This window comes from Artibeus jamaicensis, unplaced genomic scaffold, assembly GCF_021234435.1.
Source record: "Artibeus jamaicensis isolate MK-2021 breed Jamaican fruit bat unplaced genomic scaffold, CSHL_Jam_final contig_519, whole genome shotgun sequence".
NCBI classification, from domain to species: Eukaryota; Metazoa; Chordata; class Mammalia; order Chiroptera; family Phyllostomidae; genus Artibeus; species Artibeus jamaicensis.
The window spans coordinates 17,155,325-17,281,486 of record NW_026521871.1 but is presented as its reverse complement, the minus strand read 5'-3'; the positions used below and the strand labels follow the sequence as shown (position 1 = coordinate 17,281,486).

The 126,162-nt window shown below is 38.1% G+C and overlaps 2 protein-coding genes across 16 annotated transcripts; both read right to left on the bottom strand.

Annotated features, from left to right (window-relative positions):
- Window positions 1-14,897: 14,897 nt before the first annotated feature.
- On the bottom strand, window positions 14,898-90,699 carry SETD5 (SET domain containing 5). 15 transcript variants are annotated; one of them, XM_037134753.2, is made up of 26 exons: window positions 54,551-54,628; window positions 53,903-53,993; window positions 53,523-53,747; window positions 49,831-50,023; window positions 49,444-49,549; window positions 48,909-49,117; window positions 48,511-48,569; window positions 47,652-47,830; window positions 46,675-46,713; window positions 43,254-43,496; window positions 42,597-42,745; window positions 42,096-42,213; window positions 41,287-41,396; window positions 40,087-40,336; window positions 39,654-39,764; window positions 38,640-38,897; window positions 37,628-37,948; window positions 36,971-37,213; window positions 31,881-32,010; window positions 27,736-27,980; window positions 24,826-24,882; window positions 22,422-22,892; window positions 19,286-19,581; window positions 18,290-18,423; window positions 17,720-17,808; window positions 14,898-17,410 (listed from the first exon to the last, which is right to left on the bottom strand). In XM_037134753.2, the coding sequence occupies exons 4-26, from the start codon at window positions 49,920-49,922 to the stop codon at window positions 16,802-16,804; spliced, it is 4,518 nt and encodes a 1,505-aa protein (XP_036990648.2). In that variant the 5' UTR covers window positions 49,923-50,023; window positions 53,523-53,747; window positions 53,903-53,993; window positions 54,551-54,628; the 3' UTR covers window positions 14,898-16,801. The 15 variants fall into 15 exon arrangements, with proteins under 15 accessions (XP_036990648.2, XP_053524974.1, XP_053524977.1 ...); XM_053668999.1 differs by having other exon boundaries at window positions 39,654-39,725; XM_053669002.1 differs by having other exon boundaries at window positions 48,909-49,060.
- Window positions 90,700-102,010: 11,311 nt separating this feature from the next.
- Window positions 102,011-125,714, bottom strand: THUMPD3 (THUMP domain containing 3). Its single transcript, XM_037134662.2, has 10 exons — window positions 125,643-125,714; window positions 124,083-124,371; window positions 121,462-121,539; window positions 116,034-116,510; window positions 114,245-114,375; window positions 111,909-111,978; window positions 106,443-106,555; window positions 103,177-103,287; window positions 102,443-102,566; window positions 102,011-102,247 (listed from the first exon to the last, which is right to left on the bottom strand). Exons 2-10 carry the CDS (start codon window positions 124,335-124,337, stop codon window positions 102,095-102,097), a joined length of 1,512 nt encoding a protein of 503 aa, XP_036990557.2. The 5' UTR covers window positions 124,338-124,371; window positions 125,643-125,714; the 3' UTR covers window positions 102,011-102,094.
- Between the last annotated feature and the right edge of the window lie 448 nt (window positions 125,715-126,162).

Genomic DNA, 126,162 nt, shown 5'->3' with positions numbered 1-126,162 from the left:
GACTAGAGTAAACAAGGCCCCACCTTTTTCTGCCTGTGTGGCCTTGGACAAGCCCCTTCCCCTCTCCCTAAATCCCCACTGAATGAAGGGGGATGGTGACAGCGATCCTGAGGAAGTTGTAAGGAACAACTCTGGAATGTATGTGGATTGCTTCGTAGTGTCTGCCATATTGTAACAGGCCCCCTATGGCAGATACACTGGTTATAATTTTTGCACTTGGGAATTGTGTGCACTCAGTATAGACTAAGCACTTAAGGAACAAAAACAGAGACCTTGATTTAATGGCCAGTCTGGTTGGGGAGATGGTATGTAAAAATGTAAAAGTTGCTAGGTGCAGGGTACTGTGGGTTCTGGGTAGGGACTCCTTACATGGCTTTTGGTGGGGTGAGTAGAGCCGGGGACAGGTGTATAGCAGAATGAATAGGACAGCATGGGTCAGACCATTCATAAAAGAGAAGGCAGCATGAGGGAAGAGATCCAGGTAGGAAACAGAATGGTCTGTGCAGAGAACTGAATGCTGAACCGTAAAGTGTGAGGCAAGGAGGGTCAGAGATTAGTCTGGAGAGATGGACAGAGAATGACAAAGCCCCACACCTGAGAGCAATGGGGAACCATGGAAGGATTTTAAGCAGCAAAGAGACACAATTAGATTTGCATTTCAGAAAAGTCACTCTGGTTGCAGTGGTAGAGGGCCTAGTTAGAGGGAGGCGATTTGATTTTATTCATTAGACATTTTATATATTTATTTAAGAGAGAAGGAGACATTAATTTGTTGTTCAATTTATTTTTTAAAGATTTTATTTATTTATATTTAGAAAGAGGGTAAGGGAGGGAGAAAGAGAGGAAGAGAAACATTGATCAGTTACCTCTCACCCCTGATGGGGGGACCTGGCCCACAGCCCAGGCTCATTCCCTGACCTGGAACCGAACCTGCAACCTTCCAGTTTGTAGGTCAGTGCTCAATCCACTGAGCCACACCAGGCAGGGATGTTGTTCCATTCATTTTACACATTCATTGGTTACTTCTTATATGTACCCTGACCAGGAATTGAACCAAAAACTTGGTGTATCAGGATGATGTTATAACCAACTGAGCTAGAGAAAGACATTTTTTTTTAAAAATCTTTAGAGGGGAAGGGAAGGAGAGAGGGAGAGAAACATCAATGTATGGTTGCCTTTCGTGCATCCCTGCTGGGAACCGGCCTGCAGGGAACCGGCCTGCAACCCCGGCATGTGCCCTGACCGGGAATCGAACCACGATTGTCTGGTTCGCAGGCCCGCACTCAATCCACTGAGTTACACCAGCCAGGGCGAGAAAGACAATTTTAATTAAAGGGAAATAAGTAGTCTGTCCTGAAGCAAGGTGGTGGCAGTGTCCCTGAGAGGTAACACTTTTGATATTTAGGAAGTAGAATTGAGGATACTTGGTAACTGATTGATTGTGGGGGTGAGGAATACAGAGCGGCATCAGGAGGACAGTTAAAAAGAACATTTGCCAGTATAGCAGGGGAACAAGATGAGCAGTTCGCTTTGAGACATGCTAAGTCTGAGATGCATGTGGGGCAACCTGGTGCAGTTTTCCAGTAGTTAGCTGACTTCTATGGGTTTGAAAGCTCAAGAAAAACACCTGACCAGAAACATGAGCACACAGGTGATGGTGGAAATGTAAAGTACAGATGAGCTCGCTTAGGGTGACTGCATAGTGTGAAAAGATCATGGGGCTATGGAATGCTGGGAAACACCAACATATAAAGGTCAGAGTACTGGCTGTCCAAAAGGAGAGGACAACGAAAGAGCTATAGGACCATAAGAATGTACTGTTATGGAAAGCAAGACCTTAGAGTTCAAGGGGAAGGCAACTGGTCAGGTAGAACAGAGAGGTCAAAAATTCAGGACTGAAAAATGAATCCACTGGGTTTGGGGTCAAAGACGCCATGGTTGAAGAGCATGTTTGGAGAAGTGTGAGGAGAGCCCAGTTGAGGTTTGTTCAGGGAGAGAATGGGAGGTGACTGCGTGAAGATCACTTTTTGGAGAAGTGCAGATACAGGGATATGACTGGAGTTCATTCAGGAAATGGTTTAGAATGGTTTAGTATATGAAGTGCCCCCCCTCCATGAGTGGACAAGGATCAGCATGTAATCTAGAGAAGAATGTGGAATTTCTTTCTTTAAATATTGAAGAGTTCTGGTTGCTCACAGGTCATGGCCAGTAAAAGTTTAACAATAAAGAGAGGTTGACTAATGGAAGAGGAGAGGAAACCTCTTTTTTGAGTAGAGGGAAGTTTGAGGTTTAGAGATCCCTTGCCTGATAACATCCTTTCCTCAGTGAAGCAGGAGGCAAGACTGGCTACTCGGAGAGAAGGGAATGGGCAGGGGATTTGAGAAGAGTGGAGAAAGTCTGGAAGCGATGCTGAAGGAGCTGTCCAAGGATATGTAAAGGGCTGAGGGATGACCATGAATCTGTGGTAGCACCAACAGACAGAAGGGTGGGCACAGAGAAGGCTGATGGTAGATTGAGAGGTAGGTGCAAGGTAAGCCATGTGTCTTGCGAGTGGTTCAGAGATTCGCCGTGAGATGCAGGTTGGGTATTGAAAAAGAGCCCAGAATGGGATAGGCAGATGGAGAATATGGAGAAACTAAGGGACTTAAGGGACTCAAGATTGTGCGACAGAGCTGGGAGGACAGTAGATTATGGTTAGAAAGCTGAGTGTTTGACCTGGCTACCCTGGGTAACTCTTGAATACTTTGCAGAGCACCCCGATTAGGATGTTCACCCAAATGGCAGAAATTGGAATGAAGAGGAGTCAATTTGTCCAAGAATCAAAGAATGAGAGTGACTGGAAGTTTGAAAGATGACAGCAATGAAGAGGGCTAATGGTGCAAAAACCAAATGTCATATGCTTCAGGAGCGATAGGAATTTATTATCTGAGAGACACAACATATTTTTCTGGAAACATTTGGGGAGAACCTCCATGCATCAGGGTGAGAAAGGAGGAACAGTCTCCACTAAAAGGGCTGCAAAGGTGGTGGTATCCCAAGGAGAGAACCATACCTCAGTGAAGGGCAGCAGACAACATGGAGGTTTGTCTAGCAAGGAAAAGACGCATCTCTGAGCGACCCAATGTGTAGATTCATGTGTAGGTTTTGTTAATGGGACAGTAGGCTTCTATGTCTAGTGTCTTATCATCAGGTTGCACCAGGCTTGAGGCTTCCTTTACTTGAACTTTTAGTAATAAAATACTCGGTTCTCCTCTCCAAACAAACAAACAAACAAACAAACAAACAAACAAACAAACAAAAGGTGTCCAGAGATTGTGGTAGAAAGGACGGAAGGGACAGAGACACATAGGAGTAAAGAGCGCTGTGCAGCCAGGTGACACAGAGAACTCTCACTTTGAGAAGTGATTAACAGTAACAGGAGCACAAAGTCGGTAGAATTCACCAGACTGAAAGTGTCACATAGAGTGTCACATAGGCACAGTTTGTTGCTCCTATATTACAAGCCAGTCCAGCATGTCACTGCACAAAATGACACGAGATTAAGTCAAGCACAAAAGAAAATACAATCAAAAGGTGCATGCAATGAGCATGAGATGAGGCTACTGTTGGCGTGACACAGCATGTTATTTTACCGCAACTTCTTTTTTAAAAAATATTTTAGGCCCTGGCTGGCATAGTTCAGTGGATTGAGCGCAGGCCTGCAAACCAAAGGATCTTGGTTCGATTCCCAGTCAGGGCACATGCCTGGGTTGCAGGCCAGTTCCCAGCAGGGGACACATGAGAGACAACCATACACTGAAATTTCTCTCCCTCTCTCCTTCCCTTTCCCTCTAAAGAGAAATAAATAAAATCTTTAAAAAATATTTTAGTTGTTTATTTTTAGACAGAGGGGAAGGGAGGGGAAAAAGAGAGGGAAACAATATCAGTGAGTGGTTGCCTCTCACACACCCCCGACTGGGGACTTGGCCCGCAACCCACGCATGTGCCCTGACTGGGAATTGATCCTGTGACCCTTTGGTTAGCAGGCTGGTGCTCAGTCCACTGAACCACACCAGCCAGGACCGCAAACTTCTTTTTTTTATAAGTAGAAAGAATGAACTCTAAAATAACAATAACATACAGCATATACATAAACCAGTTCCCTGGTCATGTATGATTATTGACAAGTATCATGTACTGTACATAAAACATCTCGTACGTGCTGCACTTTTACACCATCAGTGGTGCTGTCGGCACCGGCATCAGCACGAGCCTACGACCGACACGCTGCTCCACAGTGTTAGGACAGCCACGATGTCACTGGGCAATAAAACATTTTTAGCTGCACTAGAAGTTTATGGGCCCACCATCGTGTATGTGGTCTGCCACTCACTGAAACATTGTGTGGTGCATGACTGTCATTGGAACCATACAGTTCTGGCTTCTCTTACTACTACCGATAATCATGAGACATTCCAACATGTTTTTTCATGGCTCTATAACCTCATTTCATTTTTAACACTGAATACTCCATTTTCTGCATGTACCAGTTTATGTGTCCATTCACCTACGGAAGGACTTCTGGGCTGCTTTTAAGTTTTGGCAGTTATCAATCAACCGTTATAGTCAGTCACGTACAAGTCTCTGTGTGGACGTATATCTTCATCTTCTGTGGGTGAATACTGGTGAGTGCAATGGCTGGATCATAGGGCAAGAGTATATTTAGTTTTTTTTTTAAGAAACTGCCACGCTATCTTCCAAAGTACCTGTACCATTGATGGTACATTGCATCCCTGCTGCTCAGCATCCTCACCAGCATTTGGTGTTGTCAATATTTTGGATTTTGGCCATTGTAACAGTTAGCTAGTGACAGCTTGGTATTGTTTTAATTTGCAATTCCCTAAGGACGTATGATATGATACTGAGCATTGCTTCATATGCTTATTTGCCATTTTTAAGTGAGGTGTCTGTTCAGATCTTTTGCCATTTAAAAAGGAATCAGTTGTTTTCTTGCCAAGGATGTGATTAAAAAAAGATTCTGCATTTAACCACACATGTAACTCTATTTGAACTCTAGTAGGTTTATACCTACTGGGAGGTATTAATACCATTGGACCTTAAAATTTATGCATCTTTAAGAAGAGCCTTTAAAAACCAATGTGTCAATTGATTCACTAAAGCTTCATTAGTAAATTGAACACAACCCTTTTTCCTCACTACTGTTTTTTTTTTTTTCATGTTTCTTTCAGTAGGAATTTTCCTTAACCTGTACTTTACGACCTTACCTTTATCTACTGGATCTTCTAAGATATTAGGAAAACCTGTTCATTCCTCCAGGAGGTTAAATCCCTCCTTTTCTTCGCACCTCCCTTCAGTCACTTTCTCAAAGCATTAGGCGTATCCTGTATGCAAACCTGTGGAAAATAAATGGTAAAATCCTGACCGTAAGGAAATTATAATCATATTGGGAGACATAAAATATTTAAATAGAGGAAATAAGGTTTGAAGTATAGGCCAGATCTAAAACAGGAAAACTATGCACACATACTGTTGCATTCCTTCCCTGTTTGAAATTGAGATATAACTGACATAAAACATTAGTTTCAAATATACATGATTCAATATATGTAACTGTTGCGAAGTGATAGCCACAATGTCTGACATCCATCACCACTGTTACAAAATTTTGTAATGAGAACTTTAAAGATTTACTCTTTTTGCAACTTGCAAATACACACACAGTATTATTATCAACTAGTCACCATGCTGTACATCACTAAGTCTTATTCTAAAACTGCAAGTTTGACGTTTCGACCACCATCTTGCCACCTCAGGCCCCATCCCAGGCCTTTGGCAACCACCCGTGTTTTCTGTAGCTGTGAGTTCATTTTGTTTTTGTGTTTAAGATTCCACACATCAGTGAGATCACATGGTGCTTGTCTTTCTGACATGTCATTTAGAATATGCCCTCAAGGTCCATCAATGTTGTGGCGAACGCCAGGATTTCTTTCTTTTTTTACAGCCGAATAACACTGCATTGTGTGTATCTACATATTTTTTAAAAATCCATGGATCGCCCTGGCTGGTGTAGCTCAGGGGATTGAGCGAGGGCCTGCGAATCAAAGGATCGCAGTTCGATTCCCAGTCAGGGCACGTGCCTGGGTTGCAGGCCAGTTCCCAGCAAGGGGACTCATGAAAGGCAACCATACATTGATGTTTCTCGCCCTCTCTCCTTCCCTTTCCCCTCTATCTAAAAATAAATAAATAAATAAAAATTTTTTTAAATCCATGGACCCATCAATGGACACTCAGGTTGTTTCCATATCTTGGCTGCTGTAAGTCGTGCTGCGATGAACACGGGGGTGCAGGTATTTCTTTGTTAGTGTTTTTATTTCCTTTGGATAATTACCCAGAAGCGGGATTGCAGGGTGTATGCAGTTCTACTTTAATTTTTTGAGGGACTTTCATACTGTTTTCCATAGTGGCAGCGATTTGCATTCCCACCAACAGTGCGTAAGGGATGCTTTTCCGCCACATCCTCCTTGACACTTGCTGTCACTTGTCTTTTTGATCACAGCCATTCTGACAGGTGATATTTCATTATGACTCTATTTGAAATTATATGAAATTTTATTTAATAAAGATGTGCCTTAAATTATTGTATAAGCATGAGGCTAAATATTACATGTGTGTAAATTTTGAGTTATTTCATTATGGTTTTGATTTGCATTTTCTTCATGATTAGTGAAGTTGAGCACTATTTTAAGATTTTATTTATTTATTTTAGACAGATGGGGAAGGGAGGGAGAAAGAGCGGGAGAGAAACATCAATGTGTGGTTGCCTCTAGCACACCCCATACTGGGGATGTGGCCTGCAACTCAGGCATGTGCCCTGACTCGGAATCAAACTGGCGATGCTTTGGTTCACAGGCCTGTGCTCAATCCATTGAGCTATACCAGCCAGGGCAACTATTTTATGTACATGTTGACCATCTGTATGTCTTCTTTGGAAAAATATCTATTCATATCCTCTACATATTTTAAATTGATTTTTTTGTTATTGAGTTGTATGAGTTCTTCATATAGTTAGATATTAACCCCTTATCAGATATATGACTTGCAAATATTTTCTTCCATCTCATAGGCTGCCTGTGGCTGTGCAGCTTCACAGTTCAGAGTCATCTCACTTGAGTATTTTAGTTTGTTTCCTTGGCCTTTGTTTGGTGTCGACTTCATAAGATTGTCACCAAAACTGCTGTCACAGAGTTTACCACCTGGGTTTGATTCTAGAGTTTTATGATTTCAGTCTTACACTTGTCTTTAATCCATTTTGAGTTAATTTTGTGTATGGTGTTTGATAGTGGTCTAGCTTCATACTGCATGTGGCTGTCCAGTTTTCCAAGCACCGCTGTATATTCTTGGCACCTTCGTTAAAAAATTGACAATAGTCTCTGTATGTAGACTGGCTGGGCCTCACCACCTGCATGTGGTCCTCCTACAGTATTTTTTAAGAACTATATTTTATTGATTATGATATTACAATTGTCCCATTCTTCTCCCCTTTATTTCCCTCTGCCCTGCACCCCACCTCCCACCAGCATTAGCCTCCTTAGTTCATGTCCATGGGTCATACATATAAGTTCTTTGGCTTCTCCATTTCCTATTCTATTCTTAACCTCCTCTTGTCTATTTTGTACCTACAATTTATGCTTCTTATTCTCTGTACTCTCCCCCCACTCTCCCTCCTCCCCTTCCCCACTGATAACCCTCCATGTGATCTCCATTTCTGTTATTCTGTTCTTGTTCTAGTTGTTTGCTTAGTTTTTTCTCAGTTCAGTTGTTGATAGTTGTGAGTTTGTTGTCACTTTACTGTTCATCTTTTTGATCTTCTTTTTCTTCAATAAGTCCCTTTAACATTTCATATAATAAGGGCTTGGTGATGATGAACTCCTTTAACTTCACCTTATCTGGGAAGCAGTTTATCTGCCCTTCCATTCTAAATGATAGCTTTGCTGGATAGAGTAATCTTGGGTGTAGGTCCTTGCCTTTCATGACTTTGAATATTATTCTCCAGCCCCTTATTGCCTGTAAGCTTTCTTGTGAGAAATCAGCTGATAGTCTTACAGGAGCTCCTTTGTAGGTAACTGTCTCCTTTTCTCTTGCTGCTTCTAGGATTCTCTCCTTCATTTTAATCTTGGCTAATGTAATGATGATGTGCCTTGGTGTGTTCCTCCTTGGGTCCAACTTCTTTGGGACTCTGTGAGCTTCCTGAACTTCCTGGAAGTCTATTTCCTTTGCTAGATTAGGGAAGTTCCCCATTATGTTTTCAATTTCTTGCTCTTCCTCTTCTCTTTCTGGCACCCCTATGATTCAGATGTTGGAATGTTTAAAGTTGTCCTGGAGGTTCCTAAGCCTGTCCTCATTTTTCAAAATTCTTGTCTTTTCATTCTCTTCTGGTTGAATGTTTATTTTTTTCTTCTGTTCCAAATCATTGATTTGAGTTCCGCTTTCCTTCTCTTCACTATTGGTTCCCTGTACATTTTCCTTTATTTCACTTTTCATAGCCTTCACCATTTCCTCTATTTTGTGACCATACGCAACCATTTCTGTGAGCATCCTGATTACCAGCATTTTGAACTCTGCATCTGGCTATCTCTTCATTGCTTAGTTGTATTTTTTCTGGAGCTTTGATCTGTTCATTTGGGATATATATATATTGTCTCTGCATGCCTGTCATGTAGTAAGGGGTGGAGCCTTAGGTATCTGACAGGGTGGGGCAACCCATATGGCTGCATTGTGGTGTTGTATGTGGGGGACGGGTCTGAGAAGGAATGATGCCGTTTACTCAGATCTCCCATTGCTTTCAGTCACTTCCCCCACTATCCATAAACCACCAGACCCTGGGGTTGGCTAAGGGAAAGCATGCCTGGAACATTGCTTCCTACCCTTCTGCTTATAATCACCAGCCACAGGGGAATCTGAGGACTACCAGAGACTCTCTGGTAGATGGACGTGGTGGGGTCCCCCACTCTGTCCCTCTTGCATTTCTGTACCTTTCTATAGCTGGAGCCTCTTCCTTTTCAGGGTCTCCTTATCCTAGCCCTCTTGCCCCCATCCCACTTGGTGGTGTTGAGTGGGGCTCTGCCAAGAGCTGAACAACTCAGTGAGGAACCAACCACAGTGTGTATATGTGCACAGGTAGGGACAGAGGGGCTCATGGAGGGCTGTTGGGTGTTAACCCCTAACCCCTGGGGAGAGTGAGGCAGGGCAGGAAGTTTCTGGGATCAGTCCTAGATGGCAGTTCTCTCTCCTTCCTCCACTCTAAACCCTGGGGCCCTCAAAAGGGGTAGGAGGGTATGTATGGGTAAGGACTCTCCTAGTGTGGTTTGGAATGTTGGGTTCCTGACTACACTACAATTGCTTTATGAAATATTAAAAAGTCTAAAGTGAAAAAAATTGACCATATATGTATGGGTTTATTTCTGAGCTCTCTATTCTGTTCAATCGACCTACGTCTGTTTTGAAGCTAACACCATACTGTTTTGATTACTAAAGCTTTATAATATAGATTTATCTATTTCTGTAAAAAATTACAAATTTTGATAAGGATTGCATTGAATCTATAGATTGCTTTAGGTTGTCTTATTGCTGTTTTAAGTCTTTCATCAGATATATATTTTGCAATATTTTCTTCCAGTCTATGGTTTTCTCCTTTTCTTTATAGTGTCTTTTGTGGAAAATTTAAATCAAGTCTAGCTTTCCAATGATTTCTTTCATGAATGGTGGTTTTGGTGTTGCAACAAAAAAATCAATGCCAGAAACAAAACCCAATGGGTGGGAATGGGGAAATAAAGGCATACCACAAAGGTTGAAAAAAAAAGTCAATGCCAGACTTTCTAGATTTTCTCCTGTTATCTTCTGGGTGTTGGATTGTTCTGTCTTTCACATTTAGGTCTGTGATCTATTTTCAGTTAAATTTTGTGCAGGATGTCAGGGCTGTGCCTAGACTTTTTTTTTTTTTTTTGCATATGGATGTCCAGTTGGTCCAGCACCATTTGTTGAAAACTTATCTTTTCTCTATTGTATTGCTTCTGTTTGTCAAGTATCAGTCGACTGTTTGTGGGGGTATATTTCAATAACACACTGTCTTGATTACTGTAGCTTTATATTAATTCTCTAAGTCAGGTAGGGTTAGTCCTGACTTTGTTCTCTACTGGTACTGTTAGCTATTCTGGTTCTTTTGCTTAACACAAATTTGACTCAAAATAACTTGCTGGGATTTTGATTGGATTATGAATCTACAGATCAAGTTGAGAACTGATTTCCTAACATTGAGTTTTCCTATCCATGGCCATGAAATCCGTTTAAGTTATTCTCTCATTAGAGTTTTGTAGTTCTTGTCATATAGTTCTTGTACATATTTTGCTAGATTTGTTTCATTCTTTCGGGTGCTAATGTACATGTTACTTTAATTTTCAAATTTCAATCATGTATTGTTGGTATATAGAAGTGACATAACATTTGTGCATTAATCTTGTATTCTACAACTTTACTATAATTTATTAGCTCTACAAGTGTTCTTTTGGACTTTCTTCATGTCACTACGTCATCTGTGAACAAAGTTTTACTTCTTCCTTCTCTATCTGTACACTTATTTCCCTTTCCCATCCCATTGCATTGGTTAGGACCTCCAGTACAAATATTACGAGAATGGGGAAGAGTGAATATCCTTAGCTCATTTCTAATCTATCAAATCTTCCAGTCTCTTTCAACTAAGAAGGATGTTAGCTACAGGCTTTTTGTAGCTATTCCTTATCAAGTTGAGATTTCCCTGTATTCCTAAGTCTTTGGATGCATCCCATTGCTTTTCTGCACATCTTTGGCATGCTTTTTATTGTCTGTGGGGATATTATTCTTCTCCTTTCTTTGGCACTTGACTGATCCTTTCTGTTACCCATATTTGCATTTTTGTTTTTCTGTAATTTTAAGGAGACATAATTTATGAGTTTTTCTAGTTTCAAGTTTCTACAGTACTTTTTGTTAAGATATTAAGTATGAAATGTGCAAACAACTGTTTGAATTCAGCACAGAATATGATAGGACTTTATATAAACTGTTTAAAAAAGATTTTTAGAGGGAGGACAAGGGAGAAAGGGACACATCGATGTGCAGTTGGTTGCCTCTCACAGCCCCCCCCCCCCCCCCCAGGGCTTGGGACCTGGCAAACATCCCAGGCATGTGTGTGCCCCTGACCGGGAATTGTACCAGTGAACATTTGGTTTGCAGGCCAGTGCTCAATCCACTGAGCCACACTGGCCAAGCTTATGACTTTGTTTCAGGAGTTAAAGAACAAGGTAAGTTATTTAATATCCTTACAGTGTTCCTAGGTCAATGTATCCTGCATGTAATGAGACAATTTTAGTTTCACTCATTCAATTACTTCACTGAACATGATCCCCCAACCCCATCTTTATGTTGACTGTCCTGCTGAATTTGGATTCTGTTACTAACTCTTCAATGTGGAGCTCGGTCGTGGGGGCTTTGCTGGTTATAAATTATTTGGGGCCCAGGCTACTCCAGACACTTGGCCTAACCAAGCACCCTTGGTATCCACTGCAAACCCTTCTCAAATTTTGGCTCTTGTCCTCAAATTGGCTCACTGAACTTTCAAGTGAGTACTTGTTTTGGAGTTGTCATCGACGTTCCATCCTCTGGAACATGAGATACCATGTAGGTTTTGTCGCTATTGGCACTGTATTTCTACATACCTTCCTTTGGGCTCCTGGGGACACCTAATTTTCCTGTACTGTTGCTCAAGGTTTTGTGTTGCTACCACGACTGGTCTGTGCACTTTTTTGAGGAATTTGAGAAATATTCAAAACAATACTACCTCACAATCTTTGCCAGGTTAAGATTTGAATGTAGAAGCAGGTAAAAGTTATAGGAGACCACCATCTTCTCCACTTACATGTTTCTCCAAGCTGTTGCCATTATCAATCTTGAGCACAGGGTATATTATGAACCTTGGCAAACCCTTTTATCTCTGCACCTCATAGGTTATACAGGCAGCCCAGTTTCAGCTGATAGAGTTGATAATCTATGTAGTTTCAAAGCAAATAGTCTATTTTATTTAGACAATTGTGCACTTTTTTCTTCAGGGTGACCTCTGCTGCAGAGAACCCTGTACCACCACACTGATGCCCAAGGACCAATAAGGCCTGACTGCTGTTTACAAGGTAGATAAAGGCATGACATACTTTTTTAGCTAAATGATTTGTAGTCTGTTTCATAGCCTCTCTTAGCTTTTCTTCCCCCACCCTGCACCTCCCCGCCTGGATATACTGCAAAATTTCCAGAGTTGGCAGTTTGGGCCTGCCATTTAGAAGAGAGAAATCTTGGACAAGTTGTATCCTCTGAAGTTTATTAAAAAATTATAAAACAGAATACCTACCTTATACATTAAGTGCGAATGTGGTAGCTAATGGCATAAATAAAAGAAGAGTCTGGTAAACTGTAAAGCCACAAATAAGGTGCACCATTCCACTAGTTTAATACTGTTCAGCTTACACTTAATACTGTATCAAAAACTAAGTACCTAGTAAGAGTAGGTACTTGGTAACAACAGCAAATAGACTACTAGTTCCTAATAGGCAGTTGGCTGTCTTACATTCATATTCCTAGCACCTTACAGACAGCACAGCACTACAGCTGTTTCGTAAATGATTACGGAACTGAACCTTCCAATTCTGACACAATTCAGATAAGCTTACTCATAATCAAAAGCCTTCTGGTACAGCTGGAACGCTGCACTAGGCCTCACTCAATCTGTCATCTTTAAACTTTAGTATCTGATGTGCTTTCATCACAGAACTATTAGACCAAATATGATACTATATACAGAAGTGCTTGTAAGTAAGATCATGCACCTATTCTTTTACCTCAGGCGGAATTCAGTTGTGGCTGTTGGAAGGTTAAGTATTCGTATAGGATTTTGGGAAGGCCTTCTCAAAAGATAATCATTTTTAGTATGTCTTCCAACTAGTTACTTTCTAAGCCCCTTAAAGAAATGGATAGCCTTGGTGGGGTAGTTCAGTTGGTTAGTGCTGTCCTGATATGCCAAGGTTGCATGCAGGTTTGATCCCTGGTCAGGGCACAAACAAGAAACAACCAAGAATGCATAAACAAGTGGATCAACAAATCAATGTTTCTCTCTGTAAAATGATTTAAAAAACAAAACAAAAAATAGATAGCATTTTCTCCACCTTTGAATCCCTTATATGCATAGCAAAATGCAATCTATCATAGGTCTCAGTAAATATTTGTCAAATAGATGTTAGAGCCAAATATTGCCACAGCACCCCATCAGCAAGCACTGTTTGCTTGGCAAAACACGCCCTGATAATGAGTACTTCTCCTTATCCCCATTATTAATCTCTTAACAGAAGCCATCGCCGTATTGTTGCTTAAGTAACTGCTACAGCTTCCAAAATGGTTTCCTGGCATCTATCCATCTCTCTCCCATAGAAATAGAACAGAGTAATTAAAAAAACCTAATCAACCAACAAAACATAAAGCAGACCATGTCACTTCTCTGCTTAAAATTCTGCAATGACTTTCCCCCTGTATTTAGAATCCTGATTCTTTAAACTAAACCCACGGGCTCTACATCAGGGACCAGTGAACTATATAGCCTGCAGGCCAAATCTGACTAGCCACATGTATTCTTGCTCCCTGCCCCCGCTTTTAACAATTTTACTTGTTTTTAGAGGGAGAGAGACATCGACTGTGTCCTGTGTGTACTCTGACCAGGACTGAACCCACAAACCAGGCGTGTGCCCTGACCAGGAATTGAACTGGCAACTTTGTGCCCTGTGGGATGTCACCCAATCAAGGCACAGCAGCCAGGGCACTAGTCACATTTCTGTAAATACAGTTACTGGAGCACAGCCATGTACTTACTGCCTATGGCTGTTTTTGTACTGCAATGGCAGAATTAGGACAAGAGACCGTATGACTTATAAAGCCTAAATATTATCCCACCCTTCATAGAAAGGGTTTGCTGACCCCTGCGCTGTATGACCCAACCCCTACTTGCTGTTTTCCTGGCATCTGCCACCCCGTTTCCCTGCCCTGGTGATTCACTGTGTCCTAATCAAGTCTCTCTTGCTCTAAGCTTTGCACCTACTGTTCTAACTCCCCAGGAATTATCTTTATTCATCATCCCATGACTGCCTCTCAATCACTAAGGTCTCAGCTTAAATGTCACCTCCTTGGAGACCTCCCCTAATAAACCAATCTGGAGTGGCCCCTTCAATCCCCCTATGTACACGTCAGACAGGAAACAGTACATGGTAATGACTACTTGAAATTATGGACTGGTTTAGTTCTCACCCTGCTCTAGAGTATGAACGCTTAGGGAGTTTTATCTGTCTGCCTCATGCCCCCTTTAATAAGCATAAACCCACCACTAAAAACAATGCCTGGAATTGTTTAATAAAAAAAGAAAAAAAGCTGATAAACAGTTGCCAAATGAGTAAAGCCAAAGTCAGGAACTCTAGTTCTGGTTCCAGGCAGTTTGCAACGTTCAGTTCCACTGTTGCAGACTGACCTGCCCTTACTCCCCCGAAAAGGGAGACAGACAATCAATCTATATTCCTAGCCCCATGATGGGCAAAAAAACTCCACCAAAAGTGTATCATCCTGAATGTACACCCTGCCCTCTTCAGGTAAGGAAACAGGAAAACTAGGTAAGGCAAGGTCACAAAATTGGACAAATAAGTTCTCAACTTTATGATTATTATGGTTAAGAATTTTATTATCAAAATTATTACATCTCTTGTGAAAGTTCAAATGTTACATCAAGGTGTAAACACTCCACTTGAGAAAGAAGTGATACTTCTTTCCTTCCAAGAGTTCCCCCCACCCCCCGCCCCCATCCCCCCCAAGAGGTCTGGTCTTGACAGCACCCTGCCCACACAGAGTGGCTGGGGTCTCTGCACGTGCCAGGCAGGGTGAGGGCCGCCTGCCCGCTGGCCTCTCCCCTTGGTTAACAGCCAAGGGGAGAATGCAAACCCCAGCCCAAATGGAGAGACATTTACATACGTTTTATATAATATACAAAGAAACCAGCATCCCAGGCAACATGATTTCCACTCCCAAGGCTCTCCCAGACTGATGGGTTTGTGGGGGAAACAACAAAAAGAAAAGTATTCTGCTGAGGTTTCAGCATTAAAAAAAAAAAAAAAATCTCCCCTCATTTGAGCAAACACCTGATTTCAATTTTGAAAAAGTGAAATTTTGTAACAGTCACACACAAAGAGAGAAGACTGTGCATATGATAGTTGTAGGAGAGGGTAGAAAGAAGGGGATGCAAGAGGCTGGGGGGGGGAAGGAGAAAACAAACTGGAGGGAGGGACGGAGGGAGACTCACAGTATTATCTTGTCCAAAAGAAAAGAAGTAAGGTCCACTGCAGCACCAGGGATTACACCTGTCATAGATCTGCTACCCCTACCATGGTTATAACTGAATACAAAATTAGATAAATAAAAACACGCCGGATATTACAGTAAACAAGTGAAAGAAATAAGCTGGCAACCGTATGGAATTTAAAAAGATTGCGTACCCCACCTGGGCTGGCTCCAGAGCTCCTCCAGGGGTGTACAATAGGCACAATGCACTGATGGGGAGAAGCCACTCTGCTCTCGTCTCTCATCCACAACAGTCAGGTGCATGGGCGGCTTTCTAACTCTCTCACCTGTGCCACTGTCAGATGAGCATCCCCCAAAGAAATGTGGAACATGCCCACACACAATCGCAGTCCTGTTGGCATCACTCCACACACACACACCTTTCCACTCTTACCCTGCAGTCACGAGTGCGTGCTCCCAAATCATGGAGGTGGTCCTACTCATGGGATCATTAACTCCTGATTAACTGGGAGCAGAAAAATAAAACTCGAGGAATTCCCAAACCACCTGGGATCCTTCCTAATCAAATCTATTGCCAACAGCTGAGAAGTAGCACGGCAATGGGCCCATCTCACGTAACATTCGTCTTTTCTTTACCTATCTACTTTATGGGTTACTGAACTGTGAAACAGCTTGAGGAAGGGGAGCGGGATGGCAACAGTTGGGGGCTCAGACAATCTACTAGGATAATCTGCTCCTGAATAACCAAGAGTTGACCACAAGCTTTTCTTCAGAGAGCCAGGCACCCCTTAGAGTACTCACTGCAAGCTTCACTATCCCTGCCTATTTCATGGTGATTTAAAGCACAGGTAGGGAGCATTCTTGGTGGACATACCTTGGATGTCTGCTTTTGGAATGGTTGTCTTATGGTGCATGTTTTACATACCTAACTTTCTTCTTAAGTGCATAAAACCCTAACACTACTCAGATGGCTTGGGGCTTTGAGACTGGCTCTTTTCATGTCCCCCACCTTTGAAAACTTCTTTTGGATTTAAAAAAGATGTCCTCACTGCACAAGTGACTACAGGCTACAGGCAAGGATGGGAGATGGAGGCTTCGACACAACTCATTGCACTTAGAACCGTTACTAACTGAAACACCATTTGCTTGTCAACAATGTACCCTTAACAGCAGGGAGAAACTTCTTTATAGTCTCTGCTTCAGACAAGATTTACATCTTTCTCCCAAGGCCAGAGCCAGATGCGACCACAAGTCTTGTTTCTTGTTGACCAGACCCAATCCTCTGGCACCTTGTACCCTCTTCCCCAGCGATCTGCTTGGCCTAGGTTCCAGAGGCAGCTGGAAGGAAGCAGCTATGGGCTCATTCAGTTCTGTTTGCCCAAATCCAGAAGCCCTAGGAAAGTCCTGTCTGAGTCTTGACTCCTGACCCTTGCAGCGGCTGGAGTCGGTACTGGTGCACACCCCCACTCCCGCGGTGTGGATAGTGCTGTGAATTGGAAACCGCAGATACCCTGGAGGCCTGGTAGGCAGCGGACTGCCCAGCACTAGGCAGACTGATAGTCCGTAAATCTGATGGCAATGACGACCTAGAGTTCTGAGGAAAGGAGGTGGAACTCAGAGTTCCTGTGCTGGACTGGGAAACCGAGTCTGAGGTCGGTGAGTCTGAGGGGCCCTGTGGGGTAGGGCTAGCAGCACTAGAAGGGCAGCTCCTCCTCGGAAGATTGCTGCTCGTGCTGTTTCCAGAATGTGGCTGGCTGCTATAATACCCTGGTGTCCCCGTAAATGAAGCCAAAGAGTCTGTGGACACAGGGTGGGCGGGGCTGGAGTAGGATGTAGAGGACAGGGAGGATTCTGAAGAACCATGAGAGGGGGGGTTTCCAGGTCTCAGTGCAGTAGTTCGATAACTGTATCCTGGAGATTGGGTAGGATGTCCTCGAAAAGGGGAGGAACTCTGTTGAAGGAGGCTTTGTGATTCTGTCCGTGGACTATCACACTGCAGGAGCTAGAGTTGAAAAGAAAAGCATAAAGAGGTAAGTAAGTCCCTATTTCAGCCGTTTACGTTTGTGAATATTTACAACATGCCGCTTTTTCTTCTTCATCTTCTTAACTAATTGTTCTTTTTAGAATACCAAAGACAGTAAAATGGCTATTTCTGGTCACTTTATTTTTCTGGAATGATTTATTACCTGAAGGTGAGCAGATGATGGCTTACTTCCAAGGCTGCTGAAACTATATGCAAAGATGGCATCTCAAAACATTTGGAACCCAGAACATACTCCTATGCCCAGAGATGAGCAATTTCTCATCTCACCTGGTAGCTGTATCTGGAAGGACTGTAAACAGCTGCTCCTTTCGAGAGTGCTGAGCTCAGTGTCTCTGGGCCTTCTCCATCTGCAGGGTCTGAAATGTAACAGAGAAATGAACTTGGCTTCTTTGAATAAGTGAGAAATAGCCATTGTTCATTCAAATCACCAATGCCATCACTGACCCATGCTACTCTCTTTCTGACCAATCAGGTGAGTGCAGCATGCCAGAAGGGCAAAAGGAGTGGTTAATTATGGGTTATGTCTTAAATGACTGATCTGATTCCTGTCTCCTCCTTTCTCTTCATCCTTCAACAAGGTGGATTTCCAGGTCTTTGGACAGATGAGTTACAAAAAGGTATCCCTTGGGGAAAAAAAAGAGCAGACAGAGAGCAAGCAATGCTAGATTTTAAGAATGCTGTAGCCCAAGAGTAGAAGCAAACTGAGCTGGAATCTTGCATACAGTAGAGCCCGACTATGTAAGAAGCTGACACTTCAGCCTAGCATTCGTTATGCATTGTGTGAAGCCTGGCTCATGTGTCCCTGGAACTCACTGGCATCACAAGACAGTAGCTCACCTGCATCTTTTTCTGTGATGTTACTCTCCCACGTGGGAGAAGGCTCTCCTTTTTGGGCCACCCTCACACTGCTTCGGAGGACTTTGGGGATGCTCCCTCCTTCTCGGAGTCGTTCCACTGATGTGGGAACCATCCTGTGAAGGCAACAGGGTACATGTTTATGACACAGAATTTTGGAGTCAAGAGTCTGGAACAACTGAAGCTCTGACAAAGGTTGTAGAACATACTCCCTTAAAAACATCTTCTTGGACATTACTTTCTTCAGGACCAATTTAAAACAAGGTATTTTCTCTGTCTCAAACTATGTCAGGCACAAAAGAAAAAAAACACTTTTAAATAAAAAGCAACCAAGGAAAAAAGTAAATGTTAAGATGTCTACTTTAAACCTCCATTGTGAAAGTCTAAGTTTTCTGTGAAGTCACGTGCCCAGCACACAGTAGGTTTAATACATATTTCATACATTAATAAACATTATTCATTGGAGCCCTCTCTTCTTTCGCAGACTTCATTTCTTCAGTTCAAGATCCCTGAATTGCCTTATTCTGTATTACTCATCTGATACTCAGTATTTGCCATTAGTATTATTGATCTGTGATCTCCCCTAAACCAGACAAGTCCTTTCAGAATATATCTTACCTCTCTGTATATGCTAGCTGTGTAAAACTGAGACATCTGTTGTTAATTTAAGTGGAACTGAGCTGAACTCCTGACTTACCTTTCATATGAAATGAGAAAAGAGAAGAGGCAGTGTTAGTGCCCAGCAAATACTATAGCTCATCTGTGTTCACAACTATGTAGTCCAAAGGCTTGGTGGCAATTCTTTGCTTCTGAAAGGCCAGTGAAGGGGGTGGGGAGAGGCACTGGCTGATACTATTTACTCAGATGAACAGAACTGAGGCACTGTTGGCTTGCTCTCTCAGATAAGTGTTCCTGCACATTTTAGGTAAAACTGGGAATGATCCATTTAATCATTTAAAGCATCAAACATCAACTTACCACCTACTGCTGATATTCTCTTGAGGTCTGCAGTGAGATGAAGTGCCTCTGGATTCAGACGGGCTTACAGCCTCCAAATGGGACAAAGAGGAATGAGACGGGGAGAACTTTTTGTGAGGGGAAGATGGGGTTCGGGCTGAGGATCCCTGCACACCATGGGCACCAGTGTCAGAAAGTGAGTTACTGCTGCCTTGCCCAGCTCCTGCAGACTTGCTTTTGCTCTGTGCAGAGTCACCTCCCCCACTAGAATTCTCCTTGGCTTCTTGTTTCCGTTTGCGGTACTCCAGCAGGGATACCTAGGAAGGAAATAAGAAAGCAGAACTCTAGCCACTATTACTTAATCAGTAGCAACTGGGAAAGATGGAACCCTAGTAAACCATTAGCAAGCCATGCAAACAAAGCAGGGACCAACACTGCTGACTTTTTTAAGGTGTGAGAGAGATCTGGGCATAGTTACATATTTATATCAGAAATTGGTAAGGAGAAGATAAGGTTCCAGGAGATGACATTTTTGAAGATTGATGTTCACTAATATAACTCAACTTTTTTTCTGCCTTCAGAAAAACCTGTGAAATTAGTTAGCTGGTAACAGAAGTGTGTATATATCATAGTTATCTGCAACAATGGTAGCTCCCAGAAAAGGGAGGGTGGAGAACTGGGAATTCATGTAGTTTGGAAAAGGCTCCCAGGTGATTCTGATAGCTTTTTCACTCCCTAGAAATCCCTAGAAATAGTTGTTAAAAATAAAGAGAAAAAACCCACCTCCAAAACGAAAGCAAAAACCAATGCTTCAGGGTTTATAAATGTATTTCTGTCTTACACATAGAGAACTAGTGTACAAGGAGAAAGGAAATGACTTCCAGTTTTTATTTTAGTAAGCTGGCTGTACTAAACCTCTACACACTTGGAAATTCCCCCCAGCTTGCTGTTCACCTGCCTCCTTTCCTGACCTCCAAAACAGAATCCTCTCCCCGCCCCACTGGCACATTTCTCCTGTGCTGTTACAATACACTGTACTCACATGGCTGGCAACCTGTTACAATGTCTTGCTCATTCCTCCACTAAACTGTATGTTCTACAAGGGCAAAAACCAGGTTTATTTATGTGTAACATCCAACACAGAACTGACCAAAAACAGATGCTAAGCAACAATTCTGAAATAAATAATGATTTCAGTTATTTTTGCATGTAATAAACAAAACCGGAAATCCAAAGACTGTTTCCATTTTTGTTCCTCATAGTCAATGCTATGCACGCAACAGTCTTCAAAACACACTGCTGTTCGATTCCAAACTACCTGCCAGTGTTTCCTCCTTTGATCTTCTCAGGGCTTTAGTTGTTTCTTGTCCCCCAAATATAAAATATAACAAAATCTCAAAGACAATTTTGTATTTGCACTTTTTGTACACAATCTTGGAAAGAAGTCAGTAATAATGACTTCTGGTAATGTAGTTCACTATAAATTTAAAAAGCCACTTTTTACCAAGAACACTACAGATATTTTGCAATTATGTGAGACTGTCACACACAGAACATTTAGCTTCTTTAGCCCTGCCCAATAAATAAAAGTTGCTATGTTGACCCAAAATACACCCATGCATTTCCTAATACCCCTACCTGAAATCCAATGATATAAAAAGCAGATTTCTGGCTTTGTTATTTCTATAAGAGGCATTGCTTAAAAGCCAAGTACCAACCCACTAGCCAGCTCTCAATGGTCGGGCCCTGCCCATCTCTCTTTATCCTCCTCCTCCTGACTCTCCCCAGCTTCCCTCTGACACCACAGCAATATTCAACTGTTTGCAAACACATAGCAGCATCCCTGCTGCTTGTACCAGTGGGGTGTCACATAATTACTCTTTCTGCTCCCACTTCTATATATAATATCTGCACCCTCAATATTGGCTGATTGAGGCCCTGGCTGGCATAGCTCAGTGGATTGAGTGCGGGCCTGCGAACCAGATAATCGCGGTTCAATTCCCAGCCAGGGCACATGCTTGGGTTGCAGCCCAGTTTCCTGCAGGCCAGTTCCCAGCAGGGGATGCACGAAAGGCAACCACACATTGATGTTTCTTTCCCTTTCTCCTTCCCTTCCCCTCTAAGGATAAATAAATAAAATCTTAAAAAAAAAAAAATTGGCTGATTGATTCTTACTTACTGTCTGAGATCAACTAAATCAATGACCTGTCATTTTTACTCCAGCATCCCTCAAATTGGCCAAGAACCTGTCTGTACTTAAAGCACCCTCCACATATCTGACTAAGCCAGGTTCCTCCATTAAGATGTCTCAGCACATCTGGCTCTGGCTGCTTGTGGCTCAGCCTGTGCTGAGCACTGGCCTGTGAACCAAAGGGTTGCCGGTTTGATTCCCACTCTAGGACATGTGCCTGGGTTGTGGGCTAGGTCCCCAGTAGGGGGCACTTAAGAGGCAACTGAACATTATGTTTCCCTCCCTTCACCTCTCTAAAAATAAATAAATAAAATCTAAAAACAAAAGACAGACAAACTCAGTACATCTGAATAACTAACTCCTTTGGAGCATCCATCACCATTGTAAATATTTATTAATACAATTATCTGCTAAGCTCAGTCTCACTTGCTGTAAGCTCCATCAGGGTAGAACCTAGGCAGCAATATAGCACGGTGGCAGTAAGAGCGTGCAACCTAGAATCCAACGGACCTGGGTAGTGTCCTGGCTCTTCCATTTACTAGCTGTGTGACCATGGGCAAGTTACTCAACTTGCTGTAGTTTCTTATCTGCAAAATGGGAAATTACCTATCTTACAGGATTACTGTTGAGGATTAAGTACATAAAAAGAACTTAACAGTGCTTAGAACAGGGAAAGTGCTAAATAATACAAGTAATAATATTCTTTTCCACCATTCTATTCTTTGAACTGCCTACCTCATGTACAGCACATACATTATAGGCATTTAAATTTCCTGATTATGTACAACATTTATCAAATTGTACTAAAGCAAACTGTCTCTTTTGGGACATGGTGCAGACCTTGTCTTACTTATCTTTGTTTTCCTTGCACTGACTGGGAATAGTTTTGAACACATGGCATTATCTTCACAGATATCTACTGAATGTTACTGCTCTTCAAAAGGGCCTGCATCATGTAAAACTTACCTTTTTCCTCTGTGGTGGGTTCTGGGGGGCAGATGGGACTCCTTCACAAGCCCTTTCACCACCAGGTGACATGGATCCACGAGAGACGTCTTTCATAAAACCATGTTCATATCTGCTGGGAAACCCTTCTGCAGGGGAACAATATCCCCCGTCCAAATGTAAAGGCTTCCTATCCCCTACTAGGGGAGACCCTCGATATAATCCATCTGCTCGAGGCATAGAGTTCAATGGGGAGTAGGCATACATTAGGTTAAATTCTGTCCGAAATGCCTGGTCTGAGTTTCTCATGAGGGCCTGATGTCCATCTCCACTCCTGCTTGGAAAGCCGGTCTCAGAGGTGGGTCCGATGGAGGAATGAGGAGCTAGGTCAGAATGACCTGAGTTGATCAGGGAAGGTCTGTCAGCACAGCTGTTAGTGTTGGAGTCAAGGTAGCCTACTTTTGTCAAGTCCAGGTCTTTTCGGTGACAAAGCTGAAAGAATAAAAATCAATGGAGACATGGGGTAGGGGAGAAGGGAAAAAGTCAAAGGGGTAGAAAAGAAGGGAGGTAAGAGAGGCACAGGTGAACAGCAAAAACAAGAGGGATGGAAGCAGAAGAGAGAAAGTCATTAACATCTGTAAGAGTCCCATGTAGCAACAGTGTATACAGGCCAGATCACTAAACAACCCCCACCCTGACCAAATTAATGTCTTTCTGGAGGAGGATACTGGGAAAATCAGAATTAGGTAACTGGCCAAATGTGATTACTTTGCCTGCTTAGCCTTTCATCAGGTTTGCTGAGCTACCTTGCACTACATTAAGGGGTTGGCAGTATAATCTGGGATTTACCTGAGCCCCATGTATGCTACACTGAGGTGAGACCAGCTGGTGCCTTAAGATAACTGGCTTCTGGTGTTATTCATTTCTAAGTTAATATTGATGGAAGGTGGAAAGAGGAAAAAAGTTGAAAGAAAGTAGAAAGTAGATGGAAAGTCAAGTATTTAAGTTACTGGTTCAGTAAAGGAGAATAAATAGTATCAAAGACATCAACCAACCAGTTCTCCACTCACTTTCACTACTAAGTAGATATGTTTCTCATGAAACCTTCTGGCCACTCAATTCTTTTTTCTTTATCCTCTACTGTATGTCAACATACCACACACAACTAATGCCCATCACTGCAGAGCATGTGAAATGCTGAACTGTACCAAAAATAAACCCCATGTACTATTTGGTTATCATTACCTCCTAATAGCTAGGTTTCTCATCACTATGTCAAATAGCTAATTGTCTTGAAAGAATTGTTCCAGAAACCCAGACGCCATACCATGTCAACCTCCAAATTATGCTATCTTAGAACCCTTAGCACCTGAGGAAAGAACACTGTACTTTCCTTATAAGACAGGGCAAAACCACCCAGAAAACCTTTAGGACACTAGGAATACAAGCTTTCTCAGTTTCACATTAATCTATAAAATCCTACTGATTCAGAATTTGGTCAACTGTCACTAAGTTTAATATTAATTTTTTTATTAGTTAACAGCTCGGTTAACTTCTAAAAGGTTATGAGAGGCTTTAACTTTCTAAGATGAAAAAGACTCCATGTAGATTCATGGCGTTAAGTCATTACTCTGTCCAAATCTTCCAATAGTTAAAAAAATGCCAGCATTAAAATATGAATTTTATATCTCCACAACAGAATTTCTGAACAAAGCACTCAACGGATACCCTAAGAGATACCACTTGTACAGCAACCACAACCCAAACACTGCAGAAGGGAGGCCAGTGTCACAGAAGCTCTGAGCTGATGTAGTTTCCTTGTGTACCCAATAAGGAGCTATAAAGAAAATGCAGAAAGCTGAGAGGCGTGACTCTCTCATTTTAATGAAGCTACTCAATCTATCAACCACAGTCCAAAAGATCCAGTTAAACACACCTCTCAGATTAACCCAGGAACAAGGCATAAATCAGTGCTTAACTTTTCCAGGAAGCTGTTCCTTTATCAGCCTAAGATAATAAATAGCAAAAGAAAGCTCCTACCAACTTTTGATTCAATTTTTCTTATTTAATAAACAAATTATTTGTTACTTTCTTTTACAAGTCTCCTACCACGTCTTCAGCCTCCTTTAAACTTTTTACTTTTAGATTCTGTTCTTCTTTTAAAAGAACTCTTTAGCCACTCCCTCCCCCAGACAACAACAAAAACAGACCCCCACCACACACACATAGGTACTTTATTTTCCTCCACCTACACTGAGAGTTCTGAGTAACCAGTCATACATGGGAAGATTCATTCAACTTACAGTGACCAACTGGCCACCCTCCAGCCCATCACCCCATTCACTTGAATACCCCAGCCCTTCCCACACACTCATGCACACTCACTCTCAGCCTCCAAGTGTGATTGAGATGGTGTGATAACTACCTCGGGTGACAGGGACTCGGGCCTATTCGCAGGGTAACTCTCAGGGGAGGATATGTTCTAGAGGAGGGAAAAGCATCTTGTTATTCATCTACTTGAATCCAAGAAGCAAAACAAAAAAAATAAAGAAAAGCAAGCATAGATGGTTAGCCACAACTTTTGGGGGGTGGGGGTGGGGGACAAGAATGCACAAGGGGAAATGTTTAACTGCAGAATTCATCTTAATGAACAGGATGACTTGTTAAAATGCTTCCTGGTGCCTTTGAAAGCATTTAGGAATAAATGTTTCATGCTACACGTAAACATCTCAAGCAGATATCAGGAAAGAGATAGGTGAAATTTTACACTATTACAGCAGACCCTTGAACAACACTGGTTTGAACTGTGCAGGTCCACTTATACATAAATTTTTAAAATAAATATGTACAGTACTATAAAGCTATTTTCCTTAACATTTTTCTCTACCTTTAAGAATATTAATACATATAACATAAAATATGTATTAATGGACTATTCATATTATAAGACTTCTAGTAGAGAATAGGCTATTAGTAGTAAAGTTTTTGAGGAGCAGTAAGTTGTACATGGATTTTCAAATGAGCAGGAGCTTGGTGCCTCTAATGTCCATGTTGTTCAAGGGTTAACTGTATATTTCTCTTTATGTTAGATGAGAGTTTAGCAACCTGTGGTATTATTTGTTATTGGGCACCCGATCACTTATTCTTCCTTTGGGGAACCTTTTTCCTCCACCCCACAGACCCTTTAGAACACTGTATTTTCTCATTCTCTTATGTGACTCAGTCCCATCACTGTTATCCAGATAAACTTACTTAGCATGCTGGGGAATGACATGGCGAGGAAGATGGCCAATTCTTCTTGAACTATAGTTATAGAAGACTCTCTAGCTTATCACTAGATGGTTCTTGGCATAATCTAATTAAGCCTGACCACACCCACTAACATTCTCTGATGTTATAATCCACTGTACTTCTGGGAACAGAAGGAGAAAAAAAGCAGATGTCTATAGTCTGAGTCCCTGAGTCCTGAACAGGTTTACTCTAAGGATTTGTACCTGAGGTATCACTCCCACATCAAACAGAAACTGAGCAGTGAACTCTGGTGGGAAGATATGAATGGTAAACAGTGGAGAGAATAATGGTGGTAGTTTTAACAAGGATTCAGGGTGCCAAGGGTAAGTAAGGGGAGGGACTCCTAATGCTGTGGCTATGGACAACTGTGTCTGTGGTAGGGGAAGTGAGCCAGCTTTAGCAGAGCTGGGTACTGGCTGTTAACTCCTGAACCCCTTCCCCTGGAATTGATTTCTGTTTTTCTCCTGGAATAATTTTTAGTTTTCCTTTCAAAAATATTCTCCCCCCTACCAAGCTGATCTTTACTTGTGATGCCCTTTGGATATTTCTCCGTGTCACAGTCTTGGATGAAAATAAGGTTCCCCACCTCCTTATACTAAAAATAAGAGGCTGTGGCAATCAGAATGATGATAAGAATGGTCAGGATGATAAGTTTTTTTCATTTTCATAGAGTTTCAGTTATCCAAGATGCTACAAGTGACAGGAAATGCACCACGTACTAAACTTAGCTCTTTGGGAAGGTGACTTACCTTCTAATTTTACGTTTAATTATAATAAAACCTGTAATGACAAAGTATGAAACCCTATTCCTATAATATACTGCCCTCCAAGTCCTTTCATGAAATGTTACTTATTGAACTCTAGCTGGTAACTGAAAAGTCAACTGTAATTAGACCAGGTAAACATAGTAAGACTTGAATTAGCTGCTTTACTATCTGGCTAAAAAGAACACGAGAAGTAGTAGAATAACTTCTCTAGAAATCAAATGCAACCAGTGAAGTTTTTAACCTCTCCCTGCAAAAGAATTTGCACCAAAAGGAAAGTTAAAATGATATAGCTTAGGTATAGCTGTCTCTTATTTTCAAAGTTGCTAGCTACTTCTTTCTGAGTTAGTCAATTTCAAGTCCATATATTTTTAACCCCCATACTCTCATAAACGCTGACCAGGGAGGAGGATGGCATTGGTTAGGACATTCACCTTTTGAAAGAACATATCTGGAGAAGTGCAAGCTAGGGGCAGAGTTGAGTGTGTTTTCTGATAAGAACAAATTTTTCTGAGAAAGAAACAATCGTGTCTGTTTAATTATAAATCAAAGCAACATGCAATAGATGAGTTTTTTAATACACATGGAGTCTACCTGGCAAATCTGCTGTCACCCAAGTTTGAATATTAAAGTGATTTAGACTGTTTTGAAACAGCTGATACACATTTCTACCTTAATCTAGGGTGTGAATGTAATCAAGGTCTTTATAAACACATGTTGCCAGTTTCTGTCTCACTTCTAATACCTTATGACAAAAAGGGAAGGTACTGTGGTAGGGAAAAAACCCATTTGCCATAAACCACATATGCTTTCTCAATCTATATTCAGTGAGTCCATAATGAGAATACAAAACAATAGGGAAAGACTGATTTATAGGCCTAGAAACAAAGACAAACAGTATGATCAGAGCTCTCAGGCTGGTGTCATTAATGATTACCAGGCACTTAGATGCCTATTTTAACCAAAGTAGTGAAGGCAAAGATGGAGATCTAGCAGGCTTACTACCTAAAGTTAAGGAGACTGATGGACTGCATGCAAAAGGCAAATGAAAATGAGCGTCACCTGTGGTAAAACTATTCCTATTTTGGGAATTATATGGACTGCCAAGATGAGAGGCTACCAGGTAATAGTTCACACTGACCCTGAAAAGTTTCCCATTCTATTGCTGAGACAGGCAAGGAACATGGTAAAAAAGCATTTGAAATGATACTGTATTTGAAATGAGGAGGTGCAAATGATGACTTTATATTCAGCACTCCCAACAACCAAATCCAAATCACCTCAAACTGCAGAGGAGTATTGCAGCGACTAGCAGTAGTAAGAGACGTAATTGGTGAGAACATGAGGCTGTATCCATTTCGACATTCTTCTTCTGGGTGGGATGAGCCAGATGTGGTCAGCTGGGGGCTCTTTGAGCCTGAATTAGGAGGGGGTGGTGTGACTGGAGAAAGAGGCCTAAGTAACTTGGTGACGTTCTGCTCCATTAGATAGCGAGACTTCCATTTCTTTAATGGGCTCAACAGGTCTGTAAAATACAAAGCATGGATGAGAGGCTGAAACCACAGTTCAAAAGGAGGTTCAGTAGTAAAGCCAATAATCTCTAGCCCACAATGGCTCTTAACTGCTCTTTTGCCTTATCCCATTGTTATCTCCTGCAATCAAACCAAAAGCCTAAGAAAGAAACTCTTTGATTGCTACACTAAAGTAATCTTCAAATCAATCTCCCAAAGAAACTGCCAGATGAACCTGACACTTCTGACTGATTCCTGGAGCTAATTAATCTCTTCTAGTAAAAAATACAATTTTTTTCAGAGTTCCCCAAAATCCTAAATCTGTATCAATTTATTAAAATCACCAGTGACTTAACATGTCACCAACTCAAGCTTCCAGAATGCTAACTACACACTTCTCATATATTTTTTCAGCACCTTTCTGTAACACTGTTGTAGAAAAGAGGTACACACATTTACCTGATCTACAACTAGTTCCTAATTTAGAGTGCTTCAAAGTATGAAATGACTTCTACAAAAACTCCCTACCATTTAGAAAAAACTAGGCTGGTACTTTTTCTCATTAGAATGACCTACTCATTATACTTTTTAGGTCCACTTAAAAATGAATTACTACTGTATATATTTTAGTGATTACACTTAGGCCCAAAGTACCCACCTCACTTTCTTTGAGGGAACAAAACCTACATTTACTCATTTACAACAGTTAGAAGATTTTTATTTACTTGATACTCCTATATGAAAATCAGTGACCTAGTTTATGTGGGGGGAAATGGCCATCATATCTATTTAAAGGTATTTACAAATTTGTATGAAACATAAAATATATGTAAAACATGCTTAGTATAAGTAAGTATAAGTATACTTATACTTACTATAGTATAAGTAAGTTTAAGAATTCAACAGAGGTAATCATACTGCTGTTAATAAAAAAATAATTATGTGTTTAAGTGCTTATTATAAACCAAGCACAATATTAATGTGCTTTATGTGAATTAGATTTAATTCCAACAACTCTATAAATCCAGAACTATTATTATCATTCCCCATTTTAAAGATGAGGAATTTGATGTGTAGAGAGATAAATAAAGACTAGGTAATCTGATTCCCTTCTATATTTTAAATAATCACTGGGTTAAATTATATCCCAAAATAGAGTAACATTTATTTATTCCAGGCCTCCAAAGAAAAGTTTTGGAACTACAGACCACACTTATGCTTCAGGAACATTAGTCTGGTAGCAATGGTTAGAACTTGGAAACTACTTGAATTAATGGAGTCAGTAACAAAATCATGAGGCACTGAACTACAGTAGATTTTTAAACACAGAGAAGAATAAGTGCAAAAAATATTGAAGACGCATATTTCCCTTTCTAATATCTGAGAACTTATTTTCCTAGAAGTGTATTTGTATTTTCCTTTTGCTCCAGACAGTAAGTTTTCTTTCTTATTTTTCTTTTCTCCTTTTGAAAAGTGCCTGGGTATCAAACAAACATGTGATCCATGACTTATACTTAGAATACTTTTTCTATAGTCTAACAGTATTAAAACAATGAATCTTTTAAAAGACTACTATACTGCTAGGTCCAATGCTGTTACTAAAGGCAATTGCATGTGATGAAGTTCATTGTGGAAAAGCTAGAAAGTACTGATGAACCCACTGCCCAGTCAATATACAGGTCATTCATTTAAAATATATTTACTGAGTCCTTATCATGATACCACAATCAACAAAACAGACCAGATGCTGCCCTTATGAAGTTTATGGGCCAGTGTTCATTTTCATTTTTCTGTTAATAATACTATATTTATGAAAAAATGTTTTCCAGTTTCATTTTTCTTTGCCATACACAGCTTTCAAATTTTATGTGGTTAAATGTATTCAGCTTTCATGTTTTTTTACCTTTATTCAACTACTTCCCAAGATTACGAAAGTGAACATCCGCATATTTAAATATACAACTTGAAATCACAACCCAAAATTAATATATTGCTGACATCCTGGTGTATTTTCATACAGACCTTTTTTATTTAACATGGCTTTATTGACTCTTGCCCAACTCACACTGCTAAATAACCTAGTACTTTCACTAAGAAATACAGGGTAAAAAAAAATCTTTCCATGACAATAGAAATCTAAATTAAAAATTTAATAGCAGTATGGCATTCATTTTGTTAAAACTTGACCCATTTTTAAGGATTTTTCAATTTTTTAAATCTTGTTCTTCATTTGTAAGGACTCTTTAAGTAATAAGAATGTTGACCCTTTGTCAAAACTGTTGTATTCTCCCAGTCTGCTATCTGCCTTTTAATTTATATTAATCTGGTTTGAGTAATACATGATGGAGTAAGGTATTTTAAATAGATGGTGTCATTTATCTTCCCCGTGTTCCACACTGGGTTTTTATTATCCTATGGTTATACACGTGGTACTTTATAAGGCATAATCCAATATAGAGAAAGAAGAATGAATAAGCCAATAATTTTTTTGGGGAAAAAAATCTAGCATCCTACTTTTTCCAAAATACAGTATACAAAATTTTAAAATAAAGCAGACATTAGCAGACAAATCTATCTAATTCAAGTTCATATTTACTAAGCAGCTCAAAGAATAGAAACGAAGTGGTTTTTATGAAAATCTGCAATATTCTCACGTTAGCGGTAGCCTTACGTAATCTTTAGCATCTAATTTACTTTGTTTTGGCTGCATAATATCTACAAATTTGATTTAGAGATAAACTTATGTAAATACAGAGACTTCTCAATTAAGTTGATATTGGCAGGAGAAACTTATTGGCAGTAAAAGAACTGTCCCAAAATAAGTTGGTATCACAAATTCATGCACCGTGATTTCAACTGCAATTCAGTGAAATGCCCTGCAAGGAGTCACTGTGAAAACTAGTGTGCCAGATTTTTCATGACCCTGTAGTTTAAAAAAACTTATGAGAACTTTAAATTGGATTCAAGGTTGTGTCTTCTAAAAAATCTTACACTAACAGTGCAAGTCCTGGTCAAAACAAACAATTCATAGTAATTTCTTGTTTACGCCCTTCATCCCAACCCTTTAAGCCACACCCAACTGAATTACCTATACTTGTGATTCATTCTTGAAGTGTTCCATATCTTTCTTGCTTATTTTCCCTTTTATAAATGTAAATAAAGATTTCCTAAACTTACTAATTTAAATGTCTCTAACCTTTTCATAACCATTTCTGCTGTTATCTGTATACTGTCTAGTTCCTTCTTTGTTGTCCTGGGAAAACTGATCCCTGACTTGAGAACTCTCTCTTCCTCTGTAAAGACAGATGTAAAGTAACTATTTAGACAACAACACTATTTCACATATAATTTTTTTTTCTTACCCAAGGACAGACACACTTACTGATTTTATTTTAAAGTATTTATTCCTTTATTTTTGGAGAGAGGGGAAGGGAAGAAGAAAGACTGGGAGAGAAACGTCAATGTGTCATTGCCTCTCGTGTGTCCTTTATTGGAGACCTGGCCTGCAGCCCAGGCATGTGCCCTGATTGGGGCTTGAACCAGAAATCCTTTGCTTTACAGGCCCACGCTCAATCCACTGAGCTAAACCAGTCAGGGCACACTTACTGATTTTAGAGAAGGGAAAAGAGGAAGACAGAGATGGAGAGAAACAGTGATGTTAGAGAGAAACATCAGTTGCCTCTTGTATGTGTCCCAACCAGGGACCAAACCTGCAACCTAGGCATGTGCTCTGACTGGGAATCAAATCTGTGGCCTTTCTTTCAGTTTACCAGATGATATTCTAACCAAATGAGCCACACTGGCCAGGGCTGCTATTTCTTTTTTATATTAGACTTTCAGTAGTCATATGGAAATTTTTTATGTGGACTGAAATAATCATTGCTCATATATTCAGAAAAGTTTGAGATACGTACCTGCATTGTCTTTGCAGATACTAGAAGAGTTACTATTCTCATTACTTTGGTATAGATGCTGAGTTCTAGTCTCTTGGGGTACAGATGATGTTTGAGTCATCCCTTCTTCCAAAGCTTGTTTTATCCAGCGCTATAATGGGAAAAGAACAAGGGAATTATCAATAATCACTTAAAACATCAACATATCTATTTTAAATACATTAACCAGGTTATTACATATCAACTGGTGAGAGATGTAATCAAACATACATTCAGTGCCACAGTCAAGTATTTTTTTGGTCTTGTGTTTCACCATATTAGAGTATTACCCACCCATCAATTCCTCTACTGGGCAAAACTGAGAAAACCTAGATTATACACAATGAGATCCCATTTGAAAAACCAAAACAATAAAAAAAATGATTTTGCAACTTCTCACACTGCTTAGACTGAGGTAAATGGAGAGAGACAGGAAGAAATCTAAGCATTTATTTAAGAGAGACTGACCATACAGGATAAAACCAGCACATAAAATAAGTGCTGAGAAGGAAGATAGTAGATCTTGAGTTGTCTATCCTGTGAGCTGGGGACGACATCTGAAGAGGTAATAGAAAAGATTCATGGGAAAACTCCGGATGAGAATGGCTCTTCACTACAGGTACCAAAATACTTCTAAAAGGTCAACTCTTAGTTGGAATATCTTGTGAGTTTTCTTCTCCCTATCAAGTAGTTTGCATGAATAACGCAAATCATCAGAATAAATGATCTTCTGCAGAAATCAAAAAGGGGGAAAAAGGTCACTTTTTTGGCAGTGAATATTGACTTCACTAAATGATGAGAAATAAATTTAGGTCAGAAAGTAAGCCTGCAAAGATTAGAACAGTGAGATTATGCACCCTGTGAGAGAGTTCTTACCTGTAATTGTGTTCTCTTAAGATACACAGTTGTAGGTTGCTCACAAGTCTGTGGCTCTCCTGCCCTGACATAAGACACATCGAATTTTGATAAACATCAATTTCTGAGTCAGACCCTTCCCCAAACAGGAAGAGCAAGAGATTATAATTTCACACCTTCAGAGAATAAGTATTACAGGTAAGTAAATCTTCTCTTCACTAAACAAAGCATTCTACTTTACCCTCGTAGAAACTTAGGAAATAATTATTTCTCAGGAAATAAGTGAGAAAAATTTCACCAAGAAAAATTTTACATTATGCAAATGATTGTGGACTGCCAAATTAAAGCATAAATAAAGTTGCTAACATGAGGAGAAAAGCGTGAACAAATATATAAAAAGAGATCTCAATGATCAACTGAATTACATCAACATTGCAGGATATGACCAGGTCTCTGAAAAGCCAAAACAAAACCAAAAATACACTCTCTTCTACACAGAATATCGATGTAAAGATGAACTGTCAGAACCACAGCTCCTTATGACTTAGAAAAAGATCTCAGAGGTCACCTTGTCCAAATCACTCAGTGTATAGATAAAAAAAAAAAAAAAAAAAAAAAAAAGAGGGCCAGGAAGAAATTAGTCCAAAATCCTTTGTTACGGGTATCTTCTTTAGTACAAGGTTTTCTTTTCAGAACAGACTGACAGGACTCATTTGGGGTTACTGTGCTTTCCTTTAAGACAAAAGTGGATGCAACCATAAAGAAATTTACATTCTGAATCTGGTAACTTCAAAAAGGTAAAATAAAAGCAGGATGGGGCATTTTAAAAATTAAGATGCTGCTATGGTGATGTAAGGTCAAATACATGTAAGGTCAAGGTTACATGATCTAACCCATTCCTCCTGGCCCTATTCTCATGTCTACACAATATTTTAGGGCCCATAAAAAAGGAACATGAACATTTGTACCTAACAAGTTTGAATCATCCCTACAGACAATAAATTAACATTAGATACCCCATCCCTAAGTCCCATCGATAGTTATTAAGGTCAAAAGAACATTTCTTCCTTCTCTGAAACTCTGTATAGGAACCCGAGAAATGGGAGAGAGAAATGTTTAAAAGGGTCAAGAGCTGGGAAACAGTTTGGGTTTTAGAGTTCAAAGGTCTGTGCTGACACTTGGCTGTGCCTTTTACTAGCTGCCTAACTCTGGGCAAGTTACTGAACCCTTCTAAGCCAAAGATTATTCCATCTTCACAGGGTTGTCGTGTAGGCTAAGCGAGATAATGCATATGAAGAAGGCTTGTAGCAGAGTATTGAACATATATGTTCAAAGAGGACTTGTTCAGCTAAATTTCATTGCTATGTATAGAGGGACAGAGATTAATAGCACTCCAGCGTATACAATGAAATACCGATGCAAAGCAGGGTTTCATTTTCATTCAGGATGGTTTCCTAAGAAAGCTAGGAGACCAAATGACCCAACATACATTAATGCCTACAAGGTAAGTTTAGAGAGGATTTATAGAGAACAAGGAGGGACACTACTGAAATACTTGCTAGCCACTTATAAATGCTACCATTCTATAATAAGATATGAAGGAAGATCCAACAAAAGATATACACACCATAATATGCTTTTTAAGAACTATAATGCAGTTTAGAAACTCTAGGAAGATCATAAAATATTCTGTGAAATACTCTAAAAATCTGGGTGCAAATATACACATGCGATTTTATACTCTTTTTTAACTTATGAGGTCTGTGACTCCTTTAATTAGATATAAAACAGTAGGCCTATTAAGAATATACATTGTTCTAGGGAGGTACAAGAATGGGGAAAAAGGTTCAGGGAATAAGAAGCATAAATAGTAGGTACAAAATAGACGGGGAAGTTAAGAATAAGATAGGAAATAAACAAGCCTAATAACTTATAGGTATGACCCATGGACATGAACTAAGGAGGGGGAATGATGGTGGGATGGATGGTATAGGGTAGAGGGGAAAAAAAGAGGAGAATAAAATGGGATTAACTGTAATAGCATAATCAATAAAATGTATTAAAACAAACAAAAAAATATATATACTGTTCTAACCAACTTAATGAATGATGGTTTTTCTTATCTGTGTAACTTACATTGTTCTCTAAGGGATCACACTGTTCTCTAAGGGATCTTCAGAAACTTATCACGATTTTGTTTAATCACAGAAATCCTAGATCCTGCACTAGATGAATACTTTCTAACCAATCTATGAATAATTCTTCTCCAACCCCAAATGCTAGATGAAAGACCCAATTTTATTAGTTTTACCCCATAAAAAACTATAGTCTGATTTTAAAATATAAACAGATCTAAACTTAAACAAGAATCTAATCTTAAACAAGAATCTAAAATTAAACTAAAATCGAATTCAGATCTAAACTTAAACAAGACCCAATTTAAGTAAGGTAATTTTGTTACGCTAATTCAGCATACATAGCCTGAACTCCTGAAGAGTGGTATGATACATACAGATGAAAGCGCCTGAGCAGAGCCTGTATAAAACAAGACTAAGGACAGACAGACACAGTTGCAGAATATAACACAAATGTGAGTTAAATGGGATTTCTATTCAATGCCAGTGGAGATACAAAGATGAACCATAGATACAAGCTCTAAACCATAACCAGGTAAAAAGAGCTCTAAGAAGTGGATTTTCTCTGAAATTTGAAGTCATATTTCTACATGTTTTGGGTTTTTATAGGACTCTGCTAGTTGGAAGAGCAAGATGGGAGTAAAATGATCATAACTCAGTATCAGAATAATCAAGGCATCATTTCCAGAGGCTTGTCCATACTATTTACAATTCAGACTTCGCTATTAATCTGTACCAGATAATTGTCCACACTTCATAAAGGACCAATAGAGGAGATTCTACAATCTGGCTTGATTAAGATACTTCAACAGTTAACATCCTTACAAATCTAGTACTTTTGTTATTGCATTATCTACAAACCCTTTTTGCAAAGATCTCATGGTCAAATTTCTCTTTAGGAGTTCTTCTACTTGGGAATTTTCCCCAAACCAGTAAGTGACTTAAATACTTAAGTAGGTAGGATGTGCGATTAAGAAAAGACTTTCTTCAGTGTATGCTGCTCATTCAGTGGTTGGGCCCTTCCTTTGTGTGCAGATCCCTGTCGCCCTCCTCCCCTCCATATCCCACACACCACTCTGGCTCATCTTTCATGCCCCCCTCCCCCCAAGAAATAATTTCTGCTCTTTGGGGAAAGAGAAAAGCTTTAAGTTTGGAGGAGTCAGGGAAGACCTGCCTGGAGCTGGAGACTTCATCACATCAAATAATCTACATGCAGCATCCTCATGTACGTGATGCCAGTGGAGGAGGGCAATGGCAGACACTGAGGAAGGCAGCCTGAATCCAGATCTGAGGATAAGAGAAAAGGGTGTTCCAGGGAACAGACTACCTCAAAGGAAGACCAAATGAAAGTGTGTCCTATACTTCTTGAAACACAAAAAACGACATTATACGCTGAGGGAGTGATCTATTCCTGAGAGACACCTTTGGAAAATATTCAGGACTTCTGGGAATTAAGAAAGAGCATTCCAAAAACAAACAACCATCAAACACTACTGCCACTAGATCCAAAAACAGTATGTAACTAGAGAAAGGACAGATAGGAAGAGAAAGAGAGAATGGATTTTATAGTAGGTCCCATATCCACTAGGGAATAAACAATCCAACTTGTCATTTGATCAAGGAACAGGAATTATGCCAATTTAATAGGACTTTCTCTCTACTCGCATTCAAATGATAATAGTGAGTGAATTAATTTAAAACACAATTCGATCATTTTTACTTATGCAACAGTGCTCTAGAACACCTGGGGCCCAGTCTCACTCAAATTCACAAATGAACATATTAACCAGTACCACAAGAGCACATACAAAACATCCCTCCCTACCCAGGCATCAAATGCTGTGCGCTCTCAACTCAGTAACCACAAGGGCTCTCTGAAAAGACAACAGCGAATACTCACAATCTGAGCACCAAAAACACAGTATACACCCCATCTTAGTCCCACTGACTCTTGATGCATCAATAATCGTGGTTGAACAACTAACTCTTAATAAACTCACATGGGCAGAGAGTGGCTATCTGGAGGATGTGTTAGATATGTCATGATTACAGGTAACCTAGGTTAAAAATAAATAGACATACCTTTTTACAGGAGCTGAATGTGCCATCAGGCAGAAGGGGCCTTCGACGCCTCTCAGGGATAAAGGGTGAGCCAAAGCGAATGTAGTGTTTGGGGGTGGTGCAAATTAACGGGGAATGGATAAGACCAGGTAACATGTTCAGGGTCGTTGCCAGTACAGTTGGGTCCGTAGTAATACGTAAAGGGCATTCAACGGGACATTCTTGCTTCTCTGCTTTGTCATTCAACCATTCTGTAACTAGATACTAAGGTAAAAAGAGATCATTAGTTGATACTGCAGGTGTAAAAGCCAAAGACAACAGTGTTAAGATGATAAAGATAAACCTTATCTAGAAACTAGAACGCAGGTAGATAAAACAGGTGCAGAAAATATGAACTGGGCATTCGAAATGCAAGGATATCTTCCTTCACCATCTTTGTAACCACTAAAGCAGAACAATCCCAGATAACACTATTTAGCTCAGCCTGAAAATTCTGGGAACAAAAGAACTGTAGTAGAATGGCTTCAGCCCTCTCTATCAAAACATTTTATCTAAAACTTTAAATTTAGTAATACTTAAGAGTATTTGTTTTTTTCTCTGGGTATTATAGGTCCTCTCACTTTACTAAGATACAATCCTTTGCCAGACTGGACTCATAAAGATGTTTTCATGACTTACCTTTTTGGTTTTGGGGTATTTAGATGCCGTACGGTTGACATGGGATCCAGCAACTGATACCATAGCTGGGTCAGACCCTGTTAATTGCCTGTTTTCTCCTGAACTGTCTATACTTCCAGCTTCAGTAGGAGTTACTGAGCTGTTATTTCCTCCCTCTTCCAAGGCAGCTTGTGACAACTCTGCCTGCTGTGCAATGGCCTGCTTCTGGCGCTTTAGTCTTTGGGCTGAACTGGTCCGGTACCGAGAAATTCGACTCTTCGGTCGGGGCCTAGAAGGCTTTGCTGGAGGTGGTTTGGGGACTGGTTTTTCTGCAGCCACATCCTATAACAAGAACAGAGTAAAATGCTTACTAGGAATTTCTTAACAGCGAACATTCTATCTAGTCTTCTACTCACTTTAAGCATTCTGAATGTTTACTGGTGAAAAAGTGAGTATTTAGAAGAACTAATTTCAAATGTAATTCTTACAAAAATGTATACATTTAAATTAGCTAAACAGGCTGTTGGTAGATGTCTTGGTTAGTTGTTTTTATTTTCCTCTAAGTACTGGTATTTATAAGAGGTCAAAAGTCAGCTGAAAGTAATCACCTAATTTAAGGGTTCTTAGCAAAGAAGATAACTTTTCCCTTTCTTACCAAGTTACTGAGGTTTCAGCTTAAAGCTTAGAATTCACGGCTAGGGTAGGATAGGGAAATATGAGTTTATCCTGAGAATTCTATGAAAGGGCAGCTGTATAACTGTCCTGTACAGAAGAGCCAAAAGAGAAACCAAATTTTTATGAACTCACCACCAACCGTTTATTTGGCAGAAACAGTATGAAGTTTCATTGTAGTCTAAAGTGTCTAGTCATTCCAATTTTGTCTCCCTAAATCCTGCAGCTGATGAAAATGGCCTTATTTAATGCATTATGAGGTAAAGCTGAAAATGCTGATTTTACCCATTCCAAAAAACAGGTCACGGACATTAGCAACAAATCAAGGGTGTCGAAGGCCTAGAGCTTTTTCTTCTCTTACCCCAGCTTGGGAAGACCTCCGGGTGTTCACCCCAATACTCTGTGGGGTGCTTGGGGTGGCCACATTTAAAGCAGAGTTGCTGACTTCAGATTCAGGGGCTTCAGTTTTTGTTTCTTCCCCTACAAGTGTGTCTGAGGTGGTGGTAGTAACCTCTACATCAGAGTTGCTTTGTTCCAAGGACTGATCACGTCGCTTCCTTCTTTTCTCTAAGTTTTCAAAAGCATGCATGATGGCTTCAACCTTCCTATCTTCCCGAGTCTAGAAAGAAATAGCATAGAAGAAAGCCTCAACCAAGATGGACAGCTTTTCAGAAATATTATTTATGAAAATTTAGAGACATTTACAAAACCCTAGTACATATATCGTGGAGAATAAAAAACTAAAAATAAAATATTTAAGTGTTAAGAGTTGTAAAGGAAGGTAAGGTCAAACATGAACTTGTCAAAGGCCAGCTATTTTGAAACTTTTAATATAAAAGAAAAATAGTCATCAAAACCAAGATTTCTCTCCATCTTCAGAGTTCAAAAATAACCAAATAGTTTTTCTTAAACTTCTTTGCAGGGACAGAAATAAACATGAATGGTTTCAGCAAAAAAGTAGATTTTCTGAACCCATATAACCAGTAGGGATTTTTAATGTTGGAACTCACAAAAAATTAGAAAATTCCTAAGTCAGAGCAAGTAGCCCCAACAGAGACATTTTGTTCCAACCAGGCAGTTTTTGGGAAATGAGGTTGTTAGTAAGACACTTCTAAAGACCACCACCACCTCCTCCTCCACCACCACTACCACCATTACCAATCACCCACCATCATTACCATGACTAGATAAATACTACCTGTGGGTGGAAAAAAAATTATCATAATAAAATCTACTTTACAAAAAAGCCCTATTTTTAAACTACAGATGATGGTATAGTATGTTGTCAAAGATGGTACAAACTAGGAGAACAGGGCTTCACATGCTGTAGGTAGTAGAAATCAGCAGAAACGAAAGGATATTTGAAGGTACCCACCCTCCTGCTATGAGCTGGGTTCTCCTGGTCATCTGTAACCTCTTCTTTCTCTTCTTCTGGATTGTCTATTTCCTTTAAGACAGAGTCAATATTCAGCTGTACCCTTAAGCTCTAGGGAAAAAAATCAATGTTTTTTTTTCCTTCCTGGTAGCTTAAAACTCTTTAGAAACAATTTCTAGTGCTTGCTCGTGTTACTTGTGGAACCACACGGTAAACACAGAGTATAAGCCCTATTCTCGGTACTAAAACTTGGAGAGTAGCTGAGGAGATGTTATTAATATTGCTTAAAAAGAGAGAGAGAAATTAAAAAAAGGAACACACACCCACACCCACCTACTATCGATTCCCTACATCAGACTCATGGCAACCTGGGATCCTCCTCATTTAGAGAGGATCAGTACCATAGCAACAGCCTCTGGCCAAGGAAAATTACCTCATGGTCACTGGATACAGTCACTTTCTCAGAAACTTGCTCTGGTTGTGGGTTGGTATCCTCTTCCACAGCCTCATTCTGCTGCTCCATCTCTAGCTCTTTCCGTCGTGCTTTTCTCCGTCTAGTCTCTGCTCCAATGATGGGTAGGCTTGGAGGAGGTGGGAGTGGCAGTTCCACAGCACTGGGATTCCTTTTCTGTATAGGGCAATTCCGGTTCCCCTTGTGACATGCACAGTCCACTTTATAATTACTGCTCCAAAGAAACAAACAAAAGCACCTGTCTCAGTACTCTTAAAAACCAATCATATTACCCATTCTTTCTCTCAAAATACTAGTATATTTCTTGTGGTATTATCTTTGAATAAGTAAGAGAGTCACTATAGTCTATGTGGAACTTCTTCAAAGAAAAGCCAAATGAGTATTTTCAATATTCTGTGCTTCTATATAACCCCAACTCTTCCCACTGACATACGGTTAGTGGAAAGGAAAGAAAACCCCACCAAATTCAATTCTCCCAACTCCCATTTGTTATTTAATGGGTAGTGAATCAGTAAGTTTGAAGCGGCCATACTTACTATTTTCTGTTTACCTTCACCACATCGTAACTTTTACCTACTAATTCCCTACTTATTATTATCTTTTCTTATTGAACATGTGCCAAATATCAATTTACCATATAACCTTTTTTTTTTTTGCCTAAAAGGACCAAGGAAGAAAAAGCATCCACTTAATAACACCCATGCCATATTCATCTGTGACTTGCCAGCTCTGTTTTTCTGCATTGTCATATATACTAGATTACATGGTTGAGCAGATGGGGTGAAACTTTAACCTCTCATTCTACATGACCCGTAGCACAAGTGCTGTGTGCATAACAACAGATGCTATTGCAATTTCTAGGAATGTCATACATACTCCCCCCCCTTTACTATTCTTGCTATAAAGGAGTAAACCAAAATACCTTTGATAGGAGACTATTAAGCAGTATCATACAATGTACCAATGTCTCCAAAAAACGACCAATCAGCTAACCCTAAAATGCCCTAAGCCTACCTCTCCCTCCACAATTTCTAGGCAAAAAATGCAATACTTGTGAAAAGATTAGTTAAAAGAGATGAAAATGGCATGAAACAAAAGCAGACTCAATAACTTAATATGTAAGATAAGGCCATTCATGTCAGGAAAATTTGGAGGTCTTACCAGTTACTGTACTCATAATCAAATGCTATGGTGACCTCGGCATCCTTGGTGATGGCAGACACAGCATAAATACACAGGTGAATCATCCCATCTGCAATCATGTGTCGCACCTGTGTAGACGACACACATGGTTGGAGATTTATCATAAAAACGAGAAACTCTCCAAAAGAAGAAAAAAACTTTTAATCCAAATAATTTCTCCCCACTTAAGAGTTATTGTAGTCTGTTATATATCATTTCATTTGAAACCATTATACAGTAACTGTTCCAAAATTTAAAATACTTCAATAAATTCTGAGATGTAAGAAATCAGGGTAAGGTTACTGTTCTGTATCTTAAAGCTATTTCAGAGAATTAAAATTTCTTACTTCGTCTGTAAGAAAAGCCCTGTAATTTTCTTGCTTCATTTGATATGGGTGCACTGAAAAATCAATTCTAAAAATGCCCCAAATCTCTTTTATAACACTATTAACTAAAAGATAAAAAATTACAACCACACAACTTAGTTTGGGCCCAATGACATATTCTGTAATATTATATGGCAACTTCTTTAATATAACCCCTTTGACTTCTAATCCAGCCTAGCTCTTTCTCTTCAGCAAATGCTTTTTTCCTTGCTAAAGAAGATTTATTCTTGCCTACATTCTGTTGGAATAAAAGCATCATTAGTTTTGTTTCTTGTTTCTCTTACAATGAAGATCACAACCATTATCTACAGACCTTAATCTGGGTGAAGTTTTCAGACTGCTTCTTCAGTAGACTTTTCTTTGGTGATTCCATTCAAAGAGAAGTTGCTATACAAATCTTACCTCTGCATTTGGTGTACACGATCTTCTGATGAACCGAGCGTCATTACCGAATGTACGTGCATCCACACACATCTCTACACCATTGAATTTTGAGTAGAAGAGCACAAAGGGGTATGGTCTAGGGATATAATTAAAATTCCTGTAATTCTCAACACAAATAAAAAGGCCACCCCATGACTTCAAATATGAAGCATATATGAAGCATATGCTGACAGAAGCAGTCTTTTGCAATTCCTAAACTTGAAAAATATCACATGCCGGTCTGCTTTTGATTAAAGAATAAGCACAAAACAAGGAATACTTGGCTTGGACTTATGACTACTTTATTCATTAAACAATTTGCAGATTTATTTGTACTTCTCCAGCAATGCAGACAGAAATAAGCTTATTTGAGCTGTAATTCCCCGCCAAAAGAGTAGTCTATCAACCAGATAGTTTTACAGCCATAGTACTGAACCAGGCCCTCCTTAGCCCTCACCGCTCAATAAATGATATTCTTACTTTTTGAAGAAATGCCCATTGACCTCAAATTGCTGTCGCAACATGACTTTTCCTCGATACTCTATTATAAGAGTATCCAAAGCCAAATCTCTTGCAGCCCTCAGGATCTTCCGGTGCTTTTGTACGCGAGTGACTCTTCCCAACTGTAGCTGAATAAAACCGGAGTATTAACATTAGACAACAGCAACAGGAGCTTAGTACACTAAAAATATTTCCTAAGTGAGGAATTTGTATATATTATTTAGGTCAACGATCAGAAATTTTTGATTTGCTAAAAGGTGTTTCTAGGAAACAGATTCTAATATAGTGAACTTGTCACCCCCTCCACGGCAAGAAAGGATCCAAGAAAAATATATGATTAAGATTTCGGTGGTCTATGTCTAATGTAAGAATGAGGAAAAAACAAGCTTAGCTTTCTATGAATCATAGTAATTCCTACTGAGGCTGTGTAAAATTTTCTATCTTTATTTTTAATCAATAAAAATAGTTTAAAATGTATATCACTATAACCTGCTTTGGTTAAAGATTCTCAGTAGGTAGCTAATTTGTTATTCTAAGTCCTTGAACATTTGAAAAATATGATAACTCCAACATATGACCCCTTCCTGGGTTCTTAACAATCACTTACTTAAGAGTCATTAATCCTTTGATCCTTACCTGCATTTGGGAACCAATAACTGTATTATTACAGGCCAATTCAGTCTTATTGATAGTGTCTAAAATAGCAGGTTTGCCCACAAATTCCTTGCTAGAATGTAGATGTTGTTCAAGGGCGTTCTGTACATCGGCACTGTACTGATTAGTGAAAGCTTCTTCATACTGATCAGTCCACAGTCTTATCCGATTTTCCCATCCCTCAGTTGTATTCTCATCTAAATTCTGTGCTTCAGAAGGAGAATTCTGCAGAGAACAAAGGTCAGGTAGGTTAGCAGAGTCATGAATAAAAATGGGAAAGGGAGGAAAGAGACTGAGTCTCAAAGAAAATTTGTTTTTGCTTGGCATTTGGTGTGGCATAAAAGAATAATAGCTTGGGAGTCAGGGGATCTGGCTTCTACCTTGGTTTCACTACCAATAAGCAGGGAAGCCTTGAACAACATAGAAAAGCTCAGTTTCCTCATTTCTAAAGGGAGAAATTAATCTGGATCATAGTTCCATTCCATCACTGTGATGCAGATGTGTGTTTTATGACCATTTTTAAGTCATAAAAATCAATTTTGTTATTAGAAGAACAGTATCAAGTTAACAAGAAAGTTTTCATGAAAATGAACAAAACACCCCTCAAATATCACATCCCTTAAGTTTCAATACTTCTTAACATCTGCCTTAGTGTGCCAGCCCAAACTGGTATTATTCTACTTCTCTCTAGAAGAATGTTTTTTATACAATTAATACATGTTTATTTTAAATATACATGTGATCCAAAATAAATAAGTAATCTATCATCTCACTTCACATAAAAAAATTATTCTGGAGTGTATCTAACACTCTTTTTTGACAGTTTAAATAGCTGTATTCTGGTAAGGTGAGGTGGGGCAGGTAGGTAGAGTGTAGAAAATGCTGAGAGGTACCTTACTATACTTCTCTAGGAAAACCATTGCTCTCTATGGGGACTGTGCTGAGAAAAGATTATTATATTACAGAAACATCATCCTAAACAGACAGTTTTATGTGTTTGAACTACAGAGACAAAGCTTAAGTCTGATACATGTTCTCCTTCATGGTGCTCAAGACTTAAGGTGGCATCAGAAAACAAAACAAACACTGATACTGATGATGTCAAAGTAGCGATGACTAGAAGGAAAAGACAGTATAATACCAATGCTCTTTACAAGTCACGTCCACACTAAACTTGCAGAAACAGGCATAAGAAAATTAAACATATAGTCCATAAATTAGATAGAAAACATTTATACCTATTACAACAATTGTTTTCTTTCATTCTTGTGTCACTGGTTTTAACCAACTGTTGTCTACTATTCTTTCCCCATGAAACGGAAAATGGGGGGAAAAAATCAATACTATTGTTTTCTACATTTCTCACTAGTCCGAAAAACTGAACAACAAACAAAGGATCTAAGGACAACACACTGAGAACAGAATATCATTTGCTTGACATGTCAATAACAGCTGAGAACAAGAAAAGTGCAAAATTTGGGACTTAAGGGTACTTGCTTATAAGACTGAGGATTATGGGTGCCCAAACATTATTTTCAAGTTTAAGCAACCAGTAGAGATCATTAAACTTTTGACTTGTTAAACTTAATGCATAATAGAAGCCTCTGCTACAGTATCATATGCTATTTATTAATATAACTTGTCTATTCTGCTGTCCCATTCTTCTGGGTATTAAACATCCTGTCTCAGAGGATTCAGAACAGTGGTTTCTCAACCAGAGGTAATTTGCCCATAAGAAGACATCTGATAATACCTGAAGTCATTTTTCAATATCATACCTGTGTGTTACTGGTACTGAGTAGGTAAATGCCTGGGATGCTGCCAAATTGCCTATAATGCAGAAAACAGGCCCCTGCAACAGCCCAAGAATTTCTTGCTTCAAAATGACAATGGTATCAAAGTTGAGAAATTTTGAGTAGTCTCCAAGTAGGGAAGCTCTTGACTTTGGGACTAAAAATCCAAATGATTTTTCCCCTATTCTTATAGCGCTCACCCAGATCTTCGGTGGAGTTTAACAATAAGGAATTCTAAGTACAAAATCTGTAACTCAACCTAAAATTCTGGTGTGAGAATTAAAATAAACCGACCAGTGTTTTTTATTTATTGTCTACATTTTAACACGTTTATTGGACTGTCAACATTTCAAAACAGCAAGCAATACTTGGGGTTTATGTATAGTTTTTTTGGAGAGTCACTACATATATTTCAAAACATTTCAAGCTCCTGAAGGCACTTTACAATAGTTGATAAAATAGAACTTAACAGCTGGGACCAGGGATGTGTCTGTTCTATGTATCTATTAAAGGTCCCCTGTAAGCAAAGGAGACAAAAATAAAGGGGTAGTTAAAGCAAAGTTGGCCCCTTGCAGTAGGATAATTAAGTTGTGTTCTAAGGCATCTCAGGGCTTTGATGCTCTTGGGCTTTAAGTCCTCTTCCCATCTCTTTTACAGATATGTACAAGTCTGTTTACGTGCAAGGCAAAGCCTTCAAATTTTAGGTAAAGTGCTACTTGTGATCTTTGTTAACACTGGTCATAATAAAGCTTATTCTCACTAAAAGATGTTAATGTTTTCCATATATAACTGTGAACAGGAAAGATCCTTATTCTACATAATTTATACATTTAGGGATATGAATACTTAAAAAATTAAAATAGCTCTTAGTTATAATTACATGCTTTGAAGCCCTAAGGAATTGTTTGGGAGGTATGTCATTCTATATATACATAGGTAAAGGAAGATACCAGGCTACCTAATCAAATCTCCTTCGGTGAAACTGTTTTTATCACCTAGTACCTAAAAATTCATCCAACATAACTTCTCTATTCTCCAACTGCTACCCAAAATCATACCTCATAAGCTCTTTATTTTATAACCACAGAAAAGAAACACATTAGCATCATCAAAATCTTCTATACCAAATAGATATGCCGGGAGAACTCAGTTCAAATATAAGTAATTCCAGTAAGAGTAATTCCTATCAATAAACACTACTTTCCTACTGATGAAAATTATCCTTCCAAATGGTGGTTAAAGCCCATATGGTGCTAGGGTGGGTACATAAGAGATGCTCTATCCCCAGAAAACCCTCAGTCCTGAGGATGAGGCTAATCACAATGACAGAACATGTCAGCCTCGTTTTGTTTACGAAAATGTCACCCCCAGAAAAGCAGCTAATGAAAAACCAACACATGAAGTCTTAATTACAGAAAGGGAAAATATTTCAGAAAATGGCCAAGAAAATCTACTTTGGAGAAAGGCTCAATGAAAACCGAATGGCAACAATTACAAACTAATGAAAAGCAGAATCCAAGATTCCCAGACCATCAATGTCAGGAAAGAAGCTAACCAAAATGCAAGATCACAGTGAAGTAAACACAGCATCAGGGAAGAATACCCCTTACCTTCATCCGCAAGGACTTCCGGGATCCCTCTCGAAATGCCTATCCCAAAGAGGAAAACAAGTAGAACAAAACAAAACTTGGTACCAAGAATGACAGTTATACCTATCTGAGACTAAAACTAAGGCAAGAATTAGTGTTCTAGTCTGCCCCCTTTCCCTAGGTAACAAACACAACTGAATTCCCCACACTGTTATCAAGAGTAGGGGTAGCTCAAGGCCAGTGAACTCTGTGGCTAATTCCAGTGCATCCCATTGTGAAACTAGGTAATTAACAGGGAAGAGCATGCATCACTTAAACCCTAAATACGCCCTGACACTAAAAGAAAAAGCAAATCAAAATGTTAAGGTAGCAGATTTACCAATTTTGAAATTAAGAAGGAAACAAAGACCAATCCCCTAAACAAGGGATGGGCAAGTCACCTAGGAACAACAGAGTTGCCCTGATGGGGAAGAGAGAACACAAAACAGAAGAGGTTTCTCCTGGAGACTTTTTGTTTGAGAATACAGGAAAGTGACCGCGACACTGAGGAAGCCTAGACCATTCAAGAGATGTTTCCTGATTTATTTTTTTGAAACAAGGAAAAAAAAAAAATCAACCCAATGACATGAGGTGGGCATGTATCAGGACAAGAAGTGCTGACCGCTTTGGGCTGAGGAGGCAGGGAGACACTGGAAGGAATAGTGGAAGCCTAGACTGGAGGCTGCTGTAGCACACACGGGCTTGTGCCAGGTGGGGCTGGGATTTCATACCTGGGATGGGGCTTGGAGAAGAAACTGTGCCAGTTGTGATGGTATGGAGTGGCAGAAGAGAGGTTGGTCTACATGTTCACAACACAGATTAGCTGATTTTTGCAAGTAGAGAAAAGTGGCCCTTCAAACATCTCGATCAAACTTCTTAAAAAATTTTGGTGCATTCGTGGTCCAAAATTTGAGCTATTTCAGAAATATTTCTATTTAAGATACTTTTACCCTCCGTACCTTGATTTTCTTTGTCTTTGGTGCTGCACGACCCTTTTCTGGACTCTTTTTCCGCTTCTTGGGTTTGGTTCTTCTAACAGTTAAGGTGATGCTAGTAGGTGTGTGCTGTGTTGCTGTATACAACACAGTGGAAGGAGAAAGCTCCTCATCCCAGCTTTCTGTTGCACTGCTATCCCCACCTGAAAAAAGATTATTTTATAATTTATACTGTATAAATAGATTTAAGAGCATTAAAAACAGCTTATTCCATTAGATCTATTCCATATCCAGTAGGTCATTACTTCCACTATCACTGTATTTCGCTGTGTATAATGTGTATTTTTGCCCAAATTTTTGAGGGAAAAATAAGCACTCACATTACACATGGATATGATGAGTACACACCATGGGCACAATAATCCTACATATAATGTATACAAAACACTTTGCCCATTATACATGGGAGCACATCACATGCAGCAAAATATGGTAACTCTATCACCTGCAGATCATAAATACCCACTTTATTTATGAAAATAAGATTCTTTCTGTATCATTGGCAATAAGACATAAACTCTACATTGTATGTATTTCTCTCCTTATATTCAATCCCAAAGCTCCATTGCCTCAATATGTAACATATTAAAAATCATCTGATTTTCTGTGCTCACAAGACATATTTTGATTGCCTCAGGGCTAAATGCCATTTATGGATACATTTAATTCACGATAAGAGAATTACATAGTAGTCTTGTGAGGACTTCTTTCTCTTTCCACGAAAAGAGCTAGGGGACCGACCACAGGAACTTATGAAGAGTTTAGACAAATATTTAAAATAAAAAATATGTCACAATAGGAGCATAATCCATCTTCTGATTACCTGATATGTTGTCCTGCTTCCGCCGATGAAGTCTAATAACCTTCCCCCTGCTCATTCCCCTAAAGAGGGAAAATAAACTTAAAGTAGTCCTTCCAACAGCACGTAGCATATCATCGCAAAAATGGGAGAAGTGTCTCTGCATCACTACCCCCTTCTCCTCCCACCTACCAAAAGTCTCCAGGACATTAAATTTCATATCAAATTCAATAGCTTTAACATCAATCTCTCATTCCTTGTTGTCACCAATTCTCACCTAGTGCAGAGAATTCGAGCCAAGGAGCACTAAGGAATCATCTACATTAACAAACACAAGAAAGAATACTTTGAGCTTTTTCCTACTAATAAGAAACCCTAATCCCAGCAACCCAGGCTTGAATTTAGATGGAACATGATCTTACCTGCACTTGTCACAGTTGAGAAGGAAGCCATCCTGAGAAAGACCACAGGGACACCAGGTAGGAACGGTCTCTCCTTCAGAGTTCGGGCTGTCTCCACAGCGTTCCTCTACGGGCGACGGCAGGCCATTCAGGTCAGAACGAGGGATGATCGTCTGGACAGGGGGAGAAGCAGGAGGTGTCGGAGGAGGAGGGGCTCCGTAATTATGATCCTGAAAATAAGATTTTTTAAATCAACAGTGTCCAAACACTGGCCCCTCTCTCCCCTAAAGTATGGTACATATGGAAAGAAAGAAGAAAGTAGTACCCTTCGTTTTTTGGCTTCAACCAGGAAAGTGATAAAACAAAATGCCAAGGTCAACTGGGACATAAAAACAAGAACAATGATGCAGGGCTAGACGTCCGCTGGAGGCAGGGAAGTGCAAAAGGGGCAACTTCGTCATGCTGCATATAAACATTGCAAGAAAGTCACAATGTATAAGAATGGATTACACTCCAGGAAGATCACTGCTTTGGAGAGAAACAAATGCATACTCACAGCATAAGGCAGTCCTCGACACCCATGCCTCTGAGTGGTCCCATAATTATGAGTGGAATACACGCTCTTCTCATTAACTGCTGGACTAGCCTCCACAGATTCAGGGCTGCACAAAGGCGAAAAGCAATGCATGATAGCATAACGCCTACTCTTTCCTTAAATTAAGACTTAACCTCCCATTCTAACCCCTCCTCTTTCCACAACCACCAGCTACTAGGATAAGAGAAAGAACTCAGTGAAACAATCTTATTAACATACTAAGCCTATAAATAACACTGGAAGTGTTATTAAATGTGGATTTGTGTGTAACACGAAGCCAGTACAGGCAGATGTCTCAAGGCAGGCACCTGGGATACAAGGTGTCCCTAATGACAAACACAAACGTACCAGCTGAGCAGGGAGTTTCCCCTAGAGAAGCCACTCTGGGCTGCTTTAGACTCAGAACTATTCTTCTTAATTGGATCTCTTAATACTTCCATGAAACCTCACATGACATTTGCAGTGAGTGAGATGATGAAAGTGCCTTCTGTACTGCCCCAGGGACCAGGCCCTCTTCCATTCACTACCAAGACAGGATACCCTGAAGAAAGTACAGGTAAAAACAATGGCATCTTATATTTATACCTCTCATCTTGATGAACCCCCAAACACCTTTAAAGTAATAACTTCTCATCCACCAGTGACATGCAAGCATATAAAGGACACAATTATTTTACAGCTGCATGGTAGTATTATAACAGAACTTCAAAATAAAACTGTACTTAGAAGTTTTGTTAATCTAGTGACAAATAATAACAGTAGTAGTGGTCACCATTCTGAATTTCCCATTACTTTCTAGGTACTTTATATATATTCATTCATCTACTATGTGACTACTAAACATGGTAAAATAGCACCCCATATTTACAGAAGGGTAAACTAAGGTAGTGAGTTTATGTGACTTTGCCAAGCTCACATACTAACAGAGCCAGGATCTGAAATAATGTCTGAGTCCAAAGCCTGTGCTCTTTCCACTATGCCTAACTGGTTTGTAAACCAGGATAACATTCTACCTTTAAAGAAACTTATATGATATCTTAAGAATCATGCTTTGTGAGAAGCTTGGTTAAGTATCTTTCTGTACCCTTCCCCCCCAGTGGAAAATAAACAGTTCAGGCACAATTTAATAAAATAAAAGAATTCTGTAAGTGTTCAAATTTAGAAATTTAATGTAATCCTTTATTTGGTAATAAAAAGGCATAGTTGGCAAAGAATAAAAATTAAATTTTAGGGAGAAAAAGAACTTTAATTGGTTAGGCTTTGGGGAATTTGAAAGATAATTGTACTATGTAACTTTGCAGAACTGAATAACAGATATGTTGTTTAAATTAACCAGACCAGAGACTCACAAATTAGAAATTCTAAGGACACCACACACAGCTCAGCCTTATACATCAAAGAGTCTTTTAGGGCATCAAATAATGCATACTATTTGCTTCAAGTAATGTATGTTTTCCTGCTTAGAAACACACAACATATAGTACTTGGCAGGAATGAAGTGTGAGGTTCAATGTGGCACAATGTCAACTGAGAAGTGGGGAATAAAAGAAAATTCTGATATATGTATCTAACTCACTCAGTTATATGCTCCAAAACTGTGAGAAGGGATCTTATTTATATCAGCAAAGATACTTTTTAGGTGAAGAAGAACTTCAGACATAGGAAAGTATTCTCTGTTGGTGAGTGCACGCATTTTATTACTTTAAAAGAATGTCTGCAGATGGGAACTGGGGGGGATAATACATCAAGAATGGAGGTCAGTATTCTTGAGAAAAAGATGATCTGAACATGGCTCACTGGGAGGCAGTCAGCTCTGAGTATTAGGAAACAGGTGGCGTTTCCTAAACGAAACCAAAGGCAAATACGCATTAATAAAATGAAGGTAGAATTTAGTTTCTGTGATGGATAGTTAAGAGAAAGTAATTTCACATATTAATTTACTTGACAAACAAGTATTCTAAAGAACTGAACCGATTCTATATTAAGAGATTTTGTACCACTCAACACATGGGGTGAAACATGACAGCTGTTTATCAGGGGTTTAGGTTTTTCTTTTTGGACAGGAAAATGGAAAATGATATGAACTAAAAGATGGCCATGGAGATATAGCTATGTTGGTTGTATCTTACCCATCTCCAAACTGAGTAAATATAAATATATGCACTTCACGTGCAAGTCTAGGGAATAAAAATAAAATGTGTGTTTTGGAGGTTAAAAGGCCATCTTACTGCACAATACTTTCTAGTCAAGTACAGCATTTAATATATAGCTATACATGCCAAGTACTAAAATTTAAGCTCTTATGTTTTGATGAGGAAAATTTGTAATATCCACATTGGTCACTGATTTAATAGTTACAAGTTAACAGGTAAATATAGGATTTCTTAGGATATTCCCTGATTTTATATATATGTGTACACACACACACACACACACACACACACACACCCACCCACCCAGCTCTTATCTATATTTTAAAAGGATTAAAAACTTGGGAGTGTTAGAACTGCATTTTTTTATTAGTCAACCATTTTATGCAAATGTTAACTATAGTCTTTTTTCCTCTATGTCTGAACTGCTATGATAGTTGGGCACATACCCAGAACCCAGGCTTAAAATAGACTCCATCAATTGTGTTCAAAATACAAGATGCAACCTGGTGCTATAATGCTATCTATTTGGAAATGTCTTAAACTCATTTGTGGTAGGACTGTAAATTCAGAAAAATCTTCATGCCCATTGTTGAATCTACAGTTTTTCCCCTACAAATATACTAAAAATGCATAATGCATAACGTTGCCATCAGCTTAAAAAAACTGTCAGGTAAGATTTGGGTCTCTTCCTTGTTTGAGTACTTTGCCCTACATACCAGAGCCCAGAATAGTGACATGTGCATGACAATAGAATATGCATGGTGAAATATTAAAATATATCATTAATAATTTAACAGAGTGTTACATAAGCTAGTTGTTGACATTCTCTTGCTTTGTAGAAATATTAAACAAATAACTGTTTACAATAATTAGTTATGACCACAGCATTAAAAATCTGTCTGGAGACTGTGAATGAAATGTCTCAGGGAACAGAAACACTGCAGTCCAATTTTCAAGCCAGAATTATTTTTTTCTTCCTGCAATTACTTCTGTACTCCCTAGCAACACTTACGGGCAGTCATCTGTATACTTTGGGAAAAATACCAGTTTTAAGAATAATTGCTTTTGGTTTTTATCTACTTATCCAAAAGTCACTGATTTAATCTCTTTGTTGAAATTTTTCACAAATGTTAATGCTGTCTACCTATATAGCTTGCTAGTCAATCCATATAGGAGTTAGTGGCTGACTGTAAAAAAATCTCAATACTACGTAACTAGTTATCTACTAATGCAAGAAGATTTTTAAGTACCTTATTTGGGAAATAGTTATAAAATTGGAAACCTCAGCTATTGGTATAACTAAATCTGTCTGGCATGCAAAACACAAAAACCTCCCAAAACCCAAGGGGGGTATAACAAAACAAAAAACGCCCCCAAGACCCCCTACCCCCACCACCTCAAAAAACACAACCAAAAAACCCCACACAACACACAAACAAAACCCAAAACCACACACACACAAAACCCAAAACAGGAAGGGAGGGGAGAAAAAGAGGAAAAAAAAAAAAAAGGGCCCTGGAATAAACACAACCCACCCTTCCCCACCCCGCACCCTCCATCTTCTTTTCTGTATGGCGATAAGGCCAAAAACTGCTTTAAACTGTAGACTACCCCAGAATACAACACACTGCTGCTTAGGGTAGCTTCATTGTAAGCCTTCCTCTTTAAGGAAGGCAATAAACAGTTAAATTGTCCTAGGTGGCTTTGTGAAGAAATATACAAGCTCTTTACTAATATTCTCAGTTTTAAGGAAGAAAACCACTATTAATCAGGGATGCAGTTGAACCCAGAATTCTGGTGCAGTTGCTTTTCTTTGCTGAAGGGGGAAGAATCCCCAGGGGACGGTGAAAATGGCAAGAGAAACAGGGGAATTAGAGCAACACCCACCTCACTCAAGAAGTGGCTGTGGGATCAAGAGTCTGAACTGGACCTGAACATATTCAAAACACCAGGATTTTTCCAGCCCAGACCCTAATCCCTGGTACTGCCTGGAATAGACTTGGCTTCTGGGGGTGTGCTGCCCCCTAGGCCCCTTGGGTCTCTTTCGCTGGACTTTCACATCCTTGTGTAGTGCCACTTCGTCTTGAAAGGTAGGGGGCTTCCACTTCCTTTCTGTAAGCAAGGAAGAGTGGGTACAAGGGAGGTAAAAGGACAAGAGGGGGAATCTGTAAGCAGGGGGAATCTCGGACATTTAAAGAGAAGGGATACAAAAGGCTAAAAATTTTAAAACTGTGAATAATATATAAAGTTTTATAACAAAGGCCTACCTTCATTGCCATTTGGCATTTAAATTCTTCAAGAATTGAGAGTCTATTTTTAGGGATTGGGCTTTTCGACAATTCCTAAAGCTGCTCTTAGCTGAAAAAAAAGTTTGGTACCACTGATTTTGAAGGTCCTCTTTCTAGGCAATGAATATTATAATAAAACAGATGACACTACTTTCCACGTTTTCTATCCCACAATGTCAGGAAGCTTAAGTAACTTGTCCATATAAAAGTTCAGCCCCTTTACTCTAGAACAATGAGAAGTACATAGGAAGAGGCCTTCAAGGAAAATCAGTTGGAGAGAACTCCTCTTTATCTCCATCCATCAGAATAATCATTAATTCTATAGAAGCAGGCAGTGACACCTACTTTATTTCAATCTTCCCCACCCATCAAAACAAATGAAAATATAATCACTACTTTGCACATTTCATTCTATTATTTACTTAGAACTCCCTCCCCCAATTCTTCCCCCACCTTTTCTATTTTTCCCTCTCCAGCATCTATGGGAGAAAGGGAAAGGTCTAATCTCATTTACAGTGGGCTAGGCTTGAGTTTAGAAAATACTCCATATTTATTATTAGATGCCCGTAAGAAAGTTGTCTCCACACAAACTCGTAATTCGCCTACTACCTAGGAAGTAGCACTTACTCTGATCCAGCAGCCATATCTGAGTAGGATGTATCTGGTGTGGTGACTCCCAGAGGGATTGCAATGCTCATGACGTCCAGCACAGCAGAAAGTGGAAATCACGGGGTCCAATTAATGGAGACTGGCCACTCTGAGAGTGGGGGTGAGCTGCAGAGCCTCAACCAACATGTTATGGACATGAGGAATCCTGCCACAGAAAAGGAAAATAATATCTAGTAACCAGTATTTCTTTAAATTTATCCTCAATGCTACTATTCTCCCCCCTCCCCATTTTTGAATAAGACTTTAAAGGGATAAATATAAAACAAGTACAGCAAGGGATCTATACATTGTCCTAGGTTTACTATGTAATGCATTAATGACATAAACAAGTTATGCTTTCTTTTCATTCTATTTTTATTTTTTCCTTTTCAAGAGAAAGTAATAGTCTGCCCAGCTTACTAATAAGCACACTTCCCCCATTCTACAACTGCTCATCAAACAAAATTTTCTAGTAATGTAGGAACTAATAACCTTAAAGATATGAAATGGCTAATAGAAATACCAGTTTAACTTTTTGATAATTCAAGATCTTCGTGTAAACCCTGCCTGCCTGCCACAATTGCAATTTTTCCAGCAGCCAGTTATTTCTTCCGAATAAAAGAGATCAGTTTGTTTCTATTTGTCTGGACAGAGCTGTTCTTACTGCTTTTTTCTGTCACAGAGCAGTCTTCCGTTTTTAAAACCATTTTTCTTTTCTTTTTTTTGAAGATTTAAAAAATTTATATTTAGAGAGAGGGGAAGGGTAGGAGAAACAGAGTGAGAGAAACATCAGTGTGTGGCTGCCTCTCACACGCTCCCTACTGGGGACCTGGCCCACAACCCAGGCATGTGCCCTTACCAGGGATTGAATCAGCAACCCTTCGGTTCACAGGCATGCAGTTCAATCCACTAAACTATACCAGCCAGGGCTAAAACCAACTATTTTAACTATAATTTTGGGAGAAGATGCAATTATCTTAACAACTATATTTGTGAGGTAATATCCACTGCTAGATACGAATAAAAACAAGTCACAAAGAGTACAGCTTCATGATAAAGATCAGAAAATATTGTGTGGAAAAGTATCGAGGACACCTTGAGTCGCAACCATAAACAGAGGAATTTGGGAACAGAAAGACCTGCAAACAACTTAAGTGTAAAAATGCAAAAGTAGATTAAGAGATTTTGAAGTATGGTACAAAAGGGGAAAAATGTATTTTATATGAGTGGTTTTCTGTTATAAAAATAACCACTAAAAGCATAAAGTAAGAAGACAATCAATGTCAAAGACCCAGACTAATAAAGATTTCTGCAAGAAGAGACTACAAGGAATCATGATTGATATATGATTCATGATAAAACAATTAAGATGGAAGAAATGTCAGATGACTGTTTACACTAGAAAAATTAAAAGTATATGTTATTGAGTCAATCCAGGGGACTAATGTGAACTTTAAATGGTAGACAACCTGAGATGCTTGAATCTTATTTTGACTTGAATCTTATTTTGATATCTGAAGCAAATTAACGTGAACAAAAAACATAATTGTGAACAGTGAATCAAACCAGTATTATGCATCATATTATGCATCAAGATAACAGTACTTGTTTGTGACGTTTTAAAATGCTAGAACGGATGTAAGTTAAAAGTCCTCCTTGGCACCTACACTTTGCAGGAGCTTGGTCTCACCAATGGATCTAGGACTCTTCAAGTATGGGTGTGGCAATAGATCTGTTCCCACTCAACAGAAGGTAACATATTGCTAAAACTTGGGACTAAAATGAAAAGGGCAAATCTTCCTGTCTATTGCTTCCTCACAGCTTGTAAAAGTGACTAATAACTTCTGCCTTGGGCCCATCTTACACATAACTGTTTCCTGAGATTTAAGCAGTATATCCTTAAAGTCTCTGGAAAATTGAAATAAAATCTGCAAATGGTAAGAGAGAACATATTAAATAAGCCCAAAGAGAATAAAATTAAATATTGGGGCTTGTTGGTTTAATTTTCTCTAATTTTAGTATCACTGTATAATTCAAATTAAAGAAGAAAATAAAAAAGCCTTCAAACTGCCTGGTTTAATAATCTAAACAGAGTCTGATAATAATCATATCTTTCTTGACCAATATATAGTAAACTGAACTACTATTATATTACTGTTATATATGATATATAATTACTATTATTGTATTTTCAGTAAAGAACAAGAAAAAAAGTTACTCAGTACCATTAAAACTCCTGTCACAGGCACTATTAAATGCCCATAAAAAAAAGTATGCTTCTGGATAAATACAATTTATAAATCTACACTGAGAGTTGTTATTTTTCTGAGAATAAAATTTTAAAAGTTAATTAAAATAAAAAGATAAAAAGATGATTTCAGATAGTATCTCCTTAGTACACTCCTTCATGAAATCCCACCCCAGCAAATCTGGATAGCTGAAAATAACTTTAAAAAACATTAAGTAGTTAACTATACATTTATCTTTAATGGATTATTCCATATTCATTTTCTCCAATTTTACATGATTCTTCCACTCTTCTGATGAAAGCAATTATAGGGTTACCTTGGCCATCTTGTTCTAAACAATGTTTTTATAATACTGTGGGAGTTTCTTAACTCAAAAAACAGTAACAAAACCAAATTTCTCACATAACCCTTAAGATAGTTCCTTTCTTAAAAAACACTCAACATGTAGCTATTAAAATGTTAACTGAAGACCTTTTAACAGATCATCTATATATAATATTTTATGATAATTACACTAGTTTTGTAATTCTATTGTAATTCTAGACAATAGATTCCTAGTATTGTTTACTAATATATATCATAGTTTGGAGATGTGTCCTAGAGAGACTGAGAAGAATTAACGCTCTTTCTGGGTGGAACAATTTCAAGATATTTTTTACTTGCTAATCTGTCTGTCTATTCTTACTAGAATGTGAACTCTCTAAGGACAGGGATTTTTGTATTTCAATATTCTGCTCTAGTTCTAATGTCTAGAACAGTGCCTAGCACACAGATGATGTCTGAGAAATATTTGCTGAATTTTGATCATCCTTACCTCAACATTTGATTTTAGCATTTATCAAAATACAACATCAAAAGAATTTATTTGGCTCAGTCACCTTTGTATAGACCTCTGAATACGAAGTCCCCAAAAATTATCTGTTGGTAGCTCTGAAGACCTAGAAAAAGTTGAGATACAAATTAGTATAGAAAGAAATAACACCAATAAACTGACAGAATAGAACTCTACAGAAATAACATTTTATTATTAATAATTATTTAATAATAATAAAAATAATTATTAAACACAACTGTTCGTTTCATCTTTGCATACTGTCTTGTTTACCCTCCTATGTTCCCTCTGGTATTGTATTTTTGTTCTTTAACCTTTATATTCTATTTTCCTGTAACCAAGACCTAAATAAAGGGTGGAAAGGGAAATTATCTTTTTTGACTTAAGTGTAAAAACTTGTATCACTGGATATTCCTTCTCTTTCCTTCTAATTAGGATTCTTTCCCATTTCCCACGGGATTCCTTCTTTTGATCTCTCCCAGAAGGTGCTGCTCTTCCCCACTGACCCCATCCCAAATTCAGAGGCTTTCCTTTAACCAAATGTCAATTTACTCCTCAGTCAGACAAGGACCTACCACCATCCAGTTAAGTTCGTATCACTCCTTTACCACCCCCCTACCCCACCATCCCACTGATGCCCCCTTTTCCTACTACAGAAAAAGACCGGCAAAAAGGGACACATTTCTTTTTGTGGTCAACACCCTAACAGAAATATGTGAAAAAATAAAGCCTTTATCAACTTTCTACCCTCCAAAAAAGGACAGAAAAATGGGTGATGACCTAGGACTTTTGGGAGAAGAAAGTGCAATTCAACACCAGCCAGAATGAGGTGTTAACACCTGAACTGTTAATACATCATATAGGTGAATGAGCTGTTCATATGTCATTTCAGTGACTAAGGAGAGGAAATGTACATTATGTTGATATTTTATTAATCTCCAACTGATTGAAAGTTGGAAAATGAACTATTCTTTCAAAACAATTCACAAAGAGCATATTAGGAATTATAAAAGAATAAAGGTTAACAGTACAAGAAAGAAAAAATTAAATCAAGAGACGTAGATTCTTTTAGCAGCAACAATTAAGAAATATAAGAAATGACAGAAAGAACAAATAAGTAGGAATGTACAATGGGGGGGGGGAAACGAATGTATCAGAATTTTAATTTTATTTCAAATTTAAGTATCTCCAGAACAATCCATCGGAATCCACAAAAACACTAGTATTGTTCTCAGATTCAGAAGCAGGACCACCAGCCTGTCTCCTAATACCGAGTACTCTTTTGAGAAGTCACCATTTACATAGTTTCTTAGGCAAAGACCATTAAATAGAACATGCCAGAAATAGTTTATAATTACCCCCTGTCTTTTTAAGATTGAGTTCAGAAATGGTCAATAGTCTGTTTTTGTCATTCTGACAGTCTCTTCTCTATGACTTGCTGAAAGCACAAGCCCCATGTGATCTGCCTGGTCACTCTCAGAAGACAGACAGTGTTTTAAGAACAATTCCAACAGAGATTTCAGAAAGAGAAATTGCATCAGCCAGGTGAGCCGGAAGCAGCTGGGAGACAAGAGTCCAATAAACAGCCAATCCAATGAAAGAAATTCAGAACAAGCCTGCTTCAGTAATCATGTGAAGAGGACTGGCAGGAAGAGGAGTGCCGCTTCAGAAAGAGAACAGGCCTCATATGCTTCAGACAGTCTTTGTACTGAGGCTGTGGACCTTGGCCATTCTCCCAGAAATGATGCAATCCCGATGAACAAGATCTGCTGCCAGAGAAACAATTGTTAACAGCCTAGGCAGACAGCAACTTAGCCAAGGAGCAATCGCTGATCAACTTCACAAACCAAAAGAAAGCCAAATCTCTTCCTCAATTTTGGTCTCTGACAAAACAGAAAAAAAAAATTAAAAAAAAAATTAAAAAATATAAATATATACACAAATAAGCCGTTTTCTCAAAATGTCCCCGTCTTCCAATTCCTTTGGCTTTATAATACCTATCATCCATCATTAAATTTTAACAGAACACTGAGACAAGTTTTACTGTGAATATAATTCCCCAAGCATATTAACAGCAAGGTATTCATTCACACTGATATTTTACACTTATTTTCCTCACTCTTCTAAGAAAACCTTTTGGGAGGTAATGGCTTCCTTAAATATGAAAATCACTCTGGAATCTGGGGCCAAGTTAGGAGATTTCAAAATAAGGACAAATATGCACACTCAGTAATCCAGGGCCAGAAAGGTTATTTTATAGACATTGCGAAATTATGTGAAACTGTTACAAATAGGCATGTCTTTAAAGAAAAAGTGCAAATACCTTCTTGCTTAGGCTGACATAAAAAGTAGACTGAGTAATATCACACCGCAATGCCTACTTTCCTCAAAGGCAACAATATTACTTCAGATCTTATAAGAGGGTAACTATTTTCACCCTTTTAGCCATGACTTACTATTTTAGAATCCAGCTTAAAAATATACTCAATTTAAAAATCCTCCCTAGATTCTTCATTTCCTAGGCCTGGTTTCTTTTTCAATGCAGGTTCACACAGCATTGTTACAAAATTAGGACTTTTTTCTCCTCACAAACTGAAAGGCTCTGCATAAAACGAACCTCAGTTCTCTAAACTCCAACTAAGCACAACTACCCAATTTCTTCCCTTAAACAATAACCCTCAGACTGACATTCACTAGAAACAAGCGTCTAAAATAGCTACTGAAATCAATACATTCAGCCCAACTTACCTATATATTTAAACTATTAAATAATGAAAATTAACAGACATACAGAGTAATTCTGAGGCCATAAAGTTCTTTAATAGGTCCACAAATGAGTAAATTTAACTTGGTTAAGGAGAAGATAAAAAAACATGCCAGAAAAAAAATTTTAATTAGGGTTAAAAGATAAGTCATTAACTTTAAGATTCCAGTTTTGAACCCAGCAATTACTCAAATTTTGTTATATATGTAAGTTGAATTTATTCTTAAATTTCTATACTTTAATTTTCTTCTTTTGAATGAAATTTACAAAATGGTAAAAAGGAGGAGGGGATAATATTAAAAGGTTTTTTTGGGTATGATTATTACTCTCAATTTGTTTTGGAGAGATTTTATTTATTTTTAGAGAGAAGGGAAGGGAGGGAGGGAAAGAGGGAGAGAAACATCAAATTCCCCCAACTGGGGAACTGGGCAGGTAAGCCAGGCATGTGCCCTGACTGGGTATCAAACCAGTAACCCTTTGGTTTGCAGGCCAGAGGTCAATCCACTAAGTCACAACAGTCACGGATCAACTTAATTTTTAAATCACAGAAAAGAAATGCAATAAATATATGAATGCATTTTATCTCTTACATGACCAACTTGTATGAGAACTAATATGGCAGCTACATTGTATGCTTCTTTTCCATCTCCAACCAAAATTAAAATACACACTACCATTTGTCCTGTAACAGCTTTTTACCTTGAAAAAAGAAAAAAGTACTACTGTATTAGGAGTTAGGAAATTTGAGTTCTAGCTTACAACTTAATTAGTTTGGTGATCTCAGAAAAATTACTCTTAATAGATGGACCTTAAATTTCTCAAAGTAAAGTTTTCATTAGGGGGGTGGGCTGGGATGGGAGTAAAAGGCAGAAAACTATACTTGAACAATTAAAATAAAAAAAAAATTTTTTTCATTAGGTTTTTTCCTGCTCCAAATTTCTATGAATCCTGTCACTGGCTTATCTAATTCATGCAATGTCTCAAAGTCTCAGTTTTTCTCATCCATATAATAAAAGGAATAACACCTGTCTTACTGACTTAGGTGGGTATGGACTAGCATTTGTGGCAAATTAAGAGCTTAAATGGCTCTCTGGAACCTATAAATATATGCAAAGAAAAAGGAGCTCTACTACTAACCTCCGAGTAGCTAAAAATAATTTTCACTCTTCTTCAATAATATGTGTTTTAATTTTGCTAAAGTAAATAATGTGAGAAGACAATATGTGGGAAACAAAGTATAGGAGTGATAAATGGTAAGCATTAGAATTAATAAATTCAGTGAAAAGTTTATATAATTGGGATAGTATAAATTCTAAGTTAGGCTTACAAAAGTTGAAGCATGTTAATGCAGGCAAAGATCTAAGAAAAGTTCAGGGCCAAAGAGAAAAAAGAAAAAAGAGAAACACTGGGGAAACAATTAAGAAACTAAAGAAATATCAGGGCTCAGTAATTTAGAGCCAAGATAAAGTTTTTTCCCCCCTCTCTTCCCCTGCAACACTTGTTGATCCCTTGGCCACTTCGCCTAAATTTATATTCCCTTAGGGGCTACCTGGCTTGGCACAACAATCCAGTAACTAGAATAGGAGGTAATTAAAATCCAGTTTTTAAAAATCCTGTTTTATTCCATAGTAAGAATTTCTTTTCCTCATGAAAAATTTCATTGATAGTAATATTATGGAGGCCAAGCCATAGCTGCTTGGAGGGGAGGGGGAAAAGGTGGTAGGATTAAGAGTAGATGCCATAAATATGAAACTAAACACAAATGGAATACATGCCACAATATGAAGTTATTATAAATTGACACTGTAGAAAAAATATTTTATTTATAACTCATTTAAACAATAATAAATACATATTTACTGCTAAACTAACCAAGGATGAATACACTATCTTAACATGAATTAGAAAAGTTTTAGGCTTCTAGGTAGGCAAATAAAAATGACACGATCTTTGATTTACCTCTTTAAAGGGCTATATTCAAGATTTTCTGAATGTTCTGTCCTACTGTGTTTGGAGCCTCAGCATGTGCTTTAGAAAAATATACCAGGTCACATAAAAAACAAAAAACTCTGGCTGGTGTAGCTCAGTTGATTGAGCTCAGGCTGTGAACAAAAGAGTCGCTGGTTCGATTCCCAGTCAGGGCACATGCCTGGGTTGCAGGCCAGGTCCCCAGTGGGGGCCATGTGAGAGGCAACCACACATTGATGTTACTCTTCCTCTCTTCCCCTGTCTCTAAATAAATAAATAAAATCTTTAAAACAAACAAACAAACAAACAAACAAACAAACAAACAACCACAAACCTCTCATACCTCTATTTGTCTCCTCTGTTCAGATCCTTTCCAAACCCTGAAACGTGAACTAGATTTACTTACTCCATACAAAACGGTTTATGCATATTTGAGGCATCAATATCTGCCATACTTTCTGTATTTAGGTAAAATTTCTCCAATTGATAAAAAATTAGAGTTTTAAGATTAAAGTCTAATTATTTTATAGATGAAATAACAGTTATAAATATATTAATTATAAGAAGTCGTAACACAGTGGTGGAGTTCAGAAAAAAAAGGATTTAATGTATAACTTCTTATTTATTAAAGTAATTACTACTTACTTTAGGCAGCAATATCTGAATTAAAACAAAAAGACTATATAATTAAAATAAGCACCAATTATTGGTACTATTAGACAAATAAGTTCAGATTAGAATTCCTGGCTCTTAGGATTTATATTATCTAGATTTGCCAGTCTCATCTTATCTTTTCTTCATTCATTCATTCACATCCAACCATCCACCCACCCATCCATCCATCCAACATGAAAGAACTACTATGTGTAAAAGCTATGTTATGTGCTATTTTAAGGTGTTTATCTTTTCAAAAAAAAAAAAAAAAAAAAAAGGTAGGCAATCTGCAAACTCTTTAGTTTTGCCTATGTGCCAAGCATTGTATTTCTACAACCATGAAGGGGAAAAATAAATCCTAAGTATGCCTTTACAATTAACGAGTAAGTCTGAAGATAAACAACGCCCTTTCTCCAAAGAAAGAAAACCCCCAACCACTTCATCAATTTACCTGTGACACAGAGGACTCTCTTATGGAAACAGATGCTTTTAAAAATCTCTTAAACTGTTTAGACAAAACTTACTGAATGGTCTCATGAAAAATTCTGTTAAGAACGAAGGACAATGGGCAGGAAGAACATGCAAAACACAGATGAACAGAACCTGACCATACATGTTCTGCAATTATTTGGCAGACCAGGTGTCTAAGTACAGAGCTGTAAAGGAATTTAAAGCTTAATAATTTTGATATGCACAACAGGATTCCCTCCCCCCCAACAGCTGTATCTTTATTCTTATTATTTAAAAAAATGCTTCTAAAAATTATGCAAACATTACAAAAGCATAAAGTGAAATTCTTATAATTCCATTTCCCAAAGATATTCAAAGATAAACAACCCTACTGTTCAATAATCTCTTTTGTTTTAGTAGCAGTAAGTTTTAAACATCTTTCTATATGCAAAGAAGATGTACAAATTTACTTCATCTTAAATGATGCCACAGTATTCTATCCCATGGATATACTATAATTTAAGTCAGTTTTCTGCCGGTGGATGTTTAGATTGTTGCTAATTTTCCAAAACATACACAATTTATGCACTGAATGGTATGTACATATGCCTTTGTTTATATATGTGCACAAACACTTCCTTAGGACACATTCCTAGAAGTGGAACTGCCAGAATGGCATGAGCATAATTATTAGTGATGCCAAACCACTTTCCAGAAAGTAAAAACCATTTTACACTCCTACACAGTGGAAAGGCTACATTTTCTCTTAAGTTTTAAAATAACTTCAATTCTTTCCTCAGAAGCCTTTTTCCTAGAAGACTATTTTCTAAAAAAAAAAAAAAAAGCCTAAAATGTAAGTTAACTGTAAATTCTCACCAATTCTGTGATACACTTTTAAGACTGATGTGCTGCTGTCCTCTAAAATTCTATATAGCAAATAGAGAAAATCTGTTCTTTGTCACTATATTTGGGCTGGGATCTTCAAAATAAAACCTAGATAAAGCACTATTTCAGAGCCAAAGTATTTTCTTAAGAGTTGTCCCATGAGAGAACATTTAATTCTTTTAATAGAATGCACTAAGCTCTAAATTTCTTCTTCCAGTAAGTAATGAAAAAACAAATTGTGCTGGCGATCTGTAATCTAGTTGGCATGTGTAGGATTCTGACCGAAAAATGCAAGTAACCTAGAATATCTGAGCTCTTCAGTTTTAAACAGGTTATCAAAACTGTTTTAGTAGTTGTGCCTCAGTAGTATAAAATGATACCTTCATTTTAAATTACCCTTGGAAAGAACTTTGAAACTATAATAAGCTTGTCAATACTGATTTACTAGAAGAGCCAAACTATTGACTGAATTTGTATTGTAGCTACAAATTCATTTGGTATACTCCATAATGACAACAGATGACCACTACAAACCTAAGCCCTCGAAAAATGAGGCAAAAACTTCTCTTTTTTGCTGGGCTGGACCAGCACCTGACTAAGAGCCTGGATGCAGAGCTATTCTTTCTTTGAAATGCTTCACAGACTGTCTTTTACCCATCCATTCACCAACACTACACAATTATGATTTCAAGGTTGCAATATAGCAACAAACTGATCTCATTCACTCTGGGCTCTCAACTCTCCACCCTCTTCTTCATTTTTCTCTGACATTAACTCTTTTGGAGCCGAACTCTGATCATTCTCATTCCACTATTAGGAAACTACATGGGTTCCCTAATGCCTACTGGGTTAGTTCAAACTCCACTGCCTGAAAGGAGTGAAATTTTCCTTGTTAATTAGTTATTAAACTGTTTCTTTTCCTTCAAAAATTTGTTCACATTATTCATCCAGTGATATGCTAATTTTTTGCACTAAAAAAAAAAAAAAAACCTATTGTGAGCAATTTCCAATACAAAAGCAGAGAAAACCCTTTAATTAACTCAAGGACCCTAATCCAGATTTAATCAACAATAAACTCATGGCCGTTTCATCTGTAATCTTTACTCTTCCACAGGAAATTCCAGAAATATCACTTGTACATATCACAACTATTGAGTGAAGTTGTCTCCTTTTTAATCATAAAAATAAGTGATAGGGATTTTGCTTACAATGATAGGTGGTGATGATAAGAAAAGGAAGGCCATATTTTTTTGACAAAAATTAAGGTGGATAAAGAGCTTAATGCTCAGTAATGCTTACATTTTAAAATTATACACTTATGGCTTTTGCCCTGGCTGGTGTAGCTCAGTGGATTGAGTGCGGGCCTGTGAACCAGGCAGTCGTGGTTCGATTCCCAGTCAGGGCACATGCCTGGGTTACCGGCCGGTTCCCTGCAGCCCAGTTCCCAGCAGGGAGTGCATGAGAAGCAACTATACATTGATGTTTCTCTCCCTCTCTCCTTCCCTTCCCCTCTAAAGATAAATAAAAACCTTAAAATAAATAAATAAATAAAAATAAAATTATACACTTACGGCTTTAAAAAATGCCTTAATAATTTTTTGATGACGAGTTGGCTGATAATAAAATTTCTTGCGTTCTCGGAAATGCAAAAATCTCCTAATAGCAGAGCTAACCACAAGTACACCCATGACCCACAGCTGTGACACAGCAGTCCTATGTACGTTATATGTCAATAAGTAGATAAAACTCAGGAAAAATACCTCAAAGCAGGCAAAGCGTGACATTCCATTAAACCTGCATATTAAAGATAAGGACAGATTGCATCACAGAACCAATGGCTTGCATATAAAGTAGTGACCAGGTGGTCTCCTTACTTTTAGTGAGCAGTTTCTTAGAATACTAGGGGGGGTCTCAGAGTGAAAACAGTAAAGAGGCTCACCCTACTTGACTGAGGTACACTTGCCAGTTAACTCTGTAATGATGGCTGAGTATCACAGAACATAAACAGTCAGGACATGTTATATATGATTCCTATTTGTACCACAAAGCACATGTATGTACCTTAAGGCTCAGTTTAGTGGAAAACAGGCACACTTCACTACAAATACAAACCACTACAACACTCTATTACAAAACTATTGATAACAATAAAATTAAACTTTGATATACCAGGGTGGGCAAAAGTAGGATTACAGTTGTTTGAATGGAAAAAGACATGCAGGTTATGATTATTACATTATTAACTCAAAAGAATATGGCAGTGGCACAGTGTATTTAGGTACAATCACAAAAGCATTCAAATTTCTGGCCTTCATTATTTACACATTCTTTTAGTCCACTTACTGTACTTAAGCACACTTTGGCACAGTTCTTTATTATCATCAACAAACCTACTTCTTGCCCGTCTCTGTACAGTGTTTAGTCTATGCATAAAAGTAGCCTGTATTTACTTACATTGTAGGTTACTGAGTAAAATGAAATCTTTGGAATGGTGAATACATTATTTCCCTAGAAGCCCAAGAGGATTAACACCTATGAACCAACTGGCTGGTTGTTTGATACGAGACCCAGAAATTTAAAAAGTTCCCATCACATAAAATATCAAAATATTATAAATATTTCTCTGGAGATCTTTATATAAAAATGATTTAAAAGCCTTGACACAGATGATCATCTTTGGTCTAGTTTCAGTAAACCCTTCAGCTGTATTTTGCCGAAAATTCTCATTCATTAATACTTGTAACAAATCGGTCCCAGAACACTGATAAAATAGTACTTTTTAGTTAATAAATACAACTAGCATAATAAACTTCAAATTCTTGTGCAAAAAACACACAAACATATACAATGCTAAATTTTCCCAGTTATTTTATTCTCCTTTAATCTCTGTGGGCTTTCCTACATCAGAATTTGATGCTGAGCAAAGCCAGAATTCTAGTACTGAATAAAGTAGAGTAAAACACTAAGTATCTTAAGATTTACCTGCCATTTTCCCCTTTTTGTTGAGATATCTTCTGTTTACAAATTTATTTTTTCCTGAGTAAAATATTTCTAAACGCTGAATCTCACTGTTTTTGAATATGTTATTTCCTTTTCTGGTTATAAAAACGAAAATATCTTAAAAAAAAAAGTCCTATGCCCCAGATGATGATAGATCTCTTGTAGACTACCAGTAACTTTAGAGTAGTGGTTCCTAATCTTTTCAGGAAAAAATATAGTCTTAAAAGATGTGGGGGCGGGGTGGGAAAAACTGGTGGAGGGAATCAAAAGGTAGAAAACTTTCAGTTATAAAATAAATAAGCCATGGGGATACAACATACAGCATGGCGACTATAGTTAACAGTACTGTGCTGCATATTTGAAAGTTTCTGAGAGTGGATCTTAAAAGTTCTCATCACAAGAAAAAAATTATTTTTGGTAATCATGTAAGGTGATGGACATTAACTAGACTATTTGATCATTTTGCAATGTATACAGAGTCACTATGTTGTACACCTGAAACTATTAAGTCAATTGCACCTACCTCAATATAATTTTTTAAAATGAGGCCATTATAGTGGACTCTAATTCAATATGACCAGTGTCCTTATGTGGAAAAAAAAATCTGGACACACAGAGACATTTTCTCTGAGCCTTTTCTGTGAGCACACAGAGAAAACACCACATGACGAGGCAGCATGAGGGCAGCCACCTGCAAGCCAAGACGAGAGGCCTCAGGAGAAACTGTGATCTTGAACCTTTCTCTCAAAAAGTACAAAAACTTTAATATGTTGTTTAGGAAAATACAGTAAATATATATATTTATATACACACACTGATAGATCCTTTGCAACTGGGGCTCCTGGCCCACAAAGTACCAGTGTCCAAGAATAATCATTAGACAACTAACAATACTTCTATACAGAATCCTTTTACCTTACATCCTTAAGAAACACCATTTAGCCCTGTCTGGTGTGGCTCAGTGGAGAGTGTGCCAGCCTGCAAACTGAAAGGTCATCAGTTCGATTCTCAGTCAGGGGACATGCCTGGGTTGCAGGCCAGGTCCTCAGTTGGGGGCATGTGAGAGGCAACCCCATCAATGCATCTCTCGCACATCGATGTTTTTGTCTCCCTTTCTCCCTTCCTTCCCCTCTCTCTAAAAATAAGTAAATAAAAATCTTAACTTTTTTATTTGTTTAGCCAGTAAAGGGCCACACAATTCACAGCCTGGTAAATACACCAGATAATACTAACAGTGACAAAAGAAAAAAAAAAAAAAAGGCGGTGGGGGAGGGGGAGTGCAAAGATTTCTGCCCAAGAAGTCAAGAAGTTACCCCCTTGACCTATTGGGCCAAATCATCAGGTCACCTTGTTAAAGCAATGTCTTTCATACTTATCTTTGAATTCTTAAAAAACCAACAAACAACTCCCCCTACCCCCAAACACGACCTATGGCTCTTCAATGAATTTAGGATTTAAGAATCCACTAAGATTCAATATTGTTTCATGTTTTTAATTCCAACTCTTCTCCCATCTGTATATTAAAGCAAGAAGGAAACCCACTAGACTTTTATTTACCCCAGTGTCAATATTCAAACATTCATTCTTGGTGCAACTACTGTTTTTCTAGCAGATTCAAACTTTGAACACACATATGAATTTCTACGAACTCTGCTTTGGTGAACTGCTCAAAGGAGACAGTATCTGCCTAATCTCTTCTTGGAGGGGATCTATAATGAACACTTAATTGGCTATCACCTAATTATAATACAAAGACACCAATTTACCAGCCAGTGTTTGGGAGCTACTTGTTATCATTCTACATTCTACCAAAATGCAAACCCTTTAGGAAACCATATCTGACTTCTGTATTTGTTAATTAATTAAGGCCTTCCTATTTAAAAGGTATTTTCTTTTGAAAAAAATTATTGAATTCACCAAGCACAGTTGAGAGTACAGTTAGGCCAAGTTAATACAAATAAAACTAAGTAGGTTTCCATCTTTAGTAGCAAAATTTTTTGAATTTTCAAAAATAAAAACTGAAAACACAGGTCATTTTTTTAAAAATAAGAAAACAAAGTATGTTCGCAGTGGGCTTTGATGCAAACCTTTGTGATGGTTTGCAACTTGGTCTAAAGGTCAGAAGGAAACATCTTTTCAACCCCAAGAAGAATCACCAGAGTGTAGCATCTTCCTGCTTTCTTAGGAACAAATTCCTAGGGTGCCTGTACTACTTTACTTTTTTGAAGAGTGATCACAGATTTCTGTTAGACTCTGATAAAGACCATGAACCTTTACCTCAGAAAAATGCAGACAAAACTTGTAAAATTTCTAGGCATTCATAGGACTTTGCTCTATACATTTTGCTGAACTGCAGCCAGATGGTATAGGTAGCCTTTATTGACTGACTAATAAGGAAGGTATGCGTGATTGGTAGAGACCCATTAACTTTTTTTCAATACTAAAAAAAGCCAGAATTTATAACCACTCTCATAGGGGATAATGCCCAATAAAAACCCATCTATTTCCCCCTTCTTTATCCAGATCCAGGAGCCCTATCATATTTCAGGCAAAGAATCCTAAGAAAAAACATCAAAACTACAGACGGGTAGAAGTACCACAAGTCAGGAGGAGAGGAAAGGGCAAGATTATATTGATCAAGATGGGAAAGCTTTTAAATAAAATAGGTAATCTGGTATAATGAAAAAAGTTTGGAACTATAATATAAATGCTTGGCTAACCCTATTACCAGCTGTGTGATCAATCTGGTTCAGTTCATTTGTAAACCATCCCACAGGGCTATTTTGAGAATTAAGTGACATAACATTCACAAGAGAACCTAGCAAGATATTTGACACAAGCACCCTGCTTTTGGCATGCATGGTTACAATATTAAAGAAGTAAACAGAGGGAAAAGGAATGCAAACAGGAACCACTCTCCTGCTTCCAAGCCAACAGGATGAAGTGGGGGAGAGAAATCTATATAGTTTGAGTCCTGTTAGTAATTTGCCAAATCCACTAATAGTTAGTTAAGATTTGCTAATCGTCACAGAGTAACTTTCACCTTTAGTCAAATATACTACTAACGTTCTTAAAGAAATCTTGACTGTTTGGCACTGATCAGGTCTTTATAAGATACCTTTTCAGAAATTCAACCATCTTATAACAGTGAAATCTATTGTATACTGAACATTTCTGTTAATTTACCCATTTGCTTCCTCAATCTTTCTGCCAGGAATACTTTCCAGAACTGTTATTATGGACTCTATGATCTTTAAAGTATTAAAATTTCCTTTTAGTATAAAGTCATTATATACCTACACAGCCATTCTATTTTTCCACTGAGTGGAGGTATGTGACAGTCACAAGAAGAATTGGGTTCAGACGGCAAGTAACACTGGTGGGGAGAGACTGAAAAATCTGGTTGTGTTTACTAGCCTGATGTAACAAGATCCACAGCCAAGTCTATAGATATTTTATTTACAACTTCAAAACTTTTTGTTGTGAAAAATTTCAAACAAGTATAAAAGTAAAATTTTATAAAGAACTCCATTTACTTATTTCAATAATTACCAACTCATATTCAATCTTGTTTCATCTAATACCTCTCCTCCATTCTAAATCAAATACCAACAACATATTTTATCCATAAGTATTTTAGCACATTATCTCTAAAAAAGTGTGCATTTTAGTTGCTGTTTTGTTTTGTGGGGAAAGGAGAAGATAACTTTGGCCCACCATTTTATTCTTTTCTAGAACTCCCCATATCTGAAATAAGATAGGGCCCTGGCTGGGTAGCTCAGTTGGTTAAGAGTCTCATCCAGATTAGCCAAGGTTGCAGGTTTGATCCCAGGTCAGGGGACACACAAGAATCAACCGACAAGGTGTGGCTTGGTGGGTTGGGCATCGCCCTGCAAGTCAAAAGGTCACTGGTTCAATTCCTGATCGGGGCACTGTGTCTGGTTGTGGGTTTGGTCCCCAGTCCACATGCATGCCGGGGTGACCAATCAATGTTTCTCTCTCACAATGATGTTTCTCTCCCTTCCCCATCTCTAAAATAAACAAATAATTACATAATAATAAAAAGATTCAAGCAATGAATACATAAATAAGTAAAAAAGTAAAATGATGTCTTACTCTTTCTAAAGTCAATAAATAAAAATTTTATAAGGAATAATAAGATAGGTAGTATGGTATAATGAAAAGGTCCTGGAATCCAAGGGACTTGTCATTCAATCTAAATTCATTTTATCATTCCTCAATCTCACTCTAATGCCAATGAATTAAAAACAAACGAAACTTCCAAAACATCCAAGAGGGAATACTACCAAACTTTCATGAGATTAGCATTACCCTATACTAAAGCCAGATAAAAATACTACAAAAAAGTATAGGCCAATATAATATACCCGATGAACATGGATGTAAGTCCTCAACAAATATTAGCAAACTGAATTCAACAGTACATTAAAAGGGCCATAAATCACAATTAAGTGAGATTTACTCCTGGGATGCAAAAATGGTTCCACTATCCAAATCAATAAACATGATGTACCACATCAAAAAAATGAAGAATAAAAACCATTTGATCATCTAAATAAATGCAGAAAAGTATATGGCTCTTCTGGTCAAAATGGATGTATAGGCAGACATGGCTCTCCTTGCTGCACAACCACATCAAAATTACAACTAAAATATAGAACAACCATCATTCAGAACCACCACAAATTGAGTTGAATGGAACTCTTGACAACTACAGAATTAAGATGCCACACAGAACCAGACTGGTAGGAGGGGCACAGATGTAGAACGGGCTGGTCCCACATCCAGGTGTGCTGGATAAAAATTTGGAAGGGCCATCTCAGGAGCGAGGAGTTGTAGTCCCACGGTAGGCTCCCCCACCCCCGCCCAGGGTTCCAGGGAAAAGAAACTGGAAATAACTTCTGGCTAGTGGGGATTGAGTAGGTGGAAGAAACTTGGAATCCCAAGCAGTTTCTCTTAAAGAACCCATACACAGACTCACCTACTAAGACTTACTCCCTTTGTTCCATAACTGGTAGCAGCTTGAAAGGCACCAGTGGCATACAGAGGTCAGTGTCCCTTTTCTAAACCCTCCCTTCACAGAGCCAGCAAGCTGGTGCCATATCTGAGACTCCATCATGTTTCTGACTGAAAAGTGATGGAGTCTGGTGATGGAGTTTCTGGTCAAACACTGTTTGACCTGCCTTGGAGATGCCCCCAAACTCTGCCCCACCCAACATAGAGGCCCACCCCAGCTGCTTTTCCATATTAATGGCTGATCTTGGCACAAGCTTCACAACTTCCTAAATTCTCTCAAAAAAGCAACAGCTGGCCTCAGTGAGCCCCAGACCTGACACTAGCAGCAGCCAGCCTGGATTCACAGCTTGGCATCACCTGGGAATCTCCAAGCCCAGCACAAGTAGCAGCCACCTCAGATTGCTTTATAGCTCAGGCAGGGTGGCCCTGGGCAAAACACAGATGGGAGCTGACTTGGGCCTGCACCACCAGGGGAAATCCTAGGGCCAGTGCACCCAGTGGCAACTACAGACCACTATGGAGTATCACCACCCTGCCCCTACACAGCTGATCCTCCAGAGGGTAGATGTTGGTGGTAAGTAGTCACAGCCAATCCTTCCAGCTGTCTGACCTGGGTAAATCCCTCCCATTGACCTGCCAACAGCAACCAAAGCTCAATTACAAGAGGAGGTTGAACTCAACCCACACAAAGGGTGAAAGTGTCCAGCTTGATAGTGGAGGCTGTGCCACTGGACCCTATAGGACACTTTACTGTATTAGGCCACACTACCAAGACATGGAGTCAAAGTAGCTCCACTGAATACAGAGAGACAAACACAGGGAGGCTGCCAAAATGAGGAGACAAAGAAACAGGCCTGAATGAAACAACCGACCAAAACTCCAGAAAAAGAGCTAAGTGAAATGGGAGATAAGCAATCTATCAAATGAAGAAGAGTTCAAAACACTGGTTATAAAGATACTCAAGAACTCAGAACCTCAACAGCATAAAAAAATCCAGTCAGAAACAAAGGTTACACTAACTAAAATAAGGAATAATTTACAAGGAAGCAACAGTAATGTGGATGAAGGCAAGAATCAAATCAAAATCAAATCAATGCTTTGGAACATAAGGAAGCAAAAAGAAAAAAACCAAACAAACAAAAACAACAAAAAACCCCACAAAAAAACCAAAAACAAAGCGGAACAAGAAGGAAAAAAGAATCTCCCCGCCCCTCAAAAAAAAGAGAGGGGAAAAAAGAGGATAGGTTAAGCAGCCTCTGGGACAACTTCAAGAGGTCCAACATTTGCATCATAGTAATGCCAGAAGGAAAAAGAAAGAACAAGAAATTGGGAATTCATTTGAATCAATAATGAAAGAAAACTCTCCAAATTTGTTGAAGGCAATAGATAATGCAAGTCCAGGAAGCACAGAGAGCCCTAAAGAAGATGGATGCGGAGAGGCCCATTCCAAGACACATCATAATTAAAATGTCAAAGGTTAAAGATAAAGACAGAATCTTAAGCGAGAGAAAGGCAGTTAGTTACCTACAGGGGAGTTCCCTTAAGACTGTCGGCTGATTTCTCTGAAGAAACTGTAGGCTAGAAGGGACTGGCAAGAAATATTAAAAATCACGAATAGCAGAGACCCACAGCCAAGATTCCTCTACCCAGCAAAGCTATCATTTAGAATCAAGGGACAGATAAAGAGCTTCCTTGGCCAAGAAAAACGAAAGAAGCCAGTCACCAAACCATTATTATATGAAATGTTAAAGGGGTCCTATTTAACAAAAAGATAAAAACTATGAACAATAAAATCCATAAAAACTGAACCTAAAAAACTAAGCAAAGAAGAGCAGACAGAAATCATGGAGAGTGTTTTGATGGTTGCCAGATGGGGGGTGGTATGAAAGAACAGGTAAAGAGATGAGGAGATTAAGAAGTACAAATAGGTAGTTACAAAAGAGCCATGGGGATACAAAGTATAGTATAGGAAATGGAGTAGCCAAAGAACTTACACATGGACATGAAGAATGGTGGGGGCATTGCCTGAGAGAGTGAGGGTGCTGTGTGGAGGAGGGCAAAGGGGAAAAAATTCAGGACTACTCTAACAGCATAATCAATAAAATATGACTTTTAAAAAAGTATTTGATAAAATCCAACATTTTTCATGACAAAAACTTTCAACAAATTAGGTATAGATGGAATGTACTTCAACATAAATAAAGGCCACATATGACAGACTCACAGCTAATACCACACTCAATGGCAAATAATCAAAAGCTTTTGTTTTAAGATCAGGAACAAGACTAAGATGCCCACTCTTGCCACTTTTATTCAAAAACAGTACTGAAAGTCCTCACCAGAGCAATCGGCAAGAAAAATAAAAGGCCTCCAGATCAGAAAGTAAGACTGTTTGCAAATGACATGGTATACTAGATCTAGAGAACCCATAAAGATTCCAACCAAAAACTTAGAAATTTGGTAAAGTTGCAGGACAGAAAATCAATATATAAAAATCAGTTGTACTTTATACACTAATAGCAAACTACAGGAAAAAGAAATTAAGAAGACAATCCCATTTACAATAGCATCAAAAAGAGTAAAGTATTTAGAAACATATTTACCAAGGAAGTGAAAGCTCTGTACACTGAAAACAATAAAAACATCGATGCAAGAAATTGAAGACAAATGAATGGAAAGATATTTTGTGCTTGTGAACTGAAAGAATATTGTTAAAATGTTCATACTACCCAAAGCAATCTATATAGATTCAATGTAATCCTTACCAAAATTCCAATGGCATTTTCCACAGAAATAGAAAAAAATCCTAAAATTTCTTTTATGGAACCTGAATAGCCAAAGCAATATGGAAAAGAACAAAGCTGGAATATCACTTTCTGACTTCAAACTATATTACAAAGCTACAGTAATCATAACAGTATGGAACTGGAATAACAACAGACACACAGATTAATGGAACAGACTAGAAAGTCCAAAAATAAATCTATACTATATAGACAATTAATTTTTGACAAAGATGCCAAGAGTATACCATGGCAAAATGATAGTCTCTTCAATAAATGGTGGTGGGAAAGCTGAATGTCCACATGTAAAAGAATGAAACTAGACCACTATCTTGCAACACACAAAAATCAACTCAAAATGGATTAAAGACTTGAATGTAAGATTTGTAACCATATAACCCCTAGAAGACATCAAGAGGTGATAAGGTCCTTTGCACTGATCTTGTTAATGATATCTTGGATTTCTAAGTGGGACTAAAAGCTTTTGCACAGCAAAGGAAACCATCAATAAAATAAGAAGGCAACCTATGTACTGGGAGAAAAATATTTGCGAACCACGTATTTAGTAAGGAGTCACTGTATTTTGCTGTGTATAAGGCACACTTTTTTTGGCCCAAATTTTTGAGGGAAAAGTAAGGATGTGCATTATACATGGGTAGGAATAATGATTACATAACGTGGATATAATAACATGCACAATAATCCCATGTGCATAAGGTGCACAAAAATGCAGGTGCGCATTATACATGGCAAAATAAGGTGAATCAAAAATATAAGGAACTCAAACAACTTAACTGCAAAAACAAGCAAAAAACCCAAGTCAAAAAATATTTTTTTAATGGGTAAAGGACCTAACTAACATTTCCCCAAAGATGACATAAAAAGGACCAATTGGTCCTTGTAAAGGTGCTCATCAATAATCATCAATGACATGCAAGTCAAAATCATAATGAGATTTCACCTCACACCTGGTAGGATGGTCATAGCCAAAAAGAGAAGAGATAACGAATGTCAGTGAGGATATAGAGAAAAGGGAACCCTCGTACACTGTTGGTGGGAATGTAAACTGGTATAGTCACCATGGAAAAATAGTATGCAGTTTCCTCAAGAAATTAAAAATAGAACTACTGTATGATCCAGCAATTCCACTTTGGGGAATATATCCAAAGGAAATAAAATCGCCATCTGGAAGAGATACTTGTACTCCCATGTTCACTGTAGCATTACTCACAACGGGCAAGGTATAGAAACAACTTAAGTGTTTGTCAGAGGATGAATGAATTAAGAAAATGTAATATCTAGCTATCTACCCACAATGGAGTATTATTCAGCCAATAAAAGGAGGAAATCCTGCTATTTCGGACAACATAGATGACCCCAGAGGGCATTATACCAAATAATGTAAGCCAGACTGAGAAAGACAAATACTGCATGGTACCACTTATAGGTGGAATTGCTTAAACACTCACTCACTCACTCACTCACTGAATTTATAGAAACAGAGTATAATAGTGGTTGCCAGGGACTGGGGCGGAGAAATGAGGAAAGGTTGGTAAAAGAGTACAAACTTTCCATTATAAACATGACTAAGATGCTCTGGCTGGATGGCTCAGCTAATTGGAGTGTTGTCCAGTACACCAAAAGATGTTTCTCTCTTCCCCCATTCCTCTCTCTCTCTAAAATCAATAAATATATCCTTGGGTAAGGATTTAAAAAAAGATGAATAAGGTCTTGGATCTAATGTATAAACACAGTGACTTTAGTTGATAATACTGTTATGTACTGTATAACTGAAATTTGCCAAGAGTTTAGAACTTAAGGATTCTTACCCTTTTACCCAAGAAAGGGTAAATATACGGGATTAATGAATTACTTAGCTCAATTTTTGGAATCCTTTCACAGGGTATATCAAATAATGTTGTATACTGTTAAATGTATTCCAGTTTTGTCAGTATATGCCAATATAACTAAAATAAACCAAAATACTTGACGTAATGAGCAATATGGTGTTACATAGATTTATCTGAAGGCACTTAAAAGGCAGATGTATCTTAAAATTCTAGAGTTAAAAAAAATTTCTTTAACTTTGGTCAACATACGCAGTGCCCTAAAGCCACTTCAAGTAAAACAATTTTTAATACCTGAAAAGGACTTTGGGTAGCTGAAAAGAAAATGTTTCCTTAGAGCTCCCTTACCTATTAAGTTTTAAAATGTAATTATATTTAAATAGTAAGCACTGGCACATTGTAAAGCCACAAGCCTCAAACAAATTTTAGTTAGGCCTTGATTATTCCTTTGTTAACAGCTGGCTCTCTTCATATACTAATGGAGTCCTGAAAATAAGAGTTGTATTTACAGCATATAATAAGCATTACTTACCCTAAATAAGGTGCAGATAGAGTTTAAAGAATTGATTAAATGTTCATAACAAAAACTTCCAAATAAAAGCTAACATTTACTGGATGCTTATTTTGTATCAGCCACTGTGTCTTCAGTTTACATGCATTAGCTCATGTAATGCTCACATCACCTTTATGAGGAAGACATTATTCCTATGTAGCCAAAGAATTAAACTCACCAAGTTAAGAAACTTATCCAAGGCTAGAGCAAACCCCCCTGCAAACTAGAACTGAACCGAAGTCGATTCAATTTCAAAACCCTTGCACTTTCAATCATCATTCCTTCACCATAGGACATAACTTGATTTAATAATACTTTTTGGTCTATAATACAAATATATATTAGAATGGAATATATATTGCTTAACTATGATATTTCAACTACTTTAGGCTATTATAATACAACAAAATAGATTTAGTATTCAACAAGTTTAAGATTTAATTTAAAACTTACAGAACCAGTGTCCTAGGTGTTAGTCGGATTTAAGTATCTGAAATCGTTGGAGACAAATGGAATGTCATCCAGCATTGGAAAATAATTTTTATTTGAGAAAGGAAGTTTCTTATTTTAACTGTTTACATTAAGGCAAAAAATTGTGGTCACTAGTAAAACAGAAAAGTCTACCTTTCTCTTCCATGACCTAAAAATACTTATTAATTCATGAAAAATCTAGAAGCAGACGCTTTTAGTAAGTAACTAACTTAAATGCTTTTTCTGTTACAATAAAAGTACCACCACACAAAAAAATCACTTTAAGTAATTATGAATAATTTGTCAAGTTGTACATAAAAGGACAGAAAGGGAACATGGTAGAAAACACCAGGAGCTAGATTTCTTGGACTATACACAGATGTAAATTTTACTAAGTAATCATATTTCATGTAATTATAAAACAAAAAGCAATCCCTGAAAAATCTGAAAGGGAAATGAAAAAAATTAACCTCACTGTATATCAAGTTGGTAATGTAACCACACAGAGAACTATTCCAAGTGATTTTAAAACACTGTAATTTGATCACACACTTTTAGAGGAACATATCCTAAGGGTAAAAACAAACAAGCAACTCACTTTCCAGTAATCGTATTGTTCTGTGATTCTAAAACTGTTGTGTATGCACTGTGGGACAAAGCAAAGAGTAATTACCATTGGTGTTAGCAAAAATTGGAATTCAGGGTGTGGGAAGAGATTAGATTTACTAAAATATTGTGTAGTACGGAACTCAACATAAAAGTTATCAAACGTTAACAACTGATAAAAAAAAAAAAAAAAGGACAGAAAAGAAACCATTTTTTAGTTCTCTCCATTGAAAAGGTCCAGAAACAAGGGCCAACCCAAGAGCAAGAACACTCTTAGCACCCAGACTATGGTCTGTAAGTACCATTTCCCACTAAAAGAAACCAGTTTTGCAAATACGAGTAATTCTGGATTTGGGGCAGGGAATGGAAAAAAAAAAAAAAAAGGAATGATCCTGAAACATCTTGCCATATGAGAAAGCAAGGAACCAATTTAAAAAACACAGATTAGGAAGCGACTGAGCACGAATGAAAAGGTCTTAGGAGCAAAGAGCCAAAAGTGGGATACTTTCAATGTCAAAAATAACTGCAAGAAACTGAAACACATTAATATATTTAAAAACCACAACTACATGATAATAACACTTCATTAATCACCTTTGGATATTGTTAATTACATACCTATTATTTAGAAAATTGGTAAGGGGAGAAAAACCAGGTTCCAAGGCAATACATTGCCTTTTGTATTCAAACTGCATCTTAGTGTAACCAAATAGGAAGTTCCTGAGATTCTTTCAGGGAGTATGTGAGATCTTTCCCTTTTCAACGACTTGTCTGTGTGAGGACAGATTTTCTTCATACTCTTCAACCAAAACAAACACAAATTAAATGCAAAAGCAGCTGTGAGAAAGCAGTTGTTTTCTATTAAGCCTATTATTTTAAAATTAATCGATAATTTAAAATTTGTCTGCTTTACTATGTGATCTGGTAGTCTCGATACAATTTTTAAGAGTGTAAAGTCTAAGAATGGCTGATCTAGGCACTAACAGAAACTGCTGCTTAACATCACACAGACAAGTAGATATTAGGTAACTCTCAATGGAAGTACACAGTACTTTTAAAACAGCATGCTTGCAACTGTTCCAATCACTATTTACATGAAATAATGGGAGGGTGTACGCCAGTCATCTAATAGAATGGTAAGTGATACACATAGGTGGCAACCTCCAAGACCCAAAGAGTAGAAACTTTATACAATGATAAATTCCTTTAAAATGGAGAGATGGGGAGAGAGAGAGAGAAACTATAGATTAGAAAGACTTAAATTTATCAACCAAGAGCAATATATGGACCTTATCTTGATCAAATGGAATGGTTTAAATAAAATCCAAAGGGAGTCCTTTTTTCTAGTCCCTTTATTTTGTTGTATTTGGACTTTCTTCATAATAGAAAAATTAATCAAACATATCTCTATCCCCTTCCTCACCAACTAAAAAGAAAAGGCATTCTAAATGCCACTCACGTAAAATGGGGGTACAGGGTTTCAGAGAGGCCAACAGATTAATTGTTACAGAGAATCAGGAGAACTCTATAAAAGACAAATACATGGGTTGCTATAGAGTGACAAAGTTCCAGGATGCTCTATAATTAGGGTGAGCATATAACTTATGGTCCAAACAGGGACATTTTTGAGAAAGAAGTGCTATTACTAATTATGCAGTAGGTATAAACAAGGACTATCCCAGGAAACCAAGACATATGGTCACTTATCTGTAAAAGATTAAATTATAAAATGATTTTCACAAAAGATTCTCAACCCAATCCTCTGGGTAACTATTTTCTATAAAAACACATTCTGAATATTACATTTTCAGAAAAACTAAGATTCTACATAAAAAAAAAAACCTTTTCATCTCTCCTGTCTGGCACATAGTTGTTTCATAGAGGGATATGTCCACTTCTCTCCTTGTTGCTCAGTTACTCTGCAAACTCCCAGCCAATTTCTTTTCATGATCAACTAACTATAAGAGGAAAGTTACACTTACCCAGAACTTTGCTTGTCTAAAATTACATGTCTTCCCATATGGCCCAAATTCCTACTCCATTTATGAACAAATAATTTATTCCTAGCAACACTTAAAATTTTAATAGCCTAGAGGTTAAGGAAGAGTAAGGTAAAAACAATCTGGGTTAGTCAAGCAGCCTAAGTTCCAAAGAGCCTTGGAGCTGGCAGTGTTACCTACTTGGTCTAAGTGGTTTAGCTACAGTAACTTCTGAGCTCCATATATTATGTCAACATAATTTTCATTTTTTAAATTTCTAATAAATTATCATGTGCCAAAAATAAGGTAACTATTTAATCTGTGAATATTTTATGCCACATCATAGATTTAAAAATACTAGTAAACTTTAAAAATAAAAATAGCCTAAATATGTAACAATTTGGTACAATTTTAGCCTCATCCTATAATGTGCATTGATACCATGTCAATCTACCTTTATTTTGTTCTATTACTAACCTATGACTGAAAGTTCTAATTCCCATAAATAACACTAAATTTGTAGAGCAACAACAAAAAAATTAAAAGGGGACTTCCAAGATTTGAACTAGCTTCCACATTTTCCTCAGATCTGTCTTTTTTTTTAAAAGAAGTTATTCCACCTAACATTTTTCAGGCCATGGGCAAAAAGACACTTAACTTGCACAGTGATAGTAATTTGCACTACAGAGACTGAGAAAATAAAAACTTATGCATTCATGTCATAATCTAATGCTATACTGAGCATGCAACCAATTACACTGCCTCAACAATCCTTTGTTTTATTTTAGGAGTTGAAACTCTTCTGTCTTTAGAACTAAAATAAAGTAAAAAACAAATAAAACAAAACAACAACAAAAACCGTGCCCTAAGATTCTACCCCAAATGTTATCATGATAAACATTTATTTTTTAAATACCCAGATCTAACTGTGGCCCTTCCATTTCTTCTGGTTTCTCTTAAAAAACAAATTAACTCAACAACTTATGTTAACAAAGGAAAAGGTAATATGAATGCAGAGGCGACTAGTCTAACTGCCAACAGGTCCTTCCAGGTTCTTCCTCATAAACAAAACTGTCCTTGGATCCCAAGAATGCCCAAAGAGTTGATTATTAACTGCAGAGCTGTGTGAGTACAAATTATACATGTTGTGGCACGCACAGAGGTTGGTGGGAGGAAACAGAAATTTTCAACACAGGCCAAAGATCATAACAGGACAGGAATACAAAACCATGGAGACTGGGAGGGGGTTGGAGGGGAAAAACCACCTCATATAAAATGACAAACAGCCCTGGCTGGTGTAGCTCAGTGGATTGAGCGCGGGCCTGGGAACCAGAGAATCGTGGTTCAATTCCCAGTCAGGGCACATGCCTGGATTGCAGGCCAGTTCCCAGCAGAGGACACATGAGAGGCAACCATACATTGATGTTTCTCTCCTTTCCTTCCCCTATAAACATAAATAAACAAAAATCTAAAAACAACAACAAAAAACAAACCAAGACAAACAATGGGTACAAATGTGAAACAATGAGATCCATCTGGAAATATATTAATAACATATCCACATTATTAAATATGCTATAATACTGAAATAGCCTAATCAGGTCTTAACTTCTAAGAATTATGAAATAATCATCTTACTATATTCAACAACACACACACACACATCTCATTAGATTCCTGGATTTTATTTATGTATTCACATTTAGGAGTGGGGAGGAAAAAAATCTCAGCAGCAGAAGGCAGTAAAAATGGTAAAAATAAAATGTCTTTTTTTGGGGTGGGGGTGTGGGAAAAGAAGGCTTGAATTGAAGAACGTTAATTATGTAGCCTGAAGAATTCTGAAGAATGAAAAATTTATATTCTAACAATTTCACCTCCACTAGATAAAGGGATAAGCATCAAGGTTTAATTTTTTAACCTTATTCCAGTCATAAATCTGAGTTATACAAATTAGTAATTCCCCATACAAATTGCAAATAATATCTACAGAAGAGTCTCCCTTTCTTCAAGCTAGTAAGACAGTGGCATCTGGCAGTAATGATTGTGTGAACAGCCAATGAAAATTAAGTATGCTTAAAAACAGTATCAAGAAAGTAGAATATACTGGAGTTATAAATTCTTTCACTATTTACTTTTAAGACCGGAACAAATGACCTTTGTGTTTAAGTACATATAAACAAACCCATAACCAAAGTAAAAATCATATTAGCCCATTCTATTTTCCTCTCTTGTCCTAGTTTCTTTTTTGCTTTTTTTGGGAGAGGAGTTGTGGGATAATAATAGCAGGAAAAAAGGTGGAACAGCTGCAAATGCAAGATGAGGTACAGTGCTGCATTTCACCTTTATTCTAGTCTACTGCTATGGCAGGCAGGGTTTTATTAAAAATAAAATTAGCTGTTTGGGGGAGCCAAAGCAGTTACCAATGCCTCTGGAATGAAAATGTGTCCCCTACTCCCCACCTGACTTTTGCCAGAAACTTTTTAGGGCCTCTGGCAAAATTCAGGTATCAAGAGAAATGGAAGCCACAATGAAGAAATTTTTACTTGGGAAGTGGGGTGTGCGCGCGCACGAAGACCAAGTTTTCCCTTAGAGCTAGCAATGTGGGTCTTAGTACATGGGAGAAACTGTATGGAATGGAGGCCAGGGTTTGAATCAGATGGTTTCTCTTTTAGTCCCACAAATCTATGGGAATAATCCATATGAATGGATTATAAGAAGAAACGACTATCCTAAATTTCTATAGTAACAGAAAATAGAGACTACTAAATTTCATGTTAACATTGTCGCTATTTTACTGATAAATTCTAACTGTCAATTATAATCAGTCAAACTTCCCTTTTCAGACAAAATATATCATTACTGCCAAGACTAGTACACACAGATACATAACATTAAGTAGATTAACACATGTATCCTTCTCTTACAGAAGGGAATGACACAAAATTTGATCAGGCTCGATTAATATTACAATGTGCATTAAAGGCAGTTTTTTAGTTATTCTAAGTTAAAACAAAGTATCTCTTCTTTCCTAACGGTCACCAGCTCTGGATCCATAAGCAAAAATTAGCATTCCAATTTCCTTTACTGTCTCCTGCAGTCTAGATAGAAGGGAAAACTTTAAGAGTAGTTTAGTAACATGGTAATACAGGTGGCATTTCAATTTAAGCAACAGATGTACTTTTGGAAAACTTGAGTTCTGACCAGTTATTTCTAAAATTAAAATTCTCAAAATATGTTAAGCATTTAACAGGAACTGAGCATAACTCATATATTTCTTTATAAAGGAGAAATCCTTTTGCAAGCTAAATAATTGCTATCTAATTTGTCTATGAGTGTAATTCTCTAGTATTGTGGTTTAAAAAAGCCTAGCACACAGGTACTGTTTTGACATTTATTTTAAAACTAACTGAGAATACTGTTCAGGACACTGATCCTTTTAACCTATTAATGAAAACTTCTACAGGAGCCCAAACTTCCAAATATCATAATTTTGCTTAAAGTGCCAGATAAACCCACAGATCCCCTCCAACTCTATGATTCATAGTAATTCTAGTAATATGGATGCAATCACCTCACTTTTAGTTGGGAGTAAAGTATCAAACAAGGTTGTGTCAACACTAAAAGTGAGGGAGGGAGAAATCTCCGGGGAAAATCAGGTTCTCCAGGAAGTTGCCTTTCTTCAGTTAGTATTTTAGGCGATGGCAAGCCAACACATAAATGCTGGAGGGTGCTCTCCTGTTATAAAATTGGAGCTAACAATATGCAACTTTCACAAAGGAAAACAAATTATTTAATTTACTGTGATCTAATCCCAACACAAATAAACACAATGTGTATGTTGGAATATTAGTTTTATTCAGATAGAATATTCCTTCCCATTTATTTCTCTTTTTTTAAATTTATTTTTTATAGAGAGGGGGAGGGCAGGAGAGAAACATTGATGCGTGAAAGAAACATCAGTCCGTTGCCTCCTGCAGGCACCCAACCCAGGTATATGCCCCGACCGGGAATCGAACCATCAACCTTTTGGTACAAGGGACAAGGCCCAACCCACAAAAACCACACCAGTCAGGGTTTCTCTTTCCATTTTTTAAGGAGAATTCTGCTCTAGATGCTCTAGAACTGGTCTACTCAGGAGGTAACTTGTATTTTAGGAGGGTGGAGATCAAGGAATTTATTTTCTTTTCACCTATACAAAGCTTTAATTTCTTGTTTTTTCCTTGGAGGAAGGGATGGTTCCCTACCAGATATTCAGGGATATACAAAATTTCAGGTTAACAGTATATGGCTGGCACAAATTCAATGCTTCAGTGGGAAGTACAAATGATTTCTTTAATTGTATGCCAAAATGAATAATCTCCCAGGGAAAAGAACCTCCTCCTCCAGTCTTCCCTACCTCCTGCCCCTCCCCCACCTACATTGCCTCCCTGCTGCGCAAAGAGCCCTTTGTCCTGCCCCATACTTATCTAGCTGTTTGGCCATATTGACAGGCCAACTAGAAGCATAATAAGGGAGTCAGTCTGACATAAGCAGCCGGCAATTTGAAACAAAAATCTTCCTTTCTACTAAGACAGAATCCTGCTGCAAAGGTCTCAGGCTCCTCCCATGCTTCCATCTATTTTTTAAACAGAGCAGCAAGGAAAGTCGGTATTTTCCCTGTATTAGGTAGGTAGCACATCAAAAACTTGATTTCCCAGACAGAAAAAAAATTCTGTTTAACTTCCTATATCCTCTGCTTTTTTGTGATTCCTAACACAGGTCAAAGAATGTTCCCAGCTCTGGGTATACAAACATAATTAACAAGGCTAAGAAAATTATTCTTATTCAGTTTGCCATCAAAAGTCTGAAAATTTTCATATTGCAAAGGTAGAAGAGCATAAAAGAGAAAGCAGCCAGACTAAACCATCAGTCGAATACATAAAACAAAACAGGACAACAATCTAAGTGTTTTAAAGCTACTAAGACAATATGATATTATTCCAATAAACAGAAAATTCCTTTCCCTTGTCTTTATATAAAAGATAGTTAATGTGACCCTTACACCTCTCCCTGAGGTCCTCAGCAAACAAAATCAATATAATGGAAAAAACTGAGTGAGGCAGGATGGGATTACAAATTCCTTGCTCAGTGAGGGCTCATTTAAGTAGACTGAGATTTAGCTTCATCGTTCCTTTATTATATTTCAAATTCCCTTCATAAAATGTTAAAAGAGTTTGAATATATTTTGTCAAAATAAGAATTCTCTAAAATAATGCTTTCTAATAATCTTCCATCTCCAAGTTACTGGGTACCTTTTACTTAATTTAGACTTGAATATACAACAGGATACTTTTCATAAGACTCTAACAAAGTATGTATTGATAAGTTAAAAAAAATAGTATTTTCTCACTTTTCATTAACTTCCCTGAATTTTTACAAGCAAAATCAATCACAGCATCAAGTGAAAGGTTAAAAATATAATTTCAAGGGGACAATGACCAGAGGTGAGAGGGAAGGGAATTTAAGGGGGAAAAAGGGGAGGGATTTGGAGGAACAAGTATGAAGGACACAGGGATGAGGACTGGGGGCGGGGAGAAATGGGAGGGAGGGGTAGGGGGGGCTGGGATGGGAGAAATAGACAAAAAAAACTGTACTTGGAAAATAACTAAAATTTTTTTAAAAAGAAAAAATATAACTTCACCACATATTTTGGAATTTTTGTCTGTAAGGAATGGTACCAATCACTGTCTTACCGTAAGTACATTACATTTATTTTTTTTAAGGAGTGCTTCTGAAAGGATATTTTAAATCAAATTATACCAGTTATATTAAAATATACATTATCTCACACATTTTACAAAGTAATTTTTATCTTAAAATATCCCTATCAAAAAGTTTTAGTTTATAATAACTGAAAAAAATTATAAACTAAATTTCACTGCTAGGCCTTTTAGTTTCAAATCAAACTGACAAATCACCAAGAGTGGAGCCAAAAGTTACAAGAAAGTTTTATTCTATTCATGATCCACTTTGTCACGGAAAGATGTACCCAATAATCACTGACTGTCCTTAACTATGGCCTACTGTTTCATAAATTATTTTGAGATGAAGAGGACAAAGTAGAAGTTGTTGTTGCCTGCATATTATTTTCCTGTCCAAAGACAAAATTAAATAGCCTCTCTCCCCCTAGAAAGGCCAGAGTAACTTCAAAAAGTATGTTAAGTTCCTGGACACAAAACAGTATCAGAAAATAAAAAACTTTCAAGCATACTGGTTAAATAAATCCTGTGAAAAAGGCCTCTGTGGTCTTTCAGCAAATGATTACATCAAGATCACAATGGGTTCCAAACAACAGAAAATACAAATGAAAAAGCAATTATTTTATAAGAACTTTAACATGTAGTAATTGAAACACAAAACATTTATATCTAAAATGTTAAACAGCTACCAGGAGTGAAACCATATTTATCTGATATGGCATCTTTTATACATGATAGTAATAAGAATTAGAAGCACCTAAAAATATTATCTCTGAAAGGTTGTTTATTAGTCACTGTGTATCACTGAGAGACAATGCAAACCACATTCGTGAATGACAAAACTCATTCTTTTTGGTTCCCTGCCACAAATGCCACAGTCATGCACACATTATAAATGACTGTGGAATTAAAGTACATTTTTACACAAAAGTCAAGCATATCAAATTCTGAGGAAAAAAAATATAGGACATTAAGAGTCTCAGGTGGGGAGCAATGCATCAGTTAAGTACTGTATGAAATTGGTGGTATATTTGGATGGTGGCTCTCCTTCAAGTACTTCCATACTCAAACTGTTCTGCTCAATCAGAGATCTTCCTAATGTACAGGAACTGTGGGGGAGGAGAGGCTAAGGGACTAAGAGGCCATCTTCTCAAGCATGTGTACACTACACTACACTACCCGATTTCTGAATATTCCTTCTAGTCTGGCCTTTGTGCAGATGGATCGCTGTCAAACATACATCCTTGTGGTCCTGGAGGTCTACATCCAATATATGCACATTTATACACGCACACACACATATAATGAGTCCATTTTATAAATCAAACCCCCCAAAATAATTTAATCTGGAGAAGTCTATTAGCGATACAGAAATTAAGAAAATACTTGAGATTTATATTTACAAATCATTCTGAAAAGGGCACTTCTGTTTCGAGTTTAAGATTCCAAATTTAGTAAAATGTTTTTCAAAATATCTATTCCATACAGTAAATATGGCCCAAAAACTGAAAGGCAGGAGACACGTAACAAAATATTAAAACTGAATCAATGATTAAAGAATTGGAGAAAAACATGTCAGTAACAGGAAAAAACCTGTATTTTTTCTATCTGGTTTTCAGAAAGACCCTTAAATTATTACTTTCATTTTAAATAGATTGAAAAATTAAAACTCCAATGGAACTTTCAGTTCTATTTAAGCACAAGTCTACAGATAAAAAACCAAAAGTCTGCCCCCAAAACAAAATCAAACAAAAAATTTAAAAAGTCTCTACTATGATCCAGTTTCCAGATGCTGATATCCATAAATGGGAAGGTTATGAATTCTCATCTCTCACCAATAAAATGCAAACCAGTTCAGCAGTGAAAATTCCCAGGAAAGCAAGGTTTCTTCTTAGTACTGAAGCAGCCATTGCCTAAGTGCAGCTCCCTGCAGCCAACAGCGTTAATGGACGCTGCACTGCTGTCCTTCCCTGGAGACAGCAGCCAGCACTACTCAAGCTTCTCACGTAGCAACCAGAGCTCCAGAGCCAGCAGCTGCTGCTGCCCTGTATACTCACCCCTGTGATCCAACCCAAAGGAACAACCTTCTCCTTACCCCGCCCCCACTCCTTACACACTTTTTTTTGGGACCAATACTCCATGCCAGAAGAGCTGGAATTACGCTTTAGAAAAAAACAATCCTAAGGTCACCCTTTCAGTTTTAAACTAAGGGCCTTTTATTAGAAAAAATCAATATTTACCAAATTCCAAATACCCATTTTAATTAAGCCAGCAATTTAGGAGTGAAGATTAAGCTTTAGTCTTTAAAAGGCCAATTTTTCAAGCTCTCTTTTTACAGTCAAATTTAAATTTACAGCCAGAGACAAGGCCTTGTGTCATGCCCTACCAAAACACATAATTCATTTTTGTATCTTAATGACAGTCTGAGTAAACCTGAAAGATTATAATCCTATAACAGGCAGAATTTTTGGCTATAGAAGAAAACAAATGATCCTACTGAGAAAATTGGAAGAAATCCAATAAAAATTTTTTTCCTGTGTCCTCCAAGAGGTCCCCAAACCTCGGATTATGTGAATAGTCTCTACTTTAGTCCTAGCTTAGATTCCACACATCTAAAATTACAACTTGTAACTCTGACCTTAAAAAAACATTAATGATATAAAATCAACCACCAGGAAATTTTCAAAATATGGGGTACAGTCTCCTGAAAAAGCTCACAATGCTAAACTCAAGAGTATAGCTATGTAACATCTGCCCAACAAAAAATGTAAATATGACCTTGGTTACAAATAAGTCATTTAAAAGCAACTTGTTTAGTCAAGTGATGGAATAAATTAGCACAGAACCTGGGGATTCTTTCTTTACTATAAGCAGGGGGAAAACGAGAGAAAGGAACTAAAGTATAGACAAAGCCCAATGGAATCCAGAGATCTGGGCACGAAATGAGTTAGTGGTGGTGAACACATTGCACAAGTAACATGAGAAAGCAGAAAATGCAGGTCATATATGCACCCCTGACCCAGACCAGCAGAGCTGGCTGCAGCATTCAGTATCCAACCGAAAGATCAGTTATCCCTAAGAAATGAAACACGCAAAAGACCTCTACAGAATAAATTAGCATAGAGGGGGCTTTCCCAACAGTTAAACTTTCCCTCTCATGCGATTCACCTACTTAAAAACCAGGACTTCTCATCGCCATTCACTTGGCTTCACTAGCTTCCACGAAAAGGGAATGGGAATTCATAAAGGGTAAATTTTTCTGCCTTTAAAGACATTCTCAAGTGATTGCTCTCCACACCCAAGGCTGGAAGAACGACACAAGCTGGCTCAACTCCAAGCCCGAACCCTACAAATTCAATAGGATTATTTCAGAGATACTGGGGCAGACGCCACTGAGAACCCAAGAATGTGAAGTGGGGGGTGGCAGAGGTAATGTCTTTAGTATGGGAAAGGAAGCAATCACCTGAGATGGAGGACCCAAGAACGATAGGGAAGGCGTCCAGAAACATTATGAACGGGATATAAAGGCCTTTTGAACGATCAGTGTGTCACCAGGCCGCGCAAATTGGGGTGGGGGTTGGGGGTTTGGGGAAGAAAAAAAAGTATGCCTGTGTATTTTAAGAGAAGAGCGAGAGGCTTATCTTGAAATCAAGGTAAGCGTGGAGTAAGCAGTTCCCAGGAAAAGGGGTGAAGAGACGTTGGGGGAGGGGAAGCGTCCTAACCCAGGAAAAAACATAAAAACGGTAGTGGGGTCGACTAGATTACTAAGGGGGCCTCTCTCCCTGGGAAAGAGGGATGCAACGGAGTATAAGGCATGTCGAGGCAGATGAGAAGGGGCAGCATCCTCCTGCTAAAAGCCCGGGGAGGGCCAGGCCCACATCCCGAGAGAGAGCGCGGGCAGATGGAGGAGGTGACCCTTCCCTCCCTTCGGGGCCCGGTCGTGAGAGTAGGACCCTCTTTTCTGTCGGACCCTTACCTTGTCCCAGTTGCTGCCGGGGCCGGGGCCTGGGCCCGGGCTGCAGCGCACGGCACTCCCGGGAGGCAGCAGGACTCGAGTTAGGCCCAACGCGGCGCCACGGCGTTTCCTGGCCGGGAATAGCCCGTGCCCGTGAGGTGGGGGTGGGGGCAAAAAGGCGGAGCGACCAAAGGCAGGGTGGGGGAAGGGCCAGGGGAGGAGGGGGGGCCGGCACTACAGTGTTGGCGGACTGGCGGGATTGGGGCTGCGTGAGTCTCTGAGCGCAAGCGGGCGGCGGCCGCCCCTCCCCCGGCGGCGGCAGCGACGGCGGCGGCGGCAGCTCACTCAGCCGCTGCCCGAGCGGAAACGCCACTGACCGCACGGGGATTACCAGCGCCGGCGCCAGGGGCACCTGGGACACGCCCCCTCCCGCCGCGCCATTGGCTTCTCCGCCCACCGCCCCATACCCATTGGCCAACTCGCCGCTAATCAGCGGAAGCTGCCGCGGCCGCCTAGAGAAGAGGCTGTGCTTTGGAGCTCGGGCTCTTCAGAGAGCCTCGGCTAGGTAGGGGAATGGAACTTTGGTGGGGTCGGTCTGCCTGGTGGCTACGGAGGGGGGCGGTAATGGGTCGCTAAAGTGGTTTGACCGGTACTTGAGGGTTCCCTTCTCCCTCGAGAAGTTGGGAGAATAACCTTTGTTGTACTGGTAGGGAAAGAGGAAGTTAGGGGCAGGCGGGAGTGAGGCACGCCCGGCAGCAACCAGAGGGGGAGGGAGGAGTAGAAAAGGCTGGAATCCAGATGGAGCCATTGCTACTGCAGAGGGAGGAGCGCTTCCTGTTTAGCTTTTGCCACTGATTGGCCGCTCATCCTCCCGCCGCGTGTGAAAACACAAATGTTGAGTTCTGGTTGGAGTAAAGGGCTTGTCAGTTAGTGAGGGAGTACGTAGCTGCCTAGGAACTCTCGCGTTGCCTCCTGGGTTGTGTGGGTAGGTAGGTGGGGAGAGTTGGATCTACGGGTGCGGTCGGCCTCTTGCGGGGGGGTATACGGGGGGGGGGTCGGCAAGGAGGAGGGTCAGTGAAAGTGACTCCTGTGCGGGCGTCCCACCACCCTCCCCTTTGGGGGAGTCGGTTTACCCGCCGCTCCGACTCGGCAGCTGATTGGTTGCTGAATCATGGGAAACGGCCCCTTATTATTGGCGTGGGTCCCAAGTGAGCGAAACCACTGCACGGGGTGGAGGGGGTGGCTGGAAGGCGGTCATTGGTACGTCCTTTTCCCGAGGCCCAGCGCCGCAGTGTCTGGCCCCGCGCCCCTGCGCAACGTGGCAGGAAGCGCGCGCTGGAAGTGGGGGCGGGTTGCTGGGCTGAGACTTCTGGGTGGTGGCACCGCGGCTCCGCCCCGGGCGCCAGCCACCCGAATGGTTCTCCTACCCCGACCAGCTCTCGGACCTGTGGGAGTGGGGAGTGGAGCCAGGGGTCGGCTCGGCTGTTTAGGGGTGGGAGGCGCATGTTCTCTGAAAATCGGCGCGAGTTGCTACCCTGAAGGAGCTGCTGTGGCTGAGGCGGAGAGGGCCGCACCCTTTTAGGCAGGGGGAGGGGAGTGCCGCAATACCTTTATGGGAGTTTTCTGTTGCCTCCAGTTTCTTAAGGACCGCCCTGGGCCTAGAAGAATCGCTCCCTCCCCCCGTGATCTCGTCATCGCCTCCATGTCGAGTCCCTCTTTCTAGATTAGGGGCGGTATTCTTTTGCCCATGCTTAACCTGGTCCCGGGGCGTTGTCCTGCAGGGGTTTGAGCAGGTGTAGTATTTTGAGGGTGAGCCCAAATTCTCTTGTCTTCCCACGGACTTGTATCACAAAGTAATTATAATAGGAGTGGAGGAGGAAAATGGAGGGCATACTGATTCTATACTACAGCAAGATTGCATGTGTATTTTTAATTGAAGTCCTTTCTGTAGCTTCCCCCCCCCCGGGGGGGATAAAATGAGAGACTAAAGGCAGACTGAGTTTTATAGCCACCCCATTTGAGGCCCTTACTAAACTCCGAAAATACAGTATTTCACTTAAAATCTTAATCTTAAAATTTTAGGCCCCCTTCCTTGCAACTCCGGGGTTAGGCACGTTAGCAGCTCTCACTCATACTCTGAGCGCGTTTTCTATTTTCTGTTTGTTGTGCTTGCTTATCCAGTCCCCTCACACATGCTATTGGCTTTCTCCTGTTTTTGGTAGGCCGGTGAGTCATGAAACCAGACAGATTGGTTCCACCCCCAGTTAGCCTGCCTAACCTGAGCAGAGGCCTCACTCATACCCAGTATTACCTTTTTTTTCTCAGTTGGTATTTTACTTCTGACCTTGACTACTGTTTGATAATTGGACAGGAGGTTCAGCAACATCTCCCTTTTACCTTCTTGGAATATCCTCTCAATCCATCCTGTTTTTTATGTTCTCATCAGTAAGTAACTGAGTTCAGTTGCCATGATGCTAATAGCCTCCAAACTAGTGCTTATATCTGCGGTATCTTCTTTCGATCCATCTTACATGGTATCAGGACAATTGTCCTAAAACACAGCCTGCGCATGGAAATAACTGCTGTACCTCCTTTACTGGCGTAACACCTTACAGGATGAATTCCATCACCAGTAGTGTGATATTCGAGGCTCCTCAATAGGCTAACCTCATTTGTTCTTAACAGCTTTTTCATTTGCCGCAATTTTCCACAGGTAAACACCAACACGGCTTCTCTGCTTAATTCATACTGAATTGATTACTGTTTACCCAAATCATAGTGACATACCCCTTTGTAGGATAATTCTGGCTGGAATTCTACTCTTGGTGCTTGTTCCCCTTCAAGACTTAAGGCTCAGTTAAGGTAATCTAATCTCCCCTATGTTCTTGCCTTCTGTGATGTATCATTCTAATAGCCAGATTCCCCTATAAAACAGCAGTGCTTTTCCCTGATTTCATAACAAGCATGTTGAATCATAGCTCTTTCCAGATTGTTGTCAATGCTTGTTTAAATTCTCTTAACTATGCTGAGCACAGGCTCTTGTTGAGTCTTGTATCACTAAACTAGTATATTCCTTGATGTGTAGCCAATACTAAGTAAAATGGAGTGAGTGACACATAGATGTCTTTATAAGGTTTGATAGATTATTGGTCTCAAACCATTCTTTGTATGCTTGCTAGGGCTCTAGATTGGCATTATCCAGTAGAACTTCTGTCATAATGGAAATGTTCTCTATCCGAGCTATCCGCTATGGTAACCACTAACCATATATTAATATTGAGCACTAGAAATGTGGCTGGTGTGACTAAACTGAATTTTTAATTTTATGTAATTTAAATTGTCACTATGGGCAGTGTAGCTGTAGCCACAAGTTTGTGTTGTGGATTGTAGCATACTTTATCTGGACGTTGATAATTTTCTCTTCATATTGAGCAGTAAGGAAATAAAAGTTGGACTTCTCTGGCCCACTTAATTATTTTTTTCTCCTGCTTGTTTTATTTTGCTTGATTCTATACTTCAGCTGAACCTAGCTGTGAGCTAAATCCAACAAGCCCCTTACTAAAGGTAAATCTCCATAGACAAGGGTGTGTTGAGAAGGCAGGTATTGACTAGCTTGGATCTCAAAAGAGAATGCATAAGGAATTTTAGGAAAGTGGAATTTCATGAAACCATATGGTGATAGGAATATATCTAATGTAAATGAAACCAGCCCTAACTTTCATCAGAAGAGGCCCTAAGTATCATATTTTAAGTTACAGGAAACCACCACAAAGTTAAGTTTCATCTTGAAGTATAATAGATGCATTTTAACACTAAAATGCTTTTTCTGTGCTAAAATAGCATCTTACAGATTTCAATTATAATTTTAAAGTTGTTTACTTAAAATTTTCCCCTAGAATATGAGACCCCTTGGATGGGGGTTTTCTAACCTTTAGTGCACACAATTGACTTGCTTTATAATGTAGATTCCCGTCTCCACCCAGATACGAGTTCAGTTGAGACAGAGGGGAGAGGATCTTTTTCAAATTCTTACTTGCTTCAGATGTTGGCAGCCCAGAAACCACACTGCAAAAACAGCCTGGGGCCATGGTTTATCTGACCAAAATGATTACAATTTGAGAAACACCTCTGATACAGTGGTTCCTCTACTTTGTCCCTGATTTTTTCCTCAACTGAGTTGTTCCCTGCCCCCAACTTTCACTGAAACCTGAATGGGAAAACATTTGGAAAGGCAAAGAGAAGTGAAAGTTAATACTTTTGGAACCTTGTAGGTAAGACTGTTTTCCTTTTAAAAGGGGATGCTAAAATATTCCAAATATTTTTTTAATATGAAGGTTTCCAGTTTTTGTCTGTTTTCCCACTAAAACATTCCTCAAAGATAGACTTATTTTTGATTCCTCAATGCCTGAACACAGAGATGGGTATTCAATAAATGTTGGTTTTATTGATTTGTGAAATGGTTTTTAAGTAATAGTTTAATTCCACAAAAGACAAACCAGGCTTCTATGGAGAAACTTCAGGGTCATACTTAAGTCTCCTAATTTGTTATTCATAAAGGAAATTGATGCCTCATGTCCACTGCTCAACCCTTGTTTGGGTTTCCTTTATGAACCACTGTACTTACCCTCTTCCTGTGCTTTAACTTCCTTGGGCTTTATAACTTTAGTAAACGAGCAGCCTATCTCCTTTTGAAGTAAAACCATATTCTAGGACAAAAATTAAGTATGTTGCTAGCACTTGCACAAGAGTGAAAGTTTGGAACGGCCTTTTTTTTTTAAGATGTGCAAAATTGAACTATGTAGTGCAAACTACATATATTTTTTTGCATGAGGAGGTCTGGTTCATTTATGATTTGCAGTTGTTAATCCAGAATGTGATAGGGATCAGTCTTACAAGGCTAAGACTGGTTTGACTGTTTTACGTCAATCTTAATTGTAGAGCACCTTGTTGGGTCACATCCAGGAATCTGGTACTTTGCTTTATAGGCTGAGAAGCCTTCATTTTGTTACTTTCCTGGTGGCATTATACTTTATATTGGAGGGTATACTTCTACAGAAGCTTTTTTTCCTGAGAATCTGTATTGTTACAGAACTGTTTTATAACACAGGAGCACGAATATTTAGGTTTATTTTAACTAGGCCAGGGTTAAACCTGATGAATTATTCCTGGTATCATGATGTATACCTTCATGGTGATTAGAGAGACTATTTCTGCCTCGGATTATATCTCAAAGTCATAGTTACATGTACTAATACAATTTTCCAGCTTTTTTCCTAGAATTCAGTCATCCACTGACCTTTAGTTTGTCCTGGTACTTAGTTACCCTTTGTTTTCTAGTATTTTCTTTTTAAAAACATGTTTAAGATTGGCTTTTCCTGCTGACAGTAGGAATGTAACACATTTTCATATGTTTATAGAATTGGTTATTTTACAAGCTAACTAACCCCATCTCTATCTAGTATATGAATTCCTGTCAACATAGTCAACAGTCCTCACAGCCTTGTCTTTTCACTGACCCTTAGTTAAAATCTCATTCTGTACTTTTTATTATACTACATAATGGCAACATTCTAGTGCATACTATTGGTGAAAACTAATGGAAACAGAGATGAGTTGAAAAATTAATATTTATTGAGTACCATTGTAGTATGGTCTTGATAATGTAAAACCTAGAGTTACAAGGTAGGAAACTAGAACTCAGTGCGGTTGAACAACTTTCCTGTAGACACAGCAACAAGGGCCGGGGATTCAAACTCTGATCTGAATGACATAAGTCAGTGTTCTTACCAGTTTGTGGTACTGCTTTCTCTGATGGAAACAGCCTTTTAAGAAATTTAATCTGGCAGGGGAGGCTAGGATGGGAGAAATAGACAAAAAACTGTAGTTGAAAAATAACTAAATAAAATAAATAAAAAATAAAAAAGAAATTTAATCTGGCTGCAGGACATAGGATTGTAGGAATGGAGAAGTTTGAAGGCAGAGAGACCATTTATGAGTTTCACAGTAGTCCAGACATGAAGGGATGAGATCTGGTATAGCAATGGCAATCAAATGGAAAAGAAGTTAAAGAACTCAATAACTGACCAAGTTATCGAGAGGGAGGATAGTCTCAACACATCAGTCACTTCTTAAATCTTGCTTGGTGCCTTCTCTTATGCTACATTGGGTCCCCCACTTGAGTGCTGTCATAGCATCTCTCTCAGTTGTAATTAATAATTAGTATTGAGTAATTGTTTTGTTTTTACTTTTTAGGTTGCTCCTTGAGGGCAGGACAGTACTTGAACGCTGTCTGTCCAGAAAAAGTGCAGCCATTGTTAATATAATGAGAACGGTTTGTGTGACACCAGTGTAACCTGACAGCCAAGGAGAGAGGACTGGAATGTGCGTGTGTGAACGATAATGACTTTGCTGTTCTAGTCAGTGGGGGTGGTAGTTGTTGAGTGAGCATGTGTGTTGTGTGGATGTTGCATTAAAAAATGACATTAAAGCAACAAATCTGCATCAAATTTTGTGTACGCTTGCACATTCCTTCATGGAAACTATTCAGATGATTCAGAAGGCTTTTGGGGATGATACAGTGCAGTGCAAATAAAAGTATGGATAAACGCTTCAAAGATGGTTGAGAATGTGTTGAAAGTGATCCACATTCTGGAATGCTGAACACCTGAGAATACTGAATGTGTACAGGCTACAATCAACAAAGATCGTGGTATTGTGTGAGGCCCCAAGGTGTATGTATCTACTTTGAAGAGGACTGAGGTGTCATTGTCCTGTGTATAATGTTTCTTGTACTATCTTTAATAAATGTTTCTTTTCCATAATATGTGGCTTGATACTTTCTGGACTGACTTTGTATTATGGCTGTTTCCCTATTGCTGAAGCATAGGGAGGTCTTCAAGGTCAAACTGTTTTCATAATACTAAGCTGTTTACCTTTTCCAGAAGTGTGCAAAAGCCTACATATTGGTGGTTAATTGAATGGTGCTGTATATGCACTCTTGAATTTTCTAGAATTTCCTAAGGTAGTAGGTTTAGGGTACAAATATTTGTTTCTGGGAATTAACTCACTTTTTAGGTTATGCCTTCTATAATCCCAGCAACCCTCAATATTGTACAATTGTTAATATAAAATTCTGTTTCCTTTGTGCCTAAGCATAAACGTAAAAGTACATCCTGTTGTCTTGTCATGCAATCATGTGCTTGAAATATTTGCTCAAAATTTCTAAATTTAACTACAACTTATTTTAGAATTCAATAACTTAGAAATCAATTTATATTTTTATTATTTAAGACTGGATCATTTGCTTAAAAGATTACCTGTTCAACCTACAGCTTATGTCTAAAAATGCTAAAAAGGTATTGTAGAGTTCTGTTATAGGAAGAATCAACTTTAAAGACATTAGGAGGAAAAGCTACTGAAATAAGTTATTGTATGACATTGGCTGGAGAAACAGAATAGCTGAGAAACTACAAAAGCCATGTACATTTAACACTGCTGAATGCTGGATGAAAAGTAAACCATAGTGCCACTTTTTAACAATACAGTAACTTACATTAATTGTATGCAGACATGAAGTCCGTTCATAACTTTGTAGAAGTGTATGGTTGCCTTTTAATGGATCAATCTACAAGTGATGGGCTTGTTATTTTTGTACAGGATAGGGCAAAAGTAAATTTATAGTTTGTATGGAAAATAATACAAATTAAATAAAAATACAAGAATAAAATCTGTTTTGTGTACTCACAAGTGTAAATTACTTTTGCCCCACCCTGTAATTGTCTAGCATTAGCATCAGCTAGTCAGGTTTTTAAGTGGAAACTTGGCAACAAAATGTCTCAAAATAGTCAAAATGTTGAATAGCGTTTTAAAATATGGTTTATCCTGATACCTTTACTAATGGTGAAAGGGCAAAGGTGGGAAAACTGCTGGCATCTTAGCACAAATCAAGGCCAGAGGCACAAGACTGTAGTAGTCGTTCCCCCGTGCCATGCATTTGCAGGACACACCCAGATGAAAAAAGGAGCAGTTTCACTTCATATCTGTCTGAAAACAGGAAATTTTCTTATATCCGAACCGAGTACATAACTTTAATATGAGTGATGAAATGGAATAGTTGCTTGTAGGACTCCTACATGCTTACGTACAGTGGTTGTACAGTTGAGTTGCAAGTTGAATTCAGTACTGTTTTCTCAGAACACCATCTTTAATGGAAAGAAGGACTACCATATTTTGGTTGTCAGAGTAGACTATTTGGTGGACGTTTTTTGAAGATAAAGGAAAGTGAACTTTTCAAGGAAAACAAATGAATGATAAATTATTTTTAGAGAGGGGAAGGGAAGGAGAAAAAAAGAGAAACAACAATGTGTGGTTGCCTCTCATCCACCCCCTACTGGGGATCTGGCCTGCAACCCAGGCATGTGCCCTGACTGGGAATTGAACTGGTGACCCTTTGGTTTGAAGCTTGGTACTCAAACCATTGAGCGACACCAGCCAGGGCTGAATGATGTTAGAAGTAAAATTCTAACTTTGAAATGAAAATGAAAATTTTCAGAGAACTTGTATCCACTATCAGTGAGGTTGGCATTTTTCCAGTGTTTAGGATTTTTATGATATAGGTAGTGATATTGATGATTTTTAGATATCATGTAAAGAACTGGGTCAACATTTGAGATTTATATTACTAAGTGAACCAGTATTTTCCAAATACATTTTGGAAATGATTTTCCAAATGATCAATATATGAAATTAGGAAAAATTGCAAATACGTAACAGCCCAATGAACTGAGGGAAGATAAAATTCCAGCTGCCTTTAAGCAGGCATTTGACTTAAGAATCAGCCAAAGAATGCATAAACAAGTGGAGCGGCAAACTGATTTTTCTCTTCCACTCTAAAAATGATAAAAAGACAGTTGAGAGAACCAAATTGCAAAAAATGTAAAATAATCCACTCTTGAAAAAAGTAATGCATTTGTTACTAGTTTTTTTGTTTTAATTTCTAATATGGTAAGAAGTGGTCCAGAGACCAAAGTTTGAGAAACAGTTGCTCCAGCACAATGTAAAACACTCAGATACCTATTGAATAATTGGATGGAGTAAAAAAATGACTTGGTATTCAGGCTGGATGACTACAAGAATGGGTATGTTAGCAAGTTTTAGTGGAGGAAGGTCTGTTCATGTTGAGTTTGAAGTGGGACACACAATGATCACAATAGCAGGCAGTTGGAAATTTAGAATTTGATCATGAGAAAAACTAATACCATTTTCCTTTCTAGTGAAAATTGCTTTTATCATAGAATATATCATTGCATAGCCATAACTTCACTACTGATTAGCAAACATGTTAGTTCTGATGCAAAAGTATAAGGGTTGATAGGCCTATTTAAACAAGGATATATCTTTTCCCATAGTGGGCACACTTTAAATTTGGTATGGGAGACATATTTTTCTCTTTAATAAAAAAATGTATGGAGACACAATAATTAAGTGTAATATTTTTCCCTTAGAATATTCAAACTTTTACTATATCCCCACTGAAATTCCTACATAACACCTCACCTGAAATTTCTGGAAAAAGCTATGCTGAGAATAAAGATGTTTTACTTTTCTATGCCTGTCTCACCAATATTAAGTACTTGTAGATTTTGTTGCACTTTATTTTACTTTAAGTTACATTACAGGCCTTTCAAAATACCTTTTTATTCAGTCTTCACTTACCTTTCTGTTCTTGTAGTGGAGACCTGAACTATATCTGACACTGATATGCTAGAATCTGCAATCTTGGCAGTTTCCGGAAAGTCGTAACTGCCATTTTAAAAGAAGTGTTATTTCCCTAGTATGTTGTTAGTCTCTAGGAGATAATCATCTTCCTTTCACTTAGTTTATAAAATCTGTCTCAATGTTTATGTTGTTGACTCTCCCAGTAACAGAATGTCTGGATCATAATTGACTCATTTTGTGTTCAGATTATTAAGATTACCTTCCCATCTTTTCACATTCCTATAGTGTAGGAGGCCCACTTGAAAGGTAAACAACCAAGGTCACAGAATGAGTTACGTGGCAGTGTCATAAATAACTCAATCCCAGCCCCTCCTGATAACCTATTTCCTGTTCCTGTCACCAGATTACAAAACAATATTAGGGAGAAAAGACTTCAAACTTGCAGATAATGCTCTCTACATATTTACATTACCTTAAATCTGGTCATGTTTTTACAGTAGTGTTTAAGATTACAGCTATGATGGACCAGGCACAAATTTTTGTTATACTTAAAAACTAAGCCAATATGCAGAAATATTCATTTGTTCATCAAATACTAAAAATCCACTCTGGAAGGTACTAACTATACTGAGCACTTGCTAAATGGTGGTGTGTGTAAATGGATATGGCCCTTATAGTTCCCGTTTCTGTGAACTACACTAACATTTGGAAGTTTAAATGGGTTTTTTTGTTAGGTGAAAAGTTGTTTTATGTTGAACCCAAAATACAAGCTACATTCTGATGATGGTAAAAACTCCAGGCTAGGATATAAAACACTCATTCTCAAGTATGAGGTAGTATATCAGAAAACCAGAGTAGGAATGTTGGCTATGCTAATGTGAACTTGATTCTTTCAAAGAAGTATTATGTCCTTTTATTCTAAATGTGAGACATCAAAAGATAATATGAGTAGTACTATTATATTACCTAATATGACACTGAAAATCCAAGCTCAGTGCAGCCAGAAACTATAAAATAAACTCAACACTTTAAAGAACTCCACATAAAACCCCAAGTACTGTGTTCCAGGGAAACACCGTTTTTCACAAGGACTTAATACTGTGTTGAGGTCATTTTATTTTCCACTATCTCAAAAGGGCCTTTCTGCAACTAGAAAAACATCTAAATATGGATAGTGACCCAAGAGAAAATCAAGAACTTAAAAGTTTTTAATTCAAAGATACATCGGTCCTTCTAAGAAACCAAAAATATTGACAGACTTATGTTTGACTTTGAAAAGCAATACCACTTTTGTGTATGGAAAGGAAAATACAATTTCTTTAAATTTTACTTGTTGGTCCCATACTTCCTCTGTCAGTGTATTTGCTGCTATTTACAAATAAAAATGTATTTTTGTAATTCCTTTGCTAAATCCTAGTCCTCTATTCTATGTTTTAACCTGAATTAACAGATGCGTATTTTAATTATTAAGGCAGATGGTAAACTTTCCCATAGGTCTTGTGAGACTTCATCTTGTCATGAGGCAATCACTATTTCACAACATGTAATAATGCTTCATTTTTTAAGGCTGAGGTAAAGAGAACGTGAACAACTAAATAGCAAAGCTACACAGGCAATATCTGGGTTGCCTAAGATGCTACAATTATGTTCTCTGCCTTTCTATTAGGCCAGGGTGGCTACAATGAAAAATAGGAACTGATATAAAGCCTGAAAATAAAATGTTCTAAATCCAGATCCCAGAGCATTTTAGTAGGCTTAGCATCTTTAAAGCTTTTTAAGGAAAGTACCAATTGCCCAGCTACCTCTTCATAACAGTTCCAAAGAAAAGTTCTCTCACAAGACTCAATTCCACGATGTTACATTCCTACCTTTTGCTAACCAGGGTAAAGAACTTTAGACCAATTTAAACAGTGCACACCAATTTAAAAAGTGCACGCTGTACTTTTGTTAATATTATTTTTCTCTCAAAGTAAATTCATGCTGGCATTTCCGGTGTCAGGAAGCATAAATACTATTAATCATCTTCATTTTTGTATTACCAAGGAGTTCCTCTTCCTCCATCTTGTTTTGAAGGATGAACAAAAGCTTGAGGTGTACGTTTCAGAAGGTAAACTGCAGCATGAAGACCACCTATGTTCACCCAGACTGTATGCACCTTCTGCCATACATGTCCCATTCCAGATAATGCCTGTGTGTACACAAAAGGCATAAAAGTAATTAGCTTCTATGACCTACCTGCTTCTAGACCAACCAGGGGTCTTAGTTGCTAATAAGAAATACTGAGCAAAAGGAGCACAATCCTGCTGAAACCAGTATCCCCAGGTCTACTTAATATAGATCATAAATATGCCACAGGCTGAGTTTTTGAGTTACTGTACAGCACCTTGGTAAAGCATTTCTTGTCCTGAGTAAGTAGTGCAGCTCGGCCTGTCCTTGGTCTACAGACACGGCTCATCTCCGAGAGGCAAGCTGGGTAAAGGTTCCAGTTTCTTTTCTTGGATCCCATCCTATAAAAGAAGGTCCACTGAATCAAACACTGTTGCAAAATATGCGTAGGATTATGTGACAAATTATAAAAAATTCATTGCAATAAGAAAATCCTGAGGTCTGAAGAACAGTTGCTGTTTAGAAGCCATATCTTTGCCATTATATGTCACTGAAATCAGTGATCAGACTTAAATAAATTATATAGAATTTTGAATTGGATTAATCAGAGAAAAAAAACTTTAACAACTTTAAGTATACAAACTACCCTCTTAATGAACAGTCAAATTATAGAAACCAAATCAGTAAAAAAATCATTTATACTGAGAAAGAAACCAAGTTTTTCCTCAACCTTTCTGTATGAAGTGTCATAATTCAATGATGCACTAGAAGTGGATGAACCTCCTGTGATGGTCAGGATTAAAATGTAGTTAATATACTCCTCAGTTTTAAGAAGAAAAAAAAATGGATGAATCTATCATCTTGTTATAATTCTTAAAAACTGCTCTGCTGACAGCCTGCTAAAAGGAATGAAAGACTTCTGACATAAACTCAAAACAGGTTTAGAAGACATGTGGGTACTAGTATAACAAGCAAAGGTAAAACCCATTTTTAAAAAAACTTAAGTCTTACCTTTTTCCAAATGGCATGTCTGTTACAATAATATCCACAGAGCCAGTTCTCAGTGGCAGATTGCAGATATCCCACTGAATAGCATCTATGGGCAAGCCCCAGGACAGTTTGCTGTGAGGTCAAAGGAAAGATGCTTTAACATATTCTTAAGGGAAATTAAAAAATTTTTTTTCTGAAGACACTGACATAAAGTTAAAAATGCTACTAAAATATTGATATTGATAATATCAAGAATCAAATTATAAAAGTAGAATGCAGAAAGTAAAAGATTATAAAGATTAATGACCAAATCTATAAGAATGACAAAATATTTTTTAAGTTGTTAGAACTGACTTTCAAAAGATATCTGCTTCATTTATGATTTAAGAAAAAGGATTAAGGAGAAAAACAAGACTACAACACATCTGCAATAGACAATTTTGAAAACTGTTGAGTAAATTATATAATTGATGATGTAAAACATGAAAAGGACACTGAAAACAATGTTAAAGAGGAAAAGATGAGACACATCTGAAGGATAAAATTTGGTAAATCTATGTAGTGATAACATACCTAAAAACATAGATATGTAAAATTAGTAAATACAGAGGTACTTTTAAGATTAAAAACAAATATATGTATCATCAATAAACAAGAAGCAAAAAAATTAAATAGATGGCAAGAGAAAATAATAAAAACATGATTTAAATCCCATTAAGGCAACACTACTGGTTTAATAAAACACAACAGGCAATAATAAACAAATTAAGAATTAAAGGCAAATCGAAGATTATGAGCTAAAATTAAGTTATACTGTTAATATTTGATAAAGAATTTAAGAAAAAAATGCAGTGAAGGCAATCACGACATACTGTGGAAAAGCACCGATAATGAAAATAGAGCTTTACAATCACAAGCACCGATAACTGCAACAAGATAACATACGCCGAAAATATTAAAAGCTAGGTAAGATTGATATAAATAGGACAGGTTGAACAGACAAAAAGTGAAGATGCCCAAAAGGGTCTGAAAAAGAAGAAAATACTCAGAAAATAGAAAAATGATGTTTTTAAAATGTCTATCGGGTTTCAAAAATAGCCTGGTCATGTACTAACTCTCAAGAAAATCTCACGTGAAATAAAATACACCATAAAAATTCATGATAATAAAATATAAAATATCAAAAAAACTATCCTTGCTACTCAAGGTTGGGCCACAGACCAGCAGCATCAACATTACCCAGCCTGCTAGGAAATACAGACTCCTAGATCCCATTCTAAACCTCATGAATCAGTATCTGTATGTTAATAGGATCCCAGGTGATTCATAGGCACATAAAAGGTTGAAAAGCACTATCCTAAACAACTGATTAGAGAGCCAAGTCTACAACTAGTAATGCAGAAAACTAAAATAGAGAATTACCAGAATCTGTAGAATATGGTCAACAGGAGTACTCTGCATAAAAGTCAGCTCTAATAAAAACTTTTATTAAAAAGATATTTACAGCATATAACTAAAGGTTTTAGATAAATGTTAAAACCTCAATAGGAGACAGGAATGAAAATGAAAGGCATGGAGTGTAAAACCACAAAACAAGTAGTATATGAAAACAACACAAAGCATTGGCAATTCTAATCAAAAGGAAAAAACAAAATTAGCAAAGAGGATAACCAATATACAGACATAAGGCCCTGGCTGGGTAGGTCATTTGGTTAGAGCATCATCACTATACACCACAGTTACATGTTAGATCCCCCAGTGAGGGCACATATCAGAATCTACCAGTGAATGCATAAATAAGTGGAAAAACAAAAACCAATGTTTCTCTCCCTCTAAAATCAATTAAAACACACACACACAGACATAAAATAGTAACAAGTATACCATGTATAACTAATAAATGAAAATATATTTTTAAGATCTTACAAATATAAACCTAACATGAAGGGTTATGAAGGCAGGTGTTTCTAGTTCTGTTAAGGCCAATCACGGGATATAATGACTTCCTGGGCTACGTACTCAGGATGTGAAGCAGCTGTAAGACCTGACAGATCTGCTGATGACTACCTACTTCTGCTGCTTTATAAGGAAATGAAGGACACCAGCGCTGGAAACCAGAGAAACAATTTTGTGATGAGGCCTCTGGTAAGAAGTTGTAGACTAAGTGACAGTTCAACCAGTTCTTTCCAGAGACAGGTGAGACTCTGAAAGAATGGTGAAAGGCTGGCACAGATGGTATCCTCAAATATAATTATAGTGGGCTAAGGCATAATACTATAACATATATTTCAGATGAAAAACAAAATTTCCCAGAGGCTAATGGAATTCTAATGCACAGATATCAAAAAGATACATTTAAAAGACTTGGAATATTTTGCTTGGAGAAGAGAGGATTTGGAGGGGTGAGGGAGGAAGGGGGAGTTTTGGTAGCCCTTCAAATACCTGATGTCAATCATCGTGTGACACAAAATTTTTTTCATGGATCCAGGTGGGAGGAGAAAAAAAATCTGTAGGCAGTTCAGGGAGAGATTCAGTTCACTAAGAAATATTACTAGCTGTGCAAAGAGGGAATCAAAGCCATCAGAGATGAGTCATTAGAAGGGTTTACACATGCTGGAAAGACAATGGTTAGGTCTCTTTTAGGATACTTAGGAACCATGGAATGGATGGCTTTCAGGTCTCTTACAACTCAGATTTATTTATTATTTTTTTAACTTTAAAAAAAATATTTATTTATTTATTTTTAGAAGGGAAGGGAGGGAGAAAGAGAGGGAGAGAAACATCGATGTGCGAGACATACACTGATGGGGTTGCCTCTTGCACACCCCCAACTGGGGCCTCGGCTGGCTACACAGGCATGTGCCCTGACTAGGAACTGAAGTGGTGACTTTTTGCTTCACAGGCCAGCCCTTAATCTACTGAGCCACTCCAGCCAGGTCACAACTCAGATTTTTTTTTTTAAGTGCCAATTAATAAAGGAAAGGCTAAATAAACTATAATATTTCTATAGAATGGAATATTATGTAGTCATTAAAAATAGACTATATAATATTCTTCCATTATGTGGGGTAAAAAAGAAAAAGGAAGACAGAAATAAAAGTAGTGCATTAGGGCAGTGAAATCAGAGTTAAAAATATTTTAAAACTATAAATCATTTTCAGTCTTTAAAAATTTAAATGGAGTCTTGACATGGTCATTTTGGTTAAATGTCACAGTGCACTGTGGGTATTAATCATAAAGTCAGTATCTACATCTAAGAGATGCTACAGAAACTTTCAAAATTTTACCCTTTAATTTGGTTCTTGGTCAGTAAAGATGAGATGTTGTTTGTTGCTCTATTCACAGCCAATGGATTATTATCACCAGCAATATGAAAACAATTAGACCATTCAGTAGCCCCCTACAAGACAAGAGTATATATTGAAACAAAAGTAGCAAACTGTAAAAACATGATTAAAGAAAAAAACCACTTCAATTGATTATCAATAAACAAGTCCAATGCTTTTCTAAAGTGGCAAGATACTATATGTTGTCAACTTTGCTATTACACCTGTTTAAAATGCCCTTCTTTCTGCTTACTGAATTCTTACTCATCTTTCAAGACCTAGCTCTGTGACATGAACCCCAGCTCTCCAAGCTGCCTCATTTGCCCCTCCCTAAAGTACTTTGTGTATCTGTCACTGCACTTTTTCTTTTTAATTATTTCTACACTGTGTGACTCTTAATGAATCTGGGAACTCAGGTTTGGTATTTTATTCAATCTCTCACCCCACAGTACCTGGCACATAATACATATTACAGACCTTAAATGCAAATGTAGTTTGAAAACACAACCAAATTGGTGGGCTCTCTCAGGAGCACATCCATGCCTTCCGTCCCTCTGGGTGCATCTTTACTCTTCTCTCCTAAATTCTTAATAGTCTCCACAGACTTGCAACCAGGGGAGCAATGGGAAGTGGCAGCTTGTCCTGGCCTTATGCCCTGAACCTGTCTCCACGGTTCCCATTTCTCTGACTTATCAATGAGCTAACAGCAGCCCCATTGTGGCTCAATTCTTTCTATAATATTTCTAGGGAGCCAAAGGAGAACACTGTCTAAGCTCTCTCCTGTTGCTTCTTCCACTCTAACCCCTTCTTTATTTCACTGTCCTCGGAGCTTTAATAAACATATTCTCAAAACAAAGGAGAATAAGAAAAAACAACCAAATCAAAATGACCAACCTATATATTTTTTTGTGATTATGGGATTTTACATAATCTGACATATTGGAATATTTGAGAATTTCAAAATAAAATATAATCTCCATTGTATAGGCTTTTAAATAACTACCATAACCCTGAAAAGATTTTGTAAGTTTAAGTGAAAAACATGTCAGCAGAATATAAATACCAAGGTGTTACATATCATTTTTTGAATTAAGTGACATACTAAGGCCTGAACAATGTTGTATGCAAATTAACAGGTTTCTGACATGAAGGCAGAGAAAGTTCTGTGCTCTGTTCAGGGATGAGTAACAAACACCTCTTCCTCTGTAAACAGTAACACACCCTCATCCATGAACGCAGTGCTTTGCAGCTTTTTCTTTTGCCCAAGTACTTGAGGGTGAGGTAGAAGGGTGATGTACAGGTGATGTGGAAGAGTCCCAGATGAAAGCCTCTCGTGTGATTCTACTTCCCCAACATTCTTTTTTTCCCCTTCAAAACCATTTAGCTTTTCAGTCTCTAAAATTAGAGATGGGTTTTGTAATACTTCCAAGTTTTAAGGGGAGGATGGTATATCAAGTATTTTATACTTTGGTGAATAAATCTATATATATGCCTTGTCAATTCCACTGATAATTTCATTCATTTTAATCAAATACATTTAAGTTTTTATATTTATATCCTCGTGTCTACCCTTACATGGAAATGCCTCAAATTTTTCTTTTTATCTTTTATTTGGTGGGGTAGAGGCCTTCTCTGGACTTTTAGTTCTGTTGTATATTGTTTGACATGTAGTGACCTTCCACGCTATTTCATTAATACATTATAACTTAATGCTGAAGAAAAAACACTCTGCTTTGTTCCCAGAATTATTCTTGACAACGACTGCATTTTTACTATGTCAGTTTCTTTAGCCAGCGTAAACTTCTCTGACATGAGCAGAAAGCAGCAGTCACCTAGACTACTATGATTTCCTTCTGGGATTTATTTAATATTTAAAAAACTTTTAAAGATTTTATTTATTTATTTATTTTTAGAAAGAGAGGAAAGGAGGGAAGGAGAGGGAGAAGAAGGGAAACATTGATGTGTGGGAGAAACATGAATCGGTTGCCACTCATACACCCCCTCCTGGGGGTGTGGCCCACAACCCAGGCATGTGTCCCAACCAGGAATAAAACCAGAAACCTTTCAGTTTGCAGGATGACACCCAACTCACTGAGCCACACCAGTCAGGACTCCTTCTGGGATTTTAACTCCTAGATGACAGATGTCATCTTCTAATTGCACTCTGGATTATTTTTCCCTTTGTAAGTTGTTTTGGACTTGCTTATCTATCCAATTTCTGTCCACTCAAAGAATCTGTGGCAGTGATTTTCCACCTTTTCCATCTCATGGCACACATAAACTAATTTGTAAAATTCTGTGGCGCACCAAAAACTATAAATTTTTGCCAACCTGACAAAAATAGGTATAATTTTCATTGATTTACAAATAATAATAATAGTAATTACCTACCCTTTTTGCTCCAAAGTGACTAAAAAAAAACCAAGTGCCTAGCCCTGGCCAGGTAGCTACCTGATAGTTAGTTAGTTAGTGTATTGTGCTGATGTCCCAAAGTTGTGGATTTGATCCTCCAGTCAGGGCTCAGACAAGAATCAACCAATGAATGCATAAATAAGTAGAACAACAAATTGATATTTTTCTCTCTGTCTCCCTTCCTCTCTTTCTAAAATCAATAAATAAAAATAAAAAATAAACCTCGGGTACATACATACTTGTATATAAGGAATTCTGGTACCAAGAATTAACAAATCAGATATAACCTTGTTATGCGATGTGGCCAATAAGATGCAACTCTTATATAACCTATATATTTGTGGTTCAAGACAGGGTATTCACACCAGACAGCTATTATTGTATTGACTGTTGTAATTTTTAAAATTTGATAATCTAAGGGAAAAAGAGGTCAGTGCCCCTGACTAAACAGTCAGGCACTGCATGTTTTAAAAATTCTTGCAGCACACTGGTTGAAATTGCTGATCTATGGTATCTCTCATTGGTTTCAGTGTACTATATGTAACAACTTACTGTGTTTCACAAATTGAAGCAATTTTACTGGAAGTGCCCTCTTTTCAATTATTTATAAAAGTATAGATGATATGGATTCAAGGAAACTCTCATTAGATGTTCTCCACTTAGAAAATGCCTTTCCATTCCTTCCTTTGCTTTAAGAAGTATTTGAGTCCTCTCAATGTCACAGTAATTTTAAAAAGTAGTTAAGAACGTTTGATGTAGTCACATTTAATATTTCTTTTGTTTCTCTTGCCAGAGGAGATATATCAAGATAAAATATTGCTATGGGCAATGTCTGAGATTTTATTGCCTATGTTTTCTTCTGCAATTTTTATGGTTTCGGGTCTAACAGTTAAGTCTTTTTTTTAAAGACTTTATTTATTTATTTTTAGAGAGAGGGGAAGGGAAGGAGAAAAAGGGAGAGAAACATCAGTGTGTGGTTGCCTCTCTCATGCCCCCTACTGGGAACCTGGCCTGCAACTCAGGTATATGCCCTGACTGGGAATCAAACTGGTGACCCTTTGGTTCGCAGGCCCATGCTCAATCCACTGAGCTACACCAGCCAGGGGTAATAGTTAAGTCTTTAACCCATTTTGAATTTATTCTGTGTATAGTATAAGCAGATGGTCTAGTTTAATTTTTCTGCACCTGTCCAGTTTTCCTAACACCATTTATTGAATAAAACCATCGTTAGCCCATTGTATGTGCTTGCTTCCTCTGCCAAATATTAACTGGCTATAAAGGTGTGGGTTTATTTCTGGGCTCTCTTATTCTGTTCCATTTATCTACGTGTCTGTTTTTATGTCAGTACCATGCTGTTTTGAGTACTAAGGCCTTATAGTACAGTTTGATATTAGGTAGTGTGATTCCTCCAACTTTGTTCTTCTTTCTCAGGATTGCTGTTGCTATGCAGGGCCTTTTGTGCTTCCATGTAAATTTTTTAAATACTTGTTCTAGTTCTATGAAATTCGTCACTGGAATCTCGATAGGAATTGTGTTGAATCTATAGGTTGCTTACATAAAACTAAAAAGCTTCTACACAGCAAAGGAAGCCATCAACAAAATGAAAAGACAACCCAAGGACTGGGAGAACGTATTTGCTGATACATCTGATAAGGGGTTAATATCAAAATTTATAAAGAACTTACAAAACCCATCACCAAAAAACCAAACAATCCAATTAAAAATGGGCAAAGGTGCTGATTAGACACTTCTCCAAAGAGGACATACAGATGGCCAGTAGACATATGAAAAGATGGTCAATGTCACTAATCATCAGAGAAATGCAACTAAAAATCATAGTGAGATATCACCTCAATCCTGTCAGAATGGCTATCATCATCAAATCAACAAACAAGTGCTGGCAAGAATGTGGAGAAAGGGGAACTATACTGTTGGTGGGAATGCAGACTGGGTAGCCACTGTGTAAAGCAGTATGGAGATACCTCAAAAAATTAAAAATGGACCTGTCTTTTGACACAACAATACCATTTCTGGGAATATATCTGAAGGAACCCAAAATACGAATTTGAAAGAACATAAGCACTCCTATGTTCACTGCAGCATTATTTACAATTGCCAAGATATAGTGTCCATCAGTAGATGAGTGGATAAAACAACTGTGGGACATTTACACACTGGAACATTACTTAAAAATGAAGAAAATTTTACCCTTTGTGACAGCACAGATGGACCTGGAGAAGAACATTATGCTAAGTGAAGTTAGCCAGTCAGAGAAAGACAAATACCACATGATCTCACTCATATGTGGAATCTAATGACCAAACTGAACTAACAAGCAAAACAGAGATAGACTCACAGAAAGGAGGATGGCAGTTATGTGGTGGATGGGTTAAGGGGGTGGAGGGATCAAGCAAAAAGGGAAAAATACTCATGGACATGGACAACAGCATGGTGATTCTGTGTGTGTGGGGGAGAGGTATAATGGGGCTAAGTGGTTATGGAAAAAATACATGAAAATTTTAAAAATTAAAAAAATAAAAACTACTTACAAACATTTGGTATGTAACCTTTTAGAGTTCTTGAAAAAAAAAATACTGTCCATAGGCTTTCCCTTTTTACAACTATACTTACTCTAAGAACCTAAATAGATTAAGAACCAAATGACTTTATAAAGATGAAATGCCTTCCTCCAGTTTATGCTTGTGCCTTCAATTATCTTTTCCATTCAAGTCTATCTGCTTGTCCATCATAGAAAAGGGACTCTCCAGTTTGTAATTCTCAGCCTTCTATGTAATCCACCGAATAAATATAATTTACAATCTATCAAGTTCTTGGCTTTTGTAATAAGTGGTTACATCCTGGACACAAACAGTTCCAAATTTACCAGAGTAATTCTTTCAAAACTTTGGGTCCATTGACCCAATCTTGGTGTTTCATTATATCTAACATGCCCATTAATTCTAGGACATTCTGGATGTAACATCTGCTTATTAAAAGCTAAAGAAAAGTTATTACCTCTATTGGTATTGCCCCTGTTCCACACATTGGATCAACTATTATATCAGTAGGTTGAGGCGCACAGAGCCTAGAGAAAAGAAAACAGCCTATGTGAAGAGACTTCAACCAATAGCCTGGGCTTCCACAGTGACTATTTCTGAAGCTGTAAGATCAAGGACCTGTTATATTAGGATGAAGAGACACCAATCAATATTCATTTTAAAAATCAATTTATAATTACATGTTGACTCTATATCCTAGCAGTTAAAAAAAAGGCATTACCTATAATTAAAAGTACCCTTTTATTATTATATAAAATCCCACTTCATTCCAGATGGACTTTAGCTTCTAGATCTTTTAAGATCATGCCTTTAGAAAACACATTTTTAGTTTTTCATACAAACGTGTTGTTACATTAAAAAATTCAAACATATTTCAAGTAGAATATGTATTAATGGAAGTTGTCTGGCAATTAGATATCCAGTATTCCTTTCCTTATGAATTTTAAAGATAGTGACCTTGCTGTAAAAATACTTGCTTTACCGTGAGTACTTAGTTTAGTAATTCCTCACTTAAGTAAAAAGACATATAATGGAACCAATTTTACCTCAGGCTAGTGGATATAAACAAGAGTTAAGTTTTTACAGCATCTCTGGCACCTCATCAAAGCTACAAGAAATAATGTCATTGGAAGACCTGCTGTATTTGCCAGGCATGGATTTAACTCTTTGCATGCATCATCTCATTTAACCCTATGAGGTAGGTCACTGTTATTCTCATTTTACAGATAAGCTGATGCAAAACCTGTCCACAGACACAAAACTAATAGGTGACAGACTCAGGATTAGAAACATCACTGTTAGTGGCTTAAATGTTACCCCTCTATGAAGCACCCCCTCCTCAGGTCATTAAGTTTCTCCTTTTGTCCTGATAATCTTTTCTCATTCTATGAGTATTATGGAATTTACTACCTTACATGTTGTAAAGACTTGAGATTCTTGGGGATAACACTGAATTCTTACTGTAATACCTGTTTAGCTCTACCTCCTTGTTCCTGTCCCTCAATAAATGGCAACAGAATCCCTGACAACCCTGTTGGCAGTAAGCAACCCTATACTCCCAGTCATTGCTGTCATGGTCTGGGAGAACACTTGACCAAGACTTTGTCAATCAGATTCTTTCTTCTAAGAATTGGGAATAAAGAGCTAGAAGCCCTAGGCAATATGAAGCTGGTCATCTGAAATTGGAAATATGTAAATTTAGATGAGAGCAGCCATTTGCACACATGAGCAGAGAAAAGAGCCCACAAACTCCCAGGAGAGACAAAAGTGACTATCTAGGTTTAAAAGGTAGTTTTCTAAGATCTGGTTTCTATCCTTCCTCACACATGGCTTTCAGTTTTCTGTGGATTCTCTGAGGATTTCTCAGTGCTTTTCTAATAAACCCCTTTCCCACACAATTATCACTTTTTTCAAAATCTTAAATTAGCTTACTTAGGTTTATAACGGTGGACCCTAAATAATTATTCACATCCCTGGCTCCTCCACCACAATGCTTGGCAGTAGATAATAAATGTTTGTTGAATGAAGACTATAAACTTTTCCTTAATCTAATGGCCCCAGTTATCTATTATTGTCATCAAATCGATAGGTTCTAACAGTGTTGAACTGTGATTCCATGGCTGCGCTATTAGAAGAGGACTCCCAGGATATGCTGACAGTGATGGTGTATATAGCAAGTGTTTTGCATATGTTTCTGCAATTACTCCTCTGTAATAATCCTTTAAGTCTCCAGAAAAAAACCAAGAGAAGACAACTTGTCTGAGTGGTAGAAAGAAGTACCCAATATAAAAGGGAAAAGGAGAAAGCAAGCTAGATCTTGCATTTGAAAAAGTAGAAAATTCCAGGATGGTTCCTCGGTTGCAGTGATTATAAAACTTAAAAATACAAGTAAAAGTTCTCTGTGTTCATCTATACATTAGACATTTCTTTAAAAATCTCTGCTTTCATCTGCTTCACTGACAGAAATGAAAACAAAGTAAAATTTGCTCTACTTCCCAATATATAGTATATTCTTTCTAAATAGAAATGTGGCAACCCCATTCAAGAGGTAGATGAAAACTATCATTCCCATTTTAAAATCAATGAAACTGAGACAATAATTAAGTGATATTTTCAGGATCACAACGAATCAACACTGGATACAAGGGAAAAGAACAGATCATTATCAGCTTTTTACCCTATTCTTTACCCACCAAATTCCAACACAGTACCTCACAAGAAATTAAAGTGTTTTGGAGGGAAACTTGAAACCAAGTTACCATTTTAATCTAGATGGCAAACCCACTGTCTTACCTGAGCATCCCATAGGCAAGAGTAGATCTAAGGGTTGTAGGTCCAAAATGTGTAATATTTCTTCGGTGGAGACTCTCTTCTGTCAATGCAATGCCTACAATGATTTCATTATCATGGATATTCAAAAGCACCTGAAATAAAACAAGACAGAATAAAATGTTTTAGAATTGTACAAACTGCACTTATTACCAGGATTTTAAAATTTCAGCCTTTGTTGTTTTTAACTTTATTATGGAGGTATACTGTACATACACTAAACTACACAAATCTTAGTGCAGTGAATTTTTACCTATATACACTGTTACTGCCCCCAGATAAAGATATACAATATTTCTAGCACACCAGAAGGCTCCCTTTTGCCCCTCCCAATAATTATAAATCTCACCACTTCTACCTTATATTAGTTTTATCTTGTTTTGAACTTCACATAAATGAAATCACATAATATATACTATTTTTAAAATTTAACATTTATTTTCTTCTTTTCATTCACAGTGTTGGTAGGTTAGCCATAACCATATTTTCCCCATATTTTTATAATGTAAACATATTTTGAATGTCTATCGGTTTAATACACATTTTTTAAAATTTTAACTTTTGTTTATACATTTGCTTTATCACCTATTATTTTCTTAATTAAAAAAAAACTTGACTCAATATCTGTGAAATGTTTTATGTCCTAGTTATAGTTTTTTCTAATATAATTAAATAGAAACTATTCAAATAAAGAAAGTAGAAAAAAGCTGTTCTCCAATCTTCTACTTAAATTTCCTCATCAGGACCTTAGCAACAGCAGGTGCCACTTATCTAGCTACATGGAAGTCAGTGTTCTACACACCCTACATGCATTACCTCATTTCAGATTCACACCATCTGAGCTAGGTATTACTACCCTCTTTTATAGATGAGGAAATTGAGGCACAAAGATTTCTGTTACTTGCCCAGAGTAATAAGCCTCATAAAACTAGATCTGAACCCAGGTAGTCTGGCTACAGTATCTGAACCCCCTTGGTAACTTTTAGACATTACTGTTCTAGTTAGCGTATTCATTTCCATAACAGCAGTTGTGAGATAAAAAGGAATGAGAATTGTTCCTCTGATTTGATATGCAATAAAAGAAAAACTTACAGAGAGAGTAAGTGACTTGCCCCAGATACAAGTGTCCCAAAAGCAACAGAAAATGACTTCTTGGTAAAAACATCAGCTGCTAGGGGCCTTTTAAGCTGTCAGAGATTTAAAGACAACTTAGTGTGGTCCACATATGAATTACCTGTGCAGTATATAACTGACACTAAGGATGCTAAAATCTAGCAGAATTTAAGAAAGAGGAGAGCTGGCTCTAGGGTTAGTATTAGCAATGATGTCCTGATTTTAGGAGGTCAAGGTTTGTTTTAAAAATGTATTCTGGGGAACATCTGATATCTTGTTCCCAGGCACATGTCAGTTCCACCCAAATAAACTCTCTTTCTGTCAAAAAAAAAAAAAAAAGTACTCCACTTTCTTTCAGTAGCAAACCTCTACAATCAAGACACACAAAAACAAAAAAAATTGTTTTAAGTCTGGTTGAATTTTATAATCTGCAAGTCCATGTAATGTTGTAAAAAGTACTAAAGTAGAAATTAGAAAACTCAAGTCTTAATAGTTCCCATCTATTTAAGTTTATTGCATCAAATACTTAAAATGTAGCTCTGTGGCCTCAGTTTAATTATCTGTAAGACTAAGTTAGTCTAAAAATTCTATAAATCTACGACAGCCTTCTTGAATCATCAAAATCAGAGCCTGTACTTACCTCCACATCAAAGTTGGTCATGTCAGCCTTCCATTTAAAGTAATCTTGAACAGCACCCCCAAAATCTCTTGCGGCTTCATTAGAGGAAAAGCAGTGTTTCTCTCCTGCCCTGTTGCATGTGACTCTAAACTTCAGCACTTCAAGACAAGTTTCTTCTTTTGAGCTCTCATAAGTCTCATCTTTGCCAGATGCCAAATCATCACCTACTAATGTTGATACCTCTTCTTTGATGGCTGGCTTTTCATAGTAGTCTAAAATATGTGAATCCAAGGCATTGTTAGTGAACTCTTTTTTAACATCTTTCTCATCTCTTTTGTCTCCTTGTCCATTATCAATCTTCTCTTTACTTGAATTCTGATTTATCTTTTTGTGTTTTGTTTTTTTCTTCTTGAAATTGGTGTTAATTTTCCATACTTTTAAAGGGTCTGACCATGAAAGCTTCCCAGCCAATTCTTCGAAATCCTTTAGGACTTCTTCCTGTAAGAGATGGAGAATGAAATCCATTCACTTCTCACCACTTTATTGAAAAAAATAAACTCTTACTTGTCTACAGATGACATTGTTATTTTGAGAATGGTAGAGGTGCAAAACAAGAGTCAATAATATATTGGCTATTTTTTAAAAAGATTTTATTTATTTACTTTCAGAGAGAGGGGAAGGGAGGGAGAGAGAAACATCAGTGTGTGAGAGATACACTGATCAGTTGCCTCTCATGCGCCCCCCAACTGGGGATCTGGCCTGCAACCTGGGCATGTGCCCTGACTGAGAATTGAACTGGAGACCCTTTGGTTTGCAGACCAGTGCTCAATCCACTGAGCCACACCAGAAAGGGCTTACCTATTTTTTTAAAAGAAAAAACCCCCGTTATCAGTTTTAAATGTATCTATACAATTTCTAAATAGTATCTAGAGCCATCTTTTTAAAAAATAAATCTGATCAAGCCCCTTCCTTGCTTAGAGCCCATCAATAGCTTCCCATAGCACCTAAAAAAATGTAAATTCCTTAAAAAGCCCAACATAATCTGACTCCTGCCTACTTCTCACACGTCACTTTAGGATCATTTTCTCCCTCACTTCCTCTGCTTAGAATATACTCGGTTCACGTGGTCTCTTTGCACTGCTAGCTCCCTCATTTAATAGCAATTTAAAAGGAATATCCTCTGAGAGACCTGCTTTACTTACAGTAGTCCTCTCAAGTCATTCTCTTCCTATTTTATTTTCTTCACAGAACTTAGCGTTATCTAAAGTTACTAAGTTCATGCATTGTTCACTAACAAGGCTCCTCCCAGAAGGTAACTGGGAATGACCTTACCTGTCTTGACCATTGCTATAAGCTACATGCTTAGAAAAGTACCTGGCACACAAAAGTTCTTAACAAACAGATGTTGGATAACGTGATTAAATGTTAAAATGGGTGGTACAGAGCCATGCTGTCCAATTCAGCAGCCAGCAGCTCCATGTAGCTATTGATATTTAAATGATTTAAAATTAAAATTCAGTTTATCAGTCACAATAGTCACATTTCACTCACTGGTAGCCAGAGGCTACAGTGGGGGACAGCACAGACACAGAATATTTCCATTAGGAAGTTCTATTGTAGAGTGCTGATAGATAGTACATGTTACTGAAGATCAAAGCAAAACAAAATCAGTGCTGGCTAGTGAAACTGAGACTTGAAAATGGAAGTGAGTAAAGGTTTTGATACTACTTGAATCCTAATAAGATAATGGCAAATTTAGGTTTGGCAAATGCAATTCTATTTACAAATAACTTCCCCCAAAAGGGCATCTAGGGTTGCCATGGTAGAATAATGCTGGTATAGCCCCGTTCTTTCTTAGGAAACCATTCTAAAAGATAAAAACAACAAAATACCAGCTCTATTTTAATAGAATCTACATGGTATTTATAACCTTGAACCATGACATGAGAATTCTAACATAAGAATTCCCAAGTACAGTGAATGTCAAACAAGTACAGGAAGACAGAATGCCTACTGACCTCAAATAAAGGGTAGAGCAGTCTGCAATGTAGTAGCAAATAAACTCTTCTTTGGAAACAGTAAGGAAGAAGTACGTACACTGGACTTCATTTGTACCAAGAAGAAGCAGGGGAGAGAAAAGGAGGCTGAACAAGGAATCTCACAGGTAAGTTATATTTGCTGGAAACAGCCCACTGGTGAGGTGGAATTGGAGAGAATACTCTACAGAGTAAATAACCCTGAAGCTGCTGATCTCTTCAGGCTAGCGAGAAGTAATGGTTAAAAGAACTTACTTAATGGAATAGAAATTATATCTCAGTAAAGCTATTTTTTAAAAAGAAGGAAGAAGAAAAGAACTCATTCATCCACAGCCCTTTGTCAGAAGGAACTTCACAGTGAACCAGAGGGCTTTCTTGCTGGCCTCAATAGTTCTTGGCTTCTGTCAGGAGAACCTCCTCTTAATAGCAGGTCCAAGAGGAACTCCCTTGTTCAAAGATGAGCAATTATGAAAAGTTATTAGCACATAATTTATAGAAATATAAAAAAGGAAAAAGGAGGAAAGGAACAGAAAAACGAATAGACCCAAAATATCCCCCCAAGCCCAAAAACTGACCAGAAAGACAATGCCAAAGAGCAGCTGAAAGCTATGATCAAACACAATGACATGGCATCAAAAAATGTAGTAAGGACAGACCTTTGTAAAAATGAAGGCTCAAGGCAGAGATAGAAAAGTAGAAAGATGAGGTGAGCCACCAGAAGAAAAGGGAGTTTGCAGAGCTCAAAGAAAAATAAGTCACAGACGCTAGCCTTTAAAAAATAGGCTATAAGCTCTGGGTGGTGTGGCGCAGTGGATTGAGGGCCAGCTTGCAAACTAAAGTGTCGATGGTTCGATTCCCAGTTGGAACACATGCCTGGGTTGCAGGCCAGGTTCCTAGTAGGGTGTGCTCAAGAGGCAACCACACACTGATGTTTCCTTCCCTCTCTTTTTCTCTTTCTTCCCCTCTCTAAAAATTAATAAGTAAAATATTTTTTAAAATAGGCTATAAACTCATGATATCATCTGAATACTTAAGGTTTTGATACTTAAGTATTCAGATGATACCTATTAAACAATACCCATTAAAATGCTTAAAATACCCATTAGCTATGGGAGCTAATAGACTTTTAATAAGATAGGAGAAATTATAATGCTACAAAGACTAAAATAGATAGTCAACAGGATAAATGTTAGAAGCAAATGTTCAAAAGCAAGGTTTTACTGGAGCATGTTACAATTTAAGTCCACAAAGCGAAGAGATTAGCAATTTTTCATGGTGACATACAAAAGAAGTTGTTCATGCACACATCTGCAAATCCATCTAAACACTTGCTGCTCTTCTTTTGGGATTTCATCAGTGACCTCTTTTGTATTTACTCACGAAGCAACACTAAAAAGCTGGCTCACACAGAACTGTTCCATAATATCAAATTTACCTCTAATTACAGATCCAAAACACCAAAATAATACAAATTCTAACGTGAAAAAATGTAGGAATTGAAGAGAATATTAATAATGCCCTAAGTTAGAGGCAATAATTTAATTTGAAAAAAATTTTTATGTATTGATTTTAGAGAGAGGAAGGGGGGGAGAGAGAGAGACACTGATTTTTGTTGTTCCATTTATTTATGCATTCACTGGTTGCTTCTTGTATAGGCCCTTACTGGGGATCAAACCCACAACCTTGGTGTACTGAAATGCTGCTCTACCCAATGGAGCTACCAGTCAGAGCCAAGAATTTAAAAATTAAAAAAAAAAACACCTTATAGTTTTTAAAATGCTTGTTAATATTTAGTCATGGGTATTAAAATTTTGAAATACTTAGCAGCAAAAATTTTCAGTACATGCTTATTATTTACTAGTTTCACAGATATAATTCAGTTGGCCATGACTATCAGAAGTCTAAAGGGTTATACTAGTATTGAAAGTTACATTTTTTTAAAAAATACTTTATTTATTTATCTTTAGAGGGGAAGGGAGGGAGAGAGGGAGAGAAACATCAATGTATGATTGCCTTTCATGCATCCCCTGCTGGCAACTGGCCTGCAGGGAACCCGCCTGCAACCCCGGTATGTGCCCTGACTGGGAATCAAACCGCGATTGTCTGGTTCGCAGGCCCGCACTCAATCCACTGAGCTATACCAGCCAGGGCTTGAAAGTTACATTTTTGGTTATTAAAATTTTAATCTATTTTCAGTCTGAATTCTTTTAGGTCTGGTTTTATTTTTTCTAGGCTGTGGGTTCATACCACTTTGATTGGCTTTTGAGTAATGTTTTGGAAAACAACCTTTTGCAATAAATAAAAATGAAAGAATTAAGCAGCATAACACAGTTTTTAAAAACAGGTTATTTCCCATATAGGCAATGAAACTAACCAAAAAAAGTTTCCAAGCATTTGATTCTGGAAATCTGACCAAAAAGCAATGTGGAAAAACACTAAAGCCTTACTGAGATCTATTTTCAACCTTTAGCTCAGGCAGCATCTCAATCTTTACGAATCAGATGCTAAATACAAGTTGGAGACAAAGCTGTTGTCCTAACAACTGAAGGAATTATTTAGATATTTCTTTGGCTTTATTTCAAAAAATGAAGTTAGAGAAAAAAAACAGGCAAAAGCAGAATGGTGAGGAAAGTGTTATTTGTAGGTGATATAAACTGTCACTTGCTCTTTGGTTCACAGTGAGGAAGCAATTCTATTCTGAACCTATATATATAAGCAAAGCTAATCAAAGGTATGTACCTTTTATAAGAAAGTCAATCTGTTTTCTTATAAATTTTGATGTTTTCAATATTGATTCCAATTTTTGATGGAAAAATTGATTTCAATTTTTGATGATTTCAATATTTTAAATCAATAATGAATTTTAATGATAAAGAATTTTATTATTCTTTCATCTTTAAAAAATAAGTTATAACTGATATAATATTTTAGTTTCAGGTGTACACTACAGTGATTCAGTATCTGTGTACATTGTGAAACGATCACCACAGTATGTCTAGTTAACACTTGTCACCATATATAGTAACAAATTTTTTTTTTCATGTAATGAGAACTTTTAAGATCTATCCTCTTAGCCATTTGCAAATATGCCACACAATAATATTAACTACAGCTGCCATGCTTTATGTTGCATCCTCATGACTGACTTATTTTTATACTTGGAAGTTTGTACCTTTTGGCACCCTCCACCCATTCTACCCACTCTGTACCCTCTGCAATACTGATTTTTAAAAACAACTTTAAAAAAGTTGACTGTCAACAAATCTCTAGATATTATTGTAAATGTCTACCAGTATTCTGTATTGTAAAAGCAGCAGTAATGCTAAATGACAGACAGAATGTAAAAAGTAGAAATCATTTCTTTGGAAATGATGGCTGAAAATCAGCTACTATGTTTGGTTGGGATAGCTCACCTTTGTTTCTTTGAACTGGTAATCTTTAAACTCGTGAACAACCACAAATAAATTATCAACTGATCTCAGACAATGAACCTGGTAAGGGAAAAAAATGTTAGAAACAAATTTCTGAGAATGCATTGGAATCACACAAACTACTGACATTTAAATATAAAAATTACATAGAAGACTTAAAAAATGCATTGTTTTTAAATCCTCATGCAAGGCTATGCTTTATTGATTCTAGAGAGGAAGGAAAGGAGAGAGAGAGAAACATTCATTGATCAACTGCCTCCTGTACATGCCCCAATTCAAACCTACAACCTAGGTATGTGTCCTGTTTAGGGATGGAACCCACAACCTTTTGATATATGGGACGATGCTCCAACTGAGCCAGCCATCTGGCCAGGGCTAGGTCCAAAGACTTTAAAGCAGCTAATGTGGTCCTGGCTGGTGTGGCTCAGTTGTTTGAAGCGACATCCCATAAGCAAAAGGTTGCCAGTTCAATTCCCCATCAGGGCACATGCCCAGGCTACATGCCCAATTCCCTGCTGGGACACGTGCAGAAGTCGGCTGAACTGTGTTTCTCTCACATTGATGTTTCTTTCTCTCCCTCCCTTCCTTCTCTCTTGCATGAGAATAAAATAAACCTTAAAATAAATAAAAATAAAGCAGCTAATATGGCAGCCCCCCTCCTTTTTAATTCTTACCTGGGATATGATTTTATTGAATTTTTAGAGATGGAGAGAGAGGAAAGGAAACACTGATGTGAGAGAAACACAGATAGGTTGCCTCATGTATGTGTACCAACCCAGGATTGAACCTGCAACCCAGGTATGTGCCCTGAGTGGGAATCATACCCATATCCTATTGATATAAGGGATGACAGTCCAACCAACTGAACCACCTGGCTAGATAGTCCCTTATCTGTGGTTTTAGTTACAAATGGTGGACAACTGCCTGAAAATGTTACATGAAAGAAATAAAGAATTCTTAAGTTTTAAACTGTAGGCTATTCTGAGCAGCTTGATGAAACCTCCTGCCATCCTATCTGGGACAATGAGTCATCCCTTTGTTTAGCATATCCATGCTGTATATGCTACCCACCCATCAGTCACTTAGTAGCCATGTCATGGTATCACAGTGCTTGTGTTTAAGTAATCATTATTTCACTTAAGATGGGCCCTAAAGTGCAAGTGGTAATCCTGGCAATTTGGATATGCCAAAGAGAAGCTGTCAAGTGCTTCCTTAAAGTAAAAAGCTGAAAGTTGATGACTTAATTAGGAAAGAAAAAAACTGTGTGCTGAGGCTGCTAAGATATATGACAAAAATCAATCTTCACCCTGACCAGTGTGGCTCAATGGGTTGGGCATCGTCCAATGAATCGAAAGGTCGCTGGTTCCATTCCTGGTCAGGGCACATACCTGGGTTGCAATTTTGGTCTCTGCTCAGGGTGCGTTCAAGAGGCAACGGATCAATGTTTCTCTCTCACATCGATGTCTCTCTCCCTCTATTTCTCCCTCCCTTCCCCCCTTTCTAAAAATAAATAAGTAAAATCTTTAAAAAAAATTAATCTTATACCCATGAAATGATCTAATTCATAAATTAAACTTTATCATAGGTATGTATGTATAGACAAAACGGTTTACATAGGGCTCAGTACTACCTTCAGTTTCAGGCACCAACCTGGAGGTCCTGGAACATATCTCCATGGGTGGGGGTAGGCTACTGTACCTATAATTTGTATTAAAAATTTTTCTCCATATCCCCAGTTTCCCATCTTTTTGGTTATCTACCAGTTTCTATTCCTCTAGGTAAAAGGAAGGAAGACAGGTGGAAAGATACAAGCTTGGTGTGTTATGCGGGTAACACAGGTTTGGGGGAGAAGGGAAAAACAAAGATAGTCAAGTAAGGCTTTATCGTATTTCCCTCATGGCTCTCTGGGGTACACTGCACAGTGCAGTGGTTAAGAGAATAGGGTTTGAGCTCCAGCTTTATGATTACCAGCTGAACAGTCCTGGGCATATTACTCATTACTAAGCCTAATAACAATGTCTATCTTCACAAAAGTACAGAGTTTACTTACTAAAACACTGGACGGAAAATACTTGCATACCAATTCATCCCACATTTTTGGTATCTACTATATGTTACACATTAAGAGCTTGGGAGACATCAATCCATCAATCAATAAACAAACAAGACAACCCCTGTCCTCATGTTGCTTAACAACAACATGTTGATAATGAGATATAGCTTAGGTTTTTATTCTAGTGGGATGACAGTTTGCTGACTTTCATGGCTCACCTTCTACGTGATTTGTAATTACTTTTGAGCAAGTATTTCTTGATACAGATTTTTTTAAAGAAACCTTGTTTATGCCTCACTCTCCAAGTCTAAACTTCAGCTAGAGCTGAAGTAAATAAATTCAAAGATGTGTAGCAGATACCAGCACTTCTTCATAAATTACACAGAATTCTTCTGGTGAATTCATCCTCAGGAAATATAAGGATCACTTCTAAAAATATGGCAAACCTACCAGTCAAACTTTCAAAGCAGTATCCAACAGAAAATGCAACAGAAAATATTCACAACATGACCTATTTAGAAAATTATTTTAAATATTGCTTCATTCAAACCTGAGCCAGACTTTCCACGGAAATATCAAAGTATATCTTGCCCCGGTCTTTGCTGATTTTGCATGATGACCTCAATTTTTCTCTCACTTCATCTGCAGCTGTTTGCTCAAAACCAGTAGGTACAGTGGCTCCAATAGTGACTTGAAAGTGCTCAGACTCACTTCCGGGGTCACTTTCTGTCACTTGTAGAGACCTCTGGTTCTCATGAAGGTTCATATCCAGAAGTTGGTTAGTGGCTTCTTGAATGTCAGACATGTTGGCAGTGCTTCCAAAATCCTTGATATAGTCCCTTCAAAAGCAATACAGAAAAGAAAAAAAAATCTTAAACATTATCACTTCATATTTCAACGATAAATAAAAACATCTGCTTTGGAGGGCTAGAAGAACAAGGCAACACAACTGATGCAGCCATACTCAGTCAGGGCACCTGAATCAGTATTCATCCGAAAGGACTGAAAAATATGGGCACAGATGTAAAATAATATCATTAAATAAGCAATATAGACACAACGGGAGAAAAGGAGAAAGAAAAATAAGAGGATTTCCACAGCACTCAATATTTGTTTTGGGATCATTTATGTTAATAATACTCATAACTACAATAGTTAATAATTCGACAACAGAGGCTACTAGAGCACATTCAAATATATTTCCACATCTTGGTCTTTTTTAGCTAGCACTTAAGAACATGGGGCTTCCAAACTTCAGACATGGATTTGAATTCTCACCCCCACCATTCATACGTTGAATGAGCTATAACAAGTTTATTCTCTCGTGCCTCAATTTCCTCATCTGCAAAATGGGAATTAAATACCTCTCTTCTAGAGTTGGAGACTTAAGTGAAAACAGCATACTGCCAGACCCATGACTAAAACTTACTGATACCTATCTTTCTCCTGTGGCGGAGACAGTGATTCCTGTGTTTATAAATGATAAGTTGAACATCTACCGAATACAAGTATCTGAGTGCCTATTACCAGCCAGGCTCTGAGATCCATGGTTGGGCATCAGGACAGATCTGTGAAATATTTGAAATAGTAAGCCAATTTCCAGTACGAGTATGGGTAGGGTTGAAGAGGTGGGAAGTGGGGATCAAAAGCTCTCACTATATTTTCAAAGGTTTTGCGACCTAAAACACTTAAGTGGGCACCCAGCACCTACACTGTCCTTTGTTCTGTAACCGGGACAAGTGATAGTGTCTAGCACTAATTAATAGTCAATTCCTGCCCTTAAAGAATTCACAATCACTGTGAATGAAACCTGCTTCTAAATAAGGAGGCTGAAGCCCGTAAACGGACCTACCCTGCCCATTGACAGAGGCCCAATCGGTGACGCAGGCTGAACTGATAACCTAGTCTCGGCACACCCCCACCTCCCCTCCGCTCCAGGGCCCACTTCACAAGAATCCCGGGAGAGGGTAAAAGCCCGGGAGAAGGAGCGAAAAGGACGCCACGACACCAGGCTGAAGTCCAGCCTGGCACTAGCCCGAATATCAAGATGAGAGTCGCCCCTCCCTCCCAAGGGTTCCACACCCAGCTGCTCCCCTCCGACGCCCATTACCCGCAGGCAGCGCAGACTCTTCCGGCTCTAGCACGCCGCGGGCCCAAAGCGCTTCGGTAACGCAGCCGGAAGCCTCCTAGATAGCCCCGGAAACGGAAGTCAGGCGGCGCAGTCACAGCGGATTCGAGCTGGTGGGGGTTCCGGCACTCGGTCGTCGAGAGAGGAGTTTATGTGGAAGATCTGTACTCGGTGGCAGTGAATACGGTTAATCCGCCCTTGCCGTTGGGGGCGGTGTCCTCTGCACGCTGTATCTGCAAAGTTGCGGGAATCGTCGCCCGTCGTTGTGATGGCTAGCATTTATATAGTGCCTTAGCCTCGCCGAGCACCGAGTGAGTGCTTCACGAGCCTCATTTCATCCGTTCCAACATCTTGATGTGGCGTCGCCAAGCCATTCCTGTTTTCTCAAAGAGGTTAAATATCTTGGCTAAAATGTCAGGGCACAGCACTGTCTAGGCAGAGCTGGAATTTGAATTTGGGTGGTGGGACCAGAATTCTTGCTCTTAACATCCGAGTTAGTGTT

Coding starts and splice junctions, on each gene's coding strand:
- SETD5 (XM_037134752.2), bottom strand. CDS start 49,922: ATGGAAGTATTAAGAGATCCAATTAAGAAGAATAGTTCTGAGTCTAAA. Junction 37,949..38,639: donor GGAGGTCTTCCCAAGCTGGG/GTAAGAGAAGAA, acceptor TTCTTGTTATAG/GATGTGGCTGCAGAAAAACC. Junction 19,582..22,421: donor ACCCACCACAGAGGAAAAAG/GTAAGTTTTACA, acceptor TTTCCTTCCTAG/GTATCCCTGCTGGAGTACCG.
- THUMPD3 (XM_037134662.2), bottom strand. CDS start 124,337: ATGTCTGACATTCAAGAAGCCACTAACCAACTTCTGGATATGAACCTT. Junction 121,540..124,082: donor CCGTGGAAAGTCTGGCTCAG/GTTTGAATGAAG, acceptor TTCCCTTACCAG/GTTCATTGTCTGAGATCAGT. Junction 106,556..111,908: donor CAGGGGCAATACCAATAGAG/GTAATAACTTTT, acceptor CTTGTCTTGTAG/GGGGCTACTGAATGGTCTAA.